This window comes from Peromyscus leucopus, chromosome 1, assembly GCF_004664715.2.
Source record: "Peromyscus leucopus breed LL Stock chromosome 1, UCI_PerLeu_2.1, whole genome shotgun sequence".
In the NCBI taxonomy this organism is placed as follows: Eukaryota; Metazoa; Chordata; class Mammalia; order Rodentia; family Cricetidae; genus Peromyscus; species Peromyscus leucopus.
Genome location: NC_051063.1, coordinates 107,159,026 through 107,303,204, shown reverse-complemented (window position 1 = coordinate 107,303,204; position 144,179 = coordinate 107,159,026). Strand labels below are relative to the sequence as shown.

The 144,179-nt window shown below is 40.9% G+C and overlaps 1 protein-coding gene and 1 pseudogene across 2 annotated transcripts; one reads left to right on the top strand and one right to left on the bottom strand.

Moving 5' to 3' along the window:
• Positions 1–65,738: 65,738 nt before the first annotated feature.
• On the bottom strand, positions 65,739–66,388 carry LOC114698678 (annotated as a pseudogene).
• A 16,563-nt stretch (positions 66,389–82,951) lies between these two features.
• Positions 82,952–143,767, top strand: Pak1 (p21 (RAC1) activated kinase 1). 2 transcript variants are annotated; one of them, XM_028877461.2, is made up of 15 exons: positions 82,952–83,147; positions 96,028–96,238; positions 101,224–101,324; positions 101,843–101,990; positions 107,234–107,271; positions 113,874–113,990; positions 116,786–116,960; positions 119,350–119,413; positions 123,235–123,283; positions 128,908–129,020; positions 130,769–130,886; positions 134,409–134,508; positions 135,472–135,668; positions 138,751–138,888; positions 142,459–143,767. In XM_028877461.2, the coding sequence occupies exons 2-15, from the start codon at positions 96,049–96,051 to the stop codon at positions 142,543–142,545; spliced, it is 1,635 nt and encodes a 544-aa protein (XP_028733294.1). In that variant the 5' UTR covers positions 82,952–83,147; positions 96,028–96,048; the 3' UTR covers positions 142,546–143,767. The 2 variants fall into 2 exon arrangements, with proteins under 2 accessions (XP_028733294.1, XP_028733293.1); XM_028877460.2 differs by having other exon boundaries at positions 96,025–96,238.
• The last annotated feature ends 412 nt before the right edge of the window (positions 143,768–144,179 follow it).

The following is a 144,179-nucleotide window of genomic DNA, read 5'->3' as shown; positions in this document are numbered from 1 at the left end:
ATTGAGATTTCCTTTTTCCCCAGCCAGAATGGCAGCCTCCAAGAACAAACAGCACTCACTGGCCACCGTTGTTTGTCAAAAGGGAACCCTCATCCACTGCTGGTAGGAATGCTAACTAGTCCTGTCACTAGGGAGGGTCCTCAAAATGCTGAAAATAGATTTACTGTGTGACCCAGCGATAGTTGGATATTTACCCAAAGGTCTGAGTCAGCACATCATGGAGATAGTTGCACATCACTCTTACTGCAGCCCCATTCACAATGGCTAAGTTGTGGAGCCGGCCTGGATACCCAGTTATGGAGGCATGGGTAAAGAAAACGTACATACACAATGGAACTCTTCAGTTATAAAGAAGAGTTATGTCATTTGTAGAAAAGTGGGTGCAACTAGAAATAATCAAACTAAGCAAATTAAGTCCAAGTTTGTCAGAAGGACAAACATTGTATATTTTCTCTCATTTGTGGAGCCTAGACATTGTAGATTCATAAAGATATACTTGTACAATGACTTGAAAGCATTGAGGCAAAACTACCCATGGAGAAACAAAGAGGGAGAGGAAGGGAGAGGTGGGGAGGGAGGGGCAGGAAGGGGAGGCGGTGAGGGCATGCGGCAAAGTAGGCTCAAAGTTCCCTTTATATGTACGTGAAAATGGCCTTGCATAAAGCAGTATAACAAAAAATTTAAAGAGTCATCACACTGGGTATGGTGGTGGTCACCTTTAGTCCTAGCACTTGGGAGGTAGAAGAAGACGAATTTCTGTGAGTTTGAGGCCGGCCTGGTCTATGTAGTGAGATCCTGCCCCCACCAAATGTTATCTAGGCTATAGGCCGGGAATGAATGGCACTAACTGCCACGTGCTTGGCTGGTCCTAAATTAGGGCCTTTGAACAGAGATGAATGAGAGTCTGCTCCCCCAGAAGCCATGGACAAGCACACGACTATCTGTCTCCTTGCTCTGAGGTGAGCCCAGGCGGTTCACAAACAGAAATGGAAACTTTTTAACAACATCTTTCGACACTGACACCATTATGTCATCCACATTCTCAGTGTTTGATTAACGTCCTCAGGGCCTGAGGGCACCAGCCCAGAGCCTTGTTTCAGGGACAACTTTCTTATACTTAGTCATGAAATGATTTGTCCCGAAGCTCAAAGGGAGCCACAGGCACAGTTTCAAGAGAAGCAGAGTCTGACTAGAGGAGGGGCAAGGAGCAGGGTCTGGGGTCCCTCCAAGGGGCTCACATCATGGCTCTACCACACACTGTCTATTTTGACTTTGGTAAAATTACACAATGGTCCTGAGTCAATTTCCTCATCAGGAAAGGTGTGTGTGTGTGTGTGGGGGGGGGTTAATTCTCATTTCCTAAGATGGTAATAAGGGGATTCTTGGAGAGGACATTCCATCACTCCCCCCTCACTCTGCACTGTGGTACCTCTGCAGTCCTCAAGCTGTTAATTTCATCCTCAGCGGAAGCTCGAATCCCCACTCCTGCCTTCACTGACAGACATGAGTCACCCATCTACAAAGGCTGGGAACACTGCCAGAGAGAAAGTTTGGTCTGTAAAGTTACAGGCTCAGAGACAGAGAAATAACCAGAGGCTGGGGAAGAGAGTGCGGGCCAGGACTCACCACCAACGGCAGAAGGGGGGAGAAATGGGAAGTGGGGAGAGAGGAGGAGGGTGGGTTGGAGGGAGCAGGAACCAGAAAGGGGAACCGCTTGAGTGACCAGGCTTCCTTCGCGCTGTGGTCTGCAGCAGATAGACTGTCCACCGTCCACGGCATTCCGAGGCTCCTGGGCATCTGGTTTGGAATGACCTCTTGGGCCCTGGGGAGCTTGGGCCAGTGTTCTCTCTGTCTTACTTTTCATGTGGTAACAGCATCAGCTCTTGTAAGCCTCCGAACAGAAAGTGAGGAGACCCGGCCTCCTCCAGGAGTCATGGTGCTCTGAAGGAAGTCCTCAATTCTTGCCCGAGTGAGACCAGGCAGAAGCAATCAGGTTTTGCCTTTGGGTTGGCGTGGTCGCCGGACACCTTTACCTTGTTCTGCAAATCTCCAACTGCAAACGCTAAGTTTGTGGGACTCTGTTAAGTCAAAGTGGTGACTGCCTCCATTCTGACCAGGCACTGTACAGTCCATATAAAAGCCACCTGCCAAAGATGACGCTATGTAATGTGATCACACGCACAGTTCTGATTTAGTTGTTCTCACAGCTTATAATTAGACCTTGTTGTCAGGAAGAAAAAAAAAAAAACCTGAAAGCAGCTGCGTTTCACTGCTGTTCAGATCTGTGACTGACCCAGTTTTGTTTTTTTTTTTAAATTAAAAGTGTGGCGCTGATGTTTGTCACGTCTTTGCACCTTGCTCGAGCTCTTCTGAGTGCTGGCTGTGTTCTCTGAACTGGGAGTGTGGAGGAGGAGGGGCCTGGGAGGGCAGCGGACACGCCTCAGGAAAACTCCAGAAACAGAGCTTCTTCCTCCGAACTTCACCTCCACAAACTGCAAGGAGGAGGACTTAGACTCTCAGAAGGTTAATCCGAAAACACGGTGGGTCAGGAGCCAGCAATGGCTCAGCGGGTAAAGGCCCTTGGCACCAAGTCTGGTCACCTGAGCTCAGTCCTCGGAACAGACATGGCAGATGGGGAGAACCAACTCCCCACAGTTGACCTCTGGCCTCTGCATGTGCCCCGACCCCTCCTAGTCAATAACTATTTTAGAAAACTAACATGACAGCTCTGGAACTATAGCTCAGTTGGTATGTACTCAGAGGTAGGAAGCCCTAAATTCAGTCCCAGCACTGGGTAAATTGGGCGTGGGTATAATCTTGCACACTTACAGCCTCAGCACTGGAGAGGTAGAGGCAGAGGACCAGAATTTTAAGGTCAGTTAAGTTGGAGGCCAGTCTGGGCCACACGTGAGGCTGTCCTAAAAAACAAAAACCAGAAAGCTTAGCCATGTGTTGTGATGCAAGTCTGAAATCCTGTCGTTCAGGAGCTAGGAGCAGTGTTGTTCCAAATCTGAAACCAGCTTGGTTTCATGCTGAGACCCTGTCTCACTGATCCCTCACCCCTCTGGAAAAAGGGGCAGGTTATTTGGAGGCAAATAGCTATGGCATTTGTTATGATGCCTTCATGGCAGAGGTGAACCATTGAGACTTCACACCCAACCTTCCTGCCTTCCTGTCCACATATAGGAGGTCTGGCCGCCAGCGTGTGTCACTGGTGCTGTGGGATGGTCTGTATGTCAAATCTGTTGCTCTGATTGATCAATAAATAAATCACTGATTGGCCAGTGGCCAGGCAGGAAGTAGAGGCAGGACTAACAGAGAGGAGAATTGAGAGAACAGGAAGGTGGGAGGAGACACTGCCACCCGCCACCGCCATGACAAGCAGCATGTGAAGACACCAGTAAGCCATGAGCCACGTGGCAAGGTATAGATTTATAGAAATGGATTAATTTAAGATATAAGAACAATTAGCAAGAAGCCTTCCACGGCCATACAGTTTATAAGTAATATAAGTCTTTGTGTTTACTTGGTTGGGTCTGAGCAGCTGTGGGACTGGCAGGTGACAGAGATTTGTCCTGACTGTGGGCCAGGCAGGAAAACTCTAGCTACACACTGGAGCCAGGTTCTTGGGTTCAGAAGCAGTGAACATCTGTCTGCACCTTTTTTATTAGGACATCTGCTTGATGTAGATAGGAGACACAGCTCTGAGCAAGTCAAGTGGTGACTCCCCAGACAAATAAGGAATTCAAACTGATAGAGTATCTGGCCCAGACTGCCCAATGTTAGGTCCTCCATCATAAAAAAGAGAATGCTGGGCCTGTTGATCCTTGCCTAGGCAGTGAGTAGGTCAGCTTTGAGCAAGGCAGGTTTTTAGGAGATGTGTTACTAGGATGTATTTGCAGTGATTGTAGATTTGGGGCTGTGTGGGAAACCTGGCTTTGCTGTGAACATGGAAAAAAGTCTGATCCCTGTAGCCCCCTTTCCAGCATTTAATTGCTTTATTCTTCTTTTGAGTGGTCTCAACTGTCCCCAACAGAATCTTCCCTTGATCTTTGCGAGAAAGAGGTTTGAGGTGGGCTGTGGCTCAGTCAGTAGAGTCCTGGATTTGGTGTCCAGCATTATGTAAATCAGGTGTGGTAGCCCCTAGGATGTAGAGGCATGAGGATCAGAAAGAAGCCTGGGGTCATCCTCTGCTATACATAGTGGGTAGAGGCTAGCTTACAATACACGGGACCCTGTCTTAAAAAAGGAAAAGGTGCCGGGCGGTGGTGGTGGTGGTGGTGGTGGTGGTGGTGGTGGTGGTGGTGGTGGTGGTGGTGGTGCACACCTTTAATCCCAGCACTTGGGAGGCAGAGCCAGGCAGATCTCTCTGAGTTCAAGGCCAGCCTGGTCTACAGAATGAGATCCAGGACAGGCACCAAAACTACACAGAGAAACCCTGTCTTGAAAAACAAAAACAAAAAACAAAACAAAAGGTTTAAACATTAGGACTGTCTTTTTGTTTGTTTGTTTTGGTTTTGATTTTGGAGACAGGCTCTCACCCCAGATCCAGCTTGGAGCTCACAATATAGCCCAAGCTCATTCAACATGCCTGCCTCAGCCTCCCGAGGGCTAGAATTACAGCTGTGAGCCACCATGCCCCGTTTAGGACTGTCCTTGCAACCTGACTCTTAGGTTTTCCAAATGCAATGGTTGTTTCTCTCTTTGCTCATTATGAAAAATGCTAACAAACAAGCAAAACAAAACAAAACCCACCTCATCTAAAACAAAAACCGACAAGGGCCTACACCTGGAAAAATGCTGCATTATTGACTCTACTGCCCACACAAGAGGACGTGTGTTTCCACCCACTGCCAGTGGGTTACAACTCCTCCCGTTATAGTTTCACACGTCTGATGACAGGAAGGATTTCCCACAGACTAACTTGAGACTCCATTATTGCCAGTCTTTGCATCTCCACTGCCCACATTCCTGTTGTGACAGGTACAGTAGTACACACTAGGATTGAACATTGGCACCAATGGCTTAGTACCATCTTGTCTGGTTCTATTGGTACCGGGGCCAGTGTGAATGCTCCTGGATGCTGTCCCCAACCTGGAATGACTGGTGGTAACTATATGTAATAGTTATTGTGAACCACAGAATACATCCACCTCAGCCAGGCTTGGTGGCTTATGCCGGGAATCCCAGCACTCCAGAAGATGGGACAGGATTATCATTGTGAGTTAGAGGCCAGCCTGGGACTACACAGTAATGAGTCCCAGGACGAGCTGGGCTACAGAGTGAGGAATAAGAAAAAAAGGAAACAACAACTCTGTATCATGTATGCCTATGTCTTTATATCTAGTCTCCAACTCAATAAAAATTCAAGGTATCCCCAACTCCTCTTCCCCTTGGCAGGGTGCTTGAAAATTTGTAGTCACTCCAGTGCCATCCGACCTGCAGAATCACTCCAGTGAAAATCAAAAGTGATCTCCATTGACAATGATGCAACGATTTTACCTTTGCAAGATTTCAGAAATGTATGTGGGAACATATGGTCATACAGCCACGTTGATGCAGCCCTTCTAGGTCCAGGAAGGAGCCTGTGCCAGGCTGGCAAGCTTCAGTCAAAGAGGCAGGAGGTGTCGGAGTCACGTTGCTCTGTTTCAGACTGCAGGCCCACAGGTAAGCTACCATAAAATCAGGACAAGACAAGAAGAAAGGCAGCCGGGAGCAATGGGCAGTGAGAATGCTCCTGGATGCTGCCAGAGTGGCTGTCCTCTTCACAGAGTTCTAAACAGACTTGTTTTCTTCAAGAAAGAAAAGTGTGAGTGTGCGGGGATGTGTGTGTGTGTGTGTGTGTGTGTGTGTGTGTGTGTGTGTGTGTGTGAGAGAGAGAGAGAGAGAGAGAGAGAGAGAGAGAGAGAGAGAGAGAGAGAGAGAACAGACTGAGCTATATAGTGAATTCTAGGTCAGCTTGGGCTCCAGAGTGAGACTATGTCCCCAACAATAAACAAACAAACAAATAATAAATATAGATGGTCTCCAATTTATAACAGTTTGAATATTTCAGCTTCATGATGGTGTGAAAGCAAAACACCACCAGAAACAACATTATACTTCAAATTTTGAATTTGGATCTTTCCCAGGACAGCAGAATGCCGTCCAACACTATCTTATAATGCCAGGGCACTACATTTGCTGTTCCATAGTTCCTATTTTGCCAGCAGTTTTGAAATATGGGTTTTCAATAAATGACTTGAGATCTTCAGCACTTTATTATAAAATAGGCCTAGTATTTTGGTGATTGTGCCCAGTTGCAGCTTAAGTTAGAGTTCGAGCATGTTGGACGTGGGCAAGGTTAAGCTGGAGTGTTGGGTAGGTTAGGGGTGTCCAGTTCATTTTTCACTTAGGATAGTCCAGTGGGTTGATTGGGATGTCACCATTGTAAGCTGGAGAGCATTTACACAGACACATAAAGCCCTTGGGACAAAGCCTCACGTAGAAAGCACTCTGCTGTCCTTCCTTCCTGGCACAGAGCTTACCCAGTCTCATGTTCTGATGACTCCAAAATTCAGCATGTGTGTCTAGGTCACTCTTCTCCAAAGGGTCTTGAGAAGAACTGATAATAACACCTGCCTGGCTAGCCTTTACTAACTTAGGAAATTGCTAATTATAATTAAAAAAAAAACTATATTGAAAACAGTAATCTTGGAATCCTTGTGTACCATAGGTAGGAATTCTAATAGTGTAGCTACTAAGGAAGTTCCTTAACAATAATTAAAAACAGAATCACCACATGAGGCCGGCCTGGTGGCACACACCTATATCCCTAGTGCTTAAGAGCTGAGGGCAGGAAGGGGATGAGCTCAGGGCCAACCTGGGCTACACAGTGAGTCTCACACCAGTCTGGGGCTACAGAGCTAGACCTTATCTCGAAACAACAACAGAACTAACTCTTGGGGCTGGGGTGCAGTGCAGTAGCAGAGCACACTTGCCTAACGTGTGTGGGGTTCTGGAGTCCATTTCCACACTGCTCAGGCAAGCAAGCAGAATCACCGTACGGTCCTGCGGTCCCAGCTCTGGATTTGGGATGAAGAGTTAAGTTACAGGGTGGCTTAGAAGGTAAAAGCAGCTGCTACCAAGCCGCCCCTGCAGCTTGTCCTCTGACCTCCACATGCATGCCATGGCACATGTGTACACACAGACACGTGTATACGCAATGTAATAAAACATTTTTTTAGAGAAGTTGCAAGCCTACAAAATTGTCCAGTTTTAAAAGATTCTACTCTTATTTTCTAGAAAAGATGTGCCTTGGGTGCTTGATAGGTTGTGCTAAGCAATGATATTTGTGGATCTGGTGGAATCTTAGAGAAGCCTTTTGGATTTCCCCGGGCAGGAGACCATGAAGGGGAAAGTGTGGTGGTATTTGTAATCTAAGAAATAAAGCTTGCCTGAAGATCAGAGGACAGAGCCAGCCACAGAGTTAGCCGCAGAGGTCCGGCAGTGGTGGCACACACCTTTAATCCTAGCACTAGCGAGGCAGAGGTATCATCTGGATTTCTGTGAGTTCAAGGCCACACTGGGCTAAATGAGATTAATGTAGTCTAAAAGAGGAGTAGCCAGTCAGTGGTGGCACACACATTTAATTCCAGCATTTGGGATCACACACCTTTAATTCCAGCACTAGGAGGGTTGAGACAGTAAGTGATATGTCTGGACACAAAAGGAACATGAGGCAGGAGGAGCCAGGAATTCACTGTCTTACAGAGGCTCTGTCAGGCTGAGGAGGTGGCGAGGTAAGAAGTGGTGGCTGTGGCTGCTCTGCTTCTCTGATCTTTCAGCTTTCACCCTGATATCTGGCTCCGGGTTTTTATTATAAGACCATTTAGGATTCGTGCAACAGGAAAGCAGTAATGATCATTTACTTTGTTCCAGGTATATTGTTACCTCAATGAATCCTTAAAACACCAGTGTATGATGGGTAGGATTTTTGCTTTATTTAAACCTTAAGAAACTAAAACAGAGGCATCTCCCCTCAGATCACATAGTGTGATCAATGATCATACAAGGGATTACTGTAATTCTAGAGCACATGTCTTCAACTATAGCATGTCACTTCCTGGTTGGTGGGTGGAAATTTTCTTGTTTCCACATATAAGGATACCAGTGTGTTAGTGCACATATAGGTGAACTCACCATTTTATCATTCTGCAATGGCAGAACATGTAATATCATGGAAATGAATTATAAATAGTGTTGTGAGTTAACTAGCACTACTGTCCTGGTAGCTACAAACATCACCACAAAGTGTTACCACACAAACAGGATTTAGAGAGATAATATTTACACTGATCTCCGCAGCAGGGTACAGCTGAGTCACAGCTGAGCTGGTGTGTGCTTGCTTCTCTGAGAGTTTACTTATTAGAAAATTAAGGGACAGAATGCTACTGCTGAAAACACATGTCACAGTGGGTTCTGCAAAATATAACAAACTGAACCAAAAAAAAAGAAGCCAGTCCAACAGTAACTAAAAGTCAAACAAGAAGAATATTATCAATTTAAAGTCATAATGAAAGCTGGGTGTGCTAGCTCACACAGATCATCTTATTCAGAGGCAGAGACAGGAAAGTCTCTTTGAGTTTGAGGCCAGCCTGGTCTATATAGTGAGTTCCAGACTAACCTGGGCTACAATGTGAGACTCTGTCTCAAAGAAAGAAAGGTAAATCAAAGAAAAAAAAAAAGTAAAATCACAACAAACCAAGACAATAGCCAGGATGTGATGCTCTGTTAGCTGAGTCTGCTCCTCAAGTGAAGGCCATTCCTGCTCTGCATCTAAGCAGCAGGAAGTAATTGGAGTTGCCAGGATTGCCTGGCTCAAAGGCTTCTTAGTGGAATCACTGAAATTTGACATTGGTAAACGAAGTCCAGTGACATCTCACTCTTTGTTTATAAATGTCACAATTCAGTAGTAGCCACAGTCATCAACTGAGAACTCGTGGAAACGAAAGTTTAAAAACATCAATTTTAGGATCTGATTGATGTAAGATTGAGACTGTTACATAGATACCAGTTCATTAAAATAATTTGTTTTTGACAGGGTCTCTCATATATCCCTAGCTGGTCTTGAACTTGCTAATAAGCCAACAATGACCTTCAACTCCTAATCTGTCTCCCTCCATCTCCCCAGGTCTAGGAATATAGACATGCATCATCATGCCCAGTTTATGAGGTGCTGGGATTTAAACCTAGGGGCCTCCTGCACACTAGGTGAAACTGTCAACTGAGCTATATCCCTAGCCTGCACACTTATCCATAAAGAACTGTTTTACCTGGTGTCTTTGTCAATGTTCAATTGCTGTGAAGAGACACCATGGCCATGGCAACTTTTATAAAAGAAAGCATTTAATTAGGGCTTGCTTACAGTTCAGAGGGTTAGTACATCATCACCATGGTAGGAAGCATGACAGTGTAAAGGCAGACATGGTGCTGGAGAAGGAGCTGAGAGTTCTACATCTGGATCCGCAGGCAGCAGGAAGACAGAGAGAGCCACTGGCCTGATTTGGGCGCCTGAAATCTCAAAGTCCACCTCCATGACACAACAAGGTCATGCCTCCTAATCCTCTCAAACAGTGCCACTCCCTGGTGACAAAGCACTCAAATATATGAGCCTACGGGCCCCGTTCTATTTAAACCCCCACACCTGGGAAGAAACAGAGACAAGGCGGTGTTAAGCCATCACCTACCTTTAGATCGTGAACAAGAATCTTAGCTTCTCTAAGGTTTAGTGTGTGAATCAGTCACTCAGCAGTGTGTTATCGATGTTGGAGAGCAAACTGCTAAATTTCTGCAACCCTACAGGCCAGTTATTAAACTCCTGAACCTCTGGCACCAACTATGTAGAAGTATTTATTCTGAAAGAATTAATAAATTCTACAAATGAGGGAACTTACCTCCCTAGAGAACACATTTATTAGTGCACAGCTGCAACATGCCCATTCTTTTCCAGTGCACCACCAAATCCTGTGAAGGGGGAGAATGATGCCCCTGTAAGGATGAATTGCTTTGGTACTGAACCAAACAAAGCCAGGCAATCAATAAGCATTCACTTTATAAGGTGGCTGTGTGGCATCGTCACATTTGTTTATGGTGACAGCCTTTTTGAGATAGGTGCTGTCACTCCCAAGGATAATCGCCTGTTTTGCATACACACAGCATCTAGAATGATCACAAAGTGCAAACCAGAACTGCCTACTTTCTGCCAACAGCTGTCCAGTGGTCCTGCCACATGAGAGTTCAAATCCCTCCTCTTGTCCTCAAGCAGAGTATTGATGGGCAATAGCTGCTGAAACCTGAGCTCAAATCCCAATTTCCTAGCTTGACTTTGGACAAGGTGCTTTAGCCTCTCTGTGCCTTAACTTTCTTATCTCTAAAATGGGGAAAATAATAGTATCAACCTCACGTCATTACTGGGATTAAATTTATTGCTTCATTTGAACCACTGAGAGCCGTGTCTGTCCCTCAGTATACACACAGGACGTGTTCATTTTTTTTTTTTTATCTGCTCTAGGGTTGTAGTAATGTTTAAATGAATTACGCTCACCAAGGCCTGAGATTGTGGCAGTGGTAGAATGCGGGCCTAGCCTATTTGAAGCCCTGGGTTCAATGCAGAGGCTCGACACAGTACCTGGTCTGTCATCATAACTGTTCTGCGCTGCCAGTTCCCGGCTGCTCCTCTACCTCCTGTATGGCCCCTTCCTGCCTAGACCTGAAGGGAACATGGCTGGACTTTTTCTCTCTCCACCGCCCCCCCCAGGTCCTCTGCACCTTTTAGTCTCTGCTTGGGCAACAGGTCTCTCAGCCCTGTCAAGGTCGGCCTGGTTCTTCTATCTTTGTTCTGCCCCCTCAGAACTATGTTTACTTCTACCACAGCACTTTATTGTTAAGATTTGATTTTTTAATTTTTTTTTGGTTTTTAGAGACAGGGTTTCTCTGTGTAGTTTTGGTGCCTGTCCTGGATCTCACTCTGTAGACCAGGCTGGCCTCGAACTCACAGAGATCCACCTGCCTCTGCCTCCCGAGTGCTGGGATTAAAGGCATGCCCACCACCGCCCGGCTGATTTTTTAATTTTTAAAAATCATGTGATGTAGGGGTATGTATGTATGTACACATAATTGCAAATGCCTGTGAGAGCCAGAAGAAGGTATCATATCTCCCGGAGCTGGAGTTCCAGGCAGTTGTGAGCAGCTGGTCCAGGGTCCTGGGAACCAAACCCAGGTCCTCTGCAAGAGCAGTAGAAAGCCTTGCTCTGGGCAGCTGAGCGGCCACTCCGGCCCCATCACAACATGTTCTGTATTTCTTATCTCTGATTATTTCAAGTATGGAAACACTCCCATCAACAGATGAATGGATAGATAAGACAGGAAGAGGCATACAGCAATTTCCATCTTTACAGGGAGGATCTGCATCACATGCTACCACACAATGACTCTCCCATAGGAACAATGCAGTTGCAGCAGCAGAGTTGTGGACTACCAAGAATACCTTAATGCAACTGAGAAGTTCATTTAAAAGGGTTGCTGATGCGTGTTGTACCACAGTAACAAGCTGGTAACCCAGCCAGTGGGGAGACTGAGGCAGGAAGGCCGAGAGCCTATCACAACACCACCACTGATAAATCAGCCAAACCAACAATACAGTCCAAAACTCTCTCCCTCTGCCAAGTCTTAGTGAAGTGTTAAAAGAATAGCCACACTTGTCTGGAAAGGCCGTTAAATACCCCTTCCTTTTCCAGCTCCACATCAAAGGATGCATTTTCTTTTTCATTAGACTTGCAACAGGCCAAGTGTGGAGGCAGATGTAAGGATGCAGCTGCAAGTTCACAGTCCAGACAGAGAAAAGGTCTCAGAGCACAGGTAATTCTACTGACTGTTTTTCTCTTTCTTTTTGGTTTAGAAAATGGTTACTTTTCATGCACATACAAAACCTACTTCAAATTAGTAATTATAAAGGATGTAGTAGGAGATTTTTTTTATTTTTATTTTTTGTTTGTTTCTTTCTTTATTTATTTTTATTTTTTCGAGACAAGGTTTCTCTGTGTAGTTTTGGTACCTGTCCTGGATCTCGATCTGTAGACCAACCAGGCTGGCCTCAAACTCACAGAGATCTGCCTGGCTCTGCCTCCTGAGTGGTGGGATTAAAGGTGTGCATCACTGCCGCTCAGCATAGGAGATTTTTTTTTAAAAAAAAATAAGTTAATAACTATGTAAAATCTTTTTTGGCTTGAACTTTTAATACAGTGACTCCTGAATGCTAGAACCCACATGGACACTTCGGGATTTGTAGTGTAGAGAGTCCTGGGGTTAAAGAGTCTGAGGACTGCTTCCCTGCTTTCTACATGAATCACCACAGTCCCTTTCAGGACAGGGGGCCTCCAGTGTGCACCATGACACTTCTGAGATAGAGCGGTCACTCCTGGAGCAGATGAGTTGTCTTTGGTCCACTATGACCGCTAAGAAATTCTGGTTGTGAGTCAACAATATAGTGGTCCCCAGCAACTGGTCTTAGAACCCACTTTTCAGATTGGAAGATAACATCCATTGCCCTCACTAGCGTCCCTAGAGAGAATCAATAATTCCCTCTTTCAGTGACTCAGGAGCAGATTCATTCTGAGTCAGCCAGGAATTTGTAGACAGTATTACAGAGCCAGAGAACTCGCAGCTGCCTTTCCAGGAACCAGATAATCCCCAGCCTCACACCAAATCTGAGAAACCCATGTTGTTGTTTTCCGCAGTAAGTTAACCTTTTTCTGTGATAAAGCACACATGCTTATTTAAAAAGTTAAAGGAAAGTTAAAAAAAGAAGTACTTTGAAAAGAAAACTTGGTCAGGATTAGTCCTGACTTTCTTATCTTGGCAGCTCTCCCTTTTAAAGTGACCCTGCATACTCTCTTTCCAGAAGGTCCCAGCAAGCACTCTGCTCTGGTCTTGGGGGTTGATTTGTCCCTGCATGTCAGAGCAAGGCAGTTGTTGGTCAGTCTAAAGGTCAGTTAGGGCAGCTAAGAAGGGACGCTGGGAAGAAATAGGAGGGTGTATGGTTCAGTTATCAGAAGATGTGTGAAGCCTCTTCCAGCTGCTGTCCAAGTGGTCAGAGAGGACACACAGTCTCCTAAGGTAGGGGGTGATAAATTTCTTCCTGTATTTTCTTTATGGTAAAATCTGAAATTCCTTTAGAAATTTTACTGCCAAGAATCGGTCCTAAGGAAATGATGAGATGTTTAGACAGCCTGATGTGTCTACCATTATTCATGAAACCTGGAAACAAACTAAGTGTTCATGATAAAAGGTTCATTTCAAAACTCTGTGGTTGTATATTCTATGATGGCTAAGAAGAATAGGCATTTATGAAGTCTTTAATGGCACAGGAAAATCTTTGATGTAGAGTACTGGTAGTCAACTATATACTTAGCATAAATATTTGTTGGCTGGAAACTAAAAAACATAAGGATAAGAAACTGTACCTATATATACTACATTCTGCTGTGGCATGTTCTGTATGGCAAATGTGTTGCTCTGATTGGTCAATAAATAAAATACTGATTGGCCAGTGGCTAGGCAGGAAGTATAGGCGGGACTAACAGAGAGGAGAAAAGAAAGAACAGGAAGGCAGAAGGACTCACTGCCAGCCACCGCCAGGACAAGCAGCATGTGAAGATGCTGGTAAGCCACAAGCCATGTGGCAAGGTATAGATTTATGGAAATGGATTAATCTAAGCTATAAGAAAAGTTAGCAAGAAGCCTGCCATGGCCATACAGTTTGTATGCAATAAAAGTCTCTGTGTTTACTTGGTTGGGTCTGAGCGGCTATGGGACTGGCAGGTGACAAAGATTTGTCCTGACTGTGGGCAAGGCAAGAAAACTCTAGCTACAACATTCTCCATTATGTAAATATTTTTGTGACAAAGTAAAGAAAACTTAATCTTTAAAATTTTTTTTCATTTATTTTTATTTTATGTGTATGGGTGTTTTGCCTGCATATATGTCTACATACTTAGTACTTGGTTGGTGCCCTCAGAGGCCAGACGGGGGAGTTGTACTCTCAGGAACTTGAGTTAGGGATGGTTGTGAGCCATCATGTGGGTGCTGGGAACTGAACCCAGGTCCTCTGGAAGAGCAGCCAGCACTCTTAACCACTGAGCTATCTCCGCAACCCTGAAAACTTTATCTTGATGGTTGGCACCAATGTATATCACCAGGAGAAAGCTGTCTTTGTGAAGACACTGAGAAATGATCAGACGAAGATTTAGCGGATAGACACCAAGAGGGCTGGAAACTGCTTTGCATGAAGCAAAGACAGGAATTTGGTTTAGTGCTTCTGGAAGGAGGGTAAGAGTGACTCTACGATTCAAGGCTCTCTCAAAATTGCCAGTTTCAAAGTTTAACCCAATCTGGAAAAACCAAGAAGACCTGGGTACCTGGTTAGACATACTTGGATCCAGATACATTGGCGTCCTTATTTGAGCTCTGCCCTTCCCATTCCTTCCCTTCCCTTCCCTTCCCTTCCCTTCCCTTCCCTTCCCTTCCCTTCCCTTCCCTTCCTTCCCTTCCCTTCCCCTCTCTCTCTCTCTCTCTCTCTCTCTCTCTCTCTCTCTCTCTCTCTCTCTCTCTCTCTCCCTTTTAAGACAGGGTCTTCTCACTTAACACTGTGGCAAAAGTAACAACTGAGTTTTTTAAACTTTATTTACTTCTCCATGTGTGAATGTGTGTACGAGCATACTTTAACGCCATGGTACACATGTGGAGGGTAGAGGACAACTTTTAGTAGGGTGTTCTCTCCCCAGCATGTGGGTCCTGGGGATCAAACTCAGATTGGACTTGGGATCAGGCACCTTTACCCACTGGACTGTCTTGATGGCTCAGGGCATGCTGGACATGTGCTCTACCACTGAGCTCTGTCTCCAGATGCCCAGAGTGGCATTGAACTCCTGGACTCAGTTGAACTCCAGTCTCTGCTCCAACAGCTGATGTTCTTGGGCTACAGAACACAGGAAAGTGCTGGTTCTCTTCCCATCTCTTGACTCTTTTTTTCCTTTATTGGGCTTCATTTAAAAAAAAAAAAATCAACCAATCTTGGAGCTGGAGATGGCTCAGCAGTTAAGAGCACTGACTGCTCTTCCAGAGGATCGAGGTTCAAATCCCAGCACCTATATGGCATCTCACAGCCATCTGTAACTCCAGAGGATCCCATACCCTCATACAGACATATGTGTGGGCAAAACACCAATGCACATGAAATAAAAATAAATAAATCATTTAAAAATTAAAATCTCTCTCTCTCTCCCCCACTCCTCTCTCGGTGTGTGTGTGTGTGTGTGTGTGTGTGTGTGTGTGTGTGTGGTGTGTATGTCTGTGGTGACAACATATAACGACTCAGTGTTTCAAAGAGCAGTATGGGCTCAGGATTCACGGCAACTCACTGAAACTTGTTCTTGCTCCTATTATATATATGTAAATGTTATTCCTGAAAAAAGACAGCAGGAAAAATGAAAGCAGTGGACACGGTAACATATCTGTCATCCCAGCACTTGGGAGCTGAGACAGGAAGGGCTAGAGTTTAAGGCTAGCCGAGGCTACACAGCAAGACTTTGTCTCAAAACCCAATCAGACAAAAAAACTATTCTTTCCATTATGAAGATGAATATTCTGGTGGAAAACCAGAGTGCGCACTCACACAAAGTCAGAGAGTCAAATGTAACGTGGGACATGGGACAAGGAGGAACCCGGGAGGGAGCAAGCGAGAGTCCTGTTTGCTCTCCCCGTGCTGATGTCCTGAACAGCTCTGCCCTTTGCAGTGGATCTACACACTGATGAGCAGAATTCTTGGCTCCAGCTGCTGTATTGGACACATCACAGGGTAGAAATGACACACATGGCCGCAAAGCCTCTGATCCAGCTGCTACTACCTTCCCAGTTCCTCTCCTAGTCCCAGCTGTGGCTGTTGTTGGTGAAATGCAGTTGGTAGAAGCACCTGGGTGTTGGTGTCCTGCCTTGCCTGGTTCCCTCGCAGAACAGAGAGGGAAAGTAGGGCTGTATAGACCACGTAAGAAAGGTTGGTCCCAATTCTCATTCAGCTCCACAGGGAGTGAAGGGCTGGAACCGAGGCATAGAGAAAGTAGAAAGTAGCATACAACCCACAGAGCAATAATGCCAATGAGAATTGGGACCAATCCTTCTTTTGTGGTCTGTATAGCTCTACTTCCCCTCTCCCACTTGGTTCTATGAAGAACCAGGCAAGGCATGTGCAGGATCTGGTTCTGGGTTCAAACCATCCATTTCGGTTTTTATTCTTACTTTTAGAGTATATGTTAAACTTAAAATTAATGTTTTTATTTTTCTACTCTTGCAAAATCCATACGGCTTGTTTACATATTTATTTAGTGTGTGAAATGTACATGTGGGCACATGTATGTGCAGATGCATACACCCATGTGTATACATGTGGAGGCCAGAAGGTGTCCTTAAGGTAGCCCCTTCAAGTGATTCACTGGTCAACAAGCCCACCAGGGGGTTGGGGATTTAGCTCAGTGGTAGAGTGCTTGCCTAGCAAGTGCAAGGCCCTGGGTTCTGTCCTCAGCTCTGGAAAAAAAGAAAAGAGAAAAAAGAAAAACAAAAACAAAAACAAAAAAACAAGCCCACCAGGATCCCTTGTTTCCAACTCACTAACTCTGGGGTTACAAATGTGCCAGGGCTGGAAGATGACTCATAGGTTAGAAGTGCACACTGCTCTTGCAGAGGACCTGAGTTTGGTTCCCAGAACCCATGTCAGGCAGCTCACACTGCCTGTAACTCCAGCTCCATGTCTGGCCTTCATGAGCATCTGCATTCATGTGCATTGTGATGGTTTGAATGAGAATGGCCCCCATAGGCTCATATGTTTGAAAACTTGGTCCCAAATATTGGTAGACTGTTTGGGAAGGATTAGTAGATGTGGCCTTGTTGGAGGAGGTGTGTCACGGAGGTGGGGGGGGTAGCTTTGAGGTTTCAAAAGCCGAGGCCATTCCCAGTGTTCTCTTTCTACCTTCTACTTGTTTATCGAGATGTGATCTCTCAGCAATTTCTGCCACCATGGACTGTGACCCTCTGAAACAGTAAGCTCAGTCTAACGTTCCTTTATGAGTTGCCTTGGTCATGGTGCTTTGTCACAGCAACAGAAAAGTCACTAAGACATGTACATACTCCTCATACACACGTTTTAAATTAAGTAAATATTAACACCACAGATGTATACCACTACCCTTTGCTTTTATAGGGATGCTGGGGATTTGAACTCAGATCTTCACACTTGTGCAGCAAGCAATTTTATTGAGCCATTTGCCCCAGCCCCAGTCTAGTGTATTGTAACCATCCTTTTCACCAAAATTATTTCTAGTTTAAAAATTAGACACTAACTTTAAAGAAAGTTTAGGGACTTGAAAGATGGCTCAGAGGTTAAGAGCAAGTACCGCTCTTGCAGGGGACCTGAATTCAGTTGCCATTATCCACCGTGGCTCACAGTCCTCTCTAACTTTAGCTCCAGGGGATCCCACATCCTCTTCTAGAGGCTGCAGGCACTGTACTCACATTTGCATATTCACACACAGACAAACACACATAATTAAAAAATAATAAAATATTTTTTAAAGTTTAAAAGACACAAATACTAGCTGAGCATGGTGGTGCATGCCTTTAATTCCAGCACTCAGGAGGATCTCTGTGAGTTTGAGGCTAGCCTGGTCTACATAAAGAGTTTCAGGACAGCCAGGGCTACATAGAGAGACCCTGTCTCAAAAAACAAACAAACAAACAAACAACAACCAACAAAAATAAAAAAAAGAGAGAGAGAAAGAAAGATCAATTAAAAAAAAAAAACCCAACAAGATGTTGTCTGGGCTGTGGTGGTGCATGCCTTTAATCCCTGCACTTGGAAGATAGAGGCAGGGGGGTCTTTGTGAATTCAAGCCCAGCCTGATCTACAGAGTGAGTTCTAGGACAGCTAAGGCTACACAGAGGAACCCTGTCTTGAAAAACAAAACAAACAAAAACCAAAAACCTCAGGCTGTTGGGCTAGGGCGCTGGCTCCCTGTGAGAGTGCTTGCCTAGCGAGAAGCTCTGGATTTGGTTCTCAGCAATGACAATTAAAAAAAAGCAATCGACACTTTGACCTACCCTGCTTTGTTCCCAGGGCCTGCTTCCAGCTGTTGAGGTTCCAGGCCAGCCTGAGAGGGGATGTCATGCACAAGCCAGGTGCCTGGGCTCCTGTACCGTCTTCTCTTCCTTCCTGGTCTCCTGGCCTGCGGGAGGGCAGGGCCTTGGTGCAGTCATTTATCCCAGCACCTCTCTAAGAAACCTGTTCTCAGGAAAGACCTTATAGACTCAAAACAGACAACAACAACTGTAGTAAAACACAAGGAAGATAAAAGGTACACCTTACTGGTTCCAGCATCCAGCTCTGTGATATCAAGTGCATCCATACTGAGACAGAGCCACACCACTCACAGGTGGAGGTTCTATTACCTTTAACACTGAAACTGTGTATCCATTAAAGCTTCCTATCTCCTTATATCTGGCTGTCCACCATTCTCCTGTCCCTAGGAGTCTGACCACTTTACCTTGCATCAGTGAAATCATGTGGAATTTATCTTTTTTGGGGGCTGTCTTATTTCACATAGTATAATATTGCCACGGTTCATTTATATTGTAGCATATGTCAGGATTTCCTTCCTTTAAAAATTATTAAAAAAATGTTTTTTACATTTATTCATTTGTTTGTTTTGCATGTATGTGTGTAGGGGGGGTGACACTGTGCATGCCACAGCACATATGTGGAAGTCAGAGGACAACTTTGGGGAGTCAAGATTTCCTCTTTCCACCATGTGGGTCCTGGGGATCAAACTCAGGTTGCCCAGCCTGATGGAAAGCACTTTTTCCCACAAAGCTTTCTTGCCACCCTTCCTTTTTAAGGCTGAGTAATAGATATTCTAGAGTGTGTTATAGAGCGCGTTGCTTCTTCAGTCATCCTTTGATGGGTACTTGGGCAGATACTTTGGATGGATACTGTCTTAGTTACTGTTTGACTGCCGTGAAGAGACACCATGACCAAGGCAGCATATAAAAGAAAGCGTTTGATGGAGGGGGGTTGCTCATAGTTTCAGAGGGCGAGTCTAGCGCCATAGTGGGCATGGCAGGCAGCAGGCAAGCAGGCACGGTGCTGGAGCTTGCATCTTATCTACAAGTTTGAGGCAGAGAGAGAGGCTGGACCAGGCATGGGCTTTGAAGTTTCAAAGTGACACACCTCCTCCAACAAGGCCACACCTCCTAATCCTTCCCAAACAGTTCCACTCACTGGGACCCACCATTCAAACACAGGGGCCTATGGGGGCCATTCTCATTCAAACCACTACAGACATCTTTGGGTTACTGTGAGTAGAGCTGCTAGGAACATGGGCATACAGATGTCACCCTGAGACTCTGCTTGCAGCTCCTAGAAGTAGAATGCCTAGGTCATATGGTAATCTTACTTAAAAATTTTGTTTTAAGACAGGGTCTAATATTGCGGCCTACATTGGCCTAGAACGTGCTATGTACCGAGGCTGCCCTCACATTGATTCTACTACCCCAGTCTCCTAAGTAATGGAATTTAAAGTAGAGGGCCACCACAGTTCATAATTTTTAAAAGTTTTTTTGGTGTGTGTGTGTGTGTGTGTGTGTTGTGTACGTGTGTGTGTGTTCACATGTATGAGGGTACATGTGAACATGTGTGTGCATGCACACATATGTGCATGGAAGCCGGGGGTTGACACTGGGTATCTTCAGTATTGTTCTCTACATTATATTTTGAGGCAGACTCTTTTGCTGAATCCAGAGCATGAGGTTTTGGCTCTAGTGTAGATAAGCAGCTTGCTCTGAGCATGTTCTGGACTTGAGACCTTCTGCGAGAGCAGTATGTGTTGTTTACCCCTGAGCCATCTCTCCAACCCCAATTCAGCCTCATTAAAAAAAAAATTTTTTTTTGAGACAGGGTTTCTCTGTGTTGCCCTGGCTGTCCTGGAACTAGCCCTATAGACCAAACTGGCCTCAAACTCACAGAAATCCACCTGCCTCTGCTTCCTGAGTGCTGGGATTAAAGGCGTGAGCCACCACTGTCCGGCTTCATTTTTAATTTTTGAAGGAAACATTTCTGTAGTTTTCCACAGTGGTGACACCATTTCACAGTTTTGTGGCTTTCCCGGGGGCGGGGGGAAGTAAAAGAAACAACCATCCATCCTAAACACGGATGACCAAAACAAGTCCAGCCTGGCGGACAAATGAGTTGAAGCCTCTCAGGCAGCGGCATCACGGGAAAAGTCCCAGCCCTCTGTTTGCTCCCTCATTTAAGGGAGAATAAGTGCACGTCTAAGAAGAATAAGTGCAGCAGGGGCCAGAGGGCGTGGTGATTGGAATCCAGGGAAGGGGCCTGTGAGTTTCTTGTGACCCTCTTATTCCATCTCCTCAAGTGAATATTAACAGTCCCATGATGGTGGATCTAGCAGGGTACTGGCCACGTTCCGGGAGTAGCAGTGAACGAAGCTGTCAAAATCGAACAAAGTGAAGCCCACACTGGAAACTCTCAGAACACACTGTACCGCTGAAGAACAGCACCCGACTACAAGTAGCAAGGTCCTGAGAAACCACAGCTCACAAACGCCAAGACCGAACTAACCTGCCTCTCTTTCCCTTCACAGGACAGCTGGAGGCAGGTGGCGGCTGATCTAGGGTTGATGACTCAACATTCAGTTGAAGATCTTTGTGATTTTCTTGGCCTTTTCCTCATAGTTTGAGGATGGCTGCTTCAGCTCCAGATCCCACATCTGCCTTTATGGAAAGAGGAAGGAGGAAGAAAGGGAAGACACTATTAGGAAGTTCTTCCCTCCCTGCTCTCCTGTGTAGCTTCTGTTAGTTACAAACCACCACAAACGCAGCTGGAGACACGTTTTCTCATGGTTTCTGCGGGTCAGGGCTTGGGTGATGGCGTCAGTAGATTCCTTTTCACGAGTCCCATACGCTGCACTGTCTTCACAGGGTTCCGAGCTCCCTCAGGTTGTTGCAGAAACCCTTGCAGCCTCAGGACCCACAGAAGCATGCTTCTTAAAGACCAGAGTGACTGCAGTTTTAGTTTATTTATTTATTTTGGTGTGCATGTGAGTGTGGGTACACTTCCTACAGCACACATGTGGAGGTCAGGGAACAGCTTTCAGGAGTTGATTCTCTCCTTCCCCATGTGACTTCTAGAATCGAACTCAGGTTGTCAGGCTTGGCAGCAAGTGCCCTTATCAGCCTAGCCCTCTGACCGGACCCTGGGTGGTCCACAGAGAAGACCCAGGAACAGCTGTATCCTTTATAATGAGCTCACCTGGGCTTTGATAAGAAAACACCATTCTTCACTGAAAAGCATCAAAACCTTTTCAAGAAATGGCAGTTTAAGCAGCGGGTCACAGGAAGTAGAGGAAGAGCAGAGGCTGGGACATCTCACACTCGAAAGCAAGGAAGTCCTCAAAGAATGACGGGAATCCATCAAAAGTGCACTAAATTCTACCAGTTTGAAGACCAGTGTGGCTTGTAAAGTTAAGTAGGTGCTTATCCTACAACATGCCTATACTACTTTTAGGGGTTTACCCAATAAACTGTAAGACATATGTACTTGAAAAATCACGGCAGCTTCACTGTAGCCAAATATTTGAAATGTCTATTGAGAGCTAAGTGGATGAACAGATTGTGATAAATATGTAGACTGGAATACTGTTCAGCAGTACAAAGGGGAACGTAACTGGCAGAACACGGATCATCTCAAAAACACAAAGGCTAGTGACGTAGTTCGTGGTAGAGTGTTTGCCTACAATGCACGAGGCCCTGTGTTCAAGCCCCCACATGGCAAACATGTTATGAAAGAACCGGGTGCAAAGAAATCTTTACAGAATGAAATTTTAGAGCCGGCACAACTGACTCACAGTAACAGTAAACTGATCTTCCATTGCAGGGGTGGGGGGTGGGAGGTTAGGAGATTGACTGCAAAAAGGCATAAGGGAACTTTCTGAGCCGGATGGGCTTTGTGGGGGTTTATGAAGATAAATATTTGTCACTTACAAGGCAAAACATTTAAAATGCATGTACTTTGTTTTATGCAAGTTCTATCTCAACACTGGTAGTTTAAAAAATTTGAACCAAAGATTCAAATAGATACTTTACTAAGGAGTATACCCCACCCGGGCATGGTGGAGGCAGGAAGACCAGGAGTTCAATGTCAGCTTCAACTACATAGTAAGTCTGAGGCCAGCCTGGGCTTCATGAAACCCAGCTTCAAAAATAGTCAAGTACGGTAGTGCACATCTTTGATCCCAGCTCTTGAGAGGCAGAGGCAGGTGGATCTTTGTGTTCAAGGCCAGCTGGTATAGAGAGCAAATTCCTGGCCAGCCAGATCTCAAAGTGAGACCCTACCTCAAATTCAATTAGTCAAATAGCCAATCAAACAACCATCAAAAAGCATACCCAAGGGGCTGGAGAGATGGCTCAGAGGTTAAGACCACCGACTGCTCTTCCAGAGGTCCTAAGTTCAATTCCCAGCACCCATGTGGTGGCTCACAACCATCTGTAATGAGATCTGGCAGCCTCCTCTGTGTACATAATAAAGAAATCTTAAAAAGAAAAGAGAAAGAAAGAAAAAAGAAAAATACAGGCCAGGGAGTAGTGGCACACACCTTTGATCTCAACACTTGGGAGGCAGAGCCAGGCGAATCTCTGTGAGTTCGAGGCTAGCCTGGTCTATAGAGAAAGATCCAGGACAGGCACCAAAACTACACAGAGAAACCCTGTCTCAAAAAACAAAACAACAAAAAACAAAACAAACAAAAAAAGCATAACCAAACAGCCATAAACTTATGCACAGGTGTTCAGCTACCTTAGCAATCAAAAATAAATAAATTAATTAAAGCAAGAACACACAATCACACTATGTACTGCCTGTAGTAAATAACATGGTAAAGATTGCTAATCCCAAGTTGTTGAGGTTATGGAGTAATTAAAATTCACATACCTTCCAGATAGGCGTGTAAATGAGTTTGGCATTATCTACAAAACTTGGTTTATAAGATGAACCTATTAATGAAACCTAAGCAGTTTTTGGCAGACACTTCCTGTATGGCAGTCCCTGAGCCCATGTCTGATTTCAGCTGCAGCCTTGGACAGTTCCCACTCTCTCTTCACTGTGACGTTGACCTGATGTCCACCACACACCTGCCTCACTCTCCTGCAGGGACTTCTCTGATAGCAGATTGTAGGATGGAGCTGCAAACAAAGCTGTTAAGTCTAGGGGCATCAACAGCCTGGGGCCAGCCCTCAGGTGATGAGCAATTCCTGCCTTAGATAAGGTTCCTCTTTCAAGTGGTCTCTTCCAGGAAGTCCTCTGCATGCTTCCCCAAGGTTCCCACACACTCCCCATTGGCTTTCCCTCTTTCCCACACCACTCCCGTTTTCTGGGATCACCTCCTAAGTGAATAGCGTTGTTTCCAAGTATTTATCGCAGGCTCTGGTATTTTGGAAACCCAAGCTTAGATAATTGATAGCCAAAATGACTCTACTCTTAGGATGCAATTCTGGAACTTACCCGTCACTGATCAGATGGCAATAAGGGTCTCATTGTTGATAACTGAGTAGTGATAAAGCCCCTGGCACACTGTCATCATAAGGGCTCTTTGCCTGATGCCAGACTGGAAGTACAAGTGGAAGGAAGAATTGAATCATGTCACAGATATTGACAAGATGGTATGGTGGGGAAACCTGCTTGCCACCAAGCCTGATGACCTGAATTGTTGTATGGAAGCCACATGGTAGAAGGAGAGAACTGACTCCTGAAAGTTGTCCTCTGGCTTCCACACACGCACTATGGCATATGTGACTCCCCCCGCCCCCCAATAAATAAGTAAATGTTATAAAAAGGAAAAAGAAGTCCTGTCATAGCCCTAGCCTAACACGGGAATTCTCAATCTTCTATTCATTTATCCTTTTAAGAAGAAAGAATTAAAGCTGTCCTAGTTAGGGTTCCTACTACTGTGATGAAATACAAGGACCAAAAGCAAGTTGAGGAGGAAAAGGTAGCTTACACTTCCACATCATAGTCCATCACTGAAGTAAGTCAGGGCAGGACCCTGGAGGCAGGAGCTGATACAGAGGCCATGGAGGGATGCTGCTTACTGACTTGAGCCCCATGGCTTGCTCAGCCTGCCTTATTTTAGAACTCAGGACCACCTGCCCAGGGGTAGCCCAACCCACAGTGGACTTGTCCCCCCACCCCAGCCCCCATCGCCCCATAATGGATCACTAATTAAGAAAATGCCCTACTTACAGCCAGATCTTCTGGAGGCATTTTCTCAACTGTTTTTTCCCTCCTCTCAAATGATTCCAGTTATGTCAAGTTGACATAAAACTAGCCAGCACAAACGCTTTCCTACTCAGATAAATTAAATATTAAATAATAGAGTTTTAATCACACAGTACTGAGCTCCACAGGCCACACACCATTATAATATCTAAAATCTTCTGCCTATGTATGTACCAGATTTCCATAGAGAAATCTCAGCCCTGCTGAGAAAGAGTGCTCTAGTCCTTGAGTGATATAGGGACAGTGTCACAAATCACCTAGTTGGTTATGTTTTGTTAGCAATCTTGAGAGTCTTGAAGAAATTTCAGGTTCAGGTCATTCACTCACCCATCAATTCAGGACATAATGTGACGTCCAGAAAATTTCCATGGAAGACTGAAAAACAACAACCCCCCCTTTTTTTGGCTGCTGGGAGAGCAGACTATGTTAAAAGTTATGTCCTGAATGAAGAGCTGCGTGTGAAGTGCCATGCCTGTAGCCCCAGAACTCAGTGTGCTGAGGCAGGAGGATCTTGACTTTGGGGCTCTGAGCTGTATACCAAGACCCTGTCTCAAAAACAAACAACGAAACACAGTGCAATAGGGTGCTAGAGATGTCTTGACTATTTGCTTCAGCAGGGTTTTAGGGACCACACAGCAAGGGGTATCTAACAATTGGGGTGGACACATTAGGGTGTGTGTCTACCTCTAGCAACCACCTCTTCCACTTTACTAACATAGATGAGCCCTACTCTTGATGGGAGATTAATTTCTTCTGACTGGGGAACAAATTAGTCCTTGTGTAGTGGCCTAAAACAATACACACTCGCTATTTCACAGCGATGTAGTTCAGAAGTGCAAAATGGATATGTGTGGGTTGAAACCGAGGTGCAGGGAGGGCTGAGTTCCTTTCTGGAGGATCCAAAGGGAGACTTGTTTTCTCGTATATTTTGAAATCTGCTTTCGGAAGCAGAGCAGTCCCTATCTCAAAATCCTATTTACTCACATCTGCAAAGCACTTTGTCATGGAGGGAATGACGTACTGTTCCCAGCGGACAGAGTGTTAACAGTTTGGAAGAGCTCCTGTTTGCGACAGTGCAGAGATAGTGTAGGATAAATTTCCTGGGTTGTGATCCCAGGATAAATTATGCTCTGTGCATATGCCTCAGTTTCTTCATCAAAGGGCAAGGGGAACAGTATGAAACCTCAAAGGGTTGTTAGAAGTTTGTTTAGGGAGATAGTGTTAATGAAGTGCTCAGAAGTAGCACACAGTAAGCAGTTATTAAATACATTTTTTTTATATAGGGTCTCTGGATCTCAGAGATTTGCCTGCCCCTGCTTTTTGAATGCTAGGATTAAAGGTCTCTGCCACCCCAGGCCACTAAATATATTTTTAACAGGTCAACTGATGCTATGTAACAAGCACTGCTCCAAGTGCGGGGAGGAAGAAGAAAATAGATATGTGTGGAAGGCTTTTGATATTGTTAAGTTCAGGGAACCTTAGAAATATTAGTCAAGTTCCTAAATGGATGTGATATTGGAGTTTCACTTTGTAGAATGAATATGTCATTCAGTCAGATAAGGAAGAACTCCTTGATAGGAAGAAGAAAGTTGAAAAAATGTTAGTGTTCTGATGTGGCCGGAGCAAAGGTGGAGTGCAAGGTGAAGCTAGAGAGGGCATAAGCAGCCAGTCTGTATGTGCTGTGTGGAAGTTTGGACTTTATCCTAGAAGCAATAAAGTCTCTCAGACTGTTTAAACAGGGGAAGGAGAACATTGGTTTTGAAGCTTTATAAAGCTGCTCTGGAAACCAGAGAGCATAATGGGTTAGATTTTGAGAGACTAAAGGTTGCTTCTGTTGCCTAGGTGACGGTGGTGCATAGAGAGAAGGGCAAGGGCTTGACAACTTTTTTGCAGTTTACAAGCCGGAAGCACAATTTGAAATGAATGTTGAGAATGAGGATCTGGCTTAGAGGGCTGCTGGATGGTGGTTTATTTGCTGAGAACAGGAACGGAAAAGGATACCAGAAATACCCATTATTTTCAAGGATAATGCGTGATAAAATGCAGCTATTATTATTACTATTACTGCTATTATTATTGTAAAGCTGAAGCTTAGGGAGGCCAAGTTAGGATAGCCAGGTATTATTTATTATGAAGAAATTATAGGTTAGGAATTTAAAGTCTTAACTTGAACATCTGGGGTGAGAAATAAGGCTCTGAGTTTCAGCTCAAGAGTAATACGGTCTTGGTTTTGGACGTACCGAATCTGAGGTACAGCAGGGTATGCAAGTAAAGAATGCTGTTTTACAAGTATTGAGAAATACAGAATTCGCGCTCAGGAGAAAGGTTTGCGTCAAAAGTAGCCTCAGTGAGAAAAGCGGGGAAAAGAGCCTATTTTTTCCCCATGTGAATTCAATATAGCTCAAACATCTCCGCTATTTCTTCTCCCACCCTTGCCCTGCTTAGACTTCCAACCCCAAGACAGACAGCAAAGTAGATGTCTGGCTCGGAGCTAACCTGAGATCCGACAGTTTTCACACATTCAGCTCTTGGAGAGCTCGGAGATGCGGTGGTGCTTTGTAACCAAGGGGCTACCCGCGTTTCACCCTGACTACACCCTAACCATCTTATACAACACCCCAAAATTTCAAGGCAAAACGCCGGTTCAAAGAGGGAGACCGTCCGGGATCCTAGCCGAAACCCGGCCCCAATGACGTCACATGGCAGCCAGGTGATCCTCGGCCTTTGGCGTCAAGCGCTGATGACGTCATCCCAGCGCTGGGCCTCTCCCCCGGCCCTGTTGGCCCGGTTCACGTGGGTCTGTACGGCGCTCCCGCCCCCTCCCACCTGCGGGGAGCGGAGGCCGGGCGGAGGGGGCGGGGCCGAGCCGAAGGAGGCGGGGCCTGGGCGGGGCTGCAGGGCGCGGCGGCAGCCAGCCGGGCTGCATACAATAGCAAGGCTGCGGCTGGGGCCGAAGGTACGGCCGCACGGTGGGCGCCCCTCACCGCTCGCCCACACCCTCCCCTCCCACTTCACCCTCAGGCTGCACGGGGTCCCCTCCGCGATCACCGGCCCTTCGCAGTCGCGCCTGCCCCGCTCAGAGCCCGCGCTCGCCACAGTCTCCTCCGAGAACGCTCCCCTCAGCGAGCGCACCCCGCCCCCTCGCAGTCCCGGCGCGCCTCCTGCTCCCCGCGGCCCGCAGCGGCCCGCCCTCCGGACCCCGGGCCTGGGGGAACCCGGCGGGAGCGGTGTGAGGAGAACGCGGGGCGGCCGCCCGTGCACACTCCCGCGCTCTCTCCGGGCTCGGCCGCCGCCAGGAGGAGGAGGAGGAGGAGGAGCGGAGCGAGCGCAGAAGGTGAGAGCCGGTCCCCCCCCCCCTCCCGGTGCTCCCCGCATCGCGGCGTCCGGCCGAGGGCGCGGGGCTGGGGAAGACGCGGGGGCAGGGGCGCCAGGTGAGCAGAGGCGGGCTCCGCCCCGCGAGGCCGGCCGACCGCTCCCTTCGGGCCAACAAAGGCCCCCTGTGCCAGCTCCAATGCGACCGCGGGTTCCCGCAGTCGGGACACTGGGGGACCCCGAGGGCGGGCACTGGCCGGGGAGGGCCCACAGGTCCGGGTGCCGGACTGATTCCCTCCGGAACTTCGGGGTCCTGGGACGCTAAAACTGGCCCGCGACGCAGACGTTTAGTAAAGCAGTGCTGTCTTAGTCTCCGTGATCGGTCCCGGCTTGGGAATCACTTTTCGGGTTCATCGTCTTGAAAAATAAAGGCTGGTAGTAAATGACTTGTGCCGCCCTTCCCCCACCCCAGGAGTCCCCCGGAACTTGGGAAGTTCCGCACAGACTTGGAAAGGAGAATGAGAATCATAGTTTTTTTTCACGCCCATTATTATTCCATTTCAAAAAGCAGAATTACCCCAACCATCACTATCTTGGGATCTTTTAACGGTAAACAATACTGTGAGTGTTTTGGAAGAATACTCGACAATTATTGGGTGACTTTAAAAAAAAATTGTAATCTAGTTTCCTTATGTTAAACCCCTTGGATAATTATCTTACCTTTACAATATTTCTAGAAAAGGTTAATAATCAAATTACTGCTTTTAAGAATTGTTCTTGCGAAGAACTTTTGTCCCTATGTTTAAGGGTCGCTCAACCCTGTCAGGAGGAAAACAGCAGTACAGAGATCTCTCGTTAGGCATCACCTCCTCCTGTGTGACCTTGAACAGGTCACTTCCAGCCTTAAAGTGCCTAGAGTTTGCTATTAGTTTTCAGAAATAAGAAGCTAGCTAGCAGTTATCTCCTCAGCTTTCGAGATTCCACTGAAGAATACTCCCCACTGTGAAGCCTTTGCTGGCATCCATTCTGCCTCCTTCCAGGTAGAACAGACTTCTTCCCGTTGGGGCTCCTAGAGGTCCACAGAGATTTCTTCTGTCTGTACTTGTAACACATTCTATTTGGAAACCCTAATTCAGGTACACTCGAACACAACCCACCTCAACTAGAAGCTACTTTTCAAAAAGTTTTGGCAACTCTGACCCTGCAACATTCCCTGAAGCTTATTCATACTCTTACCTACTACATGAACTCATGGCTTGACCTGATCAATTTGCTTATTTATTCATCTGTTTATCCAACATTACTACTAGAATTCGGAGTGCTACAATGTTTCAAATTGCCTGCTAGGGTCTGTGGATTTCAAGGGCATCAATACCGTCAGTCTTTGCTCACCAGACCAAGAGCTCAAAGTTTAGTGGATGAGGTAGACATGTAAACAATGAAAGCCCTCTGGGGGACTCCAGTCCTGCCTTGATTGAGGTTGCTGGACCTGTCTTACAAGTCTTGTCCTGGCCAAAGCGAGTCCTTAGGGAAAGTGACTGGCCCCTTATCTATGCGTGCACTTGATACAAAGCTTATCCAGTTCAATATATATTTTCTGAGTACCTGTTTTGAGACCTTGTCCGAGGTTTGCAGGAAGCTGTGCACCTTGAGGGGTCTTTGTAAAACAAAACTGGCCGGATCAGTGCTTCCTACCCCCCCCCCCTCTCTTCACAGTTGAAGGATCAGACTTTTTAGGATGAAATAAGAAACTCCTGGAGTCCAGACCATTACCTGCTTTTGCAGCCTTAAACTCTTTGTATGGTGTCCCCCAGCCCTCTTTTCTAATTTCTTTTCTGTGTGCTGCTTGGCCTGGAGTGCTGCTTTCTACCCCTTACTTGCCTGTGGAAGAGTTCTTTGTTGAATCTCTGAGAAATAGTCCCTCTTCTCTCCTTTTCTTCTTTTGGAATGAGCTGCTCTTCTATAGGCCTCTTGTAATCAGTTGCAATTAGAGTCTGCACCTTTTTCCTCTAGCTTCTTCTTTCTCTTTGCTGTCCTTTCCTCCCCCTTCCCCCCTTTTCTTTCTGTGGCACTAGGGATCAAGTGTTCTACTGCTCAGCTACCTACCCAACCCCTCTCACACTGAACATTTTAGAATTTTGAGACAGGACTGGCCTTAGACTCTTTCTGTAGCTCAGGCAATGAGCTGGTGATTCTCCCTTCTTAGCTTCCTAACTGGGAGACCACTAGGTTCAGCTGCTTGGGAATCTTTTTTTTTTTTTTTTCTTTTTCTTTTTCAAGACAGGGTTTCTCTGTGTGTAGCTCTGACTGTCCTGGAACTCGATCTGTACACCAGACCAGACTGGCCTCAAACTCACCAAGGGTCTGCCTGCCTCTGTCTCCCAAGTGCTGGGATTAAAGGCCACCACTACCCTTTGAATGAATCTTTTTTAAAAAATCTATCTATCTATTTATTTATTTATTTATCTATTTATTTATTTATTTATTTATTGTGTTATGAGTGCATGCATGCAAAGGTATGGCTTGTATGAAGATCAGAGGGCAACTTTTGGGAATTGGTTCTCTTCTTCCTGGGGATCAAATTCAATTTATCAGGCTTGGAGGCATGCACCCTTTCTTGATGAACTGTCTTGTCAGCATATATGTATATATATATATATATATATATATATATATATATATATAATTTTTTTCTTAAAGATTTATTTATTTTTTATGTACATAGTGTTCTGTCTGCATGTATGTCTGCAGGCCAGAAGAGAGCACCAGATCTTATTACAGATGGTTGTCAGCCACCATGTGGGTGCTGGAAATTGAACTCAGGACCTCTGGAAGAACAGCCAGTGCTCTTAACTGCTGAGCCATCTCTATAACCCCAGCCCTATATATTTTGAAATTTTATTTATTGTTATTTTGTGGAGGTCAGAGGACAACTTTAAGGAGCTGATTCAGTCTCTCTTTTCACAGTGGGTTTCAGGGGCTAAACTTCAGGCATACTCATTAAAGCAGTGACTTTTTTTAACCTGTTGACCCATCTCATTGGCTCTACATTTTATTTTGAGACAGGACCAAGACAGAAACCTACCTAAGTTGCTCAGACTGGCCTTTGAACTTCATGTATAGCATAGGCAGTCCTTGAACTTGGAATCCTGCTTCTAACTTCTGAGTAACTGGGTTTAGAGGCCTGTCTACTAGGCCTGTCTCTGTCTGTGAATTATTTGAGGTCAGGATATATTTAGATTTAGTGTCTAGAAATATTCCTGGTATTTTGAATAAGTGTTTGAATGAGTAACTATGTGAATGAATGAAAGAAACAAGTCCTGTAAGGCTCATGAGCTAGGTTACCTCATCTTTTGGATGGAACAGTTAGTTGTCAAGAGTATGGTCCCTGGACCAGCAGTGTCAGCATATTCTGAGAATTTGTCAGTATATTAGTGAGTCTCATCCCAAACCTACAAAATAAAAAAATCAGGGTTGGAGCCCAGAAATATCTGCTTTATTAGGCCCTCCACAGGACCCTGATGCTTAGTAAGGTTGGGAAATCACTACAGAGTTTAAAGATCTGTTTTTTGGTAAAACCAGCACGGTGTCCTCCATTTTTCCCTCCTTCCCTCCCTCTCTCCCTCTCTCTTTTTTTTTCCTTATAGTATTTAGACCCTGACATTCCCTTCTGTTTACACCCCCTGCCTCCAATATATCTCTTGCCACTAGAATGAAAGCTTCTTGAGGGCTGGAAGTTTTTCTGTTCAAGTTCATTGCTTTAGCTCAGTGCCTAGAAGAGTGACTAACCACAGCTAGCACAGACACTCAGATATTTGTTGGATGAATAATATGATTTAGTCCTGCTATTTACCGCCAGCTGCTACATTGGGGTTTTGTGAGTGAAGAGTAATCACATTCCAGTGTGCAAATCCAGAAGAATCTTAACACTTTGGGGCATTCATTTTAGCTTTGGCCACCCTAGTTACCTTCCTCCCCTCCCTGTGTTTTGTTGTTTTTAATTTTTAGTATTACATGAAACGGGTCTGGCTATGTAGCCCAGACTGGCTGTAAACTTGTGCCAGCCTTCCTGTCTCAGCTTCTTGAGTGCTGAGCTTCCAGGCATATGCCTGACTTTGCTGTCTTTCTACAACAGGAAAAACCTACAGGGTTTTTTTTCCCACTTAGAATATTGTTTTAGCCATGACCTGAAAGCTTTTGAAATATCCTACGCCAGGATTCTTTCTTGAGAATTTGCAACTTGGTTTTGCAAGTCTAACATGAGCTCTCGAACTTTTGAGTCTGAACTTGAACTTGTCTCAAGTGGTTTTTGTCTTTTTCTAGTGATGTTTAAAACTGTGTAAAGGCTTACTTGATTCCACACAACAATTTCTCTTCCTTATGAAGCTCTAGAAGTGTTGTCTTTCACTTTCTTTGTGTGTGTGTGTGTGTGTGTGTGTGTGTGTGTATTAGTGTCTTGTGTGTTTGTAGGTGTGTGTGTGTGCATTGTGGATCCATAAGTCTGCTGAGCATCTTCCTCAATTGCCTCTCTACTGTATTCTTTGAGACGTGGGTCTCTCACTGACTTGAAGCTTAAGAATTCAGTTAGACTGGCTGGCCAGCAAACCCTGGGCATCCTTTTGACTGACTCCCCCGTGCTGGGATTATGGTGTGTTACATAGGTGCTGGGAATCCCAGGTCAAGTCCTCATGCTTGTGTGGAAAGCACTTGACTGAGTTATCTCATCAGCCCAGTGTTCTCGTCACTGTCTTCTTAGCCTAACACAGGATACCCAGTTTTCCCCTTTCCTAACACCCCTCTGGGAAGGGTGGCTTCATGTATTCATCCTTTACCTTATAAACAGTAATTGGGTTCAACTCTACCATTTTCTGGGGTAGATATTCAGCTATATATAGGGTATAGCCCAAGCCCTTAGGGAAATATTGAAATGAATGGATAAATAGAGGGATTTGATGGTAAAGGTGAGCGAAAGCTGCCCCCCTCAATTTACAGATAGGTTATTAAGCAAGTGTCATTTTAATAAACATACTTCAGAAATCATTTTGAAGCTGGGAGTGGTGGCCAGTATTTTTAAATTATAGCAAGTGGAAAGTGGTTTTTTGTTTTTTTGTTTTTCCAGCTCTCGGAATAACCTTGTATGATAATTGCTGGTATCTCAGAGATAAAGAAGCAGAGGGCTTGTAGTGGTAAAGGAACAAACTCGTTCAAAGGTTTGCTGCATGTAAATGACAAGCCTCAATTCCAGTCCACATCCACCTGACCCCAGCAGCCATGGGCTATTTTCAGTTTCCAGGCTGCTTGAAGTTTTATGCATGGGGGTATAGGAATATTTTACAAGTATATTGCTGTTAGAGTTAAAATAAAAATTTCTTCATTTAGCCTGCCTTTTTTTGTGCACTAGGAAGATTGATAAAGACAGATTTACATCATTCACAGTTAATCATTCATGTGGGCAAAGGATTTTCCTGGGTGTCATTTTCTTCAGTTTTCACAGTAACCCTGTATTCCCATTTTCCTGAGTTAGGAGGCTGAGGATCATGGAAATGTTGGTGTGCTTAAAAAGCACATCATCAGCAAATGCCCGAATATTGATGTGAAGCACATTTTGAAATGCTAGGCATAGTACCTTACTTTTGCCACCATCGTATTGACTTTTGAACTCTATCCATCTAGACTCTGCAACACTAGGAACATCCTTTTAGGTTGCTTCCTGGTTTCAGTTTCTTACCCTTAAGAAAATCCTAACCAAAGAACACAGTTTGAGCTAGAGAAAAAAAATTGCTGAAAATTTTATGATAGCATACATTTTATGAAATAGAAAAAAAAATTGTTAGCAGCTTGAATATAGCATTTCTTCTCCCGTCTCATATATTTATTAATGTTATGCACTGCCCTTGTCTTAAGCCTTTTGTCAGAAATAACTTTCTCTTCTTTCTTAGAACCCCTCTTTTTTTAAAAAAATAATTTTTCATGTTTCTGTTTTTGATGCCATGCATGTTTTATGATCCTCTAGGTTATTCTTTGTGGGCTGGCATGTACTCAGTTGGTAGAGTGCTTGCCTAGCACATGTGAAAACCTGGGTCTGATCCCCAGTGCCACACGGAGCCAGGTATGCTGTCTGTATGCCTGTAATTTCAGCACTTCAGAGTGGGAGAGGATCAGAAGTTCAGGGTCATCTTTGGCTACATAATGAGTTTGAGGTCAGCCTGGTGACAAGAGACCCTGTCACAGCCAAACAACCAGATTATTCCTAGTCAAGGATCTTGAAGTAATAAGTCTAGGAAGAACTAGAGGTTCTTTAATTCCTCATTACTATGATTTATTATTTTTAAAAGGCAAATCAGTGTTTTTAAATAGTTTCTTCTTTGTTTTAACAATATTTATTTTTAGGGTGGTGGTGGTGGTGGTGGTGGTGGTGGTGGTGGTGGTGGTGGTGGTCAAACGCCTTTAATCCCAGTACTCTGTGAGGCCAGCCTGGTCTACAGAGCGAGATCCAGGACAAGGACCAAAACTATGTAGAGAAACCCTGTCTCGAAAAACCAAAAGAAATTATTTTTATTTTACATTTATAAGTGTTTTGCCTGCCTGTGCACCCCAGGTGTGCCTGGTGCCTGAAAAAGGCCAGAAGAAGGATTCTGATTGCCTAGAAGTCGAGTGCAGCCTGCTGTGAGCTCCTGTGGGGTGCTCGGAACCGAACCCAGGTTAAGTTCTCTTAACCTGAGCAGTCTCTCCAGCCCCTCATTAATATGATTTTGTGTGGTATTGATTAATTGTCTAAAATTGATCCAAGTCTGAAGTTATAAAAGTGCATTATGTCTTGGCTCTTGTTCATGGAGTCAGGGTTAAGTAATTTGCATATAGCCTTGGGAAACCATTCTTATTTATGGAGCTGTTTTCATTCTTCCCGTTCTGCTACAGCTCTGTCAAGTTTCCCTTTCCCTTTCAGGCTGAGTAAGTTCCAAGAAGGGGGGGGGGGTGACAAGAATGTTTGTTCTCTGTATAGAATCTGCCTTTTCAGTCTTTTGTTATGATAAACGATGATGCCAGTGTCTGTGTGCTTCCACCGTCTTCTGTCTGTACAGACTGGAGCTTCAGGCTCAGTTTTCCTTTTTCCCGCCCGCCTTGTTCCCACAGAGCTGAGGCTGTGTCTTCCTGATTTACACCTTTGTCTCCATAGTTCTTTGTGTGTTACCACAACATCTGTCGCTTCATAGGAAGGAATTGGATAGAAAAAGGAGGAGAGCACCAGATCTGAAGTTACACAAAAGGCAACTTAGATACTTATTTAAATCTCTAGGTCTTCATTTAGGAAAGAGAAGAAACTCTTAGCTTACATAGTTGTTGTGAAAGTTAAATTAATATTTGTGCAAATCAATTGCAAGATTTTGATCTGTAAGATATTAGGGTAATGTACTTAGAATTTATGTGTAGGTAAAGGTTTTTAATTTTGATTATGTTTGAATTACTTCTCAAGATTAATAAAAACACAGCGGTCTGTCTTAAGTTTACTCTAACTCTCTTGTGTGTGTGTGTGTGTGTGTGTGTGTGTGTGTGTGTGTGTGTGTATGTTTTAAAGATGGGGTCTAATGTGGCCCATGGTGGATTCTAGCTGTGTAGCAGAGATGGCTTTGAATTTCTGATCCTTATGCCTCTACCTAGTGATTGTGTTAATATACTTTAACTCTATTTTAAATGTTTATAGATGATTCTAATATGCAAACCTGGTCGCAAATATAATATATTATTATCTGCTGTAAATGTCTTAAGTACCTGTTACATAAAAATGAGTGATTTATTGCTATTTGAAGTTCACTCATTTGCTAATCACATTCTGTATTAGGCATTGTCTAGGGGAAAACAGACCAGTGTATAGACAGTTACCTTCTATTGAGACAAAAACGACACATTAAGATATGTGCAGGTGTTATGTGACATGGGAAGGGAATCTGCTCCACTTGAAATGGGGAGGCTTGGCAAGCTGTGTTAAAGGAGTGACACTGTAGATGAGGTCTGCACTGTGAGCAGAGATTAGTAGTACAGAAATTGTGGAAAGGGGAGAAAGAGAGAAAAGAGTTAGGAGGGTCAGAAAACTAAAAAGCTTTTTTGGTGAGTCCTGGGTAGTTTAGTATGTGTGGAAGATAGAGCCGTAGATGGGGAATGGCAAGAGCAGTGAGAGACAGGACCCAGATGATGAAATGCCTTTTGTGTGATACACAAAGGCACGTTCACTCTGTGACTTCACCGTGTTCCTTTACAGTTCTCTGGATTAGTTAGGACAGGTGCTGTTTCGTCCTTATTTTATAGAAGAGAAAACAGGCAGGTTGATTGAGTTGCCTGTAGCTACATATGGCCTAGCTAAACTTTGAAGCCAGATCAGTCTGGCTTTTGAGCTCGTGCCTTTTTCATTGTATCGTAGTTGGTTTACAGCTTTACAGAGCTCGAGGACCAGGAAAGCACCATGAGTATGTGTAGTTTGTAAGCTACAGAGGGCTTGGCTGGTATTGGCTCTTATTTGGGAGTTTGTGGTTGGAGCTTTTATTTTTCCATAAAAATATTAAATGATTTTATACTTATATTTTACTTTATTTTAAGACAGGGTTTCATGTATCCACAATCTTCTTGCTTTATCGCTCAAGTGCTGGGATTATTGGCATGGGCTATCACACTCAGCTTAAAGTTCCTTTGTCTCATAGTCTGTGGGCATTTCTTAGAATTCTCCTTAATCTCCAAGCTCTCCCCTCCCCCATTGGAGTTGCTAACCAGGATCCAATAAGCTAAAATATTGTCAGCTAATTACTCTTCCAATTTTAGTGTCTTTACCTAAGTCCCCTTTGTTTTTGTTTTATGAATATTTATTTTATTTATTTGTTAAATTTATTTGCTTTTTTTTTTTGAGCATTTGGAAGCAAAGACAAGTGAGTATCGGTGAATTTCAAGGCCAGCTTGGTATACAAGTTCCAGACCAACTAGGGCTACATAGAGAGATCCTGTGTTTAAAAAAAAAGAGAAAACAAAGCAAACTGGAAAAAAATTCAGATTGGGGTGTAGGTGTTGAGGTATTTGGTATAATTGGACAAATTCTTGATTCTTCCTGTCACTTGGAGAATCACTATTTTGTTCTCTATATTTTTTTCATTTAATGTCTCCCCTGGAATTAGATTAGCCCAGAATCTGAGGGGTTTGTCTTGTGACCAGTAATTTTCTTTAGTTCAGGTAATTGGGCCCAGGGCTTCAAGTGCTTGCTCTACCACTCGGCTGTACTCTCAGCTCTTCAGAATAGACTTTGCTTGAATAACTGAAGATGTTTCCTGTTCGGTGTTAACATAAAAGTAAATAAAAAGCCAGGTAGACACAGTGGAAAAATCCATAATGATATACTTTTGAAAGTCGAGGTTTCTTTAGCAGTGTAGAGATTTTACTCACACACACGGACTTGTAAAGGCGTACATATGTGTATATTCATGTATACATATGTTCATGAGCTCCTGTTGTGTGACACAAAACTTTTCCTGGAGAGACACAACATGTTTCCTCACCTTAGATAGGGATTCCACAGAGAACAAAGTACAGATACCACTAAAGTCCAACTTGATTATCCAGTGAATTTTATTGGTGTTCCTGTAGGGTAAAGGGCCAAGGAAAGAACACCCTGCCCCCGACTTCACCCCAAGCACCTGGGCCAAGGAAAGAACACTCTCCCGCTGACTTGACCCCAAACTTAAGACCTAGGCCAAAGGAAAAACACCCTGCCCCTGGCTTGACCCAGAGCTTCCTATTGTTCAGTACTTTCTATTAAGCTCACTGTATATGTTCCAAAAACCCTATAAAAGCCTTTCCCTCCATCCAGCCCTCAGTTGTCCCTGTTCCCAGTCAGAGGCAGCAGCCATTCTGGGTTTCTCTCCAATAAATCTCGTGTGAGGTTTGTTTCTTGTGGTGTGACTGTGGTATTCTTTGGCTCCTGACTGCCAAGATGCTGTTGTGTTGGGAAAACCCTTATAATTACTTACAGCAGTGTGGGAGAGGGTGGACTTACAGGAGCAGAAATGACTCAGAGACCCCAGCATCACCAAGGCCCACCCAGCATGGGTGACTGCTCACAAAGCTGGGAACCTGGAACATACTGCACAGTCTGCAGGCAGCTCAACAGGTTGGAGAGTGTCATTTCCAAGAGACTCTGGTCTGAACCTCTTCCCGGCAGCTTGGCTGGTTTCCGCTTCTTCCAGGCAGCTGGTCTGATCTCAGAGTCTTCTTTACAGCTCAGATTCTTTTTGCTGCTCAGCTTCCTTTTGTCTGAGGGGTCTCTCAGCTTTTATTGCTTACTCTGGCAGGGAGGGACCTAGTGAATCTGGTTAGTTTCAGGGACTTCCTGAAGTTATTTTGAGTAGTTTACCTTCTGGTTTAAGGAGCTTCTTGCAGGATGGAATGTTTCAATCTTAGAGGAAACTGTTACATACAGCTCCTATATATCTAACCTATTACTTAAATTCTATGATATTTCACTGTATTTGCCTACTGCATGCCTGTCCATCTCCCAAACTATTCATATCTATGTTATTTTGAAGCATTTTAAAATAAGTTATAAACATTAGTATTTTACCATTAGACATTTTTAGGATTCATATCATTTGTTTTCACAGAACATACTCATATGCTATTCTGTGGTTTTATTTGATTATTGGCTGTCTGCCCTGCTGGAACCTAAGCTCCAGGGATTCAGTCTATTTTTTTTTTTCCTCGAGACAGGGTTTCTCTGTGTAGCTTTGCGCCTTTCCTGGAACTCACTCTGTAGACCAGGCTGGCCTCGAACTCACAGAGATCCGCCTGCCTCTGCCTCCCGAGTTCTGAGATTAAAGGTGTGCGCCACCACCGCCTGGTGCCTGGGACTCAGTCTCTTTAAAACATGACTACTTAAAAGAGAATGAAGTAGGGCTTTTTTGTTTTGTTTTTTGTTTTTTTGTTGTTGTTTATTTGTTTGTTTTTTCGAGGCAGGGTCTTGTGTAGCTTAGGCTGCCTTGAACTGTCTGTGTAGCCAAAGATGACCGTGAACTCCTTGATCCTTCTGTCTTTACCTCTCAAGTGCTGAGTTACAGCAGGCACTTGACATTTCCTGAAAATGAAAGTAGGATTCCTTTTCTGTTAACCGTTGTCGTGCTGGAGCCTGGCGTACAGTCGTGTTTAATACCATGTTGTGACTGAGTAAATGAAAGTGGAAGCGGCATACACTGGAGCCCATGTGACTTCTTGAGTAAGAACATGAGTGTAATTTTTCTCCAGTTCAACAAACACCAAAAAATTCTTGTGTATTTCTCCTTTGGAGCTCCTCCCGCGCTTGGGAGTTCTTTCTTACTTCTTAATCTGTGTTCACACTGCTTTAAAAAAATATTTTAATATTTGTCTAAAAGATGATAGAGGTTGCTAAATAGATAACTGTTTGGTACAAATACCTCTGACATGAGTAAAAGTTGAAGACTTTCCTGATGACATCTAGGAGTAAAAATACTTCAAGGCCACCAAGTTGAGGAGTTAACATATTGAGGCCTTTGTAGGTGGCAGTTTGTTTGGTTTGGTTTGGTTGCACATACGCTAGATATGAACCTTACAGCTGCATTTGCGTTTCTATTCTGAGGGCCAGGCCTTTTATCTCAAGGCAGGACTTCAAAATTGGAAGTTCTTTTATATTAGTATTGGGGTGTTTGTTTCTTTAAAGTACTTTACTCCCCCCCCCTTTTTTTTTGCCAAGGTATCTATGTGTTTCCATTTGGCTTTACAACTTTACAATCTAGATCCTCCTGCTTTAGCTTCCAGAATGCTGGGATTATAGCCAGGTACTACCACACCTGGCTTAATGTTATTAACTTTCTTCTGTTAAAGTAACAGATGGCTCAGCCGGTAAGAGCATTGACTGCTCTTGCAGAGGACCAGGGTTCAGTTCCTAGCACCCTAGCACAACTGTCTGTAATTCAAGTTTCAGTGGATCCAACTCCCTCATACAGATACACATGCAGGCCAAACACCAATGTGCATACAAAACAAAAGAAAACGAAAAGATCTGGGGCTGGGGCCCTGGCATAAGTAGAATGCCAGGTTCAGTCCCCAGCACCACAAAAACCAAACCAAACCAAAAAAAATTCCTAAATCCTGTTTTAGCAGCACTATTAAAAAAAAACCCAGAACTCTGTTTTCCAAACTATGTCTTGTTACTACTAAAAATTTAAATAGTTTGAATAAAAATCTAGAGAATGAGATGGGTGTGGTAATGGATGCCATTAATCTCAGCACTGGAGAGGCAGAGGCCAGCCTGTTTTACATAGTGAGACCCTGTCTCGACCTCCCTCCCCCCCAAAATCCAGATAATATTTGCATGATGTTTTTATCTTCTTGATGTATCATAATTTCTAAGTTTCCCTTTGTGTTAGTTCCTTTTCTGTTGCTGTGATGAAACACTATGAACAAGGCAAATTATAGAAGAAAGTTTATTTGGGCTTATAGTTCCAGAGGTTTAGAGTCCACGATGGTACAGTGGAGGCCCAGGCATGCAAGCAGGAGCAAGAAGCTAAGAACTCCTTTTAGAACTGCAAGCTTGAAGCAAATGAGCAAACTAGAAGTCACAAGAGTCTTTGAACTCTCAAAGCCTGCTTCAGTGACACCTCTTCCAAGAAGGCCACACCTCTTAAGAGTCACCAAACACCACCAAGTGGGGACCAAGCATTCAAATGGGGGACATTTTTCATTCACATCATTATACCTCTCAACCTCTTTCACCACCCTTTCAGTTTATTTGTTGAAGAAACCACATTATTCTGTAGGTTATTCACTTCAGATTTTGTATCCAATTGTTAAAACAACTTCCTTGGTCCTATATATTTATTTATTTTTAAAATTATTTTAATTTAATTTTATGTATGTAGTTTGCTTGTATGTATGTCTGTATACCACCTGTGTGTCTAGTACCAGAGGAGGCCAGAAGAAGGCATCAGGTCTCCTGGCACTGGAGTTACAGATGATTATGAGCTTCTGTGTGGGGCCTAGGAATTAAAGCTGGGTCCTCTGGAAGAGTAGCCAGTGCTCTTAACTGTTGAGCCATCGCTCTGGCACCCCCTTTGTATTTCTTACCAATGCATAGCTGGGTTTAGAAGCCCAACTCTGCCCTCTGCTCCTTTCCCTCTTCCCTCTTCTCTCTCTTCTCTAACCAGGACCTCACACATGCTAGACAAGAGCTGTAGCACTGAGTCACATCCTCAGAAACTTGGTGAGATTCAAATTCATGTTCTTTGTTTGGAACTAGTGCTACGTCATTGTTATTGGTGTATTCTTTCATCAAGAGGATTGAGATTCCTGGATGTCTCTCTTTCTGAGATGCTAATAGCTGTAGAATGTTCTTTTTGTTCTTAGATTGCCGGACCTCTCAACCTTTGCCATTCTTGTTGAGTTCCTTCTTTTAAAAAGTCTCCTGCGTTAGCCAAATGACTCAGTACTTAGAGATGCTTCCTGTCAAGCCTGAAGACACACACACATACATATACACAAAATAAGTAAATAAAATACAATTTTAAATAGTCTTCCTTTCCTGGGTGTTATGGCATATATGCACTTAATAGTCCCAGATACTTGAAAGAGACAGGAGGATTGCTTGAGCCCAAAAGTTGGAGGCCTGTGTTAGCATTATTGTTAGATATATAGAATAATTCAATTGTTTAAAAAAAATCAGCATCCATGCATTCCTTTCTGCTCATCATTAGGTCTGCTCTCACTCCTTTTGTTAGTATGTGCTTTTTTAATGGCAATATATTAAAAGTATTTAATATATAATATATAATAATATATAATATATCATCTAATAATATGGCAGATTCTAAAATGGAAATTGAAGAATTTTGTGAAGCTGAAATATAGTAATTCTGGAAGATGGCTTGAGCCACACACAGAAACCCTTGACAGGTGAGAATTAGATAAGGTTAGACCACTTTAAAGTTGAAGAGATTGTGTATGGTTAGTATGTTTAAGCTAAAAATTTAAATACAACTTGAAGGAAGGTTAATGTGGGCAATAAGACAACAGGAGATTCAGAAGACATCATCTATTTAAGTAACAAAGGATTAAGAGGAACCTAGGAGAAAATGGTGAAGCTCTTAAATATTTTTACAAAATTGATCTTATCTACATATTTTGGAAATTAAATGTGAAATGACAGATGTTCTTTAAGATTTTTTTTGTTAGTGGCAATTATAACTTAAATTTTAGTAATGGTGATGAAAAATTGATTTTGATTTATTTTGACATTATTAAAACCCCTTTCTTCCAATCAATTTACTTTTCTTTTTTTCTTTCTATCTTTCTTTTTCTTTCTTTCTCTTTTTTTGGGTCGGGGAGGGAGGTATACTAGAAATTCTGGTTAACTTTTAAGTGATTTTTTGGGTACTGGTTATCCTTGGATAACAAGAAGCCCTCTAGAATTTGATGGTTCTGTTAGGTATAGTTCTCTGAGACTGGGATATTCTTTATTGGTTATATTCCTGTGATGCCTGATAAGTGCATAGTGATCAAGGAAGAAGTGAGAAACAACTGAAGGGATTTGGTACTATATGGTCCAGGGCGTGTATGGCAGAAGTATGGTAGACTTTGGCTGTTAAATGTTGTTAGGTCCAAATGGAAAACCTCTTATTCTTCCTTTTGTTCCTGCCTAGTATGTGCTTTAATATTCAGAATCTGTTCTCTGCTTTAGTAGCTCTTGGTCTCATTGTAATTCTTGCTGGAGATTGAGATGGAAATGAGAAAGGCTTTGGGCTGCTGTCTGGATAGCCACATTCATGAGAACTTAGCAATGCAAAGGGACCAAATGCCTTGACTGACCCAGCCGGTGCCAGGTCAGCCAATCATTGCTTTCCTGCTCTCCCTTTGTTCTCTGTGCCGTTGGCCTTTTATCTGCTGGAGGTTTGTGCTACAGCTGTTTCTACCAATTAATGTAATGCTAATGTGCCCCTTAATGAAGCCATGGACACACATGGTCCCAGTCGGTGGGTAAGAGCTCCGTAGCCTTCAGAATATCTTTTCACTAACAGTTGGACTAGACACCTGAAAATATTTTCATATTCTTTTTGAAACCATAGAAACCATAAGCTGAACATGCTGTTTAGATCTGGGATCTTAACTCCTCATTTTATTTAAGAAGAAAGATACGAAAACACAACAAAACAAGAAATCAAAAAGGGCTCCTGCCCAATTTATTTCATTATCTCATACTTTAGCAAAGATGTCTGATTTAAATTTTATCCTCTCTGTATTATATAGCAGTTAATCTTCTCCCCCTTACCTAACCTGTACGGCTGTGATGCTGCCATTTCCTGCTAAGTGTTATGGGAGTGCTAAACTCAGTAGTTTCGGTTTCTTTACCCTTAAAATTGTACTGACCATACCTGCTTATAGGTTTGCATTAGGATTACATGACGTAGTAATTATATTATATAACACTTAGCAGATTTTGACACATAACAAATGCTCAACAGATGCTTGGCCATCATTCCAGGTTAAAGAAGCAGCTGGAATGATCTTAAACAACAGTGCCTAATTTATAGCTATGTGCTTGAAACCTTCCTTCTTAATTCTTCAGTTAGGATTCAAGCCTTGTGAAATCCAGGACCTTTTCTGCTTGCTACCCTGAAGTATCCTTAGCACCTAGAAAAAATAATTTTTTTTTGAGACAATAGTTTCATATAGCCTGGGCCATCCTTGAACTCACTGTGTAAGTAGCCAAGGATCTTCCTGCCTTTAACTTCAAATGCTGAGATTACAGGTAAGTAACACTATGCTCAGGTTATATGATTCTGGACATGAAAACCAGGGCCTCATGCATGCTAGGCAGGCCTTCTACCAACTCAGTTATATCCCTATCATTTTATAGAACAGTTTTTAGTGTAATCATAGATGTTTAATACACACTTATTTTTTTCTTTCTCTCTCCCCTCCTCCTTTTTCTTTGAGATAAAAGTCTCAAAGAAAATCCTTTGTTGGCCTTGAACTCATAGAGATCCCACCTGCCTCTGTTTCCCAAGTTCTAGGATTAAAGGCTTATGCCACCATGCCCAGCTCAGTGAATTTTTTTGAACGAGTGTTTTCTAAATAACATTAAGGTTTAGATACTGCGTTGTCATTGGTGCTGTTTTTTTTCTTTTCTTTACAGTTCTTTATATGAGTTTGTACTTTTTAAAAAGGTTTGGGCTGGAGAGATGGCTCAATGGGTACTTGCTGCCAACCCCCACAACTGAGTTTATCCCCAGGATCCACATGAGAGAACCAGCTCCCATGACTTGTCCTTCAACTTCCATGTGTATGCTGTGGCACCTGTGTGCCCACATACATACATGTGCACACAAAATAAATTATGTTATGTCTGATCATTTCATGTATCATTCTTAGCCTTCAAGAATGAGGCGGTAGTGCATACCTCTAATCCCAGTACTTTGGACGTGGAGGCAGGAGAATCAGGAGTTCAGAGTCATCTTTAACTACATAGTGAGTTCCAGGCCAGCTAGGGCTACTTGAGTCTCTATTTCAAAAAAACAAAACAGCCAACACCCCCACAGTCTATCCCTCAAAAAACATGAAAAACTGTCATCTTTGTTGTAAGAATCTTCCCCATAGCTCATAGTATGGTATTTTTTTTTGTACAATTTTGAAGATTTAGTAAATATTAACAATTAGTTATAAAGATCATTTGGATTTAACTTTAATTTATTAAGCAAAAATTAGTATATGCTGTGGAATCATTCCAAACTCTAAAAGTGAATTTGTAGATGTAATCCTCAGTGGCATGGGGTGCCTTATTGCCTTTATGAAGGTGGTTCTTTTTTTGTTTTTGTTTTTGTTTTTTTGAGACAGGGTTTCTCTGTGTAGTTTTGGTGCCTGTCCTGGATCTTGCTCTGTAGACCAGGCTGGCCTCGAACTCACAGAGATCTGCCTGGCTCTATCTCCCCAGTTCTGGGATTAAAGGCGTGTGCCACCACCGCCCGGCAGAGTGCCCGGTTGTTCTTTATACCCGAGCTAACCTTACTTCCTGTCTCTCCTCTGCACAGTGACACTGGTCATTTCTTCAGTGCTCTCTCACTTTTTCCAAGTCTCTTTTCTTCTTTTTCCTCTGTGAGCGCTTTCCTTTCATGTAGGTTGGCTGATTACAAGGGAGGACATTACACTAAAGAGTTGATGCAAAGATATGGGCTAGGTATTATGGGAATATTATAATATGTATTGTATGTTATTTTTAATGTGGGGCTGTTTATCAGAGTCCTTACAAATTAGTAGAGGCAGTAACAGTATCAATTTTAGCAACTTTAAGCAACATGGATTCATTACAGGTTATGAGAGGAGGGCTAAAAGCTCCTTGTGATGGCTAGGGATGCAGCTCAGTGATAGAGCATGTGCCTGGCATACTCAAGGCCCCGAGTTTAATTGTCAGCTCTGAAGAAAGAAGTCTGAAGAAAAGTGTCCAGGTTGAATTTATTTGAACCAGCTCTTCAGATTGCATTAAAGAACTGAGCTCCCAAGGATGGCAGTTTTTGCTGGAAGCTGTTGCTATGACAGCTGGATCTAGGATTGTGCTGTCTCTGCTGCAGTTTGTTCCCACAAAAGGATGTTCTGCGTTCAATCTTACCCTTTATCTAATCTAGTTTGAAGTTGGGATCTAGTTTGAGAGTATCTACTTGGCAAAACCTAAATCATACTTATAAGAGAATGTAGATAATCTAATTTTATTTTCCCAACTATGTAGTACCTAGAAGGAGATTGAAATAGATTTGAGAAAACTAGTTTACAGATTGGTTATAGAGAGTATTCAGGTGCTAGTGCATTTTTCTAGTACCAAATCTGAAATTCTATTAGTACAAAATTTAAATTTTTTATAAATCATGTTGAAATTTATATCATCATGCTTATGTTACCTTTGTCCCTATGTTGGTGTAGTAAACTGGCTGATGGAGCTATTGGGAAGATGACTTGTTTTGTTCACTAATGGATGTGTGTGAGAGAGGAGGGGAGGAGGGGAGAGAGAGTGAGTATGTAGAGATGATGAATATTTGCAATCTAGCCACTAATTCGGTCTGGTGCTGGGAATTGAACTGGGAACCTCTATAAGAAGTGCTCTTAACTACTGAGCCATCTCTTCAGCCTCCTAAAGCTCCCCTCCCCATCTTCTAAAGAGTCAAAGTGTACTTGCCTATCTCTGAATTATGAATTTCCAGGGACATAGCACATGCTGATTGGTTAAGCCTAATCACTATTGAGGAACTAACTCCTGCTACCCCTGCCTCTGGAGTGTTCAGGTTATAAATGTGGTCCATCGTGCTTGGCAAATTACAAATTTTTGAACCACATCCCAGACCTAAGTAAAAAACTCTAAATGAGCCAGATGGTGGTGGCGCATGCCTTTAATCCCAGCACTTGGGAGGCAGAGATAGGTGAATCTCTTTGGGTTCGAGGCTAGCCTGGTTTATAAAGTGAGTTCCAGGACAGCCAGGACTGTTACACAGAGAAACCTTGTCTTTTAAAAACAAAACAAAACAAAACAAAACAAAAAAACCCAAAAAACAAAAAACAAAAAAACCCTCTAAATGTGGGGCCTAATTTTTTTTTTTTTTTTTTTTTATCAATTTTCCAAGTGATTCAGATTATATGCTTACTACCTTGAGGGATGATAAAACATGAGGACCTTCACTTAAGAAGAAGGAAGACAGGTGTAGCTGCTAGGTAGTTTCAAAATTGTAATGTAGATAAGGGACCAATTCATGAGGGATCTTGAATGTGTACTTTATAAAGCTGTGAAATATAAAGTGGATAGTGAATATCTGAGGACTTGTTTGATGAAGGAGACAGAATATAATAGGGGTAAGGCTGAACTCAAGATTTTGGAGGCATGAGATCAGATTTTCATCCTGGGCTCTTTCTCTCATTCAGCTTTAAACTCTCTTTCTATAAACAGAATATGGCCATTAGGATGTTGGGAGAGGAAAAAAAGGCATGCCATTAAGTGGGTAATTTCCTGTAGTAATAGTAAAATGTAGTGCTGAGCACATCACTTTATACTGTAAGTAAAATTACTATTGTTATTTTCCTTTTAGAATGTAACTTTATGTGGAAAGGAAACCAAATAAACTGCTTCTTGTAAACTTATTGGTACTAATTAAAACTTTGATTAGTTAGCCCCCAAAGTCTGGAAATCTAACATTAATTTTATGGATGAAAAAACTAGGGCTAAGAGAAGAAAAACTATTGACTTACTGTTACATAAGAAGTTGGGGTTAAGACCACATTTTGGTACTTGTGCCTCCTTGTTGAGTACATTTCTCCTAGACTCCTTCAAGGCATGGTATAAGAGGAAATGTGAGCGAGAGCAGAAAGAGCACAGATTTGAAGATCTGTCTGCATGTAAGTCAGAGTTCTGCCGCTTACTGATTTGAGACAGTAGTATTACTTCTTTCCCAGTTTCCTCACTTGTAAAATGGGATTATGCTGCTCCCTCTTGAAACTGCTTCACAAGGCTGTTACTGCATTACAGTGTGAAGTGGAGGTAGTCAATTTGTTAATACATTTCAACTTGCTCCCCATTTAGTGTCTGATTTTGAGAATGTCTCCTAATTTTTTTCGAACTTGGTTTTTCCTCCAAGTTCTCTTTGAACAATAGTACCTGTCTTATAAGATCATTTTTAGGACATGAGTAAATGTAGGGAAAAGCAATGTATTTTCTTCCTATGGCTGGGTTCATAGAGAAGCTTCCTTAAAAAAAGGCAGGTCAATACAAGATAATCATATAGACTTTAGTACAAGTTTTAGGTGATATGAACCATTAGAAGGAAATGAAGATCCCTCAAAATAGGTACACTCATATATTTTTATATTTAGGTTTGTTGAAGAGGTGAGTAAGGGTGAATTATTGGACAAAGTATATGATCTAATGGAAGTGAATTAGGGGAAACTTTGCAAAGATTATTTGTTTGGGTTCTTCTTTATATCCATGTGTCTTCAGAGATGAAGAGGTTCTTTCCTTTGGGAATTCTATGTGGGGATTACTTCTTGAATTAGGATCTTAGAAGAAGATAAAGAAAGGTTTGTCTGACCTTCTTGATTATGCTGTCTTCTCAAATGACAAAAATACCATATTTTGGGAGTAATATTTTATTAAATCTATAAAAAAGCATTTAAAATGATACCTGGCATGTGGTAGTATTGGAGAACGTCTTAGGAGACAGTTCTGTTTTCTCAGAATTACTCTTTTAAAATCTTAAAGTATTTGTTTTTCTATGGTTTTATATTGTTTATTTGTGTTATTTTTTTGGGGGTAGGAGTGCATGTGCATTGAATTCAGAGAGATAAGATGACTTGTGGAGCTGATTTTCAGCCTCTATCTTGTTTGAAAGAAGGCCCCTTGTTTTTACGGCTGTATTGCCATACACTGGGCTAGCTAGCCTCTAAGTTTCTGGATGATTCTCCTATTTTGCTGTAGGAGTGCTGGGATTATAAATGCCTGCCTCAACATCCAGCTTTTACCAAACTCAGGCTGTCAGGTATGCATGCTGAGTGACTTTGTCTCCTGAGCTGTCTCCCTGACCTTTGATTAGTTTTTACAGTGCTGAGGATCAAAGCCAAGACCTTGTCCATGCTATTCAAGCATTTTATCACTGATAACCACTGCACTCCTATAATTTTGTTGAGCATAGTTCTGGAGTGGCTGTACAAGGAGTAAGGATGCGTTTGGCTGTTAGGTTTCTATTCTAAACTCTAGTGGCCTATAGTCAGGGCTCTTGTTCCGTGAGAAGGGCCATTAGATAATGTTTTCCTTTTGGGTAGGGTGGGTTGGGGTGGGAGAATTTGTAGCTTACATTGGCTTGAACTCACTATGTAGCTGAAGTTGGCTTTAAATTCACAATGACTCTACCTCCCAAATCCTGGGATTATGGTGTGAACAAATACACTCAACTGTAATGATAGGTTTTATGGTACATGGATTGAGAAAGAGGGAGCATTATTTTAGGAGCTGATAAACTTGGGAAGGAGAATAGAAAAGGGAAAAGTATTGCTTCTTTGTGTTATTTCTGTCTGTGGCTCACTGAAGAGCTCATGTCAGGACTTTAGTGGAGAAATCTTTGTGAATTGAAATGAAATCAAATGAAAAGCATTATGACTGTAAATGTCTCAAAAGTTGGAACCATATCTATGTCCTTTGTCAAATACCTGACCCACAGTGGATATGCTGGTATATTTTTATTGTTTTTGTTTTTGTTTTTGTTTTTTTTTTTGGAAGTTATGTCTGAAGTAGAGAACATCTAGGACCTGAGGGTTTCATTAATCCTGGTGGGACCCTAATCTCTCACCCTCCATGTTGCATAGATATTTGTGTTTAATCAGGCTTTCATAGTCTTCAACCTGAAGAAATACAGGGTTTGGGGTCTTGGGTTTTTGGCTTAATTCTGATGGCCATTTCCCATTGCTATCCTAGCTAGGCCATATAGCTCTTTACTTCATTCATAGTCACTGTATGTGACCTGCCAGGTTCCTCTTTCTGTTTGTTAACCCTAGGGAAGAGTTTGTAGTTCTAATGCGTGAGAGCTTCAGAACATGAAATCTCACTTTCAGGCAAACAACTTTTCCTTGGAGGGTCCTTGATGATGAGAAAACACAATGCTGAGATGCTGTTCTTCTCTTCTCCCTTCCCAAGATAGTCTCATGTAAGCCATCAGTTGAGTAAATATGTATGTACTATACATTATGGATCAGACTTTTGGGGGGTATGTGTGCATGGTGGGGCATCAAACATGGAGTCTTATACTTATTAGTTAGATCTCCAGCCTTTGGAGTTGACATTCTCATGGGTGATTTAAATATATTATTCCCTCAATTATTTACAAATAACATTTTAAGTTAGATTGATCATATTCATGTCATATTGATTCAGTTTCACAAATGAGGAGTCTGGAATTTAGATAAAAGCAATTATTTACTTTAGCTTGTAAAGGGTAAATGCGGGATTTGAACCACTTCTTAGGACTAATTTAAAAAATTTTGTGTATATGCTTGTGTGAGTATATGCCATGTGTGTATGGGTGCCAGAGATGGCCAGAAGAGGGTATTGGATTCACCTGCACCTAGAGTTATAGGCAGTTATGAGCCATTCCACATGGCTGTTGGGAACTGAACTTGGATCATTTAGAAGACCAGCAAATGCTTTTCCAGTTCCTGAATCCATTTTGTTATGACTGCTTACCTATGAATCTTAGCAGAATGGGCACTTGTGAAGTCAGGAATTTTGTCTGGTTCAAATTTGTGTTTGCTCTTCTCAGGATAGAGGTTGATACATAGTATTTTTTATTGGATGATTAATACATTGAAGAGTCAAAGACTTAAAAGAGTAGTGCATTTAGGATGAGAATATTGACAGTTGCCTAATTGTTCTAGTTTGATATTTAGTGCTGTGTAAACACCATGACCAAGAACTACTTGGCAGAAAATGGTTTATTTCATTTTACAGTTTACAGTCCATCACGAAGGGAAGTCAAAGCAGGAAACTGGAGGCAGGAGCTGAAGCAGAGGCCATCAAGGAATTCTTACTGGCTTGCTCTCCACAGCTTTCTCAGTTTGCTTCCTTCCTCTTTTTTCCTTTCCTTTCCTCTCCTTTTTTCCTTTCCTTTTCTTCTTTTTCTTTCCCCCTTCCCTTCTCCTTCCTTCCTTCCTTCCTTCCTTCCTTCCTTCCTTCCTTCCTTCCTTCCTCCCTCCCTCCCTCCCTCCCTTCCTTCCTTCCTTCCTCTCTTTGTTTTTGTTTTTGCTTTTGTTTTTCAATACAGGGTTTCTCTGTATAATCCTGGCTGTCTGAAAATTCAGAGATCTACCTGCCTTGCCTCTTCCTGAGTGTGGTATAAAGGCATTCACCATCACCACCTGGCTGAGCTTCCTTTCTTATAGTATCCAGGGCCACTTGTCCCAGGGATGGCACTGTTCACAGTGATCTGTCCTACATCAATCATGAATCAAGAAAATATCCCACAGACTGGCCTACAGTCCAGGTTGATGGAGGCATTTTCTCAATTGAGGTCTCCTCTTTCCAGATAACTCCAGCTGTGTCAAGTTGACAAAAGCTGTTAAGTACACAAGTCCACGCCATTTACCTGGGGAAGCGTAAGTCTTCACCATGAATTTTTGTTTATTTGGAGACAGGATCTCATGTAGCTCAGGCTGGCCTCTATCTCACTGATTCTTCTGTCTCAATCTCTTTAGCGTTAGGATTACAGGCATGTACCACCAATTAGTTTATGGAATGTTGAGCTTTGTAATTCTAGGCAGTCACTGCCAACTGAGCTACATTCTTTGCTCCTTAGGGTGAAATAACTGTCTGTCTATCATCTATCTCTATCATCTATCTATCTATCTATCTATCTATCTATCTATCTATCTATCTACCATCTTCTGTATCTGTCTGCTTGTCTATCATCTATCTCTATGTATGTATGTATGTATGTATGTATGTATGTATGTATGTAGCCTATCTAATCTATCTATCATCTATTAATATAAACTATGGTACCAGAAAGGAAAGCATTATTTACTCCAGAAAATCTACAATGATAACTAGCATAAACATCACAAACATACACTTTAAAGATCTTAGCTAGGGGCCAGGAAGACGGCTCAGTGGAATCATATCTAACTAAGCCTGATGACCTGAGTTCATTTCTGGATCCTGGATCTCATGTAAGAAGATAGGTACCATCTGTAATTCCAGCACTCCTGTTTCAAGATGGGAGGTAGAAACAGGAGGATCAACTGGAATCTCATGGGCCAGCTAGCATGGAGTATACACTTTAGCAATAGAAAGAAGAGAAACCGTCTCAACTAGGTGGAAGAGAGAATTAATTCCTGAAAGTTGTTCTCTGATCTCTAATGCAGGCTGTGGCATATGTGTACACACACACACACACACACACACACACACACACACACACACACTTAAATGATTAAGAAAAAAAATCTTATCTGGGCAAAGTGATGCATACTTATAGTCCCACCTACTCAGGAGGCTGAGGCAAGAGGTTTGATGGACCTTAGGAGTTTCAAGCCAGTCTGGGCAATTTAGTAAGATCAGTCTCAAAGGAGAGGGTATAGCTTCAGGGTTGATCCTTTGGGTAGTCTGGCAAGTGCTTTAGAGCCGCCACTATCACCATCACCACTTCTCACAGAAAAAGTCTCGTTAGGGAAAATAATACTTCTTTTATTGAATAATCTTCCAAAATTCAAGATGAAAAAGAGCCTATCTGAACTGTGAAGTGTCCTATTGTTTCAGGTCCGTCCTTCTCTGCTCAGTGCCCTCTCTGGCTTCATTCTTCTTATGTATATAAATGATAACTGGATGTTCTCTTTGGCCTTGAGAACTCAGATAATTAGATAATGCTCTTGCTTACTTCCTCCGTTACCATGGTAACAGAGATGTTCTACAGCTCCTTTGCCTCGCTTTGCGCTTTGCACACTGTTTAGTTTGCTTTCAAGTTCATTACCTGCTTTGTTTTTTTATTTACTCATTTTATTTATTTACTTTTTAACTGTTTCTGTGTACACTTGTGTTCCCTTTTGAGGTTGAGTTTTGTAAGGCCCCAGGAAGTGAAGCACCTTCCTCAAACCTGGTTGCACCAAAGCCCGTCAAGTCAAGTCTTGTCCCCAAAGAGGAAGAGAAAGCCAAAGCTTCTTACCATAGAATAAGAGCTTCTCTTTTGAGCTCCCTGGGTTAATTTCTCCACTAACAGAAGGGACGTTTCCTCTTAAGTGACAGCATTTATTGTACTGTGTATTTTATACTCCACTCTCTTGTAATCATTCTCATACCCTGTCTGTCCCTAAACATTTTCTTACAACCATCAATCCTTCTAAGGTTAGAGGTACTACTGTGTACCAGGAGCTCAATAATGAGGAAATACCATATGCTGAGAGCCTTATTGCTGGTAAGCTCCCAATAAATATTTTCATTTAATATTCACAGTGGTCTCTGACATGAATGTTATATCCCTTTTACATATGATTTCATTGAAGCCCAGAGAGATAAAAGTGATTTACAACATCATAACGGATAAGCTGAGTTTGCTGACTCCATGCTTGAACTGTAATTAGAACTCTCCTTGTGATTCCCAATCCAGCCTTCTTCTCATGGATACCACAAATACAGAAATTGAGTGTATAGTTTTATTTAATGCAGTGATAGACAGGAGTTCAAATGGGAGCAAGTTGGAATGGAGGGACACATAGGCACAGCACACACTTAATAGCCATATTAAGAAATTGCCCTGGAATATTTATAATGTCCTAATTGGAATTGTGGGCGATCCTATAATTTGGCATTTTGAAATGATTGTTTAGCTGATTAGCAGATGTAACCTTTGAGCATGTTCTGTTCTACAAAGATGAAAAGCTGCTTCTCACTACCAAGGGCAAGGTAGATGAGCTCAACTTTGACTTGAAACAGTATGTACTTCTGTTTTGCCCCTAAACCTTTTCATTTCTCTCTCTCTCTCTCTCTCTCTCTCTCTCTCTCTCTCTCTCTCTCTCTCTCTCTCTCTCTCTCTCTCTCAGTCAGGTGTCAATAACCTACATTTTCAGGGCTGTAGAGTCATCAGACAGTTGGAACACGGGGCTCTTATCCCAAAGAGTCCAGATGTTAAGCACCTTTGTGAAACTGGTTGTTAAAAGGTAGGCCTTGAGACACAGCTCTGCCCCCTTGTTTTGTGGCATGGGTTATTGATTCAGTCTGTAGTCTCTTAAGAGGACTAAGTAATGTTGTATAGAAAGGTAAGAAAAATAACATCTGGGCTCACTCTGTGGGTTTGAACAAATGCTTTCTACTTCCTAGGCCTTTTCCTTCTGTTTTCTAGGCCTTTTTCTTCATGTGTTTTAATGTAGTGATTCTAGGTTACGTATTCCCATTGTCTGTGCAGGGAGAGACTCTGCAGCTTAGAGACCTGATAATATTCTAGACTATAACTTCAATTGTTCTTGAGTCATAACTCCTCCATTTATTATCTGTACTCTAAATATTTGCTGAAGTCCCTTACTGTCTGATGTTGTCATCATTGAGGTAAAAACCTTATGTATATTTTAAGCTGTCATTTTAGCATGACTTTGGGAGGAAGCATGGGTAAATACATTTCTAATCTGCCAACTTGAATTAGAAGCAAACTTCAAAAGAAGTTAAAGGAAAGATGAATTTGGATTTGTATCCAGAGTTGCAAAAGATTCACCATGAAAATGAATGAGATGATAGTAAATGAAGCTGGTTTCCCTAAGGAAGTGATCTGAAAGAGAAGAGAACAATCAAGACAGAAGAAGCCCAGTGCCTGTTACCATCTAGCTTTGGCAGTGGCATGCCATCACTTCAGTTGTATTGTAGTCACACAGGCCAACGCTTTTCTGGGTGGGTGAAGATTACTTTTGACATTGAGACCCAGGCTATCTACAACATTTATAAAGGAGCGAGCCTTTATAAGCAAGCACCAATTCGGTTCCATTTTCTAGGCTTGGTAGATATGAAGAGAATTCCCATATGTCTTTAAGAGATGGTTTCTGGGGATGAAAGGAGCAGGGACTCCTTCAGAAGCCTCCTGGGTCTCATTTATCTACTAAGGATCTTTCTTAGTTAATAACACAGTTATGCCTCTTTCTACAAACAACAAACAGGACACTAGTGAGAGTTGGGAGCACCAAGGATTTCTTTGCTTTTTGGTACTGTCTGGTGAAATCATTTGTACGAGTATTTTAACTTTTTTTTGACTGTAGAGAAAATTAGCTGAGGGAACTGTACTTTTCTTCAGTAATTGGTTTTTTTAAAAACTGGTTTCATTCATCATCTTCTGATCATCCTAAAGGAGAAGTGTGAGGAGATGGAGACTGACTGACCTTGAAGTCAGTGTGGGTTTGCATTGCAGTCTGGCATTGATTCACAGTGTGAGTCTAAGTCACATTCTCTCTCTGACTTCAGGACATTAAGCTAGAGCACCAGGGCTTTGCAGTAGACTCTCACAGGCTACTGGGTAAATTTGGGAAGTGGGAAGAAGCTGAGGAAGTGGACTTACCCATCTCCATTTCAGACACAGTAGTTCTACTTTTGCTTGTTTAAATGTTGAGGTTATTGTAAGATCTGATTAGAAAGAAACTTTGAGGCTTTAAAAAAAAAGCTTGGAAATGGATTGCTGTAGTGACTAACAGTCTTAAGGTTCTCAGAAGAAAGGGATTGGTTTTTTGATGCCATGGGCAAAGAGCCTAAAGGATGTGAGGGTACCCTCTTTTCTGTATTTTTGAAGATACAGTAATAGAACAATGCACCTAGATGACTCCTAAGAAACCTAAACTTTTTTTTTGACTTATTAAATATTTCATTTAATAAAACAAATCTTATATATATATATATATATATTATTTTACAATACCATTCAGTTCTACATATCAGTCATGGGTTCCCCTATTCTCCCCCTCCCACCCCCTCCTCTTACCCCCAGCCCACCCTCCATTCCCACCTCCTCCAGGACAAGTCCTCCCCGAGACTGTGATCAACCTGGTAGACTCAGTACAGGGAGGTCCATGGACGTCCCTTCCTCCCAGACTGAGCCAAGTGTCCCTGCATAAGCTCCAGGTTTCAAACAGCCAACTCATGCAATGAGCACAGGACTTGGTCCCACTGCCTAGTTGCCTCCCAAACTGATCAAGTCAATCACCTGTCTCACCTATTCAGAGGGCCTGATCCAGCTGGGGGCCCCTCAGCCTTTGGAAACCTAAACTTTTTAAAAATGTATTTTAAACAGTGTTTGTTGATACAGGCATTAGTTGCCAATGGATGTATCTCCTGCCCCTAAAGTGATATAGCTTCTTCAGGGAATCTAGGTCTTGAGGGATAAAGGCCTTCTTGGAAAGACAGAGGACATGGAACAGGCCTTCCAGGTGGAGTAGGGGAGGGGAGGGCAAAAGAGGGAGGAATTCAGTTGACACTTGCTTTTAACTGTTTAGATCTCTTTTTTCTTTTCTTTTTTTGGAGGGTGGAGGTTTGAGACAGGCTTTCTCTGTAACACCCTGGCTGTCCTGAAACTAGCTCTATAGACCAGGCTGTTGTCGAACTCAGAGATACACCTAGCTCTGCTGGGATTAATGGGATTAAAGGTGTGTACCACCACTGCCCCCAGCTGAGATCTCTTATTTTTTATGGCTCCGGTGCTTACTGTTATTTCCTATAGAAAACAGCTGAGTAAAACAGCTGTTATCCCCTTCCCCCTTCTGTTTTCTTACTTCCCAGGTAAACATTCTGTCTGGAATAATGTTATGCCAGCATCATGAGAACCCCCACCCCAGACCATCAGGAGTCTGAGTTCTTATGCAAAGGCAAAGAGCCTTTATTGCAGGCTTGGGCTTGGGCTCTCCATCTGTTCTAACAGAGCGGTTGGATCAGGGAGAGCCTTGAGATTAGTGGAGGCAGGGTTTTTAAGGAGTAAAAGTTGGGGGTGCAGGGGAATTCTGGATTCAGATGGGGGTTGAACTCCTGATTGGCCAGGAGTGGGGCAACAGAATTCTTGTCAAACAGGGATTGGTACTGGTGTTGTTGCGAGGAAATTGGCAACTTATATACAAGTGATACAAGCTATCCTTAATGTTCTAGAGCATTTAGTACTTGCTTGTCTCAATTCTGATTGGTCCTCTGCAGGGCAGAGTTTGTAGCTTTTCCTGGTTATTGTAATGGTGAGGCCTAATCCCAGCATTGTTAGTCTGTAGCCTGTCATGGCTGCACTAATGTTAAGTTAGGCCTCTTCATTAGAAGCCTAGAAAATACTAGTTTGGTGGAAGGAGGATTGGACTTAGAATCAGTAGAGCTAGGAGAAATTCCATGTCTTCTGTTTACCTGTGTATCTTTGAGAAGTTTGTTGAGTTTGTAACCTGGGGATTGCTGTGAAGATTAAAGGTGGAAATGAGGTACTGCACTGCACTTCTTCCCACACTAAGTGCTTACTGGGTGTAAAATATTCGCTATTTTCATTCATATATCTTTGAGACTTTTGGATACATGCTAATTAAAAATTTAAAGATAGTTTATGCTGGAGTAGCAAAATTAGCACTTGATAAAATTTAGTCTTGTCAGATACATTCATTTACAGTTTGAATTGGCAGTTTGTTTTTGGAATTGCTCAGCCTCCTAGTGAAGCAGTGAATGGCTCAAGGTCATCTAGTAGAGGTACTAGACAGCTCAGCTGATAATACCTCATTCTCCAGTGACTAGGGTAGATAGTGCAGTATGGGTGTCTAGAGCTAGTAAATATCCACACTAGGTTCCTGACTTCTGTTTTGAGGGTTAGTCATCTGTGGATTCTAGAGGCCAGTGGCTGCCTACTGTATATATTCCTACTCTGTTTAGATGTTTTCTCTGGTGTGGCTCTAGGTACTTACCTGCAGATATACCTGGCTCTTTTCCTTGACATTTTAACCCTCTTTTCCTATAATTTAAGAAAAAGAGCCCTGAAAAGAGAAGACAAGTATAACCATGATGCCCTGGGAGTACAAAAGAGAGAGGAATGCAAAGGATCAGAAAACTCTTTAGGTCTTTCCCCATCTCCAGCATAGTCTATTAAAGGCTAGTCCTTCAATTATTGTGTGGAGAATTTTAAAACTCCCAATTAGGCATTTGGCACAGCCTTTACTGTATGTTGGGATTGTTTTTTGTAGGATACTTACCACATTGTTCCCAGCATCTGCTTACATTCTCCACAGAGAACTGTACTGTGATTGGTGGTCATTTTCATGGCTGGGAATTTTGTCTCTGTCTTGAATATGAAAGTTCGTACCACCATGGCTTCTGATCACTGGCTTCTCACATGAGAACACAGGCTCAGACAGATGAACTGATGCTTGTGAAGCAGGCCATTGGTTGAGACTTCTCCGTTCTGCCTCCAGCTGAAAGTATCGTGCAATGTAGAGATCAAGAAGTTTAGTTCTAGAACCTCAGATCATCCTTGTCTTGGCACAGATTGTTTTACCTAAATTTATTTTTTCATGTTTTCCCCCCTCAACTTAATAATAAAGACGCTCACTGATTATGTGGTTTTACTACTGTTTTGTAGATGAATAATTCAAGGCCATACAGAAATTCTCTGATATAACGGCTAGAATTCTGGTTTACAGTAGCAATTCTTGGATTTCTTTCCTTGGACAGTTCTTGTAGAGAAACTGTCTTTCAGCACCACGTGGCCTGTGTGCCTTGAGACTTCTATTAGGAATGAACAACAAGTTCTATTAAAACACAACAGGGCTGAGGATATAGCTCAGAGCACTTGTTTAGCATGTGTAAGTTCCTGAGTTCAATTCCCAGTGCTGCAAAACAGCAGAACAAAGCAAAACAAACCAGCACCACCAAAACAGAACACCATCTACAGCACCACCAAAACAGAACACCATCTACAGCACCACCAAAACAGAACACCATCTAAGTAGATTTCATCCTAAAAGCGGCAAGCTGGTTTTCAACTTTAGGAGAGAAGGTTAAGAATTTCACCCACAAGCATTTATGGATCACAATAGAGTTTCTAAACTGCTTTAGACATAAACAAAATACTGTATTTTAACTTCTGCAAAAACCTGGGAACTTCCCAGTCATGTCAGGGAACTTTACTTTTCCCAGTCACTTCGCTTCTTTCCCCCTTTGTCCCCTATCCACCCCCCCCCCCACACACACACAGGGTTTCTCTATGTGGCCTATAGACCAGGCTCGCCTCAAACTCTGAGATACTGCTTCTGCCTCCCATGTGCTGGGATTAAAGGTGTGTGCCACTACTGTCCGGCTTACTTTTTTATCTCTCATGGAAGTGTGCCTCATTATAGAAATTACTACATGCATTGGCACTGTGCTGTACTGAAAGAATTTTGACATTTGATCTGAACAGCAGACCTGGCTTGGATCTTGGATTGGAACAGAATACTAGACATACAGTTCTTGAAATTCTAACTCCTATTGTAACTATTTTTATTGTTGTTCATGCCTTTTCATCTCTTTTGATCTGTGAGTTTCTCAAGGTTAGTGTTGTTTCAAACTATTAAATATAACTGTTAAATTGTAGATTTAAAGTGCTAGGTTGGTTTTAAGAACCCATCAGGAATATATATATATATCTCAGGAATATATATATCTCAGGAATATATATATCTCAGGAATATATATATCTCAGGAATATATATATCTCAGGAATATATATATATATCAGGAATATATATATATATATGGCTCAGCAGGTAAAGTTGCTTGCTGCCAAGCCTAGTGACTTGAGTTGTCCTCTGACCTCTTCATGCAGGCTGTATTTCCCTTCCCCTGCTGTACTGAGATCCTATCATCTTTTATATTTTTGGTTGTGAGCCTAGCCTTTAACGGCTGAGCCATCTCTCCAGCCCTAGAGATCCTATCATCTTTATAAAGACTAAAACTTCCCACATTAAGTTTATCCTAATAACCCCAGGAGAAAGTGCTTTTTCCTTTTTCTTTAAGATGTTAGAGATTCTCATTAAAAGTGGAAGAGCTGGGGCTAAGTAGCTCTCATAACTCTGTAACCTTGATCACATGGCAGACCTAAGTGAATCAATGCATAAGTAAGGTTAAGATTTTTGGTAACATTAAATTTTAAGGATTTGGGAGATGATCAGAAACAAGTATATAAGAATTATATGTTAGATAGCCATATATGAGGAAATATTAGAATGAAACCTCAAATAAGCCTATGTAAGGCTAGATTGTTGCTTAAAACTATGCATTAAAAATTTTCCAGTGGAAATCAAGAGTGGTGGCACACACCTTTAATCTCAGCACCTGGGAAGAACAGGCAAACATTTCTGAATTTGAGGCCAATCTGGTCTATATAGTGAGTTCCAGGACAGCCAGGGCTATACAGAGAGACCCTGTCTCCAGAAACAACAGCAACAAAAAGTTCCCAGAGAAACCAAAAGATTTTATTATAAATAAATGAAAAACAGTCCACTAGGTATACCTATGGTCCCAAGCACTCAGGAGGCTGAGACAGGAGGATTTTGGTGAGTTTGAGGTCAGCCTGAGCTTCATAGTTAACTCTAGACCATCCTGGATACATAGTGAGATATGCCTCAGAAAAAATAAAACACCCCCTTCAATAGTTCAGGAAAGTAGTTGAAAGATGTATTAGTGTACGTTCTGTCTCAAATCTTTATTATAAGGCTTTGACTCTTGCAATTATGGAGGATGCTATTTTCAATCTAGAAACGTAGGAAAAGCAGACATTTATGTCTGAGTCTGAAGGCCTGTGGATTAAGGCAGCTGATGTAAATCCTTTTCTGAGACCTAGAAGAAGAGATGACACATCTTTCAGGCTGGCAGGCAGGAAACAAAAGGGGTGAGTTCCCCTTCATTCACCTTTTGTTCCCTGCAGGCCCTGAAAGGATTGGACAGTGCCAATCCACCGTGCAGAGGGCACTCTGCTGAGCCCAGTGATTCAGATGTTAATGTCATCTTGAAACACCCACATACACACCAATAATATAATGTTTAATCTGGGCAGTCTGTGGCCAGTCAGGTTGGCACATGAAATTAATTATCACAGCAGCCTACCTTTCTGGTGCCTAAAAAGTATAGGAATACATTTCACCTGCAACTTACTGTATGCGTGACCTAAGGCAAGTTAACTACCTCCCTAACTCTCACTGGCTTCATCTCTGAAATTAGGGTAAATATACCTCAGAAACTGCTGTGAATATTGAGTGGAGTAAGCTATTACCGTGGCTGGCACATAATGAGCACTTGCTTAATAGCCCCCTACCCCCTGTAGTGAGGCATTTGTTCTTGAAATACTGGTAAGAACTAGATGTGAGAAATACCTGTATATGTTGGTTGATTACTCTTTAAAGCCCATTCTCTGTATTTTCTCTAAAGCCCATTCTCTATATTTTCTCTCCCTAAGATACCCACAGTCTTTTTTTTTTTCCTCTTCAAAGCCACTTCCTGGGGAGAAAGTCCAAAGTAAGCTGTTACAACTTGCCTTTGGCCCCTCCCTGAGCCCCGTTCATTCCTGTAAGCTGGGAAAAGGAAATGAGTTCACATTGTCCAACTCAAGCTAAACTTTTCAAGCAAAATATCTTCCTAACCTTGAGAAGGAATAGCAGTCGGTGTAGCTCTGCATGAAATCGACCCCTGGGCAAGGTAAGTAGGGAAGCTTTTCTGATCCACAGCCCAGACTGGAGCTCAAGGGCAACACTGAATATGAGGAAAAGAGGCCACTAGTGCCTGCCCTTTGATGATGGAACTAGATCTTGATTTTAAACCTGTGCAGTGGTGGAGAGAGGAGGAGGAGGAAGAGAAGAGAGAATATTCGCAAGGTATCTGAGACACATCTTAGTGTTAGCTCCTGGAAAAAGCAAAAGCCTGGCACAGGAGAAAAGAATAGCTGTTTTCCCACTGGTCTCTGTTCTTTTGTAAATTTCCTGCCCATTCTGAGTTTTGGTAAAGGCAGCTCTAAAATGTTTATGCCCATTTAATAAGGTCTAGAAGAAAGATTCATGTGTTAAAACAGTTCACAGATGTTCAGCAGATAGAACTTCTGTTTGACTTATTTTATATATAGACCTTGAACTCATGATTCGTCTGTCTTCTGAGTGCTGGGTTTTACAGTTGTGTTTAACTATATTCATTTCTCAGCCTCAGGATTTGTTATTTCAGCTAATAGAATTCTCTGTTGGGTGAATGTGGCACAATCTTATTAATATAAAAATCGTGTGCATGTATGTATGTTTCTGTGTGTGTGCATGTGGTAGATTCTGTGTGTGCATAGGTGTCTTTATTGTGTGTGTGTACATGGAGACACGGTCAACTTTGCTATCTTCCTCCATTGCTCTCCCCTCTTTTTATTAAAAAACCAAAACTCCAAAACAAACAGACAAACAAAAACTTACGGTGTTTTATTTGCTTGCCTGTATGTTTACCAGGTGTGTGTGTCTTTGTTGGAACCCCTGGATTGGGGTTATGGATGGTTGTGCTGGGAATATGTGGGTGCTGGGAATTGAACCTGGAACCTCCGCAAGAGCCACAAGTACTCATAATGGCTGAACCATCTGTCCAGCCCCACCCATCTTATTTTTTGAGACAAGGCCTTTCACTGAACCTAGAACCAGTAAAGCATAGGGGTTTCTCTGTCTGTGTTTACCCAGTTCTGGGATTACAGGTTTGTGCCACTATGTCTGGCCCTTACCTCGGTGTTGGGAATCTGAACTTAGGTCCTTGTACTGGTGTGGAAAGCTCTTTTCACAATGAGCCATCACCCCAGTTCTGTTATAAGATGTTTAGCAGTGCCCTTGTCATCTGTCCACTAGAAGCTAATACACTCCTTATCCCACAAAGTCACCCTAATCAGAAATGTCATTGTGGGGGAAAAATCAACTGTAACTGAGACTCAGTACTCTTTGTATATAAGTTATGAGGATAGCTAGAAGATAAGCTAATATTGATATGATCTCCTATAATATTCTATATAATATAAAATGTGCCAGCCACTGTTCTAAGCCTTAAGTATAATAGCTTGTTTTAATAATTTTGAGTTAAGTACTGTTATCACAGTTTTATAGATCAGAAAATAGAGGGAAAGAAAGGTTAAATGAATTAATAGGTGCTAATGTTGTTACAAGTATATGTTGTTAGGGACTTCTCTAAGTCCTTACCTGTATATTATTTGATTTAACCCTTACACTGTTTAACTACTGTGAGGTAGTTCTGATATTGTTATGGGTTTATAGATTTTGTTGGATATCTGTTGCTAAGCATTGATAACACATTGGGGTAAAGGCTTGATTTCTTTCTTTTTAAGGCTTTAGTCTTGTTTACCTAATAAAACATTTTACTTTTCAGAATAATTTTCTCCATTTTTTTAAAAAAAAACTCCAAACAATACTGGGATGTATCAGTATTATCTCCATTTTGTGGTTTAAGAAAGTGAGAAAAAAGTGGGAGATTATGGCATATGCCTTTAATTCCAGCACTCTGGATTAAAGTGCTGATCTCTGAGTTCGAGGCCAGCCTGATTTACAGATTGAGTTCCAGGAAAGTCAGGGTTCCACAGAGAAACCTTGTCTCAGAAAAACAAAGCAAAATAGAAACAGAGAAAAGAGGGCTGTGTAGGTACATGGCAACTGCCGGAGCTGTCTTGTCTGTCTTGTCTACTAAGGATCGACCATAATGCCTTCAGCTGACTGGGTAGTAAGGTGACAAAGAAATACTGAGCCCCTGTTTGTGTGAGAAGGTGAGCTGAGAGAAGCTACTTCTGGTTTGTAATCTGGGATTTGTTGGTAAAATTTCTACATCTTACCGATTTGCATTGGCTGTGGAACACAGGTTGCAATTATATTATAATTGGAGTGTTTATTTTATTTTTAAAAATATCCAGCTTGAGTATTCTGTCTTGTAAAGTCCATGAGCATAGAGATGGTTTTGTTAAACATAGACTTGCATACAGTAGTTGTCTTATTTGTGAAAATACTGAATTGTCAGTAAGCACATGGGAAGGAAAGTGATTGACAGAGGTTGATTTAGTCAAGATTTTGATAGTAGTTTAGGACAAGTTCTGATTTTTTTTTCTGTCCTCAGGCCCTGAATTCTTTATAAACCATATGCTGCTTATTTTTTGTATACTTGTCATGACTAGGGCTAAATGATTTCGTGCTGTTGGCTTATCAAGTTCCTTAGTTTTCTTCCTTTAACAAAAGTGCTAAACAGCTGTTCTTTTCTCTTTTCCATTTTTGTTTGCTCATAAATAATGTCCTTTTATATAGTCTGTGACCACTGAATAAATGTCTCTGAAGGACCAGGGTGGCTGTGCTGTCTCTGCCAACCCAGAACTGGAAGTCATGCTACAGCTACTATTCTTGACAACTGCTTCCTATTTCAGTGATGACGTGGTGGTCAAAGCTTACCAGCTAAAATAGAAAGTTAGTTTATAGGGAAGAAGGCTTTTAAAAAAAAAAAGATAGACGTGTACCCTTGGCTGGTCTAGAACTTGCCATGTTGACCAGGCTAGCCTCTAACTCACAAAGATCTGCCTGCCTCCATCTTCTAAATGCTGGAATTAAAGACACTCACCACCACACCTGGGTAACCTTTTTTGTTGGCAAAGGGGAATGTGGTTAGGGCTGAGTACCTCTCTATATACACTTAAAGCTTTCTTACCCTTCATAGTAAATTTGGAGAGCTGCCCGTTTTCTCTAGCTTATGGAGAAAAATCACAAAGCTACTTAAGTAAAATAAGGAAAATGTTTTTGTCTGTTAGTTTCAGTGGTTTTGGTTATTGATACTAGTGGCAAGGAGTGCCTATCAAGAAAAATAAGTGTCTCAGATAATTTAACTCTATGTAAAGTATTTTCATGTTTGTTTTTTTGTTTGACCCAATCATCTAGCTATTTTGTAAAGGTATGAGTTCCTGTTATATCCATATTTTACAGATAAAGAAGCTGAGGTCCAATGAGAAGTCATGATTGTATAGGCAGTGAGTGGTAGAGTTAGGGTTTTTAACGGAGGCCTACCTCTTAAGTCCAGTAGGTGTTTTGCTTCTTTACCACAGCTTTGTCAGTGTTATGTTAAATAGCTTTATTTTATTTTTATTTTTTGAGATAGGGTCTCCTAGAGTCCAGGGTGGCCTCAACTCTAGACCAGAATGACTTTGAGTTTCTGATCCTCTTGCCTCTACTTTGCAAGTGCTGGGATTTTAAGAATATGTCATCAAGTATGGTTTTGTGCAGTTCTGAGGATGGAACCCAGGATTTCATTCATGTATGTAGCATGAATTGTTAGAAGGTCTTGTTAATAAAAACAAACCCAAGCTAGGTATTGGGGTCAACGCTGGAAGATCAGAGAGACAGAACAGGCCACAGCTACCTCACCTCGCCAATTCCTCAGCTGATCCTGTTTCCTCAGACTGGAAGCCTTTGAGTCCTCATCCAAATGGATCTCAGCTGAACTGCTGCTAAAAGCCTAAAAGCTTAACCAGCTCTAGTTCCTTTTCCTCACGCCTTAAATACCTTTCTGCTTCTGGCCATCACTTCCTGGGATTAAAGGCTCTTGTTACCACGCCTGGCTATTTCCAGTGTGGCTTTGAACTCACAGAGATCCAGATGAATCTCCGCCTCTGGAATGCTAGGATTAAAGGCATTTGTGCCACCATTTTCTGGCCTCTATATCTAGTGGCTGTTCTGTTCTCTGACCCCAGATAAGTTTATTAGGGTACACAATATTTTGGGGAACACAATATCACCACACATGTATGCTAGGCAAGTAAGTACTCTACCAACTGAGCCATATCCCCAACCTCTAACAGCTTTATTAAATAGAATTCACATACCATAAAATTCATATAAAGCATATACAATTCAGTGTTATTTTAGTTTATTCAGAGTTGTTAGTACAACCAGTACTACAACCTAGTTTTAGAATATTTGGCCATCTTATGAGAAACCCATTAGCATTCACTCTCAGTCTCTTTTATTTTTGTAGATTTGATTTACTTTTGACATTGCCTGTAAGTGAAGTCATACAATAGGTAATCTTTGTTTGTGTTACAGGTGTACATATGTAGGTGCATGCATGGAGGCCAAATGAGGATGTCAGATACCCTTTTTTGCTCTGCTATATTCCTATGTGACAAGGACTGTAGTAGGACCTTTTTTGTCCCACCAGCCAGCTCCCAAATAACCACATGGAGACTTCTTATTGTTTAAGAAAGCTCAGACAATAGCTTAGACTTGTTACTAACTAGCTCTTACAACTTAACCCATATCTTTTTTTTAACAAGTTAAACTGAATGTTTAATGCATTTGTAGGAATAGAAGTACAGCAGAATTAGAATTTATTTGATTGACATTGATGTTGATGTTACATTTTTCAAAGAAGCTTCCCCTAGTTCCTTCTTTTCCAGTTAACTTGGAGCAATAACTATTCCTAAGGCTCAGCTCTCCACTATGCTGGACAGTAATTACATCTTTCACACTTCATTCCATCAACTGTACTGTTTTACAGTAAGACTCATCCCACTCAAGTCACAAGAGCCTACAGGAAGTGAAAACAGCAGTCAGAATCATGCGAATCGATGCAAAGGCCCAAGGACTTCAAGTTCTGGGTGTCTGCTCACATAAACCTTCTATTTATTCATATTAGTAAAATGGAATAACAGAAATGAAAGCTACCTTAATGAAACAGAAACTCAGGGTGAGGTCATTAAATATAACTACTTACACTTTAAATATAAATACCATGTCTAGATAAGCTAGCTAAACTGCTTATCTAGAATCCTGGTCTCAGAGAAAAAAGGCAAGAGACAAAGAAGGTACTTCATATTATTGGGTCCATTTGAAACAGACAGGGGCTTTCAGAAAACCACCCTAGTCTTTATTTTTATCAGAAACCTCTGTTGGTCCTTTTGTGGGTAATCCAATGGTATCTGCACCCTTGCAGTCTACTTTGCCTGTATTTTTAGCATTGGATTCATGTATAGCTTTTTAGGCCATATACTGCTGACAATGAAACCAGAGGGTATATATATGACTCCAGGAATTTTTTGAAGATCCAGAGCAGAACTGGAATGACAATACAATAATGCACATCATCGTCCCAGGCTTGAGTTCCTAAATGTGTGGTTCCAAAGATGAGAACCAAACCGCTGCCACTGAAGGGAGGAAGGAAGACACCAAGGTCGATGGATGAAGACTGGTGCCCAGATGTGTGGCAAGGGCAGTCTACTGGCGCACCACACAGCAGTGCTGGACACAGCCACCGGACAGTGTCGTTGACAGAGACCCGACTCCACCAAAAGCTTACACTAACTCATATCTTTACTCTAAAGGTTCAGTTACCTTTACTCTCTACTGCCATGCTGCTTCCTCTTCATCTGCTGGTGACTCCTGGCGTCTTTGCCCTTCTTCCCAGTGTCCTAGGCCTCCAAAATCCTGCCTAGCTATTGGCTCTTCAGTTTTTTATTAAACCAATCTGAGTGGCAAATCTTCACAGTGTACAAAAAGATTATTCCACAACAAAGGACTCTTACTAAACCTGAGGCTACCCGGTTTTTGTTTTTGTTTCTGGCTAGGCTACTGGCCAGAAAGCCCCAGCAATCTTTCTTCCTTTCTCCCTTTATCACTGGAGTTATAGGTACATGTAACCACACCTGCCTCCTTATGTGGGAATTGGGGATTTGAATATTTCAGGTCTTCACTGTATTCTTCATATTTTAAACATTATTTTTTTCGACACTTCACAATAGTGATTTATCCTCATTTGATAGACTAAAATGTCCAGATCAGAGAAACACATAACCAGCTCAAAGGACAGAGTCAAGAATCAAAACTGGATTCAACTTCAAAGTCTGTGTTTTTTCTATTTTATTTTATTTCCTTTTGGTAAAGAGATCTTTCCTCTGGTGCGCTCTCCCTTTGAAAAAAAGGTCTTGACATTGTGGGTAATATGGGTCCTTTTTAAGGAAGAATAAAATTTGCTCTTGTTGACAGTTCTAGGTTGTCTCCACAGCCTAAACATTTCTGAACACTGGAGGAGACGGTAGGTCTGAGACTAATTTAGTCACTCATTGTTTGGACACTCAAAGGACTGGACTGAAATGAGAACAAGGATCTTTAGAATGACAGAGCTATGTCCCAGTGTAGAAGGGAAATTTAGGGTCATCAGGCTTTGTACCTAATTAGGTGAATCTTTTTTCTACTGAAGTAGGAGAATCTCTTGCTAAGTTCTTCCTCACCAAATGCCAAAAGAAACTAGTATCTTGTAAACCTCACCAAAAAACTAGTTTAGAAGATTCTTTGACTCCGTTGAAGCTGTATCACCTTCTCTTTTCTTCTGTATAACCCTGATGTTTAGTCAGTACCAGATGTATAAGCTTATCATCTTTACAAAGGGATTTTTCTTGGTATCTCATAAGCTCTATATAGCATAAAGGGAATAAGCAGTGATTCTCAACCTTCCTAATGCTTTGACTCTTTAATATAGCTCCTCATGTTTGTGGTGACCCCAACCATAAAATTATTTTTGTTGCTACTTCATAACTGTAATTTTGCTACTGTTATGAATTGTAATGGAAGTATCTGTGTTTTCCAATGGGCTTAGGCAATCTCTGTGAAAGAGTCGTTTGACCCCCAAAGGGATTGCAGCCCACAGGTTTAGAACCATTGGAATAAGGCTTAGAGTCTAGCCTCAGCCTTACTCTTAACATTATTATGTGGCTGTGTGATCCTAGAGTAATGGCTCATTCACTATCCCACAGCAACTACTGTGCTTCAGATCCTCATCACTTTTATTTTTCATCAAACTTCTCTTTGAAATTATCACAGACTATTTTGTCTGGCTTCTCTGAACCTTAGTACCACAAGGAGGATATTCTGAGGGGAAGGAGATACTTGATAAAACCTTTCTGCTTTTTGTAGTCAGAATTAATGTCCTGTTTCACATGTGTGCTGAAGCACTTTCTACATTCTTCATGTTTTTGTGATTAATTCGGCACATCTGTGTTGCCTCTGATTACTTGGCTGCTCCTTCAGTGTACTCAATACAGGCACTGCATCCAGTAGATGCTTTCATTTGAAAACCATTCTTATCCCTCACCAAGCTATGAGAGGCTCTAAGTACAGGAACAGGTTTAGACCCTGGGCACCACAGGGTCTAAATGTCTATCTTGTGCCAGAGATCCTTCTGAGATTACATGTTCACACTCTTCTCTGCCTTTGTAAATTCTAAGTGCATCCTTTACTCCCCCTCCACACTATCATCCTAAAGAAGAGAATTCCTGGCCACAAGCATATGGGTATTTTAAGCTGCAAAACCAGGTATGTCACTCTATCAAAAAGTCTGTCCCAGTTTGCCTGAAAGGTGCGCATTGTCACCATGTGACACCTGAAAGCATGTCTACCATCCAGTCTGTCTGCAGAGGCATTAAGTCAAAGGAGGGCTTTAGACTTTCCCAGTGACTTAGTGGCATTGTTCTGGTTTGTGTGGGACCTGTATGGAGAAAGAAAACAATCTAGGCTGAGTTTCTTGCAGGCCGGTGGAGTTGTCTGGGAAAGAAGATAGAGAGAACTGCGTTTTTAGGGTTTATTGGTTTACTCACTTGTTCAAACCATAGCGGCATGTTGAACCTCTCTGATTTGTGAATCCATTCCTTTAGGCCTTTATCTTTTCCATCCCAAGTTGGAACCTTTTGGATCTGTCTATTAGTTGATGTTTTGTGATAATAGCAGTGATAGTAAAGAATGGATTGTACTCTCTGAGTTCAAGGCCAGCCTGGTCTACAAAGTGAGTTCCTTGTTTAGTCAGCAAGGACTAAACAGAGAAACCCTGTCTTGAAAAACAAAACAAACAACAAAAAATAACAACAACAAAAAAGGATTGTTCACATTTGTATTACCACTTGTTTTTTTTTTTTGGGGGGGGCAGGGTCTCACTCCTGGCTGGTCTGGAACTTTGTAAACAAAACTGGCTTTAAACTCACAGAGATCCACCTGCCTCTGCCTCCCGAGTGCTGAGATTAAAGGCATACACCATGATGCCTGGCCTCTCAGTCAAGTTTTTATTATTATTACTAAATAATTTTTAAAATTGAGATTAGGAAATTTCTGTCTCCACAGGAATGGAGTCAAGATGTTTATATTTACTATATGGCTAGCTTTTATTATGATTCATCCTAAGGAACAAGAATATGGCTGCCTGGTGATATTTGAGTGTAAAGAGGAATAAAGCTTAGTTTTAGAAATTGGGAAGTAGCATAGAAATCTATATAAGATGATGGAGTGGATTCTATTTCAAGCTGTGGTGTTATTGTCTTTTGTCAAGTGTTAAGCTTTCTGTGTCTTGTTTTTCTCATTTGTAAAGTGGAGATAATAAAGCTAATGTGTGTGTATGTGCCTGTACATTTGTGTGTATAAATGGACATGTGCTTGAGTGAGTGTGGAGGTCAGAGGTTGTTGTTGAATCTCCCTTAATTGGTGTCTATCTTAAATAGACTGTCTCCCACTTAAGGTAGAGCTCTTCATTTGACTAGATTGGCCAGTGAGCTCCAGGGATCTACCAGTCTCTGTCCCTCCCCAGCCTCTAGTGCTATGATTACAGATGCATATGTGGTGCTGCATTTGTGTTTTACATCAACACTTTACTGAGTCAGCTTCCCAGCCCCTAAAGTGGAGTTTTTAATTTTAAAAATATATGTTCATTTATTCATTTGTGTGTGTGTGTGTGTGTGTGTGTGTGTGTGTGTGTAGTGACCTAGGTTTTATTAGTATAATATGCCTACACCACACATTTAGAACTTGAAGACCTAAGTGAGAAAGTAATGGGTGCTAAATTTCTTCTAGAGGTTGAGGCAGGAGCATTACTTGTAAGGTTACATTTCTGGCATCAGTGCTTGTGGCTGTGGTAGTGAAGATGAAGCTGTGGAACCAATTCTGACATCTAGTGAGCTGAAGGAGCTGCAGCAGTTTCTTCACTGGACCAGTTCTTCAGTGTAGCTTTGTGCTTTGTCCTGAAAGTTTAGCCTCTAGCCCTTTTCTCCATTTCTGTAGCTTGTGAGCCACCCAATATAAGTAAGTTTGTTTTCTACTTATCATCTAGGCCTAGTACTTAAAGAATCCTTGGCTGCTGCTTCTGGGACACATCTGACATGTTTCCTGGTTTTGTAGTAAAAGTTTTATTGAATTACAGCTACATTGTTCATTTATATATTGTCTTTATGCTAAGAAAGTAGAGTTGAGTAGTTGAGACAGCGATGATATATCCTTCAAAGCCTAAAATATTTGACCTTTTGCAAAACAATTCCCAGCTCCTGCTTTAGTGTTATTTGTCTCTTAACAGAACACTGTTTGCTTTATCAAACAGTGAGTGTCTGGCTTGACTTCGAGTCTCTTCAGAGAATTTGGCCCTGAATTGTAATGGCTGGTTTTAGCATGGGATGTTGGTAGTATGCTACAGTTTTTTTTTTTTTTATTACCTGAGTAATATGTTATATTGTTACATATAAATATATGTATTTTATATGCATAAATATCCTGAAAGTAATTTTAAAAATAGGTGTTAATGTTTATTTTTCTGAAATTTTTTTAAAGGACTTATTGGGAGTATAAAAATTATAAAGTATGTTTATTAGTTACAATTCAATTATAAACCAAGCTGGTTTTGGAGATGTAATTGGCTCACTCCTTCTCTAAACCCAAGGATATTGCTAAAAGAAAAGGTTGTGAGATTCTTCAGTCCCATATCAAAAGAGCCCTCTGGTGTAGGACAGAAGGAAACCAATAAAAAGGGACCATTGTCTTCAAGATTCTAATTCTCTCCATGCTCACCCTTGATTTCTCGGAATCCTTTCTTACATATTATGTCCTCTTTATATCCAAACTTTCCATTTTGATAAAAAATAAGTTGTTCCAATAGCAATCTCTGAAGTCTCCAGAAGTAAGATGGGGCCCCAACAACAATACTACCCAATCCAGAATGATGCCATGGTAATCATCATCATACTACACTTCTTGCTAGAATTTCAGACAATTTTACCCATTACTCTAAGACTTGCTACAGAATCTACAGTTAGTCTAACTGAGATTCAACTATCTGAGCTTTCTCACAATACCCAATAGAGATACCATCACCCCCAAAACAGCAGGAAACAATTCTAAGAAAATGATGCCCCTTCTTCCTAAGGTTTCATATTTCTCAGGGTTATGGATGATGGTTATAGGGTTGGGGGTGGAAAAAAATATTAAACTCAGTATTCTCCTAAAAAAAAAGGGAAAAGAAGAAATGGAATGGATAGGTATAAGATATTATGATAGATTATTGTATATACTAGTAAACAAATTTAGTAAAATAGCAGCCTTAGATAATTTGCACTGTAATTTGCACTGTTATGGATTCTTATATGTTGATACAAATGTAAACTATTTTTATATTCCTGTTTAAGATAATTTGCATATTGATACAAATACAGAACTATATTTGTTATAATGTACATGTATTTCTACTCTTATTTGAAATATTTGTATATTGATACAAATGTAAATTTATATCTGTCATACTTTATATATGTTCTACTTCTGTTTAGGATATTCTGTATATTGATATATATTTAAGATTATTGTCATATTGCATATTGCACTATATATTCCTACCTCTGTTATAAATATCTTGTATATAGTCACAATTTTGAAGTCATCATTCTTTACCATACATTTGCTTATAGACTGTTTACCTTGTTTACATGAAGCCTTAGTCTTTAGGTTATTTCGGTAGATAAGACTTATAGATTTATAGTCACCTATGCTTGTCATCTCTATAGTTACGTTAGTTAGGTTATCCAGATTTACATATACATAGGTCAGATGGACAAGTAATCTTCAAACACTTCATAGACCTAAAAATTATGGCATTTAAATAACTTAGAATTCTGTTGACGTGAGACACAATTGGTCCTGGCAGCACCAATATGATCCTGAGAGAATGTTGGGCTTGTAAGACATTTTCATTTGGAAGTTTGTCTTCTTGGCACAAAATAGCCTACTGAGCAAAGAACTGCCCTTGCCTCGACTGCTGACAGTATGAATGCAGTGCTGTCCTTTCTAGACAAGCGGGACACAAGGAAAGCAGCCACTGTACTCTGCCAAGACAGGGTAAGATGGTCTTTCAGAATTCCTGCTTCTAAAAATGGTCTGTCAGATACTCTAGGCCTGTAGCCAATTTGAATGCACCAACAATGCTGAGAAACATTAGGTGACTATCCAGGCTGCCAGCTGTCTCGGTCTACTCTTACAAAATTCCTGAAAGTTGCTTGCATCCATCTACCATTTCTCAGGTACCATTATGTTCCTTTATGTACCATTATGTTCTCAGGTCTTTAATGGGATTGAAGACTAACAGTTATAGTTAAAACTTAGTATATATATAAAATATCTTAGATAGAACATACTAAGTATTAGATTCAGGTTCTTTAGGATAGGATACTTTTTGGAATGATCTTTGTAACATACCATTTACCTACACTCTAGACTTCTCTGGATTTTAGTATGTATTTTTTGCTTGATATTGTTCTCATTGATTGTAGTTCCATCTTATCTAGGTCATTTTCCGTCATTACTCCTGGACAATATTTGATAATCATTCCTTTGTATATAATCTTGTATCAAGTTAGAACCTTCTTATTTAGACAAAAGGGGGAGATGTAGTGGGCAGCCATTCCAGCTTTGGTCTGGAAGTTCCAACCCCTTTTGAGGCTTTGGTAACTATCATGCCTACAAGGTGGGGCCAAGAGAGGGCCCTGAAGACCTGAGATTTGGATGCACCGCCCTTTCTTGTTTCCTGGTCCCTGGACGCTAGAGGTAGACCCAGGAGAGTTCTCCAGAGAACACCGCTGGACTGCGCTGCGTCTTTCCCAGTACCCGCAACCTTCCTATCCCTTCATTTGTAAGTTACGCCACTAAATAAATCTCCCTTTTAACTATGTGGAGTGGCCTTAATAATTTCATCAATAATTAGTCCTTTCATATTTACTCTGTAATTTACAGAAATAACTTCTGTAAATCTAATGGTAATAAGAAGAATTCACAGGGGTTGGGGATTTAGCTCAGTGGTAGAGCGCTTGCCCTGGGTTCGGTTCTCAGCCCTGAAAAAAAAAAAAGAATAATTCACTTCTGGTTAGGGACCAGTGGTGACAAACAATAATAATAACAGTAATAAGTGAGGGACAAATGGTTAATAAGGAATTGGTGTTTCTGACTACTAAGAATAATTTTTTCTCATGAATTTTCTGTATTTTGCTATATTTTACATCAGCAGTATTTTCAGCTGTATGTAGTAGGAAACCTAACAGTAATCTGAAATGTAAAAATTAAATGTCTTTACTCGAGGAAGGTGATTGATGGCTGGAATGGGTTCAGATCTGCCCGCACTTGGGAAACAGGTGTTTTGTCTTTCTGTACTTCGCTGACTGGAGAGTGTTTGTTTTAGGCCTTGTGCTGTGACATCTTGGGACTCCACGAAGCGTGTTTGAGGAAGGAAGAACTAAAAGAGGCAGAATGAGGCAAAGGAGGAACTAGCACCACTTGTATGTCCTGTTTTACAATGAAAAGTAACCATTTCCTGTGAATTCTTAAAAAGCTTCCTGGCCAGAACTGTGTCATAGGAGCACATTAGACCTTAAGGGAGGCTGGGAAAGTGGATAGATGCTCTTCAACTTAAAGTGAAGGGCATATGTAGCCATAAAGTCATCAAATCGTATTTTTTTTATTTCAGATCTTTTTGGTGTGTGTGTGTGTGTGTGTGTGTGTGTGTGTGTGTGCGCGTCGTGCGTGCGCGTGTGTGTGCATGTGTGTGTGTGCGCGCGTGCGCACGCTGTTGCATGCTGTGGAGGTCAGAGGACAACCTCAGTTGTCAGTCCCCATTTCACTTTGTTTTGAGACATGGCCTCTCTTGTTTACTGTTGCACAGGACAGGTCACTTGGCTAGTGAGCTTCTAGGAATTCCTTTGTCTCTATCTCCTTTTCCCTGTTGGGGCATCCTGGGATTACAGATGTATATGCTACTGCATCATGCTACTGCATCCATATTTTCTCATGTGAGTTCTGGGAATCTGAACTCAGGTTCTCAGGCTTGCAAAGCAGGAGCCATCTGCTGAGTTCCTTCCCTCCCTCTTTCCCTTTCTTCATCTTTGCCTTTGTTTGTTTTTTTTGGGGGGGGGCAGGGCATCATGTAATTTAAAAAGTTCTCAAACTCATGTAGCCAAGGATGACTCTGAACTCCTGAGTATTGGACTTATTTACAGGCTTGCTCCACCATAAAGCCATTTTAAATAGAAAACATTGTAAATTAAAAGTACATTTAGCCAAGTGGTGGTGGCACACACCTTTAGTCCCAGCACTTGGGACGCAGAGGCAGGGGGATCTCTGTGAGTTTGAGGCCAGCCTGGTTTACAAATCAAGTTCCAGGACAGTCGGAACTGTTATAGAATGAAACCCTTTCTTGAAAACCAAACCCAAACCAAACCAAACCAAAACAACAACAACAACAAAAACCTCCAAAAACATATTAATGCATCAAACTTACTGAGCATAATAGATTAGCATCACAGTGCACACTGTACAATATCAGTTGTTTATTCCTGTGATCACATGTTGCCTTGGACAGCACAAGATGTCATACTACATAATAACCTGTGAAAGATCAAAATTAAAAATGTGAAGGGCATGTTCTGATGATGCATTACTGTTTTGCCAGCTGTGGTGGAGCATGCCTGTAATCTCAGCACCTGAGGAGTGGAGGATTGAGAGTTTAAGGTCAGCTTGGGTTACATAACAAGAACCTAGGTGGTAGTGTGAATGAAAACGGCTCCCATGGATTCATAGGGAGTGACATTATTGAAGATGTGGCTTTGTTGAAGTAGGTGTGACCTTGTTGGAGGAAGTGTGTCACTGGGGTGGGCTTTGAGATTTCAGAAGCTCAAGCCAGACTTAGTAGCTCACTTTCTCTTCCTGCTGCCTGCTGATCCAGATGTAGAACTCTCAGCTACCTCACCAGAACCTTGCCACCATGCTTCTGATCATAATGATAATGGACTAAACCTCTGAATTGTAAGCTAGCTCCAAGTAAACTTTTCCTTTATAAGAGTTGCTGTGTACATGGTATCTATTTACAGCAGTGAAACCCTAAGACAACCTGCCTGAGGAAAAAAAAAAGTATTTGTAGTCTGTATCATTCCATAGTAATGCATGGTAGTGTCTTTTTTACTGGAGCTGCCAAATTCTGGGCCGGGGGTAGAATATTAAAGGAAGAGATGAAGTGTCTTTTTAACCTAGAGATGAGAAAAAGTATTAACAAGACATTTAGCAAGTCAGAATGATTCCTTGGGTAGACTTTTCTAAGGACCATAAATAGAAGTAACTGTTCTGTTTGAGGGATTCTGGGAAGCCATCATAGAGGTAATGATGATATTTCAGTTGTGCCTAAGAACAGGCCAAGTGGACAGTAATAGGTCGGAAAGCATTTTGTTGCTGCATCTTTCCTGATGGTTATAACCTCAGAGACTTTCGATTTCATTACTCGATCCTGTGATTATTGCAATAGTTTTGCAGAATTCTCCATTCCCTTATCCCTCACCTTCTGCTCTTTGGTAAGAGGGCACAAGGTGATTTCTATGACACAATGAGGAAAAAAAACACTTATGACATTTCTTGCACAATTCTTTCTTAGTCCAGTTTTCGTTAGGTTCTTCCTGACAAAAAATACAACCTGCTCAGTCTGTTTAATGTTACCTATATGTATGTTTTCAGGGCCCACCAATTGATGTACTCTTCCCCAAGGAAGACTGTTTCTTCTGTTCTCAGCATTAGTTGATAGGGTTGGATTTTATATAGTAAACGTGGGGTCAAAGATGAATCAGACTTTTGGGTTAGTAACTTCATGAATTGAATATGAAATATTTCTCATAGCCTCAGTGAACCCTTGGTTCTCAGCTGGTAGCATTGTTTTGGGAGGTTGTGGAACCTTTAAGAGATGAGGCCTAGCTGAGATAGGTCACTAGGGGTAGGCTTACAGTTTATAGCCTGGCTCTGGTTTCAGCCTTATGATCCTCTTCCCCCCACCTCTTCAGCAAATTATACTACCAGTATGCTCTTCCACAAGGTTTACTGCTTCCTGTTTGCTGCTGCAATGTGACTGTTCTCTGAGATGTGACCAGTTGCAAGCTGACAACCAAGGCTGGAGCCCTAGCTTCCATGCCGCCTGCATTTTGAAACTGTGAGCTAAAATAAGGCCTTCCTCCTCTAAGTTGCTTCTTGTCAGGTATTTGGTTGCAGCAGTGAGCACATCAACATAGTAACTAAAGGAACAAAAATGCCACTTATTGCAGTAGGGAGATAACTGAAAGAGGAAGACACTTTGGACATGGTATACCTGATGACACTGTTTTGTCCTCTGTCCTAACAATTATTTGCTGCTGGAGAGTAAGAACTAGGTCTTGTGATCTTTGCATACATAGCACTGTATCTGGTGTGTAGAACATATTCTTGAATGGTGGCTGAATGATGAGACTATTGTTTCCATGAATGATCAGACTATTTCCTAAACAGGTCATGCTCTTCTCTTTGGGTCCTTATAGATAGTCTCAGTACCTTTGTCTATGAAAATTCTACCTCTTCACTAATACTGGATGGTCAGCTTTCCTTTAACATATACCTGAAATAATTTCTAAAGAGAAAAGTTTATCTTGGCTTAGAGTTTTGAAGTTTTGTTCCTTTTGGACCTGTGGTGAGGGAGCACACCATTCCAGGGAGTGCATTGTAGAGCAAAGTCATTCTCTTCATGGCTAGGAAGCATAAGCAAGGAAGAAAAAATGGGCTGGGATTCCATTATCTCCTTGAAGAGCACATCTCTCATGCCATTAAGAGATCCTACTAGGTCCTGCCTTTTCAAAGTCTCACCACTTCTCAATAGCACCAAGCTGGGGACCAGGCCTCTAACACAGGGACCACTGGGTAAATTCTAGATCCAAACTGTGATAAACACTCAGCCAAAATACTGCCTTTTTCATGAGGCTTTCCCTCATTCTCCAGATGTAATTTGTGTTTCCCTTCTCTGTTCTTCTTGGCTTTGTTGTTAATTTATGTAACTCTGTGACTGGCTGCTGCCAAATAGATTTTACTTTTTTCATTGGTCTCCTTTTGCTTGTTTATTTATTGATGGTTTCTTGAATCTGAGGCTGACCCCAAACCTACTGTATAGCCAGGGATGTCCTTGATGGTCCTCCTGCCTCCACCTTCCATGTGTTGGGATTATGGTTGTGTGCCACCACACAGCTTCTTGATTGCTGGGATTATAGGTGTATGCCATCATACAAAATTTTATAATGTAGTTTTAAAGTTGGTAGCATGATGCCTCCAGTTTGTGTGGTTTTTGGTCTTGTGCTTCCATACTGCTTAAAGTATTTTGAAAGCCATTATTTATTTTATACTCTACCTCATTTCAGAAAGTGTCCTTAGTAGGCCTTGCCATCTAATTACTCCAAGAAAGAACGGCACATTACATGGTTATTTTATACCAGAATTACCATTGTTAACTGACTTTCTCATACGTTTAGTCGTGGTTTCAGAAGATTACAATTTCCATTCAGCAAATGTTGAAAATTGTTTGTGGTTGCAAAAGCAAACCAATTCAAACCCTGTGATGTTCCAGTCATAGTAAGCACTAGGTAAGTACATAAACAGGAAAATAGAAAGCTTTGCTTTCTAAGCAAAACCAATTTTTCTAATTGGTATTATTGATCGTTTGCTTTTATAATAGAGTTAGTAGGTGGTACATGCTCATATGCCTACATAGGCCAGATGTGTGACCTAAAAGGGCCTAGCTAGGTCTAAGAAGACTTCACAGACAAAATATTGCTGTTCAAGGTCCACAGTTTATAATTTGTCAATTATTTACTTTGTAAATCAAAGGGCTATATAATAAATGTAATGAAGTTACTACACAGAACTAACTCATGTAGATTTCAGTAAGTCATATGTTATCTTGTTGATTTAATTTCTTTTTTCAAATATATAGCCTCATCTCTAGATTCCCTTCTCCTCCTTCAGTTCTGCCTTTCCCCCTTCCTTTCTTCCTTATTTTAGAGACAGGATGTCACTCTGTATCACTGACTGGCCTGGTCTTGCAGTGATTCACCTGTCTGTGCATCCTGAGTGCTAGAATTGTAGGTATGCACCACCACACCTGGCATCTCTTTCCATCTTTGATCATAGCTGTTGTTAGTCTTCAGTAGTAAGTAGAGCTGTTGTACTCATCAGCATGCCTCAATTCCACAAGTTTGTGTGTCATCAGAGGGAGCCAAGTTTTTCTTTAAAGGGTCAATAAATATTGTATTTTTTTTTATCTTTAAAAATTAAAATGTAATTACATAATTTCCCCTTTCCTCCTACCCTTTATGGGAAGGGAGCCAGTTTCTTATATCAGTACTGAAAGTGAGAGGGGGCAATGATGACATTTGATTGCCTGTGCTGGTTATCTATAAAAATAGTGTGTTTTATCAATAATTTTTCAGAATTTATGGCTGAACAGAAGATACCTGAATTTGGTCTTTCCATACTATGTGATAGATTTTCGTTTTTCTACTTCATTCTACATGTTTGGTTGTCTAGTATATCACTTTTTAGTCTGCTTGTATGCTTGTGGGTATTTTTGTTTCTGTTTTGTTAAGATCTCACTCTGTAGCTGTGTAGTCCTGGCTGGCCTGAAACTCATACTTCTGGATTAAAGTTGTATCTTACCATCCCTGGCCTTCTTGTGTCTTTTTTTTTTTTTTTAAAGATAGGGTCTTATGTAATTTCTTTATCATTTTTAATCTCTAAAATCTAGTACATGCAAGAGCACTTGATGGACTTGGGTATAGTGCTTCAGGCATATAATCCTAGCTACTGGGGAGGTTGAGGTAGGAAAACCACAAGTTTTCGAGGCTTGCCTGAGCTACAGAGTGAATTCAAAGATAGCCTGAATAACTTAGTGTCATTCTGTCTGAAAAAGTAAGAAGATAGAAAAAAAGGAAGAAAAGTAAAAAGAAGGGATAGGGTGTATTCCTTGGTAAAAGGTTTGTCTGGCATTGAGTCTGAGAGCCCTGAGTTCATTTCCCAGTACTACAGAGAGACAAAAAAGAGTTCATGATGACTGTTTAATACATATATCAAAAAACTGCATAATTAATATTTTTGTAGATTTGCAGATGGTAATGACTAGAAGGGAAAGTCACTGTGCTAAATGACAGACTGAATAGATGCCCTGAAGCTGACAAGATGAAATTTAAGAGGAAGACTGTTAAATTTAAGTCTCAACGAATTGGGCTGAAGGAGACTTAGCATGATGCTATTCTTATGAGAATGGTGGTTTGAGCTACCTAAGTTCAATGTCATCCAAGGGCATTGCAGTGGCTAACACTTCAATGTAGCTTTTGAATTATTAGAAGTACTAAGTATAGTTAAAGGAGGTAATAGTAGACTGTATTTAAGAGTAATTCCTTGGGGTTTTTGCAAACAGCTCTGTGTTTAGTGGAAGTTGCCCTAGAATGCCACCACTCAAAGTATAGTTTGCACTTTTGACAGTCTGTAGTGAGATAAGCAGAGAAATTGAGAGGTATTTAGATACTTACAGCAATTGACAGTCATTTTATGTCTAATGAGTTTTGTTAAAAAAAAAAACGCACATCTTATTCATGTCTTTGTTTTTTCTTAGTATTTTCTCTTTTATAATCATTTTCAGTGCAGTTATAGATTTATTAAAAAAATTGAGCAGAATATTCATTGAGCCCTCTTCAGCTTTTAGTTTCCTTTATTATGAGAATTTTACAATACAATTGGTTGAACCAGTATTGAATACATTATTATTGACTGAAGTCTGTAGTTTGAATTAGTTTGCTCTTTCTGTTGTGTAGTTTTGTAGGTTTTGAAAAATGCATAATACCATGTATTTATTATTACAGTAGTGTGAGACTCTTTACTCTAAATATGTCCCATGCTTTACTTATGTATTTGTTAAGCTTTCTCTTCCCACACTTTTACTGTTTTTGTAGTTTGCCTTTTCTAGGATATCATGTAGTTGGATTCATACAGTGCTTTTTCTGAATGGCTTCTTTCACTTAGCAACCTACGTTTAAGGTTTTGCCATGTCCATTTGTAGCTTGATAGTTTTCCTTTTTGCGTAAGCTATTGTATGGACTTATCATAGTTTACTCATTTACTAATTAAAGAATGTCTTGATTGTTTCCAGTTTGGGGCTCTTGTATGAACTAGGGGAACTTTTTTGGGTGGGCTGCAATCAATTTTCATTTGGGTAAATACCTAACTTTTCAATTGCTGAATTGCTTACTAAGCCTATATTTAGCTTTGTAAGAAACTGCCAAGTTGTCTTCTAAAATGATTGACTATTTTGTATTTCAGTAGCAATAAGAGTTGCTGCTGTTTCACATCATCTTCAGCATTGTCAGTATTTGTGACTTTAGTATTGTCTTAGGTAGGAATTCACAGTAGTATCACATCATTGTTTAAATTTGCAGTTCCCTAATGACTTACTGTATTGAGTATCTTTTTGTATGATTGTTGTCTTTGGTAAACCTTTTGTTCAGATCTTTTGCCTCTACCTGCTTTTTAAGATAGGGTCTTACCTTGTAGCCTGGAACTCATTGTGCTGGAACTCATGATCCCCTGCTTCAGCTTCCTAAGTACTCTACCAGTACTTGAATAACCCCAGCCATTGTGTTCTCATTTATTGATTTTTTTTATCTACATACCTATTTATTTATTTGTTTATTTATTTTGTGGTGTGGTATGCACATGTCATGTCATGCATGTGGAAGTCAGAGGACAGTTTTGTGGAGTCAGTTCTCTCTTTCTACATTTAAGTGGGTTCTGGGGATTGAACTTCGGTCATGAGGCTTCTGAAGCCAGTGTTTTTACCCACTGAGGCATCTCACTGGTGCTAATATATTGCCAGTGCAACCTTAGCTCCATAGTTGGTGGATCCCACCCCACTCACCCCTCATCGTGCGATCGAACCTAAGGCCTTGTGCATTTCAGTCAAGTGTTCTAACGTTGAGCTACAGTCCCCAGCTGCTCCCCCAATTTTTTTAATTGAATTGTTTTCTTACTGCTAAATTTAAAGAATTCCTTGTGGACTTTGGGTACAAATCCTTTATATACTTTGAATATGTACATAAAGTACATTATGTACATATACTTTGCAAATGTCTTTTTCTTGTCTGTGTCTTGTCTTTTCATTTTTGTTTTGTTTTTGATATTCAAGACAGGGTTTCTTTGTGTAGCTTTGGAGCCTTTCCTGGAACTCATTCTGTAGCCCAGGCTGGCCTTGAACTCACAGAGATCTGCCTGCCTCTGCCTCCTGAGTGCTGGGATTAAAGGCGTGCGTCACTGCTGCCCAGTGTCTTTTCATTTTTTAACATTGTTTTTTTGAAGAACAGTTTCATGTTTCAATCAAGTTCAACTTGTGTAGTGTTTCTTAAATGGATTGTGTCTTTGATGATGCATCTAAAAAACCATTGCTAAATCAAGATCAAGTGTTGTGGAATATTAGTTTAAGATGTATTATATTTGTTTATGCTGTGGAATATTTGTTTAATGATGCAATGATGTGTTGTAGTCTTTTATGTTGCCTAAAACACCTGATTGGTCTAATTAAGAGCTGAATGGCCAATAGGTAAGCAGGTGAGAGAAATAGGTGGGGCAGCCAGGCAGAGAGAATAAATAGGAGGAGAAATCTAGGGAGACAAAATATTAAAGTTAAAGAGAAATGGGATAATTTAAGTTAGAAAAGCTGGCTAGAAACAAGCCAAGCTAAGGCTGGGCATTCATAAGTAAGAATAAGTCTCCATGTATTTATTTGGGAGCTGGGTTGTGGGCCCCCAAAGGGTAAAAAACAAACAACTACAGTCAAGATTTTCTACTGCATTATACTATAGACATTTTTATAGTCTTGAATTTAGATCTATGATCCATTTTGAATTTTGTGTGTGTGTGTGTGTGTGTGAAAACTATAAAGACCATGTCAGATTCTTTCTTTCTCTTTTTCTCTCCTTTTCTGTCATTCATCCTGTATACATTAGAATGGACAGAGTATGAAGGTGAATGACCATCTTAAAACTACTTGAAGTCTGGGCAGTGATTACATAACTGTAATTCCAGCACTTAGGAGGCTGAGACAGAATTGTCAGGAGTTCAGGGTCCTCCTAGGGTCCATAAATGAGTTCTAAACCAGCCTGGGTTGATACATTGTTTCATAGAACTAAACCAAATTAAACAAACAAACAAAATGTAACAACAACAAAGAATCTGATTTGAGGAGGTCTAGGAAAGACGCCCTCAGTACCTGACTGCAAACTAAAGCACAGAGGACCTCTGGTGTTCTTCTTGACTCTGGTGCACAGGAGGACTCTGGCGGCTCTAGAAGACCTGCCTGGCACCTCTTGTTGGAGCCTGAGTTGGGAGAACAGCAGAGACAACCAGAACGGTGGGAATGTAGCTGTTTCCCGCCCCTCAGCGCCTCTTCAGAAAGAAGGGGGCGGGATGAGTGCTCTCCCCGCCCCCTTCCCCTCCCTTTCTCTGTTCCTCCCTCCCTCCCCGCCCCTTCACTGAGCCACTCTGTCTTTGCTGCCGCCCTACGAGGGCTGGAGTGTGCTGCTCCTCGGGAGCTGGGTAGCTGCGCCGCTGCGCCGGCCGAATCCAGCTTGTCGGGCTGGTTCAGCCTGGGCTTTGTCCCAACTGCTGAGCAGGGAGAGGTGCGGCTCTGCGACAGATACACAAGATCATCAGAGATGCTGGGCCCCATACTCCCCGCCAGGTAATGCTGGCCTTTCCTGGGCCTGGCATAGCTAGGCTTAGCGAGGGTAGGAGGAGGGGGTGTCTTGCTGCCCTCCGGGGTAGAATGGGAAGAACATTACATTCCACTTACCTTAAGGGACTCTTAATGAGGGAAGAGGCCTGAGGGTGGAACCTTGAGATAAGCCCATTCAGGGCTAGGCCTGTGCTGGAATTAGAGATCTGGCTAGGGAAGGTTATGAAGGGGAAGCTGGATTTTTGGGGAACTGTGAGCCTCAGGGGCCCCCTCTCCTTTGTAAGCATGCTTCTGCTTGATGGCCTGGGTGATGATTTTCTGTTGCCTTGGTTTAGCTGCCAGCTTACCGGGACCAGAGGTACTGTTCCCTGGTAGGAGATGCAGGGAAGATAGGAGCCCCCTGGAGCTGTTCCTGCTTAGGCAGCAGCCTCTGGGAGCCTCACTTTCCTTATTTGTGGAGAAGGGTTTAAGGTTTGTAACTGTGGCTTCCCTAGGCTGCCAGGTTGCCTTGGAAAGGTGAGCTAGATAGAGACAGGAGCCAGCCTTCTGTGTATATTTTGCTGGTCTGTTCAGAGCCAGTGACTTCAGGGCAAGACAGGCTGAAATGCTGATGCTCATGTTGGGGGCAAGTGTAGGTATGCTGACTGTAAGGTGGGGTTGAGAGGAAACAGGTGAGAGTTTGTTACTGTTTTTCTCTGAACTGGTCAATTCGTCAATTCTTTGGTACTTAGACCATTGCTGTAAACTAGGCTGTCTTCTCTGGAGCCCTGTTGTTGATCTGCTAAGTAAATGACAGAGCTTGAGATTGTGTAATGTCTTAATCACTGTAATTCCTCATTGTTTGGCACCAAGAAATACAAATCCTAACGTACCTTGATTATTTTAGACCTTCTTTCTCATTTCAGTTTCAAAAAAGCTATGCATTTCCTCTGGCAGACCTTCCTCTCCTTCCTCCTCCTGGTCCTTTTTCCTTGCCTGCCCCTCACCCGTTTTCCCACCTCACTGTTTTCCTTTCTTCCTTTCCTTGTCCTCATGCTTTCCACTTCTTGTCTCTTCCCCCTGCATAACCAGTTGTTTTTGTTTTTTGTCTTTTCTTTTCTCTCCTGGATCCTCTCCCTCTTGGTTAGGCTCTCTTCTTTTCCTTTTAGAATCTTTGATTGTGCTTTCTCACTGGGAGTAGCTTGCTGGTTTGGGACCTTTGCTGTGATGTTTGTAAGGTCCAAGCATTCTAGCTTCCTTGTTTTTCACTTGAACTCTATTTTCTGTAAGTGCCAAGCTCTCTCCTCACTGCCCTCAAGCTGTGTTTGGTGCCTCCCAATACGCAATCGTTCTTCCTGGTTCTGTTCCCCATCTTTTCCCTTTAGCCATGGCAGAACGTGGGCAGTAGGGAAAAGCACAACAGAAAGTCAAGAGCTTGAAGGCTGGAGCTGGAGAACAAGTACAAATACAGCTAGATAAGAAACTTGACCTAGAGTCCCTCATTTAGATGAGGGGTCGGGGGATAGCCAGTTACCAGTTGGCAGCCCAGAGGTCTGCTGATTGGAAGAAAAGGAGGTTGTTGACGTGTGTGTGTGTGTGTGTGTGTGTGTGTGTGTGTGTGTGTGTGTGTGTGTGTGTGTGTGAGAGAGAGAGAGAGAGAGAGAGAGAGAGAGAGGAGAGAGAGATTGAGAGGGAGACAGAGAGACAGAGGAACAGATAGCGCAGTGGGAGGAAGAGGAGAAGGTGGAGTCTCGGGGCAAGAGAGTGTTCTTTTGAAGAGGAAGGTGGCTTTGACATCAAGATAGTGGTTATTTAGGGTGTGGAGGGAAAGATTATAGGATGTGTAACGGGATCATATAGGCTAATTCTTTTCTCTTCTGACTTAGGGCTCTTCAGAGTGGTTTATTTTTGCTCTGTATTTTTTTTTTCCCTTGGACAGGGCCTTAAAGTGGGAGAATAAGAGGGGAACAGAGATGAGAATGACAGGGTTATTGTTTCATCAACACTATCTAGAATATGCAATGTGCGTGCGTGCGTGCGTGTGTGCGTGTGTGCTTGCGTGCGTGCGTGCGTGCGTGCGTGTGTGCGTGTGTGTGTGTGTGTGTGTGTGTGTGTGTGTGTGTGTGGTTTCCATCCATTTTAATTGTTCTTTCTGGCTGGTGAGATGGTTCAGCAGGTAAGGGTGCTTGCCGCCAAGAGTGATGACCTGAGTTCTATTCCCAGGTCCCATATGGTAGAAGGGGAGAACCAGCTCGTACAAGTCATCTAGATACTTGAGCCATGGCATGCACTCACCACTACCCCAGCACACACACATAAATAGATAGATGTGATTTTAAGAAGAATTTTTTTCTCAGTCATCTCTACCATGTTAGTTAGGGTGTTGGTTGCTGGGTAAAACTGTGGGATTTAGATTCATTTGCTGCCTTCTGTTGCAGGTAAGGGACGTGGACCCTCATGTGGTAGTGTAGAGGGAAGCACAGGGAGCCATGATGATGCAGTGGAGGAAGACTAAGGTGCAACAGATCAGTGGCAGGGCTGAATTGTAAACTCAAGTCTTCTATAATGGTGATAGGAATTTGCTTAGACCGTGTTATCTCGTGACATTATGTGCATGTGATGTATAAAGAGTTTTCTTGTTTTTTCTGTCTTTGGGACTAGAGTGTAGATATTACTGAGATAGAAAACAAATTTACATGTGGTAGGATTGTGCCACGGCAAAACAAATTCCCAGTACCTTGGAAGGAAACAAACTTTGTCCCTGTTCATTTCTGACTCCAGGCCATTTAAGTGACTCACTGCTGAGTACCCTTCCTGAGTTATTTGATCCCTCTCTCCCCTTTGTCTTCCCCGTTTTCTTCAATTCAATTTCTGGCACAAGATAGAGTCCGGAGACCAGATAGGTAGATGTTACATCACTCACTCGTGTAAACTAGAACTGTAACACTGTGTAGGGTTGATGAGGCTCTAGTGAAGCAATGAGTGCAGGAGAAGACTCTGTGCCATGATAGACCCATATTTTTTCTGTTATTCCTGGATGCACTCTTAAAACACTGAGAAGACGCTCAGATGCTGTAGCCCAGGATGCCACTGAGTAGTCTCACATGAGTCTCATTCTGTGAAAAAGAGGGAATACATAGAAAAGGCTTTCAGGATTGATAGTTGAACTCCATGCTCAAAATAGAGGACAACTGGTAATCAGGTCTTTTATTCAGATCAGAGAGATGGTAGGAGGCCCATATAAAAGATTGTATTTTTAGTGACTCTTTGTGATAAGCAGACAAATTCTTTGTTTTAGTAATTACTGGTTATTTGCTTGTTAATCTAAGTTTCATATATAAAATGAATTTTATATTTTCAGTATTAATACTGAAAAGTTTATTATAAAGCTTAAAAATATTTTTTTATAAAAAAATAAAAAATACAGGGCTGGAGAGATGGCACAGTAATTAAACACATTGGCTTATCTTCCAAAAGACCCGAGTTCAATTCCTAGCACCCACATGGCAGCTCACAACTGTCTGTAACTCCAGTTCCAGGGGATCTGGCATCCTCATGCAGATATACATGCAGGCAAAACACCAATGCAATTCAAAATAAATAAATTTTTAAGAATAAAAATTACGCTGGGCGGTGGTGGCGCACGCCTTTAATCCCAGCACTCGGGAGGCAGAGGCAGGCGGATCTCTGTGAGTTCGAGGCCAGCCTGGACTACAGAGTTAGTTTCAGGAAAGGTGCAAAGCTACACAGAGAAACCCTGTCTCGAAAAACCAAAAAATAAAAAATAAATAAAAATTACACAGTTGATAATAGTTACTCATATCCTGCAAAAATAAACTCTAAAGTCACCTCTTAAGAAAGTCTTCCTTGACCGTTAGGGCCTCTCTTCTGGATTTGTGCAGCATGCATTCAGTGGTGGTACTTGTCCGTGCATTGCTATTTTAATTTTGCACATTCTCCTCCCATTAGACTGTGCATTCATTTGAGCGCAGAGTCAGAGTCAGAGTCTAGTACATCTAAAAGTCATCTAAGTACCTGTTAGTTACTATGTATATGTCAGTAAATAACATATTTAGTTGCTACTGATTATTAAGGAGATGTATAATAAATGAATATAATTAAAATTTGTGATAGTTGCTGTGATAACCAAGAATACCTTTTGGTCATGTTAACTTTAATAGTCTGTGACTATCTGCAATTTTTACCAGTACCTGCAACTTACCAGAAGTGTAGGTAGAATTGACTGCCTGATAAAGTTATTAATCTGACAGAGAGCTGTTTGGTTAAAAGGTAAAACTTGGGTGTCATGAACAATAAGGGTGTTTATGTAAGGCCTTTGGGCTGGGTGAGGTCGTCTTGGGGAGAGTGTTTTGTATGAATAAAGGGCCTGGGGTCTTGGATGTGTGAAAGATACGGACGGAAAAGTATGCAGAGGGGAGAAGAGAGGGCAGAAAGATAGAAGGGAAAGAGAATCCAAGAAAGTAGAGTATTTAAAAGAGAACTGAGGTTAATTATATTGACTGCTGATGAGAAATTGAGCAAGGACGGGACAGAAAAATGATCATTTGATTTTTCAAGATGGAAATGATTGGCAATCTTGACAAGGATACTTTTGGTGAAATAGGAAGGATGCCACTTGGCACAAAAGGGAAGGTAGTAGAGATAGTGCTTTAATATAAATAGACAGTTCTTTAATTCTTTTGAGAAGCTCTGCTTCTGAGGGCAAGCAGAAACGTAAGTGGTGTTTGGAGGAGGATGTTGGTGTCAGAGGAGAGCATGTGCGCACATGTAGGATGCTGTATGGTGTTTGTATATGTAGCCATGAGTTCTTACCGTGATCTTTGTAACTTCTTAATGGTTTCTCCTTTATTCTCCCTGTAATCTGTTCTACTCTGACTAGATTATAAATCAGATCACTGCTTTAAAACCCAGTGCTTTCCTCCAGTTGCTGTACTATCCAGATTCTTATTGTGGCTTATGGGGCCCTGCACAATCTGACTATATCGCTAATCTTTCTTACTGTTTCTCTGCCTGTCTCCATCTCCCTGCTCTTTCTGTCTGGTGTTGGGGCCCAAACCCAGGGCTGTGAACAAACTAGGCAATCATTCTATCACAGAATTTGTAGCCTTAATCACTCAATTTCAGTGTCTTGACCTATTTTTTCTTATTTATTAATTAAACTTTAATCTTGTTGGTCCTTTTGCTGTTTTGGTGCCCAGTATATATAGTTCTATATTCTATATTTGTGTTTATGGTTCTGTCTGCTTAGAATGGTCATCTTCTGGGTGTTACTAAAACCTGTCGTCTCATTTCTTTTTCTCTCTTTTCCTTCTTTCCTCCCTTCCTCCCTTCCTCCCTCCCTCCCTCCCTCCCTCCCTTCCTTCCTTCCTCCCTTTCTCCCTTCCTCATTCATTCATTTATTCATTCATTCCCCCCCCTCCCCGACAGAGCTTCTCTGAGTAGCTCTGACTGTCCTGGAACTACCCTGTAGACCAGGCTGGTCTTGAACTCAGAGATCCACCTGCCTCTGCCTCCTGAGTGCTGGAATTAAAATCATGTGCCACCACCACCTGGCTGTCATCTCATTTCCTAACCATTGAGCCATTCAAGGCTTAAGTGTTTCTTCCTCAACAATTCTGTCCTGATCAACCCTGCCCCCATACACGCACATTTATACTTGGCACTGTTTTATTGAATTGCTTATTTTTTGTCTGCATTTCTTACTAGACACATAATTTCCACGAACATAGGAATTTTGTTTTACCTAACTAGATTAGTACTAACACATTGTAAATGCAAAATCAATTATTTGTTACATAACAGCATATCAAATGACTGACTATATCACACAGAAAGCTTGGTGTAATTGAAAGGTCATTCTAGGGAAGAAGTCTGGCAAGTAAAGAGAATATGGAAAAGAAAATCATTTTTGAAGGAAGGAATGACATCATGACTTCAGTGTAACTGGAAGCAAGAAGAATATGGTTGCATGTGTAAGGAGGCATGTAGTTTTGGGGGTGGAAAATAGTTTTCCTGTGGAGATTTCTGTTTTATTAAAAATAAGATCATCTACTTAGAGAGGAGTGGGGAATCATATAGTGTCATACAGGAAAATAATCATAACTTTGAAATGAAAGCAGCTAACCAGATTTTATAGTGTTCTTAGGCATTGCTACTTCAGTCTAGAGATGTTTGGGAGAGAGTTGAATTCAACTATCTGAACTGGAATTTTGGAAAGGGAGGGGAAGACAGGCAGGGGTGTGTGTGTGTGTGTGTGTGTGTGTGTGTGTGTGTGTGTGTGTGTCTAAGTACATAAGTACAGGGTAAGACTAAGTGAAGTCAGTCTTACTCCCAAGTCTTTTCCATTTCCACATCTTTGTTGCCTTTCGTATTCCTCTTAACTTTGGGAAGCCTCTCAGTATAGCACTGTGTCTCAAATTATAATTAGTGTCTAAAGAATACTTTTAAGATAATCAAAATAATTAAGAAATTAGTCATGCCCATGTCAGTATTGAATTTAGTAAGCTTAGGTAAATTATATACCCTGATAGGTTTCAGATTCCCTTGGTTTGGAATTGGCTGACCCTTCAGAAGCCTTCCAGTTTCTGTATGTTTTCCACCAAGCCAGATTGCCTTAGAAAGTGGCTGTTGCTCATTACCTGAGGTACTCCATGGCTGTGCTGGGTAGAGGCCTAGAGACAGAGAGATTCATCATAGTTTTGTCCTTCGAGTCGTTCCTTGCCTAGTGTCCACAAGCAGTGCAGGTGAAACTTCGACATTGCTTCATCAAAGTATGTATAAAATGCAATTAAAGTTTGAGGGAAGAGGCAAGTTTCTTAGAGGAAGTGAGTTCAGTTAGACTTGAGGAATGAGCAGGAGTTTGCTAGGCAGACTCCCTGAGACATCTTAGCAGCTAGAACAGTGTAGGTAAAGGTGGGGACATGGAAATGTATTGATAGAAGGATGGGTTTGGAGAATGGTATAGGTGAAACTGGAAAATGGATGAGGAAGAAACAAGTGTATTTGTGGGACATCTTTTTGTGCCAGGCAGCTGCTAGGCCCCGTCTCTTTTAAACAGCTTTTGTGTTTTAGTTCTGAACTCTGAACCAGGTAGTCTTGTTTGTATTTTACTCAAGAGTCGTCGGTGGCAGAGGGTCAGAAATTCAAGTAGCTTTCCTAACAACTCAAACGCACCTACAGTTTTCTTCCTGCTGCCCAGCAGTTGCTGTCTTGTTGCCGTATTAGAGCAAGTGGCTGGCGGAAGGCCGCAGAGGGGGAGTGCCTCTGACGCATTAAAGGACATCCCTCAGCAAATTCACGGCCGCGGCATTCCAGGGTCCTGCCAAAGCAAACCTCTTGGCACGATTTAATTAAAGATCAGATTCTAATAAGCAGGCACCAAGGGCATACAGTAGTCCTCAGGCCTGAGTGTTGGCCGTGCCAGTGTGCAGCTGCTCTGGGCTGTTCAGAGTTAGAAATGTAGTTAGTATGTGGAGTAGGCTTTATTTCTCCTTCCTGTTCTTCCTTCATTTTGTTGAATAATTTATTGTAAACACCTAACAATTTTTTTTTTTTGTACAGTGGTAGGAATTGAACTCAGCACTTTCATGCTATTCTGCCACTGAGCAACATCTTGCCACCCTCCTTTTTTATTTTAAATTATGATCTGAGGGATTATCTGGGAAATATATTAGAAGATGGGCAAGATGTCTCAGTGGGAAAAGGCCCTTCTTGAGCTGATGCTGCTCTGGGTTTAATTCCCAGAGTTTAATCTCACATGGTGAAAGAGAGAACTGACTCCTACACCTTCCCTCTGACATCCCCACGCATACAGTGCATGAGCATGTGAACACATAATAAATAAATGTGATGAAGTTGTTTTAAAAGTTAAAGCGAATTAGACGTTGTGTAGTTTATCCCTTTGCTTCTAGAGGTAACAGTGTGGTACAGTGATCACACAAACATTTTTTCCAGGTCCCTGCCTCTTGTGCCCACTATGTGGTATTGTGGGGTGACTGGCAACATCTCTGAAACTATGCTTCTTTGGATTTATTCACTGTTCTATTTCCAGTATGTAACAGAGCCTAGAATGAAAAAAGTGATACCTAGCAAGTAGGTTTCCAAGATTATATAAATTCTGAAGTATGATCTGATGTTAGTGATTATTAAAATACTTGTTCCAAATAATGGCTGAACTATTATGTATAAAAGTAATTAAACCAGCTGGTTCTCTAGGGAAACTGTTTCATAGGATTTCAGCAACTCAGTTGGGAAATGTAAAGGACTGTCCCAAACCCCAGGTCCCATGTTGTGAACTTAAGACATCCCAGATTTCTCAGTGCAGATGGATAACAGCTGGCTCTTCCTTTAGGAAACACCTCTTTTCTTATTGTAGAATCAACAATGTTTTTTTTTTTAAATTAATTTTAACATGGGGAATTTACTGTCCAGATCTAAAAACTGCTCAGAAAAGGCCATTTTTCTGCCTATGTGTGAGACAGAACATAGCAGGCCTACAGTGTTCTGCTATGTCCCACTTTAGTTATTTTTTTCTTTAAAAAAAGATTATATTTTCAATTAATATTCCCTCTCTCTCCCTTCCTTTCCTTTCTTTGTGATAGAGTCTTGCTATGTAACATAAGTCTGACCTCAGACCTTAAGTTCTCTTGTTTCTGTACTGGGATTACAGGTGTATGCATGTGTGTATACGTGTTCTTATGTGTGGTGACACATGTATGCAAGTACATACACATGTGGATGCCAGAGGTTGACCTTGAGTTTTTTCCTTGGTCATTCTCGACTTTATTACTGAGGTCTCTCCATAAGTCTGGAGCTCACCATTCTGGCTAGTCTAGTTAGCAGGTTTCCCCTGGGATATCTCCTCCTCACCTCCCAGGTGCTGGAAGTGGCTATAAAGACAGATAAGACTTGTGGAGAAATAGTAGGAAAGGGCTGATTGGAGGGCTGCAGGGAAACTGCAAAGTACTGCCAAAACCTAAGCCCAAGTAAGCTCAGAGGGCACAAGAAAGCACAGTTTTTGTGAATGAATATAGTTTGAAGGGACTAGGAATGTTGAGCTTTGAGAAGAAAGTTTTGAATGTCTTGAAAGGTTATTTCAAATACTTAAAATTCTGTCTGGGGAAAAGGTTTTCTGAATAGCTCTAAAAGATGATATTCAAGTGTAGAAAGGAATAATTATTGTTGTTTATTTTACTTGATCTTATATTTGTTCATTATGTTCACTATCCCTTTTTTCTTTTCTTTTTATTTATTTATTGTTTAAAATTAATTTATTTTTCTATTATCAGCTTGATACAGTATGTATTCTTATCTTAATAGTTAGATGTTTCATTAAGGCTTGCTCAGTAATTGAGTAAAACTGAAATTTATTATAAGCCACAGTCGTCCTAGAGACCTCCATGCTATATATATAGCCTCCATGGTTCTGTGGGTTGTAGTCTAATTGTTCTTTATTTTATATTATCTAGAATTTTCACTTAATGACTGCATAGTCATTATGCCATGTTTTTCTCTGCTGAGTATACTCAGTTGTGATATGTACCACATTTTTTTCAATCCATTCTTCCGTTGCGGGCATTAGGTTGTTTCAGTTCTGGTATTACATACTCTGAGGTTCTTTGGGATGGCTGGGTCTTGAGGTAGTTCGATTCCTAATTTTCTGAGAAACCGCCATACTGATTTCCACGGTGGTTGTACAAGCTTGCATTCCCACCAACAGTGGAGGAGTGTTCCCTTTGCTCCACATCCTCAACATTGACTGTCATTGGTTTTTTTTTTTTAAATTTAATTTTATTTTATTTTACAATACCATTCAGTTCTACATATCAGCCACGGGTTCCCCTATTCTCCCCCCTCCCACGCCCTCCCTTTACCCCCAGCCTACCCCCCATTCCCACCTCCTCCAGGGCAAATCCTCCCCCGAGGACTGCGATCAACCTGGTAGAATCAGTCTAGGCAGGTCCAGTCCCTTCCTCCCAGACTGAGCCAAGTGTCCCTGCATAAGCTCCAAGTTTCAAACAGCCAACTCATGCAATGAGCACAGGACTTGGTCCCACTGCCTAGTTGCCTCCCAAACTGATCAAGCCAATCAACTGTCTCACCTATTCAGAGGGCCTGATCCAGCTGGGGGCCCCTCAGCCTTTGGTTCATAGTTCATGTGTTTCCGTTCATTTGGCTATTTTTTTCAATAATTGAGTAAAACCGAAATTTATTATAAGCCGCAGTTGTCCTAGGAACCTCTATGCTATATATATAGCCTCCATGGTTCTATGGGTTGTGGTCTGATTGTTCTTTATTTTATATCTAGAATCCACTTATGAGTGAGTACATACCATGACTGTCTTTCTGGGTTTGGGTTACCTCACTCAGGATGATTTTTTCTAGTTCCATCCATTTGCCTGCAAATTTCATGCTTTCATTGTTTTTCTCTGCTGAGTAGTACTCCATTGTGTATATGTACCACATTTTTTTCATCCATTCTTCAGTTGACAGGCATCTAGGTTGTTTCCAGGTTCTGGCTATTACAAATAGTGCTGCTATGAACATAGCTGAGCATGTATCTTTATGGTATGAATCAGCATTCCTTGGGTATATGCCCAAGAGTGGGATGGCTGGGTCTTGAGGTAGTTCGATTCCTAATTTTCTGAGAAACCGCCATACTGATTTCCACAGTGGTTGTACAAGTTTACATTCCCACCAACAGTGGAGGAGTGTTCCCTTTGCTCCACATCCTCTCCAACATTGACTGTCATTGGTGTTTTTGATTGTAGCCATTCTGACAGGTGTAAGGTGGTATCTCAGAGTCGTTTTGATTTGCATTTCTCTGATGATTAAGTCACTCTCCCTTTTTTAATCACCCATTTTTGCCAGGAATGGAGTAAGGGACTGAAAAATATGTAAGATATGAACTTTGTTCTTAAGGGGTGGGGTCCATAGTGTCAAGTCTAACTGAGGGTGGTGAAGGGGGAGGCAAGTGTGCAAACAAATAATTGTAGTGCACATTGAGAGAGACTGAACTAATGTGGGAACTCTTTAAATGGATGAAGAAAGGTAGACTAGGCTGCCTTTTTAGATTATAGATACCCTACTGCTGAAGGTTTCCAGTATAGGCAGGATGACCCAAGCCGCCATCATGCAGTACAAGGTTTTGAACATTAGATTCCAATAGAGTGTTGGTTAATCTACCTCCTCAGAATTCTCTTAAACATGATAAAATGACTAAAAATGAAGAAACGTATATATCAAGATGGTTGGTGACGCTTTCCTGTCATAATCCTGGCCTATGGCCTAAATGGTAGTTACATTAAATGAAGCTGCTGGTTGAAAGTCTGGGAGGCCAGGGAGAGCCTGTTTTGGGTAGTAGGTAGCTGTGGGAGTATAATTTTGGAACTGGCAACCTGGAGTAGGAGGGCATTGCCAACTATGACACTGGACGCTTTCTTGGAAGAGCTGAGGAACCTGAGTTAGAGCTGGAAGAGAAGGCAAAGGCAGTCATATCTGGGAAGTGAAAATAGAAGAAATACATTAAAAAAAATTACCCAGATAGTCAGTTTGGATTAACAGAAGTATCCTTACTTATTTTGATATTGTTTGTTCGAAAAGGACCAAAGGTTGGTCAAGATGAATTAAAAAAAAATCCAGTTGAGTTTGACTTTAAAAAGTTAAATAAGATTTTAATTGATCAAGAGAGAAATTATTGACACAGTGCCTGACATCTCCCTGTTCCTTGCTTCTTTTTCTCTCTCTTCAGTGTGTGTAAGAATATTTGGTGAGGGCCAGGTGTGATGGTGCACACCTTTAATCCCAGCACTCAGAAGGCAGAGGCAGGTGGATCTCTGTGAGTTTGAGGTCAGCCTGGTTTACAGAGGGAGTTCCAGGACAGCCAGAGCTACATAGTGAGACCCTGTCTCAAAAAAACAAAACAAAAAAGAATATTTGGTGAGCTAGCAGACAGTATAGACTGGGCTTATGAATGGGCCTGCTCAAATAAGAGCAGGCCTCCTGAAGACGCTAAAGAGCATTAGCTTTTATTCTGGCATGTCAGTGGAGGAGTTTAAAATACACAATAGTAGGTTTCTTTGGATGGAAGAAATCAGATTTTCCATTTACTAGAGAATATTAAAAAGACTATTACAGAATTTTATAAATTCATGAAAACCATTACTTTTATTGAATATAGTATACTATCAGAGTTCTTTCTATGTCTTAATCTTTTTAATTTTTAGAATGGCAAATTTATTGCATTTTAAAGAATTGATTTCTGAAGCAGTGGTATGCAAATCTGGCTGACATTGAGGCTATTTATTTTCAAAATGCAGAATTCTAGTCTTAACCCAGGCATACTGAATCAAGGCTTATGGGTGTTAGGCCCTGACAATCAATTTCTAAAAGTGACTGGTGATTTTTATGTAGTTTTTTTTTTTTTTGGGAAGCTTTTAATTTTTAAAGCACTGTTGCATCTTACTCCGAGGAGACTATATTCTAAGTAGTTGTGATTAAAGATACAATTTCTACCATTACATGCATTAATAAGGAGACAATATAAATTCTGGACACATTCATATCTATCGTTTGTCAAGAACTAGAACATATTTTAAGGTAATAATACTTGTTTTCATTAAAACCCCTTGTTGGCATATCATTGGAGATTTTCCTCTTTTAAATTTTACTCTATTTTCCAAAAGCATAGGAAAATGCTAGTAAATTAAGCAGTGTTTGGCTCACAGTAGGGATTTACATCTGGGTTACTGACTAAATAGGCTAGCAGTGTTCATGGCTAGTAGTAGAAGGGCTGTATAATTTGAAATTTAAAACATTTGAAATAGGTATTTCCTTGCGCTAATAAATATTAAGAGTATTATTATGTTCTTTCTTTTAATTCTAGTAGCTGCTGCTGGTGGTGGTGACAATGTCAAATAACGGCTTAGACATCCAGGACAAACCCCCAGCCCCTCCCATGAGAAACACCAGCACTATGATTGGAGCTGGCAGCAAAGACACTGGGACCCTGAACCACGGCTCCAAACCTCTGCCTCCAAACCCAGAGGAGAAGAAAAAGAAGGACCGATTTTACCGATCCATCTTACCCGGAGATAAAAGTACAGTACCTAATTTACTTTCATAATTTTTGTGCTTTAGGAAGAAAAGGCAAAGCAGAGCATTTTTCCCCTCCTAATAGTCTAGATGAAAGATCTGGCCTTCCCCAACTTAATTCTCCTTCAGTACCTTTTATTTTCTTGTTAACTATTCCCCAAGTCTTTCCTTCCTAAAGTGGCTAAAGCCAAATGAAAATTTGATTTATTGTTTAGTATTATATTTGCTGTGGGTTTTTTTTTTTTTTAAATTTTTATTTATTATGTATACAGTATTCTGCCTGCATGTGTCCCTGCAAGTCAGAAGAGGGCACCAGATCTCATTACAGGTGGTTGTGAGCCACCATGTGGTTGCTGGGAATTGAACTCGGGTCCTCTGGAAGAGCAGCCAGTGCTCTTAACCACTGAGCCATCTCTCCAGCCCTGCTTAGTATTATATTTGAACGAAATTCTAAGAATAATTTTGTTCTTGCCAGCTATCAGACAAATTGTAGACGTTTGTATGTATCTGTTTCTCTTCTTTTTAACTTTTTAAAATGTTTATGAAATCATAAAACCTAAGGACTTTTGAAATACCTTTGTTTGGAATTTTCTTTTTCACAGATTGCTTATGTATCAATAGAGCTGGTGCATGTGTGTGGCGTATATGAGTGTGTGTGTGCTGTATATGCATATGTGGATAGTATGCTCATGCACCTGTCTCATCAGAGGAGGACATCCTAATCAATCACATTCCACCTTATTCCCTTTAAGAAAGGTTCTTTGCTGAACTTGGAGCTAGGCAGGCAGTCAGCAAGCCCCAGCAATCATCCTGTTTCTGTCCCCCCAACCTCCCCCCAACAATGATGGGATTACAGATGCACACGGGCATACCTTGCTTTTGACATGGGTTCTAGGCATTTTAACTCAGATCCTCATTCTTACATAGCCAGCACTCTTACCCACTGAACTGCCACCCCAGCCCCTCTTGTTTGTTTTTAAAGAAGATTCCCATCTAGAACAACAGGATAGAAACAGCACCGTCATACATCACCGCAACTGAAGGAGTAGTTTTATGTGCCAAGAATCTAGATACCTGGGTTGTAGTCTTGCTTCTTCCACAAGCTGCCTGTCATGTTTGTGTCAGTGACTTCTCTGTAGATGTCAGTGCTTCCATGTAAAAAACGAGAGCGCCAGAGCCAGTTTCTTTTAGCTCTGCAACTCTATATTTATATAGATGAGATATTGCAAAATGCCATTGGATCAGGCTTGTCTATGTAGGTAGTAAGAAACCAGGCCATTGTGAGCTATTTTTATTGGTGATAGAGCTGTAGACCTGGAGGTTCTTCTGGAAATCTGACTGAGTACCCTTAGGCCAGATTTGGTCTGAAAATAAATCTTATCCCCAAGATCAAGTCTGCATCTTTGTCAGTTGAAAGCCTAGAGGTTGAAAGCAGTTACAGGAAGTTCTTGCAAGATGACCGAATAGCCTGCATTTTATTTTCTAGCTGTGGGTTTTCTGTAGATTCCCTTAGCATATTGGTTTTACTCCTGCTTTAAGACCCTTGTTAGCTGTTATTAATATGTACATTAAGATAAAAAATGGCCGAGTTTCTTCTGTTTAGTTTGGAATGTTAGTTCAGTTAGCAATCTATTACTCAACTGCAGGATCTATGACAGTGCTAGCAGTCTTTGCCATGCTCTGCCTTCATATAGCATTTGAAAATTGATACAAGCTGCATAGAGAATTATTCTAGAAATGAACTCCCAATAACCTGTATGGAGGTCTGCTCCCACATTAACTCTACCATTTATTATTTTAAATATCTTAATTATAGAGTCATCTGCAAAATGGGAGTAACATAATTCATGCTCATCTTATGTCAGTAGTAAACACTTGTATACCACTCTATGTCATGACTGTAAAAGTATTTTCTAAACTATAAAACCATACAGATAGCCGGGCGGTGGTGGCGCACGCCTTTAATCCCAGCACTTGGGAGGCAGAGGCAGGCGGATCTCTGTGAGTTCGAGGCCAGCCTGGGCTACCAAGTGAGTTCCAGGAAAGGCGCAAAGCTACACAGAGAAACCCTGTCTCGAACCGCCCCCCCCCAAAAAAAAAGAAAAAAAAAACCATACAGATAAGAGGCTAACTTATTTTAATGAAATCTCATTCATTCTTTTGGTTGATGCCCATATCCAATACCCACAACTTATTTCTAATAAGAAAGCTGAACCCTAAAGAATAGTAAACAGTGACCAAGCTTTCACTGGTGGAAGGTGAGAGGAATATGTATAGAACTAAAGTCTTCCTAAGTGTCTATTGCATCATACTACTGTTAGTTGTCTCAACACTGATTGCGTATTGGACTCATACATGGTGCTTCTAAGAAATGTATATCTGCTTCTACCCAGATGTTGGAGGCAGAATTTCTAGAGATGCAGTGTTGTGTCTCTCAGGGAAACAAGAATGAAATGTTCTTTACATTACAGTAGTGGTTTAGATTAGAGCTGGCAGTGAGTGGTGTCTGTGGTCATTACCTAATGCTGACCTCCAGAATGGCCTCAGTTTGCGCTTGATGGATGCATAAATGATTGGAAGGAGAAGCTATAATTGAAGGCTTGTAATAGGTAGTGCTGAGTTGCAGGATTCCATGTGGGAAAGCCTGGTTCCTGTGGTTAGGATTTGGAGCCTTTGGTTTATTCTAAGAAGTCTTATGGCATTTAGTTTGCAATCTCTTTCTGGCTGCATTTTTATGAACAAAGTGAAATTCTCTGAGCTTGGGAAGAGGTTAGTAAAGTTAACTACATCAGGGTTTGTCTTTCTTAAGTTTAGAATGTTTTACTGCCTTTTGCTCAGATTAGTTCAGTTGAGCCAATGAGAGGTGCTGTTTAAAAATAATTTAAAAATAGATCTAATGGCCCTTGCTAAAACTTTAATGTGTGTGGTAAAACATGGAATTTTGTGGTCAGCTGCTTTCCTAAGCCCAGGTTGGACTAAACCAGAGATAGGAGGATGGGTAAGGTTACAAGCTCTTTTTCTACATAATTTCCTCAAACCTAAGATCTCTACTTACATGAAATCAAGGTAGGTTGGTCTTCTTTCTGTCTTTAGTCATATTTAAATTCTCTATCTTCATCATCTTATTGAGAAATCTTCTTTGGTAGTTGCTAGTATTAATGATAACTCGTGTTTTTAAGGTTCTTTACTTTATAAAACCATGTATTTTAATTGATTCACATAATAGTAAGAAAATTAAATTCTCCTGGGTTTGTTTTTTTTTTTCTTTTCTTATTCTTCTTTTCATCATTTTTACTAAATTGTACTGTCTGATACCTTCATTACTGTGTTGATGGGAACCACCCTCATTTTGTTCTTAATTCCAGAGGAGAGGAATCCAATATTTTATACCCTGTATTAAGTAGCTACTAGCTAAGTAGAGACAGGGAAGGACATTCCAGAAACAAACAGAATAAGCAGAGGCCTAGGGGAGTCAACAGTGTGCTCAGGATTTTTCCTGCTTTACACTTACCAGAAAGCCAACCAACTGTGATAATCTCTTACTAGACATATACTATGATTTTGGGATTGAGGAACAAAACAGCAGATAAAGAAAATATATGCTTCTGGGGGTCCAACAGCCCAAGGCCACCAACCCCACCTCTCTACTTACTGTAGAAGAAAAAGTGAGCAACAAGTAGGAGGTGGGAGCTTGTGAGGTGTATTCAGAGGCTGCAGGTAGAGAAAAGAGTGGCTGGCAGAGGTAGAGCTAATTTCAGAATTAACCCTGCCCTCCTTATGAGTTACATGGTTTCATTTCTCTGGCACTCTTTTCTATAGACTACTTGTTCTGCGAGCTACCTTCCTCTGGATCCTTACTACCATAATTTCTTCTGGACTTAACAGCCATGTTTGTGATGTTATATTATATACTTTATTAATATACAGTGGAAATAATTTATAAATCATAATATGTATAAATATTACTTGTTCAAATCTAAATAAAACAATATAATTGTAGTTCTCTAGAACCTTTTAAGGGATTATCTTAGAAGGAATTTAGAAACAGAAAGCCATTTGACACAAAGCACTTCCAAAGCCCTGCCACATGTCCTATACATTCTAGCTTTGAGTAGACAAATGCAATTATGTCATAAGTGACTGTTCATTCGGGGCCATGGTATAACCCTTAGCCTTCTCCTTCTCAAAGCAGCTGCTCTAGAAGGGAAATTGCCAAGTATATAAATAGTCTAACCCTTAGCAACTGGCATGTAGACAAGACATTCTTATGAAGTTACTGAAGAAAACAATCTTTAGGACAGACCTGGGTTCAAATCCCACCCCTTGCTAGTTATATTGATAAATTACTCTGTGTTCTGATGTATAAGCAGGTAGTAGTAGTATTTAGTTTATAAAATTGTAACAATAAAGGAAAACTATGTATAGTGTATATACATGGTAAGTTCTTGATGTTATTTCTCATTATATCTGAGTACATTTTCTTAAATCAATTTGCAGTTCTTCAGCAGTAGTAGAGTAGAAGAATGTAAGGACCTTGGCTTTTATTTCACTTTCATAATGACTAGACTAGGCAGATCTGTGCCACAATCTCCTAGTCTACAAATGAAAGTTGACTCTCAGGCTTGTAATTATGTAAGATAATGTATATGAAATACCTATTAAAACAGTCTAGTTACAGTGCTTTGAGAGTGCTTATCTTCCTTGTTACATAGACTATTGTGAAATGTAGAGGCTAGATAGGCCCTTAAGATCATCTTGTCCATCTCATCATTTCGATGAGAAAGTAAAGATCCAGAACTATATATTTTGGTGAGAGGAAGAGGCAACAATGACATGGATTTTAGCTCTTTTACCATCTCCCCACTTTATAGCCTTTTGGGCTCTTTAAATATATATGCATACTATATAGAACTTCACAGGCACTTACTGAAAAGCTAAAATAAGCCTAGAAACTGAATACTATCCCTCTTTTTTAAATTTTATTTTGTAGCAAATAAAAAGAAGGAGAAGGAGCGGCCAGAGATTTCTCTTCCTTCAGATTTTGAACATACAATTCATGTTGGTTTTGATGCTGTCACAGGGGAGTTTACGGTAAGTCCTTGTGTCAGTCTTAGAGTTTGGACTGTATGCTAGTAGGTTCAGTCCTTTCTTGTCTTCCTAAAGCTTCTTTCTCTGCTAGAGACTTTTCAAGAACACTTGCCTAATCTCAAATTTCTCTTATTTTTCTTGGTTTGTGTGTTTGTTTGCAGTATTTGGGATTGAAAACAAGGCCCTGCACATGCTGTGCAAAGGCTTTACCACTGAGCTACATCAACCAACCCAAACAAACCTCTCTTAAGAGGCCCCATGACAGCAAGCTCTAGGTGGGGCACTAAATGCAGGAGTAAATCAGACTTGGTCCCTGCTCTGAAGGAGGTAAAGCCTGGTAATGGAGTAGACCTCTTAAGGAAGATACATAAAAGGAGCTTGTGTAAATCTTGAGGGACTAGGGAAAGGGATAACTAATAGGCTTATTTTTATCTGCTAGCAGACATCGAGGTTTGATATGATATTCTTTCAGGGTCCCAGTACCCATGTCTTCCTGAAAACTTTTAATGTCTTTTTCTTAGGGGATGCCAGAACAGTGGGCCCGCTTGCTTCAAACATCAAATATCACCAAATCAGAGCAGAAGAAAAACCCACAGGCTGTTCTGGATGTGTTGGAATTTTATAACTCTAAGAAGACCTCCAATAGTCAGAAGTACATGAGTTTTACAGGTATGAAGATTGTGTCCATGGTGATCACAGCAAAAGAAGCTCCCATATGCCTGTTAGTTAGCAAGAAAAAAGAAAGTGCCAACAGTATGATGTGTTTGGAAATGACAACTGAGATGAAGACTTCTGTCTTAGTTGTTTTATTGTTGTGAAGAGACACCGTGACCACAACAACTCTTATAAAGGAAAAACATTTAATTGGGGCTTGCTTACAGTTTTAGAGGTTTAGTCCATTATAATGATGGTGTGACTTAGTTGCATGCAGGCAGACATGATGCTGGAGTAGGAGCTGAGAGTTCTACATCTTGATCCACAGGTAGCAGAAGGAGACTGTGTCACATTGGGTATAGCTTGAGCTTAGGAGACCTCAAAGCCCGCTCCCACAGTGGAAGCACACTTCCTTCCAACAAGGCCACACCTACAACAAGGCCACACCTCCTAATAGTGCCACTCCCTATGGGCCAAGCATTCAAACACATGAGTCTATAGGGGCCATGCCTAATCAAACCACCACAACTTTTTTTTTTTTTCTGAAGTTATGTATGTTATTTTTACATTATGTATTTTGTGTGGGGTGGGAGCATGTATGCCATGGTGAGCATATGGAAATCAAAAGACAAAAGACAACTTTCAGGAGTCAGCTCCCTCTTTACACTTGAGTAAATTCTTGAGTTTGAACACAGGTCGTCAGACTTGGTGGCAAGTGTCTTTACCCACAAAGTTATCTCACCAGACCCTGTATATGTTAGTTTTAAAAAAAGCAGGGAATTATATAAAAGGAACATAGACTTCTATATAGTTATAAAACATTTATCACATGGGCATATATAGCATGGGCATTTAGTTGTCATTGTCATTATTTCTGATATCATTACTTAATAATATTAATGAGTATCTTTTAATTTATTTATTTATTTATTTTTTGGTTTTTCGAGACAGGGTTTCTCTGTGTAGCTTTGCGCCTTTCCTGGAACTCACTTGGTAGTCCAGGCTGGCCTCGAACTCACAGAGATCCGCCTGGCTCTGCCTCCCGAGTGCTGGGATTAAAGGCGTGCGCCACCACTGCCCGGCCGAGTATCTTTTAAGTTGCAAGCCCAGTTTCTCCTTTAAGAAACTCCTTTTGAGCTAGCTCAGGCTGGTTTGGGCTTAGAACTCATGATAATCCTTTAGCATCAGCCTTCAGAGTGCTGGGATTACAGATATGAGCCATCATATCACGTATAAGGGAGTAAATTTTATCATTTGAATGGAAATCAGGTCAGTAGTAATTATAAATGTTCTTTATATGTACTTTCTATGTAAGGGATTATTTTTTTAGATGTTTTTAGTGGTGGAATTAGGATTAGAACCCAGGTTTTCTCACTCCTAGCCCCATGTCTTTTGAATTACTAGTTGCCTCTAGTAATTTTATTTGGAGTATGCCCTTCCATAGCAGAGATATTTTTCTTTTTCTAGACTAACTTATAAAAAGCTTGTATTTCTGGAAACTTTTCTTCTTCTCTTTTAATTTATTAAAAGAGATTTATTTATTTATTTATTCATGTATTTGTGTGATCTGTTTTTATGCACACAAGAAGAGGCAGTCAGATCCTATTATGGATGCTTGTGAGCCACCATGTAGTTGCTGGGAATTGAACCCAGGACCTCTGGAAGAACAGTCAAGTGCTCTTAACCACTGAGCCATCTCTCCAGCCCTCAAAACTTCTTGTCTTCTTTATAGCATCTTAAGAGTGTTGAAAGCAAAGCTGGGCATTGTGATGCATTTTTGTAATCCCAGATAGATGTGATACAGGAGGATTAGGAATTAAATGTCATTCTTTGCTACTTAGCAAGTTCAAGGCCAACCTTGGCTGTGTGGCAACTTTGTCTCAAAAATCAAATAAACCATAAAAATACAACACAACAAAAACAAGGGGAAAAATAGAATACTAGACTAAGAAGCATATATATATATATATATATATATATATATATATATATATATATACCAATTCCTCACTGTTTGCAGATATGAAACACAGAGAAGGTCTTCGTAGTGTGCCTAAATTATTGCCAGGGCTAGTCTCTTACTTCTTAGTCTGGTGCTCTTTGTTTCTGCAGCCTCCTTCAAAAGCAGAATTGTTGGAGAAGGTAGAGTCAGGATGAGCTAGCTGACTTTGAAGGACGACTTCCCCAGCTAGTGTCTGGCTCCCATCAAAGGGTACAGATGGTCGGATGATGGACTGCAGCTTCACTCATGCTGCCACAGTAGTACTCAGGAGAAGCCATGCGTCTTCCCAGCAGCATTTCCTTCTCTCATATGTCCCCACTGGGTCTGTCTGTCTTCTTCCATTGAAGGATTAGATCATTCCGAGGAGGAACTGGGGTGAGAGGTTGCTGAGTAGTCAGGAAATTAGAACTTATGTTTAAGGAGTTTATTACAAAGATATATTGGAAGCTGTTTTCTATGTCCTTATATATAGACATAAGGAAGCTGCATGTATGCATATAGATCATTGCCCCTGTGGACTTGTATATGGTTAAAATTATAGTCCCTTTAAATATTTACAAGTGAATATGTGTATAGCTATACACATTCAGGTAATTTCATATACAGTCATCTATGCATTCATATTTATATTATAGTTACTCTATTCCATAGATAAATGTACATACTTTTACTTTTGTGCATTAACATAGACACGTGTATGTGCACTCATGTAGGATTTTAAATTTTCTGGTTGTTAAAGACAAGGGCCAACTCTAGGCAAAATTTTATATTTGACACAGTTTATTTTTAATATGATCTATTTCTTTTTCCTGTTTCCTCTTCTCCCATATTGTTAATTAAGCTGATACCATATCAATTTGTGTATGCTCTTCTGTAACTTATCTCCTATGATTCTTATGTGGCATATAGAGATTGTCAGGGCAAAGACTTATTAACCCCTTTTTATAGACTCAAGTTAATTAGCTTTAAAGAAATTACAACTTGCTCGTTATGATGCAAGTGATATGTTTCTTATTTTTATTTTAGTTAACTTTTTTTTGAGACAGGGTCTCATTATATAGTCATTGCTGGCCTCAACCTCAGAGAGATTCCCCTGCCTCTACCTCCTGAGTGCTTTGTAAATGTGTTTTTAAATTAGGCCTCTAAACACTCTGCTCTCAATAATCCACACAACTCTCTAGTCCCTTTTATTATTTTGGTTAAGTTTTCTGTGACTTTTGATTTTCTATACCAGTTAATGTTAGGGAGAAAGTAGACTAAATTGATATCCCACCCAAGGTTTAGCTCTACTTTGACACAAACTTATATGACCTTGAACCAGTATCTTTGTGTTTTTGAACTATAGTTCCCTCATTTGTTAAGTAAAGGGTTTGGAAATACTTTCTATTCTTTTCATTCTGTGCTTTAAAATTCAATTTTGATCTATAGAAATTATACAGTCTTTCTGTTTGTTTGTTTGTTTTTTCAAGACAAGGTTTCTTTGTGTAGCTCTGGAGCCTGTACAGATTTTTTAAAAGGAGAGATGTTTACTTAAAATATTATTCATATGTGTGCATGCATACAGGTTTGCGTGCCTTAGCATGAGTGTGATCAGAGGCTAACTTACAGTTCATTCTCTCCTACCATGTGGGTTTTATGAATTGAACTCAGGTCATCAGGTTTGAGTGACAAGTGTCTTTACCTGCTGAACCATCAGGCCAACCCAGTTACTTGTTTTTACATGGTATCAGAAGCATTTTATAACCATATTCCTAGATCTCAAAAGAGCTAGGAGTGTTTAAGGTTGGAGGCAGTACAGTTAGGTATAGTTTTGTTCTGCTCGGCTGATACCATTTTGTTTTCTGGAACAGCAAAGCAAATTGTTTAAATTATGCCTTGGATTGATTTCTCCAGAGTTTAGCCATTTAGGTTTTTTTTGTTACTGTTTTTGTTATGTTTATAGATAAAATTTTATTTTATGTGTGTGAGTTTTGCTATATGTTTGTACACCATATTCATGTGTGGTGCCTGGAGAGGCTAGAAATCCAGATCCCCTGTAACTGGAGTTAAAGCTGGTTGTGAACCACCTTGGGGTACTGGGAACTAAACCTGGGTCATCTGCAAGAGTAGAAAAATAATTTTAACTGCTGAGCAGTCTCTCCAGCGAACAAGGTTTACTTTAAGAACATTATTGTCATAGATTGATTTACTTTCTACTTTATGGATTCTTTATTTGCTGTAGAGCCAAAGAGCCTTACTGGGCCATTTTTATGTGATAGAATTGGGATCTTGGATGTTCTTTGGTCTGGGTTCTTGATGACAAATATGTCAAATTTGTAAGAATGTTTTCTTGATCCCATTGGGGATGAACTGGCAAGTAAATTCTTAGGATTTAAAGAAACAACAAAGACAACCCTGGTCTTTATATTTCTTCTTTTCTTTTTGTTAAAATTTCTTATGGGTCTCTGTTTCATCAAGTCTGAGATATCATTGGTTATCAGATGACAGTTGTTTTATATACCACTCAAAGTCCATCAGACTGTGAAATGTCTTGAATGAATGCTGATCCTATGTTACACAAATGTACTTGTGCACAGGACAACCTTGGGTATCATTCTTCAGGTACTCTTTCTGTGTTTTTGAGACAAGGTCTCTCTCTGAGCTGGAATTCATCTAGTAGATTGGCCAGGAACCTGTCAGTCTCTGTTTCTCCAGTACTAGGATTGTAATCATGTATTGTCACACTCAGTTTTGTTTGTTTACATCCTTGCATTTGCACAGCAAGCACCTTACTGACTGAGCTAGTTCCTAGCCTCTGAAAGATCCTTCCTGAATGCTGAAGCTGTAGATTGGTCATGATTTTATGTGAATGACTCAGGAACATAGCATGGATTTCTTGCCTTTATCTCAGACTGTAGGACAGTTTCTTGGCCATTGAAAACTCATGTTGTGGATACTAGAGCATGGTATTTAGAATTAGATCAGAATTCAGGTTTGAATCATCTGTTTAACCTTTGTGTACACTGGGCAAATTACTTAACTTCTCTCAATTATAAAGTCTATTAAAGTGAATATAATAATAATACCTAGAGCCATAGTGAAGGTTAAAGGAGACCTGTTAGGTATATATACTTGCCATGGCTTCTGCTCATAGGACAAGTTATACTATTACCATTCTGTGGACCTGGCAATTGCTTGGCCAGATCGTTTCCTTAGCACTCAGAAAAGGATTAACTATACTTGTTTACTAAGTCTCTTGTCTCTCTTCTTTGTACAGATAAGTCAGCTGAAGATTATAATTCTTCTAACACTTTGGTAAGTTTGTGTTTCCTCCATTCTGCCATAAGTGGGTATGGAAGTGAGGTTCAAGATAGTGTGGTAGAGACAGAGCCTGGCCTTGGAGACACTCACTGCCATGACTTAGATTCTCTTTCTGCAGTAAAGGAATTGGAATGATGAACAGTGTTGCCCCTATTTGACAGTATAGCTCTTCCAGCTTTACAGTGGTATAGAAATTCTAACCTTGAAACCAGAAGATGTAGCTTTTAGGCTGTTTCATTTGCAGGACTGAACATTGGGAAACCCAGTTTGTCTTTCTGTGGTTCAGATTTTTCAACAGTAAAATGCGAGTGATACATTTTTTCCTTAACTTTCCTTTCCTAACTGGATGTGTTTTGAAAAGGATCTCTTCTCTTTCATCAGTAAGGCCTACTAACTGGAGGGAACAGATTCTATTTATTTAAGTCCATCATTCTCCCCTCTGAGGTTGTAGTGGTGTTCTATAACTTAAAGGATTGTGAAAGGAATCACTGAAGAATTGGCTGGGAAGCATACCTAGATGACCTTAAAAAGTACCTCTATGTCCCTCATTTTAAAAGTTGCATTTTTCATGACAGTTATGAATTTAAAAAATGAAATGCTTATATCTTTGTCATATAAAGAATAATAATATTTGGTCATATAAATAATAAGCTGTGAGACATATAAGAGAATACTATTCTTTATACGGGGTGTTATCTCTTATAGAAAACTGTTTATAGCCAGGGTTGGTGGCCAAGCCTTTTAATCCCAGCTACTTGACAGACTGAGGCAGAAGAATTGAAAGTTTAAGTCCAGCTTGGGCTGTAGAATGAGTTCAAGGCCTGCCTGAGCTACTTACAGAAACGCTATTTCAAAGAAAAAACTTAAAAGATGGCTAGGGATATAGATGAATGGTAGAGTACTTGCTTATCATGTGAGAGGCTGTAGATTCAATCCCCAGAACTGCAGGAAATAAAACAAAGGTGCTCATGCCATATCGATTTATTAAACATTTATAGAAGCCTCTGTTCTCTGCCAGGTCGTGTGTGGAGCAGTCAGACATTGTCCTAAACTTACACCTCCTAGTCTTATAGAGGATATGAAGGCACATGCAGTTACAGTACAATATGCTATAAACCTCATGAGGTCAGAAGCTATGTCTGTCTTATTAATTGCTTTGTCTTTGGTACTCAGCAAGTTCTGACATTTGCTAAACATTTATTGAATGAAAGATCGGATGTGTCAGTGAAAGCATCTCAATGCTAAAGTCTATGCTGAATGAATTATTTAGAGTAAGGATTAGAGAGATGAAGATATTTCAGACAGAAAATTACATGCACAGAGAAAGAGGTTCACAAGGTATGTGTATTCTGGGAACTGCTAGTAGTTTGATATGTCTGGAATGTAAAAATGTGCCGGAAGAGAGGTTGGCGGTGAGGAGGCATGGTAAAATAGGCCAAGTCATGTAGGAGTTTGGCTTTGTGTAAAAGGTAAATGAAAAGCTTAAAGAATTTTAAAGAGGAGAATAATAAATATAACACAGTACTGAGCCACTGTCAGACCTTGCTGCCAGCAGTCAGAGTCATTTATACTGTTGGCAATTATAGGAAGAAGAGTTTGCCAGTCTGGTGCTTGGCAGTGTGTTGGGTCCTTTCTTATTCACTGTCTCTTTTATTTTTCACAGCAGTGTAATGAAGCGGATTATAATCCTTGCTTTATAGTTGATAAAACTGAAACAGAGAAAGGCTCATTGTGATACACAGTGGATTCCTACTCTGCCCTGCTTTCCTCTCCACCCATGCTGCTTTGCAGCAAATGGAAGAGATATGATTAAAAGACAGGAAAAGTATTTGCAAATGAATTATTGATCAGTAAATTATTGAAGAAAGGGCCTAAACAAAGTGGAGCTGTAACCCGTGGGTCAAATGTCTATGCTTTTGTAAGAAGAGTGGCTGTTATCTATTATTGAGTGGCTGCTCTGTGCCAGACACTGTGTTAAAATCTTCCTCTTTAGCATAATTAATCCTTACAATTGCCATGGGAAGGAGGTACTGTTGTCCTCATTTTCTGGGCAGAAAAGCAAACCTTCCTGAAGACTCTTTAATAATAAGAACCATATTAGAAACAAGTTGTAGTATAAGCCTATAATCCCAGCACTTGGGAGGTAGAGGCAGGAGGACCAGAAGTTCAGGGTTATCCTTGGCTACATGGTAATTAGACTGACCTAAGTGACATGAGACCCTGTGTCAAAAAACAAACATATAAAACTGTATAAGAACTAGAACCCAAGGTAGTGGTGCACTTTAATCCCAGCACTTGGGAGACAGAGGCAGGCAGATCTCTGTGAGTTCCAGGACAGCCTGGATTCAGAGTGAGTTTTCAGGACAGCCAAGGCTACACAGAGAAAGCCTGTCTTAAAAAAAAAAAGAGAGAGAGAGAGAGAGAGAGAGAGAAGAGAGAGAGAGAGAGAGAGAGAAAATAAAAGATAAAAGAAAGAAAAACTAGAACCCTTGAATCTCACTACTCCAATCCTTTTTTTTTTTTTTTTTCCTGTGTCAGGGAACAGAGAAAGACATAAGAAGGTCTTATAAAGGTGACTACAGTGAAGCAGCAGCCATGTTGTTAGTGTGGGAGAAGAGCCCTGTGGCTCGTGCCATATGGCTGAGAGGATAACACCTGCTTGGTTTAGTATCTACAATTAGAACCACTCAGACTGTCAAGGGCATTTCCCTGTAATTGAGAGCATTTCCTCTATAACTCGCTGTTCTATATTTCCTTATTAGTTGCACATTAGTTGAGGATATGATTTTATCATGGTAGCATATTGATTTCTATATTGGTTTTGTATACATTGTTTCATTTCATTTATGAAATAATCAAGCAGAATTACTTTCCATGTTATAGTTTAAGAAAATGTGGCACAGAAAGATTATGAATTCCTTCCTACTGTTGAGTTAGTATAAGTCAGTAAAAAAAAAAAATCCATTCTCCTGAACATTCATGCATTTACTCATTTCATAAGTATTTCCTCAGCATTTTCTTTGTGCCAAAGCACAGGCAGCACAAAACTGAATGTGAACCATGTTAGACCTTGAGAAAATCTTAATGGCAAGCTAAGGAGGAGATAGGAGCCAAAGGAAAGGGCTTGCAAGAATACTGTGCATTGTGCTCATGTTGGATTTGTGATGTGTTCTTTCTGATAGTCGAGGGAAATGTACACGCTAGGTCCTAAAGGTTTGCTCCTTTAACAAACATGATCTTGTAGATCTCTTTCAGCTTGAAACATTCGTATCAAGATGTTAGGATATATTTATCATAAAATATATTTATGACTGATTCTTATTTATAGAATTCATACCAGCCAGGTGTGGTGGTGCATATCTGTAATCTTGCAGGAGGCTGAAGCAGGAGGGTCATAAGTTCCAAGCTAGTGTGGGCTGCATAGCCTGACCCCATCTTAAACAAGAGAGTATGGATTCTGTGATAGATTCTTTGAGTGCTGAGAAGTTAAGGGCTGGTAAGGAAGGGCTTTGCTCTTAGTCTCACAAGTTAGTGATAAATCAGAACATACAAAAAGGATTTATAACATAATGCCAGCTAAACCTAGGTAATAAAAAATGGGCAGTGCTTTCCTGTCCAAGGGATAGTGTAACAAAAGTCTGTTCATTAAGGGTTTATCAAAGGTCCAGTATATAAAGCAAGAGAAATTTCAGTTTGTGCTAGAATTAAGTAACTACTTTAAATAAAAGATATTTATAGTTGGATGTGCATTTTAGTCTAAGCCATGTCTTAGAAATATTTCTCTAAAATAAGCTGGGATGAACTGAATTAACTAAAAAAAAAAAAAGAAAAAAAAGAACTGAATTCATGTTCTCACCTCTTGTTAGCCCAAAGATATATTTGAAAAGGAACAGTATTCCAAAACAAAAAGCAGGTCATAACTTAACCACTGTAAAAATTCATAAAAGATGCAAAGTCTGTTAGGAGGAGATCAGAAGCAGCCACAGCATCAAGTAATTAGAAGCCAGGTACATGACACATGCCTGAAATCCCAGGACAGAGATGAGGCAAGAAGAGCAAAAGCTCAAGCCAGCCTTGGTTCCACAGACCTAGTTAGGGAGTAAGAGAGAAAACCCCTAGGAAGAGAAAAAGGAGCTGTAGGGAAAAAGTGTGGGGTAAGGGGTTGAGGGGATAGTCCTGGTCACTTAAAAAAGTAAACAAGGGTAGCTTCCCTCTTACCTTTGTGTCTAGGTTAAAATTAGGTATTTTCTTAAAAAAAAAAAAAAAGCAGACATTTAACTTAAGAAAAACTGCTGTGGCTAGGGAGCCTGAGAGAGAACACACAATCCTAGTCAGAAGATCGCTACCACGGATATGAAGAGGAACATAGCTCGACAATTGGTGAAAATACTTGTTACTTTATTAAATATATTTTATTTATTTATTGACAATTTCATTTTGTATACAATATGTCATGACTATACTCACCCTCAATTCCTCCTTCCTAGTGCCACCCCAATACCTCCCAACAGGTCCATTTCCCATTTTTATATCATTTCCTTTTTTTTTTTTTTCAACCCACTAAGAGCCGTTAGTGCTGCGTGATGGGGTGTTTGATGGATCTTGTTGGCTTTGCCTCGTGCAGATCTTGTGTTGGTAACTACAGCTGCAGTGAGCTCATGAACGCAAATGCCATGTCATATTAAGAAGACAGCATTTCACAGCATTCCTTCCCATCCTCTGGCTATTACATTCTTTCTACCTCCTCTCTTCTGCTATGTTCCTTGAGACTTGGGTAGTGTAGAAGGTTGATGGAGATGTCCCATTTAGGGCTGAGCACTCTGACCAGTTATGAGTCTCTGCATTAACTGTTGTTACCCACTACAGAGAGAATCGTCTCTGGTCATGGTCAAGAGTAATACTAATCCATCAGTATGCACATAAATATTTAGGAGGCAGTTTGACAACATAGCCATTTATCAAAACAATGGTAGTAGTCTACTATGGTCTGTGACCTTCTGAACCATGGGGCTTATGACCAGGTTTACAGTGCCAGGCATGATGAGTTCCTTCCTGTGAAGAAAATATTTTTAAATTCCTGCGTCCCAAGAGTAGGTTTCTTATAATACACAGGAGAGAAGAACTTCTACCTCATATGCTTTTACACACACACACACACACAACACACACACACACACACACACACACACACACACACACCTAAATATCCTAAAGAAAAACTTGCCAGTAAAACCATTTCTCTGAGCCAGGCAGTGGTGGCGCATACCTTTAATCTCAGCACTCGGGAGGCAGAGCCAGGTGGATCTGTTAGTCAGCCTGGTCTACAGAGCAAGATTCAGGACAGGCATCAAAGCTACACAGAGAAACCCTGTCTAGGAAAAAAACAAAACAAAACAACGACAACAAAACCCATTTCTCTGTAATTCACATTTTATCAGACGTGCCATAACTATATTGTTGTTGGAGTGATCAAAGGTTAAAAGAATTCTTAAAATTTAAAAATGTAATAAACCAACAAAGATTAAAGAGCAGTTACACATAATTTTTTTTTTTTTAATGTTTTTTCAAGACAGGGTTTCTCTGTGTAGCTTTGCGCCTTTCCTGGAACTCACTTTGTAGACCAGGCTGTCCTCGGACTCACAGAGATCCACCTGCCTCTGCCTCCCAAGTGCTGGGATTAAAGGCGTGTGCCACCACTGCCTGGCCAGTTACACATAAATTTTATGCCTTTGATTTTAATGGAATCCATCACAGTATTCTAGGGACTCTGAAAACGTCTGAAATTATTTATGTCAGTGTATCTGAAAATTCCTGTTGCCTTTCTGGTCCTACCTACTATTAAAACCAGCAATAACAACAAAACAACAACGTGTGTTTTAGATCCACTTATCTTGAGTCTGGTACTTTGTCTATCTCTATTCCAGTTTGCATGGGAAAATCAAGTTGCTACAGATCATTAGCAAATCTAGTTAGTAGTACTAGTGGAGTTCATTCTAGGATAGGACAGAAGCTCAGTGATAAAGAGAGCATCCAGCCTGGCAAGAAACTCATTGTCCTTTTTAGAATGAAAGATCCTCGTGTACCTTATTGAGGCAGGGCCTCCCACATTCACACTGTATGACATAACAGAGTCAGGAATTTGAAAGAAGGAAAGTGGGAGGGGTGGCTGTTTAGACGTCTAGTTACTGCATTAGGAAGAGCAGGGAATTACAGAGATAAAGCATAGAAAATGAAAACTTTCTTCTCCACATTTATTTTCTGTTCATTATCAAGAGTAAAATTCATAGACTAAGAAGAAACTGAACTTCTCTTCAAGTATTTGATTATAGGGGCAGGCAGGGAAGCTGTCAGCTGGTATGCTGCTCCACAGTTAGGCTTTAGGTGAGAAAAGGAAGCACCCAGAGGGGTGGATAGTGACGGCTGAAAGAAAAGGAAGCTGACTGAGTAGGGCTGCTGACTGCAGGGAAGTGGAGAGTCCTGAGGCCGATGAGGCTTTCATAAGGGGAGTCAGAATTGAGTTCCTTCTAGAGAACCAGCAGGCCTGGGATCTGAAGTTCTAGATCTTCTGGACAAGATAAATTGTCTTTTCTGCATAGAATGTGAAGACTGTGTCTGAGACCCCAGCAGTGCCACCAGTGTCAGAAGATGAAGATGATGATGATGACGCTACTCCACCTCCAGTGATTGCTCCACGCCCAGAACACACAAAATCTGTGAGTCCTGTCATCTGGAAGGATATATGATTCATTCAAATAAGGGGTGACAGAGAATGGGGAGATGGTGGTATTAAGGCCATTTGTCCAATATAGGGGTCCATAGACTTTGGAGCTGGTACAGTCATTATATGGCTTTTTTTTCCTCTCATGTTTTGAGACAGGGTCTCACTATGTAGTCCAGGCTGGCCTTGATTCATAGTGTTCCTCCTACCTTACTCACCCAAGTGCTAAGATTACAGGCATGTGCTGCTGTACCCAACTGAACCACCTGTTTTGAAGGTATTTTCTACATGATTAAAGAGAAGTAGTATATTTGTTATTTCGGCTATTCCTAAAATTCCCTAGGTAATTGATAATTATAGCAATCTAACCTCGGTTTACTTATCTTATTCTTTACAGATATGACAGGAAGGTATATAGAATTGACACATTTTACTTCCAGAATTACATAGAAAGCAGCAAATTATCTGACAAAGATTTTTTCTTTTGTGTTAAATATGTAGTGTTCAACCTCTCCAGCATCTTTGATGATGCTGAAAGACCCAAGGGAGTTTATAAATACATTAGTGCTATTAATATGCTGGACATTAGGAGTGCATTTTGATGCCGGATATTGGTAGTGATTTCTCGTTTAACTTCCTTTGAGGTTCCTGCATTTCAGAATAGCCACAGTCTCTCCTCCTGCACTTTGCAGAGTCTGTACTTTTGCCTTTTATTTGATTTAGTATCATTGAGCAGTGATTTTCCATCAGATGATACTCTGAAACACTCTACTAATGTTTGTTTCAGCTTTTTATTATGAGGAGAACTCCATAATGAAAGAACCATCTAGGACTTAAGCTCTGTGTTGATTGAATGACTAATGGAAGATGCTGTGGAGGAAATTCAATTAGATGACCTACCTCTTAGCCTAAGAACTTACAAATAGAGTCTGTTGGGTTCCTTGTCTATAGGTCACAAATTTACCTTAAGAAAATAGCCTCAATCAGTGAGCTGTCAGTATTTTCCCATTGATGTGCCCTGTTTGTGGTTTGCAGGCATATTTATTTAAAACGGTTTTCTCTCTAAACCTATAATGCCTCTAAAGTAGAGGACATCTGTCTGTCTGTCTGTCTGTCTGTCTATCATGTTATCTATCTTTTAAGTGCCTAATATAGTTTTTGGCACAGGGATCATAGAGAAGGCAGTAAATATTGAATGAAAGAATAGATTGATAAATTTGCTTTTCTTAACATTCTTCTCTGAAAAGTATATAGCTAATTTCTAATTTATGGAAGAACCAGATGGGATATGGTGAGGTAAGTTGATTTATCCACAGTCACTTAGTAAGCAAAAGCCAGGGTTTGAAAGCAGATAATTAAACCAAGTCCAGGTTACATTCCACAGTAGCACACATAGCACATTTTGTGTGTATAACCTACACTGGGAGCCAGTTAAGGATAATGGTATAGAGGGAACAGATAGGATCTCTTTCTCAAGGAATCAGAGAGAGAGAAGCAGAGAAGGCTTAAGGTTTATATACCTGGGATCTAATTGTTCTGCAGGTACAAGAGTAAAAATGGAGGAATTATTTTACTGGAGTAGTCAGAAAGTCAGTCTAATTGAAAGAGCTGATCCAGTTACTACTTGATTCTGTAGAAACACTTTCTGAACGCTTGTTTCTTACTAGGTAAGTAGTCAGTTAGAGGACTCAAGGAGGAATATCTCAATAGACTCTATAGATGATCAAAAAATGATTAGGATTTCTTTTTTTTTTTTAATTTATTATTGTATTTCATGTGCATTGGTGTTTTGCCTACACTGGAGTTACAGACAGTTGTAAGTTGCCATGTGGGTGCTGGGAATTGAACCTGGGTCCTCTGGAAGAACAATCAGTGCTCTTAACCGCTGAGCCATCTCTCCAGCCCATAGGATTTCTTTAATGATAAAAATCTGATAAATACTGAAAGCATCTCCTGGAAAAGGAAGTACCACCTGGGGGTACTTTCTTCTTAACCTTAGTAGTATGTAGTGGCTCCTTTCTTGATAGCATTTCTCTCTTTTGAATTGTAGCAATTACTTTCTCACTTCCTTCTTCAGAATGAGTAGGGCCGTATTTTGTACAGAGCTAGGCTTACCATAGATTCTCAGCAAATATTTGTTAAACTAGTGAACAGGAAAAACATTGTCTTTAAAAGCTAAAGTTTAAATGCTTAATATCTGCTGTGCATGGCTCTGTTCATTCACACATGTTGATCTGTTGCTGAATAAGGTAGGTATTATCACCATTTTATAGACAAGGAAACTGAAGCACAGAGAGGTGAAATAACCTGACTGAAGTCATTCAGGTAGGAATGAGAGCTGAGATTTAAGCCCAGGCTGTAAAGTTCCCAAGTTTGTTTTAAATTACTATACCCTATTGCCTCTTGAAGCATAAGAGTTCTTAGTAAGAGCTCAACAGCTCATTAACTCCATAGAAAATAATGTTGGAAAGTATTCAAGGGCTACACAAAAGAGTTCATTTCATCTTAGAAAAACAGAGTATCATGGGTGAGGGAGAGTTGTCTAGCCCTTTTGGAGTGATTTTGGCGCTAAGGCCGTCACTAACCCTTCTGTGATAGCAAGGAAGGTCATTTTACCCAAGGCAGATGGGCTGGGGCTCAGAGGAAGAATAATACAGATTTTGACATATAAGAGAAAGACTGAGCTGGGAAGGGGGAGGTTCCTGGGGATGTTCTAACTAGAACATTTAGAAAAGGTTCCACTATGCTAACAAAAGGCTTTGTTTCCAAAATTTCCCACTGATTATGCAGGTATATACACGATCTGTGATTGAACCACTTCCTGTTACCCCAACTCGGGATGTGGCTACATCTCCCATTTCACCTACTGAGAATAACACCGCTCCACCAGACGCTTTGACCCGAAACACTGAAAAGCAGAAGAAGAAGCCTAAAATGTCTGATGAGGAGATCTTGGAGAAATTACGTAAGCATTTTATAGCTTTTTTGAACCTTCCTTTGGTCTGTGACTGGTCAGTCATTGAGGTGGAATGCTACTGCAAAGATCCGGATCTTAGGTTTAGGCTGTGTGCCTGGTTGGCTCTGTGTTGTACCAGAACTATGGGCTGTACTGCTCATCATCTGAACTTTCACCCCTTCTCTGTTTCACCAGTTCTGGGTGTACACTACCTTAGGATAGGGACATAACAAGAGAGAATGTGGACAGCTGACTTTGTGGTTTATAGATACGACAAATAGCTGCTGTTTAGTGAGTAATCTAGAATACTACACGGAGAAAGATTGAGGTATTGATTATACTTGGTGGAAAAGAGTGCTCTTATTGATGCTTGCTGTTGACCTAGGAGAAGACAGCTCTGCCATCGTGGATGTAGAAAAATTAGGAAAGAGAAACCATGTTTTATGAGCCTGCACCATGTAAAAAATGACAAGCAAAAAAGATACTTTCTTGAATTTTTAAATTTTATTATAGTAACTCTGTGAAGATACCCATGGTAATCTTCATTTCTGAAGTTTAGGTTTTTAAGACCCTAAGATCGTCGAGCTGCAAAGAGGTGCAGCTGAGATTAGATGAAGCTGTGATTTTGTAAATAGAGCGGATTGCCTCCTGCAGTCAGGTATAGGTTGATTTTCCCCCCTTGGAGGAATCATTGAGAAGGGGATTGTCACGACTGCTTTGATCCAGCCTGAATGCTCATGATGCTTTCTAAAGCTGAGGCTTCTGGCTCTTGAGTTGAGCAACTTCTATTTCTTCCTAATAATTTTCCTAGTTTTTGTTTGACTTTTTTAAAATTTGTTTGTTTGTTTGTTTGTTTAGTTCACTGTCTTAAGAATTGCCCTTGCGCCGGGCGTTGGTGGCGCACGCCTTTAATCCCAGCACTCGGGAGGCAGAGCCAGGCGGATCTCTGTGAGTTCGAGGCCAGCCTGGGCTACCAAGTGAGCTCCAGGAAAGGCGCAAAGCTACACAGAGAAACCCTGTCTCAAAAAACCAAAAAAAAAAAAAAAAAAAGAATTGCCCTTGCAAGGGCCTCCTATGATGAAGTAAAAGCTACTTCCTGGCATCTGTTTAATCCTATGTTCTCTTGTTCCCTAAACCGGAATGTCCCCTCATAGTAATACAGTGAGTTATAGAAAGCAGATTGCCTGGACAATTTCCTGCTATTCTTTGAGCCTCCTTCCCCTTCACACCTTTTAAATAGTAATACTTATACCTGCTTTTTAAAAAAAATTTATTTTATGTGCATTCGTGTGAGGGTGTCACATCCCCTGAACCTGGAGCCACAGACAGTTGTGAGCTGCCATGTGGGCTCTGGGAATTGAACCTGGGTCCTCTGGAAGACCAGCCAGTGCTCTTTACCACGGAGCCATCTCTTCAGTCCCCCCCCCATTTGTTTTAAATTAAAGGACATAATAATGTATGTGAAAAGTACCAGATCCTAGTGATTGAGATATTGGTGGAAAAGCTAATTGGATTGAGAGACTAAAAACCAAACTTTGAATCTTAGCTCTGACACCAGTTTACCATATGACTTTGAGGAAGTATCTTCCTCTGTGGGCTGCAGTTCCCTGCCTCTAGAATACTGCCGTGAGACCCATGGGCCCTCTCATCCTTCTGTGTTTTTATTTAAACTGTCTCCTGCTACAGAACTCTCCTGGCTTTCTTAACCTAGCTGAGTTGTACTTATAAAAATTAGCTTAGATAGGGCCTTTCTGAAGCCTTTGCAGTCTGTTTCTCTGCCTCTTCCTCTATCCTTACAGCAATGCTTCTTGAGAGGAGTGACTGTCTTAAGTGTACCTTATCTTCCTCTTTATTTCTAGCACTCAGCATTTAGTCTGGTATATAATAAATGAATAAATGTTTAATGAGTTAATTTTAAAATGAATGAATGGCTCTTAGAAGTTTAGAAATGGAGTAAATTACTATGAATAAACACAATCAAGGATATAAAACTTTTGGTTGTAGCCAGGCAGTGGTGGTGCATGCCTTTAATCTCAACACTCAGGAGGTTGAGGCAAGCAGATCTCTGTGAGTTTGAGGCCAGCCAGGTCTACAAAGGGAGTTCCAGGATAGTCAGGGCTACACAGAGAAACCCTGTCTCAAAAAAACAAAACAAAACAAAACAAAACAAAAAAAAAACAACAACAACAAAAAAAAAAAAAACAGAGGAGAGGAGGAATAAATAAAACTTTTGGTTGAGATTTCCTGAGGGAAAGTTAATGCCTGGTTAGGATGCTTTGAGGGGAACTGGACACAGTAATGTAAAACTTGTCAACTTAGGGGTTAAAGAAGATCATGGGCTCTCTTGTGCATCTTGATCTGGAACAAAAATGATTCATGGTCTCTGTTTCTTTCAAAGGGAGCATAGTGAGTGTGGGCGATCCTAAGAAGAAGTATACACGGTTTGAGAAGATTGGACAAGGGTTAGTAGGGGCATTCTGTTTCCTTGGAGAAATGACTTAAAATTGTATGTACTGGCATATATGAATTTCCTTGGTTTTTTTTTTTTTGCCTCTCATCAACCTTGTTCTTTTTCTTTACTTTGCCTCACCTATCTGTTATATTAGAATGACTTCCAGATTTTGCAGAATTATGCTTTATATGAGAGATGTGCTATTATCTGGCCATACTAAAGTACCCCTTTTTCTTAGAAAAAGTACCTATTTTCTTAGCATGAAAACAGCTTCCCAAACTATAACTGATTTTCCATATTAACCCTGTTTGCCCTAGTTCTGAGACCTATAATCACTAATATGAAATTTAAAACTCAGTTCTACAGACTTTCTAATAATGGGATGGGACCTATTTTTCTAGGTGGATGATAAAATTTATGAGTTTTACTCTCTATTTCATCTCTACAACCGTATGCTGTCCTCTCGGTGTATTGAACTCAGCAAATCTTTAACTGAGTTTTGTTGTGTTGAGGAGTGTGAATATGCTATGAATCAGGCACAATTTCTGCCTTCAAGGATCTCAAGTTAGCTGGAGATAGAAAGACACAAAAGAATTATAGTGTAGAAGTCACCTTTCGTCTGGGAGGAGGTCAAGTGGGACAAAGAAAGAGGGAATGTTGGGGCTGGAGAGATGGCTCGGGTTAAGAGCACTGACTGCTCTTCCAGAGGACCCAGGTTCAATTCCTAGCACCCACATGGCAGCTAGCAACTGTCTGTAACTCCAGTTCCAAGATACCCAGCACCAATGGCAAAACATCAGTGCACATAAAAAAAAATCGTTGAAAGAGCAAATGCTGCAAGAAGCTTAGTGGTGAACCTAAGTTGTGTACATATGTAAAAATCAAATTATACACATATAACTTAATGCAGAACAAATTCGGTAAATTGCACCTCTAGATGAAAAGTGAAAATAATGAGGTTTCTATGAATGTGCCAAAAAAAAAACCCACATGAAATTTAAAAGAACTGAAAAAATTAAGTTTGGCTCATAGTTGGCTCTCAGTGGAACAAAAGCATTGTTACTAATTAATTGCAATTTTTGTCTTAGTTTTCTTAGGCTAACAGAAATTTCTGAAAATGTGTTAAAGAATTGTAAAATATGGGGATGGGGTGACATTTGCGTATCATGTTATAGTTTATTATTTACATTGAGTTTCAGTTTGATCCTCAAAGCAACTTTTGGCTGAGTAGATGCCATTTTTCCTGATCCTAGTGGCTTTCCCGCTGATACAATGCCTTTGTGAGTCCAAGCTGGTAGAACAAGATAGCTTACATATTGAGAAGAAATTATTTTGCTTACCTCAGTAAGATAGATGGCATTTTTGTTTTTAGGTGATTAAATTGAGTTATTAAGAATGTAGCGTTTGGCAGTGGTGGCACACGCCTTTAATCCCAGCACTTGGGAGGCAGAGGCAGGCGGATCTCTGTGAGTTTGAGGCCACCTTGTATACAGAGCAAGTCCTAGGACAGGCTCCAAAGCTACACAGAGAAACCCTGTCTCGAAAAAACCAAAAAGACCAAAAAAAAAAAAAAAAATATTTAGCAAAAAGGGTACACGGACGAGTTTCAGCTAGTTGGATTCCTCTGGGTTTGAGCTTCTTTATTTGTAAATGTGGAGGATTGTGGATTAAGGGCATTTCTCCTCTGAAACATGCCTTTAAAAAATTAGATGTATAACATCTAGGAAATGTTCTCTGCTTTATTTCGCAGGCCTGCTAAGGTTAAGGCAAGAATGAAATATTTATTAAGCACCTTTGTTAATGTTGTATTTCATAATTTAAAAAATGTCACACCAGTTTGATGCATTGGTTGGTACTGTTATAATTTAGGCTTGCTTCCTTTTTAGGACCTGAAGACCGTTAAGTGTCTGATCTTATATCTGCTCATGTAGCTTTCTAAAACTTTGTAAACATGAAAGATATAATCTCAGTTGAACATGTTTGTCCTTTAAGGATGGTGTATATATGGTAGCTGGAGAGATAGCTCAGTTGCCAAGAGTATTTTTGTTCTTGTAGAAGACCTAGGTTTGGTTCCTAACACACACAAGGTAGCTTACACCCATTCATAATTCTAGTTGCAGGGAATCCCATTTCCACTTCTGACTTCCCCAGGCACACACGCAGTGCACATATACACATATAGGCAAAATAAAAATACAGATAAAATCTAAGCATTGTTTTTTAAAAAGAGTGATGTAAATTGGCAGGAATACAGAGGGCTAGGGTCAGGAAAATAGACACACATTCTGTAACTAAAGATCTCTAGGCAAAGATGGTTAGGCAGTGAAGAAATAGCTATAGTGAACATATCTAGTCCTCATTTGAGAGCCAATATCTTATAATTACACTTTACCTGCATGTAGCTAGGCTGTCAAGGGGTGGTGGTTAGGGAGCTGGTGACCATAGTTTCTAGCTGGAGGCATACGTCCAGCTGTCTTTTCTTCTTGAATTAACGTGACTTTTATGGGAAGCATAACTTCAGGATTTGCTGGGAACATCTTATAAAAGACCAGAATTAAAAATGTCTACAAATTGCACTTTATATATGTGACATATGTTGTGTATACCTACAAATATGTGTTGCAAACTACTTAGGCATATACAGGATTTGTGATTTTAGGCACAAGATGAGGGCTTTAGTTATTTCATAGAGATAGCATCATGTAGCATTATTTTTAGCATCTCTTTCACTTACTCCATCTCTTTGTTTGAGCGTGTATATAAATACCTACATGTTCATATGTCTTTTGTGGAGCTAGTCTTACTTTGAGGGTGAGGTAGAAATAATCCCAGATTTTCTGGAAGTACATATATTTGGAAAAGTATGTGCAGTATCATTTTATTTTTGAAAAAAACTAAAAATGCATTTCATTTCAACCATAGAATATGAAACCCTTTTGATCAGTTGTGATTGAAAAGTGTGATTTTAAAAGTGTCAAGGTATCCTATAATAAGGAGAGGAAGGATACTTCAAGATTATTTCAGGCTATTCAGTGTGCGTTGACCAAGTTTTTATCGTTTTTAAAAATCAGTTGTACTTTTTAAAGATTAACTGTGGAATAGAATGTTAAAAGCTGAATATCATTCCTTGCAGCCCTTTGCTACCACTTTTTTTAGTGTCTTGTCCATCCTCCTCCCTTGGTTGACTGAGTTACAGAATTGCAGGCAGATGCCACCAAAAACAAACTCTAGTTGTAGTTTTTAATATAAATTTTAAGAGAAGATAACACACATAAATATATTGCTCAGTTAATTTTTAAAAAGTACATACATGAACGTAAGATGCATCCAGGTCAACAAAGAGAACATTACTGATACTCTAAAAGTCTATATTTTAATAAATATATATATATAAGCCATCTCTCCCCCCATTTCATTCTGAACTCCTTGGTCTCCCTTTCCCATCCTGTCACTCCCAGTTGAAAGTATAAGAAATGAAAGCAAGTTCTCAAGGGGAGCAGAGAAGAGGAGGGCAAGCAGGTTTAAGAAATGAATGTCTTTGAACACTTTTGCATTTTATGGACTAAACTCTGACATATGTGTCTAAGTAAAGCTCAGAGTCCTAAGTTGCTTGAGATGAGACAAAGTAGAAGTTCTAGATTGGTTAAGGCCTTCCTTCTTTACTCCACACTCTGCCTTTCAGATGTGGTGGGGGGGGGGGGGTGCAGAGGACGGGTTTACCTCGGCTGCTTTTGCTCACATAGTTCCAGGTTGTGTGTGAAGCTGCATGGACAAACACTACCTCACTGACCATCTGGGTTTATTCTCCTTCCTCCCTTATCTTTCTTTCAGGGCTTCAGGCACAGTGTATACCGCAATGGACGTAGCCACAGGGCAGGAGGTAAGTACTCATCACCAGCTGTTGGACTTCTACTCCTAAAGTGTTTGTTTTTAATTCCATTTGCAGTTAATTGTATCCCCCCATCCCTCCCTTTCTGTCCCTTTCTGTCCCTTTCTCTCTCTTTCTCTCTCTCTCTTTCTCTCTCTCTCTCTCTCTCTCTCTCTCTCTCTCTCTCTCTCTCTCTCTCTCTCTCTCTCTCTCTCGCTCAGCGGGACATTTCTGTTTTTTTTCTGTACCATGGTAGGCTCAAATAGGAGATGAATATGAGACTTACAACTTTTGCAAAAGCTACCAAAGATCAGGATGGAGAGCAGGTCAGAGGAGGAAGGATGGACCATGTAAGCCAGGAGATGGTTTTATAATTCCCCATGAGAGATGTAGCTGTAGAAGTAAGTAGAGTTGAGAAATAGTTAGCAGGTAAATTGACAGAACTTAGTGATAGAATGTGAGAACAACTTCCAGATGGCAATATTGTTCAAGGAGAAAGAATAAAGTCAGAGGTATAAGATCAAGAAGGTGGATAGCTGGAAAGCTCTTACTGAACTGCCTAGTTATGGGAGATTTAAACCTGTGGCTGTCAGCTTCTAATCTAGTAACTTCCAGCTCTATGCTTCCGATCCCACTGGACATTGGAGGCTTGTTTATTTGGAGGTTCCTCTTGGTCCTTATGTTATTAAGTCATCAGAATGCTGACCTTATTGCTAAAGCCCACTGATCCAAGATCAGCAAAAGGAATCCATGAAGGGACTATCAAGTAATTGGAGGTTCCTTGTAGACTACCCTTGACTGTCTACAAAACGGGATGCTGATAGGTGGGCTGCAGTTAGCAGCTGCCTGGGAGAAATTCTTAGTTAAAAAAAGTATTGGAACTCAGAAACTGAGAGAGGAACTTCTTTGAGTGAAAATAAAAATTTGCTTCTCTGAGGGAGGCTGCTTTGATCTACTTATATATTTTTGGTTATCAAAATCTGGTATCTTTGAGGGATAGTACAGGTTTTATTGGGTTCTAGTTAACTTTTTAGAGGTGTAAAAGCCAAATACTGATGTTGTGTGAGAGTAAATCAATTTTTAAAATTACCAGTATGGGAACTGGAGAGATGGCGCAGTAGTTAAGAGCACTCGCTGTTTTTGCAAAAGACTCAAGTTCAGTTCCCAGTACCCTCAGTTGGGTGGCTTACAAGGGCCTGTACCTCCATGAATAGGGTATCCAACACCCTCCTCTGGCCTCAGCAAGCACTACACTCATGTGCACAAATCCACACACAGACACAAACATAATACACATGATTAAAAATAAAATGTTAAAAAATAAATAAAATCATTATTATAGTTAATAATTGAAAATTTAAAGACATGGATGCATGCCTGAAGTTATTTCTGCTACCTTGGGTGAACCATTTGATCTCTTTCTGTTAGGGGTCTGAGTTAGAATTAAATCCTGTGTATTTTAGGCTGTAGAGTCACAGCAGAGGAGCTAAGGTTAGGTATTAGGGACCTCCTTTTACCATGTTTCTGTCCTCTTAGGCCTTGTAGGAGACAGACAGGTGATTGTGTTCCTGGAAGTCTTGGAGATGCCTATGTGAGAAGCAGGCCACAGGAAAGAGAAACTTGACTTTGCTGTGTGCTTGTCTTGTGGTTAAAAAACTATGAATGGAAGCAAATCCATTAGAGAGGCTAATGCAGTGAGGTCAGGAAGGCCTCATTTCCTGCCCAAGGGAATATAAATCTGTAGTGAGGCTAGAGTGATGCTCTTAGTCATTGTGAATGATTGTGGGGGTGTTATCTAGCTGGAAGAGGGGAGCTTTTGTCTGTCACATATAGACAGGTTAGCATGTTAGTGCTGGGAAATCTCCCTGTTAGAGATCAGTCATTTTTCAAGCTTGTTTTTAAAGTTAATGTGTATAATAGAAAGAACATATTAGAAGAGCTTTTGGAGTTATACTGGTCTGTGAGCATTGATTATGATCATAGGCAGTTTTCTTTCAAGCCTTAGCTTCAGCATCTGTACCTAAAAATGCCCCACATTACTTTGAAGGGTTGTTAGGCTTGGCTTAGATAGGTAAGTACAGCAGGAAGCACAGTCATCATTCCTGCTGTTCTCTGCCAGGTGCTTGTCAGATGGGTGGCTACTATGCTTATCATATTCATTGCTGGCTTCCTTTATCACTTAAATCTTTTACTTATGTGTGAGTGACATGTCTGTTTTTTTAGTACTCAAAACATATTTTGAGTAGGTGAATCATGGTTGAGTTATTATTTTCAGTATATTTATAAAGAGATTTAGGGTCATAAAACTGGTGATTAGTCAAATTCAGAAGTTGACAGTCAAGCCTAAAGCTTAGAGCTTTTAGGTTCCAGTCCAGTTTTTTTCTTTTATAGTAGTGTCCTGGATGGACAGGGTTTTATTAGGTCAAGGCATTTAGCCAGAGCTCTAGAGCTCATCAGTAGTGACTAAAAGGGACTCTCAGTGTCTTATCCTAGCCTCTGCTTGCCTTCTGCCTTGCTGCTGCTTCTGATGACCACTGGGAGGTTCACAGGCACTAGCTCATCCTAAGGATGGCCTAAGGAGCTCCAAAGGGATCCTTAAGGCCCCAGTCCTAGTTGTAAAGCCTTACTTCATATCTACAGTAGATTAATGTGTCTCTATCCAGCCCTTAGGAAAAGGTACTCCTCAGCCATTATGGAAAGATGCAGTGAGACCTAAGGCCTGACCTGCTAGGAAACCCATTTCCACACAATTCATTTAGAGTTAGAAATGGAAGAGGTCAAAATTATTAACAAAATCATTAAAAAAATTTTTTTTATTAAATACTTATGTGTGTGTAAGAGAGAATGTGAGTGTGTGTATGGGGGGTGGGTGGGAATGCATGCACATGACCATGATGACCATGTCTTCCTTGGCACATGTGAGGATGTCAGAGGATAGCTTAAGGGAGTTTGTTCTTTACTTCTGTCATGTGGGTCCCAGGAATCAAACATAGGTTGCCAGATTTGGCTGCAAGAACCTTGATCCACTGACCGATCTTGATGGCCCATATGAATTATTTTTATTCTTAATAATTAGCTGAGCCTCTTCAGAAGACTTTATTGACTTGAAGTAGTATTTGACTTCAAAATGTTTGCATCATTCATTTTTTAAAGTTTTACTTATTTTTATATGTATAGGTGTTTATCCATCACGTGTGTCCATACACCTTGTGTGTGCCCAAGGAGCTCGGAAGGCAGTGGGTCCCTTGAAACTGGGGCTAGATAATTATGAGCTGCCATGTGGCTGCTGGGAATTGAACCGGGTCTTCAGTGATCTTAACCCCTGAGCCAGTTCTCCAGCCTGCATCCTTCATTCTTACTGCTGCTTCTAAAAAGAAGTTCTATTAGATGGCCATATTCTTGTCTACTAAGCAAGAAAAAAGAAACTATCTCTAGGGAATAAATATTTAGCAAACAGTGTATCCCTATGGAATGTAGTGGTAGTAGTAGTGTTGTGTGTGTGTGTTCAAAACAAAGAACTTACTGCTTCTCTTTCTCTCTAAGAACCAGCTATATTTGTTGATCCCTGTGCTTGACATTGGGGTTTTGAGGCTTTTAGTTAAGCTCTGAAATGTCTAGATACATTCATGCACACACATATATACCTGATTCTTCATACAAAGTAATAGGAATAACATGATTTTACAGGGTTTTCTAAAAAGGGGAAAGTACACACACACACACACACACACACACACACACACACACACACACACGATTTGAGGATGAAGTTTCCTTTGCCATGATACAAAGCTTCTGACTGTGTCAAATTGGTACGGCCTCTTCTAGACAGAGGTGATCTTAAACAGAGGCAGGAAAAACATGGAACATGTAGTAGAGTGCAGTGGGAAATAACATTGAGAAACTTGGATGTCAAGCTGAGGAATATTTCTAGGCAAATGAGCCATTTTTGCTTTCAAATGGGAAGAGTGTTACCCAGTGTGTGTGGGGTTGGGGCACTAGTCTGTATTAGCAGTATAAATTAAAACAAAGTACCTTTTATGTGTATGTGTACATGCCTCAGCACGTGTGTAGGTCAGAGGAAAACTTGCAGGAATTGCTTCTTTCCATCTGCTAAATGGATCCCATTACCTGCTGACCTGTGTCACTGACCCAAATGAAATAGCCTTTGAAGAGTCTATTTCTGATTTTACTACTGAATTACTGTGCATGCAAGTCACGTATCCTCTCTGAATCACAATTTCCTCGTTTGTTGAAAAAGTTATATACAAGATACCTCAGATTAAATGAGATAGCAAATTTGGCTAGGTGTGGTGACACATGCCTTTTAAGTCTAGCAGTTGGGAGAGTTTGAGGCCAGCCTGGTCTACATAGTGAGTTCTAGGCAAGTCAGATTCAGGACTACACAGTGAGACCCTGTCTCCAAAAAAATAAAAGAAAGAAAGAAAGGTAACAAATTTATGAACACTTTAGAAGAATACCTAATACCTAGGGATCTAAAGTATACCTTATTATTTGTATTAAGTGGTTAAGTGGGATTTTGTTTTATTTATATAAACAAAGAACCCATGAAGCTCTTTTTCGCATGGAAGCATTAGGAATCTTGTCCCCTTTCTTAATATTTCTTAACCTGGTAATCCCTGATTTATCTTTCCATGCCATATGTGTATGTGGGTGGTGATGGTGGTGGTGGTGGTGGTGGTGGTGGTGGTGGTGGTGGTGGTGGTGGTGTAGGTGGTGTAATGTGCATATAACTACAGGTGCCTGCAGAGGTCAGAATAGGACATCAGATCCCCTGGAACTGGAGTTATAGGTGGTTGTGAGCTGCCTAATGTGAATGCTTGGAGAACCCTGTAAGAGCAGAACATGCTCTTAACTGCTAAGACATCTCTCCAGTCCCATATTCAGAACATATTATTATTTTATTTTTTAATAAACTTCTTTGAACTTCTCATAGCTTCTTTTGTTTTTTATTACCATTTTTAAAAAGACAGTTTAACTGTGAATCCAGGCTGGTCACCAATGTACAATTCTCCTATCTTAGCCTTCTGGGTGCTGGGATAATAGGTAGTACCAACTCTATATCTAGTGATTCTTTAAAATATTTTTCTTTTTGAGACAGGGTTTCTCTGTGTAGCTTTGCGCCTTTCCTGGAACTCACTTGGTAGCCCAGGCTGGCCTCGAACTCACAGAGATCCGCCTGCCTCTGCCTCCCAAGTGCTGGGATTAAAGGCGTGCGCCGCCGCGCCGCCGCCGCCGCCGCCCCGCCGCCGCCGCCGCCGCCGCCGCCGCCGCCGCCGCCACCACCACCCGGCTAAAATAATTTTTATATTGAGTTATCAAATTTTGATATGTCAGAATAGCACAGGGGCTTATTAAAACTTATTTCAGTAAGTTTGTAGTGGTACCTGAGAACATTTTTTTCCAACAGTCTTTGAGATTATGTTAAATGCTACCGGTTGAGAGAATTCCCTTTGAAAACCATTTGTTTAACATTGATAAGTTATTAATTACTTTAAGGCTAAGGCCATGTCTTACTCTTCATTGTTTCCTTAGTACTTAAGGTGTAGTGCTGAATGTATGCTTAGTAAATGTTGTGTGACCCTTGGTGTACATTGAATGTACTGGTATTTCAGGTGGCCATTAAACAGATGAATCTTCAGCAGCAGCCGAAGAAAGAGCTGATTATTAATGAGATCCTGGTCATGAGGGAAAACAAAAACCCCAATATTGTGAACTATCTGGACAGGTATGGAGTGGGTGGGTCCTGTCAGAAGTTTCAGGCCTTTGAGACTGATGTGTTAGAGGAGAAAATGAAGCCAGCACTTGGAACTGCTTCCATCTAAGTATTTTCTGTGTTGAGCTCCTTGATTGCTGGAAAATCCTCCTGGGTGATGGTTAACCCCACCACCCCTAGCTTCTAACAACTGATTCTTTTACTGTGCTTTCTGATTTAGGGAAGTTTGCCTCTTCAGTCCTCCTGCCTGATGTCTTTATTTCATTCTATATTCCAAACATGTCTTCATCCTGCTCACCCTCATGAATAACTCCTTGTTGTCTATAAACTCTTAAAACGTGATGCTCACTCCAGCCTTGGTGGTGTTTTGAAATCTGACCACCATGGAAAAAATGGGACTCTGTTTTCTAAATTTAACAAAAGTGCATCCATTTGTTGCCCACCCCCATGCCTGTTGTTTCATTGTTAGCTACTAGTAAGTTTGTGGTTAACTGAAATTTATTCCCCCCCTTATATAAACTTGCATTAAACTGAAAACACAGAACATTTTCACTTACCAGCCTCTACCTCCTGACTGCTAGGATTAAGACATGCACCGCCATTTTTAACTTGTCCTATTTATTCTTCACCACCTTAAAAAAAATCACCATTGGGTGGAGATGTGGCCCAGTGATAGAAGGATGCTTGGCCAGCATGTGTGAGGCTCTGAGTTTGCTTCCCAGCATCACCAGAAGAAAGTTACAGAAGAACAGGACTGAAGTCATATCTTTGAGATAAGTCTTAAAATCTTTCAAGTTTTCCCATCTACCAAGTAAGAGGATTACCAGGATGAAGAAAAGATGACAGATCTCATACCTTAAGCCAACACGTGTTTTTTTCCAGCATAGTTTCTTTGCAGAAGGTTAATGCAAGTCATTTAGCCTCTTTTCATTTGTCTACAGTGAGTTAACCAGATGGATTAAGTTACCTTTTTATTTATCATGTAATGGGTCTGAGAGATCTGTTCTCTGAGTCAAATTCAGTTCTAACTAAGGTCAGTTTATAATGTGCCAGGCTACCAAACCACAGCCTTGGTTTATGAGAAGAGGCTGGAATCCTAGAAACTCAACATAAAAGTCATTGTCAGCCTAGTAACCTTGTGTACATTTTACAGCTTGTGAAGACCTATCACCACCCTTTCACTTAATATATATTATAATAATATACGTTTAACATACATATTATCTTACTCATGGATTTATTCAGTAAATATTGGTATCTACTGTGCTGGACCCTGGGGCTAGGCTCTTGAACCAGACCCAGTTTACCTTGTGGATCTCAGATCTAGTAGAACTCTCAAGGAGATCCTGTAGCCCTCTTTTGATGATAGTATGGCTTCCAAATCCCATCCTTTTCGCATGTGTGGATACTGCCTGAATACTTTTATAGCTGTGGGAATAATGCTAGTCTTTCTAATTTTAGGAGGTATCCTTTGGTATTGCAATGAAATATGATTTTATATTTCAGCATGGTATTCTTAGTTTTAGTGTTTGGGACTTCACAAACCATGTATGTTTTGTTTTTTCCCAGGTGTATCTTCAGGTGATTTAAAATTACTGATTCTGTCCTCCAAATTTTGATTTTTCCTGGAGTAAGGAACCCTAGACTCTTAATCTGCCTGAGATAGTTTCCTTTATATCCTAGTTCCTTGGTTTTGAAACCCTGCAGTGGCTTAATATATTCTAACTGGTCCTTCTTGCCCTTTACCTGTTTTCCTGCAGTTACCTTGTGGGAGATGAGCTATGGGTTGTCATGGAATACTTGGCTGGAGGCTCTTTGACAGATGTGGTGACAGAAACCTGTATGGATGAAGGCCAGATAGCAGCTGTATGCCGGGAGGTAAGGCCAAGGGTCAAACAGGAAGTGACTTCATATTATTGTCCTTGAAATTTCACACAATAAAGAGGCTTCAGTCTGGGCTCTGTTGAAATGGGAGAAGTTAGTTCTGGCACTTATCATTCATATTGTATGGTTGTATTTTATAATTTCTGTAATCATGTTCTTTAAAGCTAACTGTTCCAATCATGATAGAAAAACTAGAAGTACATACTAAAACAGTCATTCATACTTTGAATCTGTGATTATAGTTGTTCTAACACATAATATTTCTCTTCATCTCTTTTATTTGGACATACATTTGAACCATTTTTTCCTGCCTCTCTGCTTTGTGTACTGTGAAGGAAATAAAGCTGGTAAGAAGGTAAATGACATGCTTCAGATAGGTAGTCAGAGAAGGTTCCACCTTGGTTTGAATATGCATCTGAATGACATGAAGACATAAGCCAGCAGAATTCTAGAATAAACTGACTCCAGGCAGAAAACCTGAGATGGTGACATTTGTCTGTAATCCCAGCACTGGGGAGGTAGAGGTGAGAATCAGAGGTTTAAGATCATCTCTGGTTACATAGCAAGTTCCAGGCCAGCTTCGGATACAAGAGACCCTGTCTTAAGCAGACCAATAGCAATCATAACTCCAGACAAAACAAGCCAGAAAAGGAAAGGCCTAAATAGATATTCTTCCTTGTTGCAGTTAAATATCTAGGGGTCTATAATGCTGTAATAAGCTTTCCAGAAGGTTTCCATGAGAAGCATTATCTGCAGAAGATAGGCACATTTTCACATTTCCAGGTGAGAACGATGATGATGGGAATAAACAGAAATGTTGAAGATACTAGTGTTTTTGTTCTTGAGATACTGAAGTTTGTTTAGTTTTTGCTTTTTGGTTTTTTGAGACAGTTTCTCTGCGTAGCTCTGGTTGTCCTGGAACTTGCTCAGTAGATCAGACTGGCCTCGAACTCAGGAATTATCCTGCCTCTGCCTCCCGAGTGCTGGGATTAAAAGCAAGTGCCACCACTGCCCAGCACTGAGAGACTGAGATTTTCTAATACCCAAGAGTAGAAAAGTTAGGATATTGAAGAAAGGGTGAGATTAAAAAATGTATGGGGATGAGTGTGATTAGTGTCTGATGGTGGAAAACCTAGAGGCATATGGATGAAATTATAGAGTGCGTATTTAGCCAATGTTAATGAGAAAGAAATGCATTAGCAACATTGTAATATAGAATCCCTACAGTTAAATTAATTCCAACCTGTGATTCCTAGGAGTTCTGATTTCATTTGCTCTACCACTAATGCATTATTTTATAATCTTTTAAAAATAACTCTTCCCAGTCAGGTAGTGGTGGCACATGCCTTTAATCTCAGCACTTGGGAGGCAGAGGCATGCAGATCTCTGTGAGTTCAAAGCCAGCCTGACCTATAAAGTAAGTTCCGGGACAGCCAGAGCTGTTACACAGAGAAACTTTGTCTTGAAAAACTAAGAAATAAATAAATAAACAAACTCTTCCCAAGAAGCCCTCCCCATCACATTCTTCCTATGAAATTTTAATACTACAGATATGTTCGATAGTTGTATAGATGTAGCTGCCCTTTGGAGGGTCAAAAATTTATTATTTAACTTTTTTCACCTCTACCCTTGAAGTGAAAGCCTGGCGACCTGAGTGCACACATAGACCTCACCCCCAGGAAAAATAATTAAATGACATCTTTGCAAAAGCCCTGAGTTTGATCCCCAGAACTGTACCAACAGAAAACTTGACAAGAAAGTATAAGTGTTAAATCGGTGGTGTTGTTATTCTTAAACTATAATAGAGATCATTACCACTTTGGAAACAGCTTACTGAGATATAATTTGTATGCTATATAATTCATCCCCTTGAAGTATATAATTCACCATTTTTCAGCATATTTATGAAGTGACTATTAAAGGATATGGATTTTTTTCTTTTAAGCACTTGGGAACTTGAGAGTATAGATCAGCTGAGTAGTGTAGTATACATTAGGCCCTGAGTTTGATCCCAAAAACTGCACCAAAGCCCCGAGAAACAGGGCCAGAAATTGAAACGTTATATAAATAGGTGGTATTATTATTCTTAAAGTCTAATAGTGATGACTTCTGACCTCCACAAGCACTGAACATGATGCACATACATACGTGCTGGCAAAACCCTCTCACATAAAATAAAATATATAAATCTACTTTTTTTTTTTTTTTTTTGGTTTTTCGAGACAGGGTTTCTCTGTGTAGCTTTGCGCCTTTTCCTGGAACTCACTTGGTAGCCCAGGCTGGCCTCGAACTCACAGAGATCTGCCTGCCTCTGCCTCCTGAGTGCTGGGATTAAAGGCGTGCACCACCACTGCCCAGCTATAAATCTACTTTTAAATTCTTTTAAGATACTGCCTTACTTTTATTTAAAAAATTCTTTTGCATTTGTGTACATGTGTGTGTGCACATGCATGTATATGGATGTGTACATGCCATGGTATACATGTGGAGGTTAGAGAACAACTCCACCTTGTAGATTCCAGGGATCTAGCTTAGGTTATAAAGCTTGGTGGCAAACTCTGAGCCATCTCACTTCCCCAGAACCAGACATTTTCATTGTACCATTTGCCACTCACTCTGTTGGGTAAATATAAGTGTTTAAGTTTGTGTGTATGTGTTGGGGAATCATCACAATAGGTGTTTTGTTTTGTTCTCTCTCTCTCTCTCTCTCTCTCTCTCTCTCTCTCTCTCTCTCTCTCTCTCTCTCTCTTTCTAAATTTTTCTCATGTCCTTTACTGGTTGTGATCATTACTAAACCTTAAAAGTCTATTTGTGCTGGCAGTGTGGGTCAGTGAGAGTATATGCCTGGTATTTTTGAGGCCATAGTTTTACTTCTCAGCACTTAAAAAAAAATCTGTCTTTGTAAATAATTTGTAAATATCAATCTCTGTATAGGACTTACAATAAACTCAGGTGCCCACTGAACATTTGTCTTCATGTTTCGTAGAGATGTCAAATTCAGTGTGTCCCAAATAGTACAGACTTCCTTTCCCAAAATAAGACCGTCTACAGACATCAAATTCATGTGTCTCCTTTTTTTGACATGGAATATATTGATAGAATATTTTTGGTTAAAGGAAAATTATAAGATGAAAGCAGCATGCAGTTTTATATTAAAATTTAAATTGTGTGTGTGTTTGGGGTAGAGGGTTAGGTGCATATGTATGTGGATGTCCAAGGAGGCCAAAGGCATAGGATCCCCTCAGGTTGGAGGCTGCCCAGTGTGGACACTGAGCCATCTCTTCAGCCTGCTACACCCCCATCCTGCCCCATGGAGTTTTAAAAGAATGCTTAAGAATTTAAAAGAATGTCTTAGGAGACAGAAGATTTGGTTATATGGCTGGCTCTGCCTCTTTATGTGGGGCAGGTCTATTTCTTCCTGGGGGCCTTACTTTATCTTAAAATGAGGAGGTTAGATTATTGTTAGTCTTCTAATTATATGTTTCTTTCTTTATTCTGTGCTCACTACTTCAACAGTGTCTACAAGCTTTGGAGTTCCTACATTCAAACCAAGTCATTCACAGAGACATCAAGAGTGACAACATTCTGCTGGGAATGGATGGCTCTGTCAAGTTAAGTAAGTATGAGTCTTAGAATGATAACACTTCTGTACGTGCAGGGCTATGTCTCTGGTGGGATGGTAATTAAATAATAGTAATTATAGCATTCACCAAACAGACTTTGTTATTTCATAAGGTATTATGGGATATTTATATTCCTCTGTATTATCTTACAGTATTTTTTCACTATTTCTCAATTCTTTTATACATTGAAATACTTCCCCCCTGAATGCCTGCTTCTGTGGTTCTCTCATAGACTCTGAGGGTACATTTTATCAGTCTTCAAGGAATTTTCAGTCTCATATGAGAGACTTGTCATGAATTAGAAAAAAGTTTTATGTAACTTCACTCATTCAGTTATTTATTCAGTAACCAATTGCTGAATATCTATTATATGCCAATCCTCTTAGAGGTACAAAGAAGACAGTCTTTACTATCAGGATACTACCAATTTAAATAAATGTGTACTTTCAGTATAATGTGAAAGGACATTTTGTACAAAGATGTGAAACCAGTTACCTAGACAGACTGTGTTATAAGTGGGTAGACAGTCTGTGAGAGGACTTTGTTAGCATGTAGAGTAAGGAGCTGATGAAATTAGGGCCATATTTCAGTGTTGGGGGTTGGGGTTTAATTCAGCGACTTACGCCCAGAAAATAACCAAAGTAGTTAATTACAAGATTCTGAGGTGTGGAAATGGTTTTTTTATGTATAAAGGGCAAGCAATTAAGGCCAAAATGACCTGCTGGACTTTAACGCCTTGACCACTTGGTTTGAGGAGAAGGTGGAAGGCTAGCGATGTTCTGTATATCCCTCCTACTTCTTCTCTTCATGGTTGAATGAGGAGTAGACTGCCAGCAGTCAAGTGATTCTGCTTTGGTGAGACAGATTGCAGAGAGCAAAACTTGACGGCCATGTGTGGGTCCACAGCACTTACTGATGGACTATCCTAAGTGTGTCTTTCCTCTCCCCATTTCTAGCTGACTTTGGATTCTGTGCACAGATAACTCCAGAGCAGAGCAAAAGGAGCACCATGGTGGGAACTCCATATTGGATGGCACCTGAAGTTGTGACACGGAAGGCCTATGGACCCAAGGTTGACATCTGGTCCCTGGGTATCATGGCAATTGAAATGATTGAGGGGGAGCCCCCATACCTCAATGAAAACCCTTTGAGAGTAAGTGTTCCCATCTTCTTTCAAATTATTTGGGCTGTTGTCTCTAATCCCAGGAAATTGGATTCAGGCTCTTTCTCTGTATACCTGGGCATAGTAACACATTCTTATAATCCTAGACTCACAAGACTGAGATAAGAAGATTGCTAGTTTGAGGCCAACTTGTTTCAAAAAACAAAACCAAGGGATCTGGTGAGATGACTCAGTGAGTTAAGGCTCCTATTACCAAGCCTGATGACTTGAATTTAATCCCTGGGACCTACATGGTAAAAAGAGAGAATGAATTATTACAACTTGTCCTCTGATCCCCATACATACTGTGTGGTCCACATGTGCTCACATACACGTGTACACACACTAAATACATAAAAACAATACACACATAAACCCAAAGACTAGATACTGTTGAATTTAAAATAAATGAATGTAAACTATAACAGGGTCTGGGGATATAGCTTATTTTTAGAGCTCATTCCTAGCATTGTGGGGTTGGGGGGAGGAAGGAAGGGCTGAGTTCCTATTATATACAAGATATTGTTCTGATAATAATACCAAATTATTATATAGTAACAGATGGTAACTGCTGTTGAACAAAATGTAGAATAAGAATGATTGAAAAAGTAATGAGGAAGGTTTTATTTAAAGGGACGTTTTCTCTTGCTAGTTATTTCAGTAGAAAAATGAAGATTTAGTCTTAGGCAAGAGTTTCCAAGTATCAAGAATTTGATTTGATTTTTTGCTTGTTGAGCCCCAAGGAAAATCAAGGAAGCCATTTCCCTGAAAAGAGTGAGGAGAAAGTAGATTGGTAGTCAGAGTCAGGGATAGAGAGGACCTGCCGCTAAGACTTGTGGGCCAGTGTGAGAGCCTGGCTCTTATTTTGCAGCACTGGAAAGGATTTTCAGCTAGGTAATAGTAGTAGGGTACAGTTTGTGCCTGAAATGAATCATGTCGGTTCCTTCTTCAGGAAATACAGTGAGAGACTGACATAATAGTTCAGACAAGAGTGGGAGCTTGGATGACACTGGTAGAAATGCAGGTGAGAAGCAGACTTGGAAGGTATCTTGACAAGATGCATCGGAATCAACAGTCACTATAGCCTGAATTGCTGAGAACTTCAAGTGACCTTTGCATTGGTTATTTTCCTGCTGCGGTGATTAAAGTTCTGTGACCAAGGCAACTTATAGAAGAAAAGAGTTAGTTTGTGCTTATGGTTCCAGGGGTAAGAGTTCTTGATGGGAGGGAGGGGCAGGATGACAGCAGGAACAGGATGCTGAGAACTTCCATTTAGAACCGCCCATGAATGAACCAGACAGAACAAACTGCAAGGAGGGCAAGACCCGAAGCTCCGCCTCTAGTGACATGTTCCTCCAGCAGGGTCTTGCTGGCAAGTTAGCAGAGTGATAGGGACAAACACGTAATTTGAATAAACCCGTAGAAGAGAAAAGGAGGAAACTGAGATGGCATTTATAAATATTTTCCTCCTCTTATATGAGTTTTGTTATGGAGAGTCACAGAGAAATGGAACAATATCTTGAGGTAGAGTTAAGAAGAGGTAGGCTAAAAGTTGTGTTTGCTAATGGTGGAAATGAATTAGTGGGGAGAAGAAGAATGACCATCTGCAAGAGAGAAATGACAACTACAAGAATGATGTCCTTAACTAGATAAGAGAAACTAGATAGAATAAAGGATTAGAGCATGGACGTGTCTCTGTTTTGTAATGGGAGAGGGAAGCAGAGTATACAACAAAGGTGCAAGGAAGTGGTGATTTTGATGGCTTTTATTTTCTCATTTCATCCATCCTCCTATCTAGTGCAGGAATTCCCCTATAAGGGAGATCCACCCTTGACTACAATGCTCATATCACCGCTGGATAGCTCCAGTTCCTGGAAAGTGCTTCATTATCTCAAAATGAAATGGTCTTTAGTTTCTACCCTTTGGTCCCAGCTTTGCCCTCTGACTCCACATGTAACACATCCTCCTTTGCCTGGGATATGAAGGTGATCAGTGTGGTGTGATGGAAATAAGACTGGGATTAGAATGAGTACAGGTGAACACTGAGTGCAACAGGTGTATAGTCTTATGTGAAAGGGGACAGTCATTTGCCCTGCCTCTTACTCAGAGTCACTGTGGTCATTAAAAATGAGACAGTGCAGCTGAGTGTGGTGGCGCATGTCTTTAATCCCAGCACTCAGGAGGCAGAGGCAAGCGGATCTCTGTGAGTTTGAGGCCAGCCTTGTCTACAGAGTGAGTTCCAGGAGAGCCAGGGCTACACAGAGAAACCCTGTCTCAAAAAATGAGAGAGAGAGAGAGAGAGAGAGAGAGAGAGAGAGAGAGAGAGAGAGAGAGAGAGAGAGAGAGAGAGAACAATCCTTGTAATCAAAGAGTTTGGTGCTTATAAAAACGTATGTTTCTCTTTATTTTTCAAGAGCTCCTTCATGTTGGGGCAGGGAAGCAGCAGAAAAGCAGTTGATGCTTTTTTATAGTCCTCTTGGGTGACTGAGTTCAGTAAAGGTGTCAGCAGCAATTTCTGCCAGCAACTAAAGAGATGTTTAACTTACCATGCTCAGTGAATAATAAACCCTTTATATCTGTAATCAAGAAAAAGAATAAACCCTTAGATTATAACACCTCAGAAGTGTACAAAGTACTTTGTAAATGTACTCTTTATTTTTGTGGATATATGAAATATTGTTTTGTTTTTTTGTTTTGTTATGTTTTTTGAGACAGGGTTTCTCTATGTAGTCCTGGCTGTCCTGGATCTCACTCTGTAGACCAGGCTGGCCTGAACTCACAGAGATCTGCCTGGCTCTGCCTCCCAAGTGCTGGGATTAAAGGTGTGCGCCACAACCACCCAGCGAAACATTGTTTTATTAGCAAAGAAGTTGTATATTAGGTGCATATACATGGTCACATGGCCTTGAAATGTTAAACTTGATCCTTGGGTTAGTATATTCTCTGCAGAACATCACAGCTGCCTCATTGTGTCCTAGAGCATACCGCAGCTGGCTCTACTTTTAGAGGGGATATCTTGAGACCAAGAGAGAGCCTCAGTGAAAACAGTATGATTCTTCATTTGTATTACCAGGCCTTGTACCTCATTGCCACCAATGGGACCCCAGAACTTCAGAACCCAGAGAAGCTGTCGGCTATTTTCCGGGACTTTTTGAACCGCTGTCTTGAGATGGATGTGGAGAAGAGAGGTTCAGCTAAAGAGCTACTGCAGGTAACTGTCCTTCTGCAGGAAGCCGCGTGATTGAAAGAAGCACTAGCTAAGCCTTTGAGCCTTATTTTTGTCTTTGAGGTTGCTTACTAAAGACTTCTCCTACTGTCTCACTTTGTATTTCTAACTCCCTGACCATCACTCCTGGGCCTTTGCTTATCCCTTAGTTTCTTCCTCAGTCTATTCAAACCTTACACATTTTCCTAGGCTCCACTCAAAGTCTAATTTCTGAGATTCTCTTAAAGTTTTTTCTGACTTTTAGACATCTTTTATTTTGCTTAAACTAGCCTATCAAATTTGGGTCTTGAGAAGTAGCTCTCTGAGAAGTTGAATTTTGTACAAGTTACGTTTTACTGGGATACATGAAAACAATACAAAGAAACAGCGATCTGGGGCAGTGGTTCTCAACCTATAATGCTTCGATCCTTTAATACGGTTCCTCATGCTGTGGGTACCCCCAACCATAAAATTATTTTGTTACTACTTCATAACTGTAATTTTTACTGTTATGAATTGTAATGTAAATATCCGTATGGGACCCCCCAAGAGGTTTACGCCCCACAGGTTGAGAACTGCTGGTCTGGGGGATAGTGCAGTTTTGGAGTCTTCACAGTCTCAACACTGCAAACTTCAGATGGTGGCAGCAATACTCTGCTTGGAGTGAGACTCTAGAAGGGTGTAGTGAAAACCCAGAGTTGGATTTACCAAGTCTTTTATAGAAAGTACTTTATCCTGCAGTCACAGCTTAGTTTATATAGTTTCAAAAATTACTGTTAGCAAGTGACATCATTTAGAGTTAGCATTTATTTTAATACAATTTCTTATTTCTTGCCATTTTACTGAACTGCAAACTGTTAATTTATTAGGAAGTATCACATTCAGCTTTATGGAGGTGACAGTGTATGTCTGCAGATTAATCAGTTACCGTGTGTCACTAGGCCAGAGCATGACTGAGCAGAATAGACAAAATGGGACCTTAGCACACTGCCCTGTGTTAGTTACGTATGAGCCTCTCTGTCTTGACCACGCTACTGTAAACTTTTATTACTCTCTGGATTTCTTTTTATATGGGCATCTGATTGAGAATTAGTGCTCAGAAAATAGTTATAGAGTTGAATAGAGATGTTTACTTACCTGCATTTTTAACACCTGTTTGTAATTGAGGCTACTGTTCAGAGCACTGGTCTATTAGGTATGGGATCTGGGTTCTGCCAAGTATAAGCCATTACTTGTAGGATCCTTTGGGATGAAAAGCCTCCTTAAACACAGGTACAATGTAGAATCCTTTTTGCCTTTCATGTGATTTGTGTGCTGGAAATCATAGGCATTGGGAAATGTACCAATACTGTGCTAAGTCTGTTGTTATTGAAAACATTCTTTTTTGGGTTTTTCGAGACAGGGTTTTCTCTGAGCTTTGGCCAGGGCTACCTTGGTAGCCCAGGCTGGCCTCGAATCACAGAGATCCCCTGTTCGAGTGCTGGGAAAAAGGCTGAAGGCGGAAAAGAAAACATTCTTAATTAGGTACCAAAATGTAGCTATTAAAAGTGCCCTCTGCTGGGCAGTGGTGGCGCACGCCTTTAATCCCAGCACTTGGGAGGCAGAGCCAGGCGGATCTCTGTGAGTTCGAGGCCAGCCTGGGCTACCAAGTGAGTCCCAGGAAAGGCGCAAAGCTACACAGAGAAACCCTGTCTCGAAAAAAACCAAAAAAAAAAAAAAAAAAAAAAAGTGCCCTCTGGAGTTTTCTTCCTGATACAGCAGTGTTACTAAAATAAGTGCATTACAGTGACTGTCCCGTTCTGTCTGTACTCAGCAGTAAGACATACCTGTTTTTTACAGCAACCCTGTGAATTACAGGATTGCTTATTCCCATTTTTGCAGGTAAGGAAATGTACTAGTATGGTTAACAGTAGACAAATAGAGAATATAGGGTTTCAGCATGTCTGTTTGCCTCCCAAGTGTACATGCTCTTGATCACTGCTTCTGTAGATTCAAAACATGTCAGAGCTGGAAGGTTTATAGGGCTTACTTAGTTTACTTTGTAAGAGTTAAAAGGAGGCTTCTTAGTTGAGTATTGGATGATACTGCTTTCTTACTGCAGAAAAGTCAGAAAAATAGGCCCTCAACCCTAGCCTTTTAACTTGTCATTGTTATCTGGTAAATATTCAAAACCTTGACTTTTCAGAATCTTACATCATGAAGTTTCACATCTGTTTCTCCTGTGAGAAGACACATAAGGACAGAAATATATAGGATGAGACAGATATGTAGAATCCCAATATGGGATTCATAGCTTCAAGCTTTAGCCAAGATCATTCATAGTTCTCAGTTCCTCTGTATATCCTGTATCCATCCCAATAAGAGTTGAATCAACTTTCAGCCAAGACTATATATGTATATGCCTCTATGTATGTGTCTCTACACATATATAATAATACTAATTAAAGTTATTATAAGCATGGTAGAAGAACCAGATATGTTAGATAACTGTAAATATCATGTTTGCTCAGAAAAAGAAATGTCCTCTGATATTTATTATCAAATGGAGGAAACAGTCTCTATCCTCAAGACAATTGTAAAAAACAAAAACAGAAACAACCCATCATTCTAGGTAAGGGACTCTGTGTTACATAAAGAATTGTTTTCTATAACATTTTCATATGGTATTTTCTCTTAAATGATTTATTTTTTTAGTTGGAAGTATGGCTCAAAGTCTATTTTAGTGAAAGTAATTTTGGAAAGGACCAGACTATTGAAATCTTACAGGAACACTTAGCCTTGCTAGAGTCAAGGATTTAACAAGAAATTCTCAGCTAGGTATGGTGTATGTTTATAGTCCTGGCTAATAGGATAAGGCTGTAGTTTTAAAACTAAACCTCAGTGTCTTCTCCAGAAATACTAGTTACCAATAGTTTAATTTTACCTAGGACAAAACAAAATCATGCAAAATGAACTCTTTTTGCCTTACTTCTCTCACTCAGAATCTCTATGGATAAGAGCTGGGCGTGGAGGTTTACACCTTTAATCCTAGCAGAGGGAGGCAGATCTCTGTGAGTTTGAGGCCAACATAATCTATAGAACGCATTCCAGGACAGCCAGAGCTGTTACACAGAGAAACCCTATCTCTCAAAAAACAAAACAAAACAAAACAAAAAAAAAACACATGCATTTATCCTGCTTTTAGTGTGTCAATTGCTGTGTTAAAATTCTGTATAATGACATATGAACATAAAACTATTAGCTCTTCCTTTGGATTTTTTATAAGTATTGACTATTAAAAGTAAAACTTGTATACTTACTATGATAGCTTACTGGATATGAGTACCTGCTGCCAGGTCTGACAGCCTGAGGTCATTTACCCTCTACCTGTAATAGTGAAGAGAACTGATCTGGTAAGTTGTCTTTTGACCTACACACACACACACACACACACACACACACACACACACACACACACACACAAAGTATATTTTTTCCTTCAGTTTGAGGATGATCTGACATGATGCCCTTATTGACTTAAAATGGTTGCTAAGTACGAATGGTCAGTAATCGTGTTCTTTTTCCTTTTTCTCCTAGCATCAGTTCCTGAAGATTGCCAAGCCCCTCTCCAGCCTCACTCCACTGATTGCGGCAGCAAAGGAGGCAACCAAGAACAGCCACTGAAACCACGTTCACCCCAGCATCATCGTGCCAAGCCTTCTAGAAAAGAAACACTCGTTTCGGGAACTCCCACCCCTCATGTCCTCCTCTCCTTGCCTTGCTTCTCCCATTTCCTGATCTAGTGCTCTCAAGACTTTGATCCTTGGAAACCATGTGTCAAGCACTGACAAGAACTGCAGACTGGATGGATGACCTATCCAGCACTGGCAGTTTCTAAATAGAAATCCCTTCCAGTTCGTGGGCATGGGGAGGTGACTTACGAGCAAGGGTTACCTGGATAATCCTGTTTCTACGAAACAGAGATCTCAACCATCCCATTCCTTACCCCTCACAAGCAGTCTTGACTACATAAATTTATGGTTTGATAGCATTATCAATTTGCAATCAGTTGAAATTTCTTTAGTGCTTTCTTTCTGTGACCAAATTGCCCAAACACCTCATTGTATCTGAAAACCGTAACAGCTTTGGAATGCCATGGGGCCTGATAATCTGCCAGGGACATGAAGTGGCTCTGTTTCCTGAACCAGACCTTGGTGCAGCTGATCCTGACATGGGAGAACTGCCATGTTTTTCCTCTGTGTGTGCTTCTAGCAGCTGTTTGGGAGAACCATGATCCAGTAGTGTTCCCTGTGCTATTTCTAGTGAAATGGTCTTAGCTATGTAGCAGCTTTTGATTCCCTGCATCCCCTAGGCTGCTGCCTGCATTCTGTTATAAATCTTATTTATAGCATTGAGAGATTTCCTAGAGCACATGCTGAGGAAGAGCAGTGTGAGAAGTGAGAGGGCAAGAGGAGCTACTTTTAGCACGTGGCTGGGCTTCAGCACCTGTCTGGCTATACTATGTGATATTTCAAGATCTCAGCCTCTGTTTCTACCTAGGGTAAGGCGCTGAAAGATGAACTCAGATCTTCTGGTAGCTTAACTATTTCAGTCAAAAGAAAAGGTCTCCAAATCTGAGATGATGTGCTCCTAGTGATAAGGGGACCCTCCTTTTAAATGCATGACCAAGCTCTCTGCAAATGGACATGCTTTCTCTGGGTGTTGGGGATATTTGCTACCTCCTGCTTTCTTTGTGGTTTTGGTTCTCCCACTGTGGTAGGATGCTTGGCCAGCATTGTGGCTTGTCATGTCAGCCCCACTGATTATTTTGTCATGCTCAGAGGTACTATTGCCTCGGCAGCACAAGTTTCTATTTCCTTCAATAAAAGGAAATGAAAATACGCTACATGGAGTGTGTCTTTTTCTCCCCTTCTTTTCTGTTTTTTCCCCCTTTCTCATGAAATAATGATTCCTCATGAGCCATTTGAAGGTGAGTTGCAGATAGGATACCCTTTACCATTATAGACTTCCATTTGCTGTCTTTTCTTTGTAAAAACATTTTTAGTTTAAATATATATCAAAGCACTTGGCAAAAACAAAACAAACAACAACAAAATGTGCATTGTTTAAAGAATTAAACAGAATACTTCTGATACCCAAGAACGGTCTCCATCTTGCCATTCCCTTATTCCAGCCCCACTCTGGGTGGTAACCACTGATCTGCTTGGGTGAAATCATATGTGTCTGTACTTTCACAGTATACAAATATATTCCACAGCAGCTCATTCTGCCAGGTTGGTGTCTCCCCCTCCCCGTCA

Excerpts from the sequence above, each read along its gene's own strand:
- Pak1 (XM_028877461.2), top strand. The coding sequence starts at position 96,049 with ATGTCAAATAACGGCTTAGACATCCAGGACAAACCCCCAGCCCCTCCC. Across the intron at positions 101,325-101,842 it reads CTGTCACAGGGGAGTTTACG|GGGATGCCAGAACAGTGGGC; the intron begins GTAAGTCCTTGT and ends TCTTTTTCTTAG. Across the intron at positions 138,889-142,458 it reads CAGCTAAAGAGCTACTGCAG|CATCAGTTCCTGAAGATTGC; the intron begins GTAACTGTCCTT and ends TTTTTCTCCTAG.